We start from the raw sequence: 144,179 nt of genomic DNA, 5'->3' as shown, positions 1-144,179 counted from the left end.
TTCTAATAAATTCTATCCATGTAAGTTAAGACGATGAACCTGCAACAAAGACCGCTTGCTCTTACACTAATTGAGCTGAAAAAGATGTGCATAACATCTATCTCAGTTTGAAAATATTATATAATTAAAAAATCCTACAAATATTAGCAAATTGGCCACGGGACTTTAACAAAGTTTTACTAACAAAAGATACCAGAAGCACTTGCTTACTGGATATATTTGCAGGACATCTCAAGCTTGTCATGAACGAGCAATATGCTGGTACATGCTTTCAACTGATCTCACATACAATAAGCCATTTATTCTGTTGCCCAATAAATTCAACTGTTGTCTTTAAATCCAACTAAATAATGATTCCAGATGATAAATGTATATTCAGAGAATAATTTTACACAAGTGAGTTTTTGTTTTCTAAAAGGTATACCATCCATACATATATGAAGTATTAGCTAAAACAATGACATTAGACACAAAATAAAGACAACTGCAAGCCATGGAACTTGCTTCCATTTTATAAAGCATGACTGGAAAGTCAATTAACATATGAGCATTTTCATGGCCATATGTGTCCTCTGTTGTTTTAGATATAACTGCCTATTCCTCCTACACATGGATAAAATATTTTATTAATCTGGAAAAGGTATTAGATATATCATATTCAAATAATCAATGACTCAACTCTGTAAAAAAAGCCAGCTTTGTAGAAGTCTGAGCATAACTTCATGTCTCTGGAGACTAGGGTTGAAATCCCCTGCTTGGCCATAGAAACCCAGAGTCACCTTGGGTGAGTTGCACACCCTTAGCCACAGAAAGCAAATGCAAACCTCCCTTAAACAAATCCTGCCAAGGAAACCCTGTGAAATATTCACCTTTGGGTCAGGCATGATTTGAAAGCATATAACAACAAACACTGCAAAACTCTTCATTGGAAGCTGTCGCGCTTCCTGCTGTTAATTCTGTGTGGCCAATAGCATCTTATGTATTGTACAGCTAAATATATTTTATTCAATGTTGAAATCATGAGTTTGACTTTACATATACTAGTGCACAATTTGGAGCTCTATACCAACAATGGCTGAAAAGCTTGCCCCAATCACTCTATTTTATTTTTAGTTTATTTATTTTAATTTTATCCAATCTTTCTCCCAATACAGAGACTCAAAACAGTTAACAGTAACTCTATCTGACTCCTTTCCCATTTCCTTATCCTCAAGTATTTGAAACACCACTGAAGTGCTTGATGACCATTAACAAATTGAAGACTGTATTTAGATGTGATTACAGCTACTATCCAGACTATTCCAAGTTTAGATAGGATATGGACAAAATCAGCAGCCAGAGAGGCAGGAAAATCCCCCATAGCCACCAGGAGCTGGATTATCCTACCAGATCACCCAGCCCTAAAAACTCTGGAATGTCAAAAATCCCACACTTTAATAGACAGTGATCTGTGGATGAAAACAGAACCAACTTTAAATTTCTTAAAATCACTTTCTTGCCTGTCCAGTAGAAAGTACTATATCAATGCACACACAAGGGGATCAGATATTTATGTATTTACTTACCATACTTATGTGCCGCCTCACTCAGCCCAAAGGCGACTCGAGGTGGTTTACAATCGGCAATCAATGTCACCAACACATAAAATATAATTAAAAACATTAACATATAATATAGACCATATAAAAGCAGTAGAAGCAATAAAAACCATAAAACACAAGTCCTCAGCATCTTATTACTAATTGAGATAAGATTTATATTGAGATAAGACTTGGGATTGCCACTGTAGCCATGGATGTATGGGCCACAGTGATACCCATCAACATAGCAAGGATAGATTTTTTCCTCCTGGCAAGTAAGAACATCCAAAGAAGATGGCTATCCACGGTAATACCTAGGGGTGCATCTACACCTGAGTTTTCCAACCATTTGATGTTGGAGATACACTCTTGAGACATGCGTGATTCTGTAGCACAGTAATCCAACTTTACTAGGAAACTGGAGGTTAAACCCACCCCTTGTAAGATATTTGGACACATACAGAAATTGTAATAATGAAATATATGAAATGTATGATGTATTGGTTATTTAACATACACTCAGAAGTTTCTTATTATGTTCACACAACACATCGACACCCTTTAGCCTGTAAAAAATGTGTTACAACAGAGTTTACTAAGCACTGATCTATACTTTAAAATTCATGAAGTTTGACATAACTTAAACTACCAAAGCTCAATGCTATGGAATTATGTGGCTTGTAGTTTTATAGGGTTCTTTAGTCTTCTCTACCAAAATTGCATGTTTAGCCTTCTGAAGAGAAGGCTGAGAGGATGTATGATGGCCATATATAAATATGGGAGGGAGCAAGCTTGTTTTCTGCTGACCTGGAGACTAGGATGCAGAACAATGGCTTCAAACTACAGGAAAGGCGATTCCACCTGAAAATTAGGAAGAACTTCGACTGTGAGAGTTGTTCAACAGTGGAACTCTCTGCCCTGGAGTGTAATGGAGATTCCTTCTTTGGAGGCTTTTAAGCAGAGGCTGGATAGCCATCTTTTGGGGGTGTTTTGAATGTGATTTTCCTGCTTCTTGGCAGGGGGTTGGATTGGATTGCCCACGAAGTCTCTTCCAACTCTATGATTCTATGAAAAAGTGGTGAGTGCCTAACCAAACTACGACTCTCAGGATTCCATAGCATTGAATCATGGCAGCTAAAGTGGTGTCACTCTTAGAGGCATTCAATTATTAAATTTTTCTACAGCAGGAAATAATGCTTATATAGTAGAAAGGTGGTCAAAAACATGTGCTCAAAAATTATTATATTCCCACTGGCCAACAGAAATTATTGTTGGTCATCAAACCAAAATATACTGTTTAGAATTCTGTGACTGCCTTATGCTAGCACAGCTTTCATTTCACTAGCAAGCACACTTTTATTCACTTATGTAGCACCTTAAACACCACCATAACAAATCTACCTATCTTCCTTCACAGTGCTATACCCCATGGCTTTTTTTTCACTCCTGGCATTGTCAATGCAACATATGTCATTTGATAACAGGATTTCAGCTAGCTTGTTGATTCCTTAAAATCCCAATACTGTCCCAGGACATTGCTCCAAGATTCCAGCATAGCTGAAAAAGCCAATCCCTCCTTCCAGCTTCTAACAAGAATTTGCAAGTTAAGTATCTATGCACAGAGATATATAATATATTCTTCCCCAAATACTTACAACACTCTACATTCATGTCCCTTGAATTTGTTTAGTAAGCAACCATTTATCTGCAATCTGGTAGCCAATTACATTATGAAGCCTAACACAATCCACTGAATATCATCAGGGTGTAAAGGGGAAAAAGGGTGAACAAACCCCGATAGGTTCCCAATAAAAACATTTATATAATCTTCCAGCAAACATACATTCCCATGAAAATGTGTAACACAATAGCAAGGAAAGGTATGCAAAGTATAATAGCTTTAAAGGTAAGTGGAAGGTTGCAAATATTGATGCTAAGGGCTTCTCAAAATTAAAATCCATGGGCAGACATCTCTATAGACAGCAAAGAACCCCTTAAGTAACATAATGGCTTGCTCTTTGCAGCTTGCTCGCTCCAGAGGTTAAAACCACCACTTTTCTTTAATGGTAGAACTGTGGAAGCCTTAAGAGCTTTGGCAGACTTTCCATCTTTTCACAACTGTCTCACAAGCATCCAGTCAATACAATCCTCGAACATCTTGTTCTACAAGGAACACACCTTCCATTGCTTCTCCAAAGTACTCAGATAGCAATTTAAGCAGATAATTAAACCCAATATCTACAATGTATACAATGTCATGCATTGTGCATCCTAAGCTCTAAAAAAAATCAACTAGGCAGTCAAACAGTCTCCTAATTAAATGTTGTTCATTCGTTCAGTCGTCTCCGACTCTTCGTGACCTCATGGACCAGCCTACGCCAGAGCTCCCTGTCGGCCGTTACCACCCCCAGCTCCCTCAAGGTCAGTCCAGTCACTTCAAGGATGCCATCCATCCATCTTGCCCTTGGTCGGCCCCTCTTCCTTTTGCCTTCCACTTTCCCCAGCATAATTGTCTTCTCTAGGCTCTCCTGTCTCCTCATGATGTGGCCAAAGTACTTCAACTTTGTCTCTAGTATCTTTCCCTCCAGTGAGCAGTCGGGCTTTATTTCCTGGAGGATGGACTGGTTGGATCTTCTCGCAGTCCAAGGCACTCTCAGAATTTTCCTCCAACACCACAGCTCAAAAGCATCGATCTTCCTTCGCTCAGCCTTCCCTAAGGTCCAGCTCTCACATCCGTAGGTTACTACAGGGAATACCATGGCTTTGACTAGGCGGATCTTTGTTGCCAGTCTGATGTCTCTACTCTTCACTATTTTATCGAGACTGGACATTGCTCTCCTCCCAAGAAGTAAGCGTCTTCTGATTTCCTGGCCACAGTCTGCATCTGCAGTAATCTTTGCACCTAGAAATACAAAGTCTGTCACGGCCTCCACGTTTTCTCCCTCTATTTTCCAGTTGTCAATCATTCTTGTTGCCATAATCTTGGTTTTTTTGACGTTTAGCTGCAACCCGGCTTTTGCGCTTTCTTCTTTCACCTTGATTAGAAGGCTCCTCAGCTCCTCCTCGCTTTCGGCCATCAGAGTGGTGTCATCTGCATATCTGAGGTTGTTAATGTTTCTTCCAGCAATTTTCACCCCAGCTTTGCATTCATCCAGCCCCGCACATTGCATGATGTGTTCTGCATACAAGTTAAAAAGGTTGGGTGAGAGGATGCAGCCTTGCCGTACGCCTTTCCCAATCTTGAACCAGTCTGTTGTTCCGTGGTCAGTTCTGACTGTTGCTACTTGGTCCTTGTACAGATTCCTCAGGAGAGAGACAAGGTGGCTTGGTATGCCCATCCCACTAAGAACTTGCCACAATTTATTATGATCCACACAGTCAAAGGCTTTAGAATAGTCAATGAAGCAGAAGTAGATGTTTTTCTGAAACTCCCTGCCTTTCTCCATTATCCAGCGGATATTGGCAATCTGGTCTCTCGTTCCTCTGCCTTTTCTAAACCCAGCTTGAACATCTGGCAACTCTCGCTCCATGTATTGCTGGAGTCTTCCTTGCAGGATCTTGAGCATTACCTTACTGGCATGAGAAATAAGGGCCACTGTACGGAAGTTTGAGCAGTCTTTCGCATTTCCCTTTTTTGGTATGGGGATATAAGTTGATTTTTTCCAGTCTGATGGCCATTCTTGTGTTTTCCATATTTGCTGGCAAATGGCATGCATCACCTTGACAGCATCATCTTTTAAGATTTTAAACAGTTCAGCTGGGATCCCGTCGTCTCCTGCTGCCTTGTTGTTAGCAATGCTTCTTAAGGCCCATTCAACCTCACTCCTCAGGATGTCTGGTTCTAATTCATTCACCACACCATCATAACTATCCTCGATATTATTATCCTTCCTATACAGATCTTCTGTATAGTCTCGCCACCTTCTCTTGATCTCTTCAGCTTCTGTTAGGTCCCTGCCATCTTTGTTTCTTATCATACCAATTTTTGCCTGAAATTTACCTCCAATGTTTCTAATTTTCTGGAAGAGGTCTCTTGTCCTTCCTATTCTGTTGTCTTCTTCCACTTCCATGCATTGCTTATTTAAAAATAGTTCCTTATCTCTTCTGGCTAACCTCTGGAATTGCGCATTTAACTGGGCATATCTCCCCTTATCCCTGTTTCCTTTTGCTTTCCTCCTTTCTTGGACTACTTCCAGTGTCTCAGCAGACAACCATTTTGCCTTCTTGGTTTTCTTTTTCTTTGGAACGTACTTTGTTGCCGCCTCCTGAACAATGTCGCGGACTTCTGTCCATAGTTCTTCTGGGACTCTGTTTACTAAATCTAGTCCTTCAAATCTGTTCTTCACTTCCACTGTGTATTCGCTAGGAATGTTAGTGAGATCATATCTAACTGGTTTGTGTATTTTCCCTGATCTCTTTAGTTTTATTCTAAATTGGGCAATAAGAAGTTCGTGATCTGAGCTACAGTCAGCCCCAGGTCTTGTTTTCACCGACTGGATGGATGTCCGCCACCTTTGACTGCAAAGGATGTAGTCAATCTGATTTCGGTGTTGACCATCTGGTGAGGTCCATGTATAAAGCCGTCTTTTAGGTTGTTGGAAGAGAGTATTCGTTATACACAGCGAGTTTTCCTGGCAGAATTCTATCAGCCTGCGTCCCGCTTCATTTTGTTCTCCCAGACCATGCTTGCCTGTGATCCCAGTTGTCATTTGACTTCCCACCTTGGCATTCCAGTCTCCTGTAATGAAAATAATGTCTCTTTTTGGTGTATTATCCAGTAGGTCCTGCAGATCCTCATAGAACCGATCTACTTCTGCTTCTTGAGCAGCTGTGGTTGGGGCGTATATTTGGATCACTGTGATGTTGAAAGGCTTTCCTTGCACTCGAATTGAGATCATTCTGTCATTTTTTGGGTTGTATCCAAGCACCGCTTTAGCGAATTTCTTATTAATTATGAAGGCTACTCCATTTCTTCGATGTTCCTCTTGTCCGCAGTAGTAGATCTGGTGGTCATCTGATGTGAAGTGGCCCATTCCAGTCCATTTCAGTTCGCTGACCCCCAGAATGTCTATCTTTAGTCTTGACATCTCACCAATAACAACATCCAATTTGCCCTGGCTCATAGATCTTACATTCCAGGTTCCTATGGTGTGTTGATCTTTAGAGCATCGGATTCGTCGTTCGCCTCCAGTACCGTCGGCCGCTAGCCTTCCTTTCGGCTTTGAGCTAGCTGCGTCATCACATCTGGGGCTAGTTGAACTTATCCTCTGCTCCTCCCCAGTAGCATTTTGGCCATCTTCCGACCTGGGAGTCCCATCTTCCAATGGCATACCGACATATCTCTGGTTGTACTGGTCCATTTAGTTTTCTTGGCAAGGATACTGGAGTGGTTTGCCATTGCCTTCCCCAGGGATCACGCTTGGTCTGACCTCTCTGCCACAACCGTCCCGTCTTGGGTGGCCCTTCACGGTTTCGCTCATGACATCATTGAGGTGCTCAAGCTCCAGCGCCACAACAAGGCGGTGATCCTTTGCTGGAGTAATTAAATATCTTTCATCATTTAGAGTGACAGGTCTTAAAGCAGGGAGGGGCAAATGTGTGGGGGTGTGGGAGCCAATTTTTATCCCCAATTCCTTGCTCAAGGCTGCACAAAACACTCTGACAAACCAGAAATGATTTAAAACCATCTCCTGACGGTCATTTTGACGAGAGAGAAAAAAAATTTGATTGAAGATGAAAACTGGAACTTCCATCCATGGCCTGAGGGCAGAAAATTACCTCCAAATCACCTCTCCAAATATCAAGGGTTTGGTGCCTACAAAGGTGGGACCCTATGCTATCCATTGAACACACTTTAATGACTGCTATCATTCTTGTTTTCCATGCATTTTAATATCTTTGCCTGATGAAGAAACCAGTGGAGTTTCAAAAATTTGCATGAAGTATTTTGTAGAGTTATTTTTTTAGGGATTTGGCTGTATTTTTATGAATTGTCAGCACAGATCCCCATGAATAAATCTTTACTTGGATTTATTAGAAAGGTACTGGTGGAAATGTTTTGCTTGTGATCTTCTGTGAAATCTTTGCAGCATAAGGGAAGGATTTCTCTTTTGCTGCTTACACTAGCTAGTAAAACTTCAAAGCAATTATGCTATGAATAAAACCACATATACCTTTAATCTGAAACTGAAAGCTAAGCAATGAGCTATTACTTAGAATGTAATCATTCGAAGGCATCTAGTATTAATGAGGATTTCCCAAAAAAAATTCCTAACATCCCAAATAAAATCATATAATACACATGTGTTTGACTTGAATTTAATAAAGAAACTAAATATTTTGTATTAATTTTACAATACAATAGCTAAAGACATTTTCCAGAAACCAGAAGTGTTTGAACTATGTTTGCTGCTGCTGCTATTAGAATCACAGAGCTGGAAGAAACCACGTGGGCCATCCAGTTCAACCCCCTGCCATGCAGGAAAAGAACAATTAAAGAACCCTCAACAGATGGCCATCCAGTCTTTGTTTAAAAGCCTCCAAAAAAGGAGCTTCTGCCACACACCAAGGCAGTGAGTTCCACTGTTGAACAGCTCTTATTGTCAAGAAGTTATTTCTAATGTTCAAATGGAATCTCCCTTCCTGTAATTTGAAACCAGGGCTCTGAGTCCTAGTCTCTGGGGCAGCAGAAAACAAGCCTGCTCCCTGTTCCTTATGACATCCTTTGAAATATTTATACATGGCTATGATGTCTCCTCTAAACCTTCTCTTCTGCTGCCTTAACATACTCAATTCTTTAAGCCACTTCTCATAGGGCATGATCTTCATTTCTAACTTATGGCAACTCTTAGGTGAACTTACCATTGTAGAATTTCTTCAGAAGCATTTTGCCCTTTCTCAAGGCTGAGAGAATGTTACTTGTCCAAGGTCACTCCGCAGATTTCCACGGCTGAGTAGGGATTGAAAGCCTGGTCTCCCAGTGTTCAAACCAATACACTATGCTGGCTCTCTACCTGGCTCTATATTTAAGAAAATATATTTCTAGATGTATCCCAGGATTGTTACTCAGAAGTTAGATTCCAGTGAGTTGAGAAATGCATCATTCAAAAATGAAGAGAAAAGAAAAGGGAATGTATAACTAATGTACCTTCTCTTCACCTTCCAATGCTCTCTTTCTCTCTCACACTCACACAATCTTCCTACCTCCATACTTGAATTTCTCTAAAAAAAAATACTTTGGGCAACCTCACTGCAAGAGAGCCTGCCTGAAACTAAACGGATATTTGTTTCAGGTTCCACAAAAGAGTAAACTTAACAACTCTTGACTTCATAGCCAACATGCAGGCTCTATTTCAAAACAGAGAACCAGTCTTTAAGTATCCAGAGATGTGGAAATGTTTACTCACTAGCTATTAACTTGACTGTTGACTTAGGCCAGCTTATACATGATAAGCTTGGGCTTTGATCTTGAGATCTGAGGAACAAGCCAGCTGAGAAACAGGAAGGTCATGTAATATCCCACAGTTGCCTACTTGGATGCTTCTTTCATGCTGATTTCAAGAAAGTTATGGCTGCACAAACTGTATTCCTATTTATCCTTGTCTAGCTATGGAAAGATTGCTCTACATAATTCCTATTTCTGGTATAAGAATTCATTTTAAAAACCTCTTCAATAAAGTATGCAGAAAGAGAAGGTAGTCTATGAAAGAACTATCCATAGAAAGCACTTGAAACCTATCAAATCTGAAATAAAACCTTATTTTTATCTGTGTTTTCAAAGAGATAAATCAGGCTGTTGTTGTCTTCACTCCCATTTCAGGAGTACACTTCCATGGAAACAAAACTAACTGGTACAGAACTTGGATTTTTTTTTTACAACTCTCTAAAAAGTAGCCCCAGAACCGACTTTCCCAAGCTCAACCACTGTAATAAGTGGGATTTACTTCTGAATGGTCTATTCAAGAACAGGCAAATTTAATTAACATTCATACCATCAGCTAAGATTTCTTTTTTTAGCCCATAGTTCTATTTAGATAGCACAATGAATATGCATCTATAGGGGAAGAGTCATGTATGTACGTATAAAATAAACAAGTAGACAATTCAACAAGAGCAGAGACTAGTTCATGTCTTTTCAGAAAGCCAGAATAAACCTTGAAAGAGAAGTGTTCAGAAATGGATAAAATATTTTGGCCTAATAAAATTTTAGCACCATTCCCATATTAAGTTGAAAGGTTGCCCGTTTGTTTAGTTTTTCAAAATCTGCAGGCTACATTATTAACTTGGGCAAATTACTGGCATAAAGCAATGCCACTTAAAGCAATATTTTTATGAATATTTAATATTTCTTTAGATACCAGAAGAGACAAGTGGTAACAAAAGGATTTTCAGAACATATTACCACTTTTTTGGTTTGTGTGTTTTATAAATATAAAATATTATAGTTTTGGGTACATCCAGTAATGAATATATATATATACACAGACCCAAACTATTGCACTCACACTTCTAGAAATGTTAAATTTGTGATGTCTAAGAATCCAAAGCATTCTACAATCTTAGGGACGATTTGAAGCTGTTTACCAATACAGCAAGCTCACCATATCCAAGTGTTTCAATTCCTGAACCTGGACAATCACACTTCATATTATTAAATGGTGGCAACATGAAGATGCATACTTCAGTGTGCCTACATTCACACTACCATCATTTCTTAATATGGGGTGTGACAACCCATGGTCACTGGAAATCATAGATCTGGAGGGTCCGTTGTACTGTTTGCTTTGTTTGGTAAAAGCCTCCGAGATCAATAACACTAAAAGAAACTGCTTCTGCAATCAGTTTGCTCATATGAATAGCAAAACTACTCAATGTCATGGCTCTCATTTTCTGAAAACAGATGTTTGCACGTTGATTTTTCAACTTTTCAACATGGTTCTTCAGAGAATGTGATCTTGTACGAGACCTTGGCTCTCACATTATTCCTCAAACTGACCACTAGGTATAACAACAGAACTGGTTTAGCGGCAATTGTCTGTGACCTGCTGATTAAGTTCCTTTGAACTAAAACAGTTCTTGTCCCACTCTCTGACAACCATGTGTCTTGGGTATCACCCACAGTCACACTCTGCTCCAACTCTGCTGAAAGAACCCTGCTGTCCACTTTCTTTGAGCCAAAAGAATCCTGTGATGTGCATCTGTCATCTAACACCTTTAATATATAAGAAGATTTTGCAATATTGGATTTTGAGAAGCAGATGGCATATATTAGCAAAAATGACAGCGCTATGCTCTATTAATTAGGATCAAAAGAAAAAATACAGTTGGGGATAGGAGGGAGTACAGTTCCCAGGCAGACAAAATCCCTTGGAGTTCTTTCTCTGCTTGATTTGAATTGGTCCCAGACCAATTTCTTTGCTTATGAATATTGGTGAGCTTCCAATTCTTTCTGAAGAGGGAGAAAAGACTAGGACAATAGAAAACTAAAACACTGATTAAAATGCTAGACCCAGGGAACGCACAACTCCTCTGTATAGCACCTTCACTGGCTGCCAATTTGTTTCCAAGCCTGATTCAAGGTGCTGGTTTTGACCTGTAAAGCCCTAAAAGGGTTCAGGTCCACGGGTTGCTGTGAATTTTCCAGGCTGAGTGGCCACGTTCCAGAAGCATTCTCTCCTGATGCTTCACCCACATCTAAGGCAGGCATCTTTAGAGGTTCAGGTCCAACTTACTTATCCAACCACATATTCTCATATCAACCTGCCCGATTCCTAAGATCATCAGGTAAGGCTCTGCTCTCACTTCCGCCACCGCCCCAAATGTGACTGCCGGCAATAAAGGAGAGGGTCTTCTTGGTGGCTGCCCTAAGCCTTTTGAATACCCTCCCTACGGAAATTAAAATAGCTTCCTCCCTTTCCTCCTTTAAAAAGCAGCTAAAAGCCCTTCTGTTTAGGCAGGCCTTCAGTGAAGAAATCTAGACTGAAATGTCAAAAATGTTATTGACTGGAGCGAAGTGTAATATAACCTGACAAGATACCACATTAATGTATATTGTTTTTAAACTTTTATTTTAAGATGTTTCATGTTCATTGATTGTTTTGTTTTATATATGTGTTTAGATTGTTGTTTGTATGATATTAATACGTTGGAAGCTGCTTTGGGTCTCTTTGTGGTAAAAAAGCGAGATATAAATAAATGTTTACTATTACGGTAAATGGAAAGGTTTCCCCTTGACATTAAGTCTAAGCATGTTTGACTCTGGGGGATGGTGCTCATGTCTATTTCTAAGCCGAGTAGCCAACGTTGTCCATAGACACCTCCTAGGTCATGTGGCCAGCATGACGCGCTGTGACCTTCCTGTCAGAGCAGTACCTATTGATCTACCCACATTTGCATGTTTTTGAGCTGCTAGGTTGGCAAAAGCTGGGCTAACAGTGGGAGCTCACCTCGCTTCCCAGAGTCTAACCGCTGACCTTTTGGTCAGCAAGTTCAGCAGCTCAGCGATTTAACCCACTGCACCACTAGGGGGGCCTATTATTATTAATTATTATTATTATTATTATTATTATTATTATTATTATAAGATGCAATGGCAGAAATGCATTACTTGATTTACGATTGAGCAGAATGCTTAACTCTTAAATAAGTATATTTAATCCTAGTTCCTCTTGGAAAATTTAGCTGAAAATATGCTGCTATAATCCCCTAATGAACCATCTATACTTCCAATCTCCTTCTACTGAGAAGCATTCAAGTTCACAGGCAAAAATGTGGCACCAGATAGGGAAGAGCTACCCTAGATTAATTCCTGGATGTCCTGCATAAGAACAGTAAAAGACTCCTTCCGAGACACACAATGCTTAAAGAAAAGTAAACTCAAGCAGTACAAAATATTAGTAAATTGACCTATGCCATTACAACTGAGGGAGTCCACAAATGCAAGAGTTGTTTTGTGGTCACCTTGTAAGAGCTGAATCATAGTCTTTTCATATTCATCATGAATTATACATCACTAATTGAGGCTGCAAATGTCCAATACCTACTGGATTAATATTGTATATGGAACAGAACCAGTGCTAATTATTCATTACTTCAGTAATGATGAATGTGATCAATAGGAAGAAGTAATTTAAATATCTCATGAATGGGTTGAGCAGTTTAAACTCTTTTCCCACATGAAGCTGTTTTTTTCAAAATTGTCCTGATGGCAATGAGTCCTATTACAAAATCAAAATTGCTGTAAAAGAGTAGTTTAGGGAAGAAAACATGTGGATAGGGTTCATCTCACCCTTAATTTGCCACTTAAATCCTTCCATTCTTTGCATGCTACATTATTCATGCTGGTGCTTCTCCCTCCATTGTTACCTTGCTGTAGCCTGATGAATTTGTAGCTGCTGAAAAAATAGTGGAACTGCAGGGCTTCTCAATCAGCTTTTCTGGAAGACTAACTATATTTATCTCTCCTTTCCTTGGCGACTGAATTTAGCCATTATAAGAATCATCAGGTCACCCTATGAACTTGTTTTGCTCTTCAGATTATAAAGCTGCAAGAAAGGACCAATGTTTCCAAATACATAGCCAAGGATGGACTTTATATCAGAAATCAGTAGCGAAGTTGTGGGCTGCTTTTTAAGCAATCCTACCACTTGCAACCACCGCACAGAATTATGTAATAGGAATGGCTATGAGCAGAGTTCCTCAAACACTTCATTGGTTTCTATATGATGCCAACCTTCTTTAATATCCCTTGAGCAAGATTTAGCTCACCTAAACTGGTCTTCTCCACTTAGGTATCGGAGAGGTTTGTTTTTTTTTAAAAAAAGAAGCCAAGTACATGGTCTGAATCTAACCTATTTAATTTAGCTGAATGTAGTTGAATGAAATCAATGAAACAAGCTTACATTTCATGAACTTATATCCTATTGATCTATATGGAAATTCAGTGCTGCTACCTCAAACTGAATTCATCTCAACAGCTTTCTTAGCTCAACAACTTAGTAGAAATTAAATGGGGGCTCCTTATGAAGAATTAATAAAGACAACTCACTTTTTTACTTTAAAGCTTACATGAAGAATATGGAGCAAAATGTTTGTCCTTTCATTCTGTAGAAGTCACAGTCCATCACAGAGGAATTATTGTTCCTTCTATATTAAACTTCTTTCAAATGATTCTACATAGGCTTCGTACAGTGACCTTGAGAATCAGGACAAACAAAATTTGTGCAAATGACTTCTTAAGTATTCTATTTTTCACAAAATAAGCAGTGCCCAAGAAAATCTTTTCAGTGGTAAAAAGAAACAGAGTTGCTGAGTATCATTTCACATTCAGGCAATTACTAACATTTAAGCTTTATCACATAAACAGAGTTGAGAGTGACAAACATCTCCATTTAACTGAACTGCTGAAAATTCATCTTCAAGTGGAATGCTTTTCAGAACTAAATATGCACTGGTGTGCCAAAAGCACAGTAGTGTACAAGGGAGTGTATGTGTAGAAATATTAATTCATATAAGCAATGCTTTAAAAAGGTTAAAACCCTGTCCTTCCCAAGAACTACTGGCAGGCACGACAGACACTCCAGCATGGCGGCCTGGAGGAAGAGGTGGATAGGGTGTCTGAAGGTCTTAGCAATATGTAGGCACACAGCCAACTGGAGCACAGAATGTTACTTATGTAAGCTGGCATAAAAACACCACCCTCTTGGTGGTTAAGTGCCCACAAGTAAATATACACAAAATGCATTCAAGACTCATCTTTCCAACATTCCTACCCCTCCTGCACTACACAAAAGAGAAGAAAATGATTGGAGGAAAAGCACAAGAAAGAGGAGGATCTAGAAAAGCAAAACCACAAGGAAAATGGTGTAGAGGGAACAAATAGCTCCAGACTTACCTGCTTTCAGGGGTTTTATCTTCTCTTTAACAAAACAGACATTTGCCCACTTCAGGTCTCAAGCAAAAGGGCAAGATATAAGGATTAATATAAAATAAGTATTAAATTATAAAGAAATTGTGCACTATCTGAAGCCTTCTAGATGTTTTGGATTTGTGAATAAGTGTCCTTTCCAGACACACATGTATAACTTGTATATTACCTGGAATAAACATTTAAAAGAATCCTTTAACTTTGAACATATTTGTACTGGTAACCTGCCCCACGCCTGGAGGAATATACTACTATATTGCACAAGACTCTAATTCTGTATATATGTAATTATCACTTGTTAACTGTTAACAACCAATATTCAAACTTGGTTCACAGCCAAGTCTACTAAAGGACATGTGACTTTTTATTTTCTGTTGTAAAGATAGTAAGATAAAAACAGGCTGTATAAATGCTTCCACAACAGTTACTATCAGCCACTGATAATATGAGAATTTGTCATTGCTTACCATAATCTAAGATATTAGAATTCTTTCTGTAAATACTGTATGTGTTTTTTAAAAGATCCGATATAATTAAAAAGTTTGTCTGATTTTAATTCCATTGATTTACTAGTGGTGCTAACTTTCAAGGCCAATGATACTTTGATCACTTAAGCAAGAAGAACATGGAATGTAGTGGGAGTGAAGGCAACCAAGAGGAGGCACCTGCAAACACAGAACCTCAGGTAAGATCAAATTTAAACTGAACTATGCTAGAGATGAAATCCTTAAAATGTTTATACTTTGGTAGAAAAGGGAACAAATAAAGAAATCGAGCAATTCACAATATTAGCACTCTGCACCAGGATTTTTTTTTAAAAAAAAGATATTGCCTGTATCCCTGAAATTCAAAGAACCAAAGAGGCTGTAGACCAGGAACTCTGTACTTCAAACCTGGCATATGGGGAATAAAAAAAGTTGTTTCTCACTCAAAGACAGCATTTCTGTTTTGTCAAAGAAACATATACTAAACAGAATTTGCATTTCCTTGAGAAGAGGCAAGCACCAACAACATTGACAATAGCTCTGAATTTCAACTCTGCCCGACTGTCTAGATAGACTAACACATACGCATCATATTGATCTGTATGAAAAAGGTTAGAGGGGGTAAAGAAAGAAGAGGATATAGCCACACCACAGCTTCACATGTAAAAATTTTAAAACCTTTTTTGTGATGAAAGAGCAGAATGAGATTCCTTTGTAATGTCAGGACACCTCCTCCCCTTCTAGCAAGTCACACAAAGAACTGCAAAGAAAGGGCTGTTATCAAGACAGTGTGAAAAAGGGAGGACGAGGTCTCAGACACATCAAAGCAAGACTGTTATCATCAGCATCTGTAGAACTAAAACATTCTCTAGTTCACAAGGAGAGTTATATTCAAGCCACCCATTTCCTTAAAACCTCCACACGGGTGGACAAACAATAGTTTTAGATACTTTTATTTAGGGTCACATTCACAGACTCACCCATGCTAACAGCTGAGCAATATCAAAGAGCAAAATTGACTCTGACTTCACTAGGGAGATAAGCCAGTGGTCTTGCACACTGTGGTATGAACTCTATTTCATGGGACATTCATTTACATAAAAATGTTGTAGATTGTTCATTGTTTGTACAGCATCTAGCACACTATGCAGGGTAGATATAACATTGAAGTTGTTGAAAATGTGAGGATGTTACCTTAATGGCTTTACATGTGATTGTTTTTCTGCTAGTCTTAGAAGCAGACACAAAACTGTTAATCTAGCATTAATTAATGCACCATACAAGAATCCCTGAAGATAGCAAACAAAATAAAAAACAATTCTTTATCCACATCTCATAACAAGGATCATATCAAGTCAGCAGCAATTTAAGGCAACTTCTTGCAGTATCCCTGAAGATGGCTATGTAAAACATCTACCATGCCATGAAAAGAGGTTGGAATTTGAAAGCAGGCTGGGGATGATTAGTTAAACTCCCCATCTCTGGACTCACGCAGCCTCTGTCTTGTAAGAGAGTTTGGCTTTTTCTCATTAGATGTGAGACAGAATTCAACAGCACCTAAAGCAATAGTTCTCAAACCTTGGTTCTCCAGGTGTTTTCAATTTCACAACCTAGGTTTCCTCACCACTGACCAAACTAATATGGGACTTCTGGATGCTGAAATCCAAAGCACCCGGAGGACCAATATGTGGTCACAACATGTTCCCCACACATGACTTAGAAAAAGAGATTGTTAAAAAACTTTAATAACCAGAAGTTTGGTAGTTATGACATTTTACTGTTCAAACATGGCACCGGTTGTCATTTCTTTCCAGACACCTTCAGAATTCACACCTTTGGGAACAAAGAAAATGTTACACAATCAATGCTGCATTCCACTCCGTTAGTCAGGCTTCAGCCTGATACCACTTTGCAGATGTTACCTCCGGTGAAAGGGTACCATAAGGGTTGCTTTTACAGCTTAACAACTACCTTACTTCAAAGGTTTCTGCTGTTCCATCCAGCTTGCCCACATTGCTGCCCTATAATTTAACTAATCATACCAGCTTCATTTTCATGCATTTCCAACCTTCTTTCATGGGTTATTCTTGTACTTGTGCCTACTTGCCCATGACATCTATTTTGAGGATCAGCTAAATATTTAAGTTCTCCAGAATGGTAATGCATTCATCCACACAGTATATCTTTCAATATTTAGTGAAAATAATATCAAATCCTAAAAAAGCATACCAAAATAGCAAACATCAATTAAAATTTTGCTATTTATATGTGCAGAACCCTTAAAGAATGAAATGCAATGCTTAAGGAAGTGCATGCTATAGGTGTTACTCACTCTACCTAAAACAAGGAAACTTGGCTTTGTTGATCATAAATTATGAAACTTGATCATAAATGCTTCCTATTTAAACAGGTGCTGCACTTGGACACTTTCCCCAACTCAATATTACGTTCTTTCCTTTTAAGCAGATTGGTATAAATGTAGTCAATTTATCAGCAAAATCTGTAACACCTAGCAACCATATTTTCCAGAGCACAAGTGCTTATGAGACAGCTATATATACATCACTAAAACAATATATAAATATTTATTTAAAAACAAGAGGTGTAAGGTATTCGGATAGGTCAGTGATTCTGCTGTCAGGTACACAGCAAAAGCTTTTCAAAAATAAACCTAAGGAAATCTGAGCACTAGATGGCTATGAGAGAAAAGGAAGGAATACAAAGTGAAATCAGCAATTATCTAAATAATGCGAGACCATAAAAATTAAAAAGTAATACAGTGACTTAAAATAGTTTATAAACTGAAGGGTATGACCAAAACAAGGGCTGTTTCCTTTAACAAATGGCAATCTTACAATAAAAACAGGATTTAAACATTCATAGCCTTCACAGTAGTAAAAAGGGGGGAATCAAGACTGACAAAAGACTATAAAGATGCAGAAATCAGTAAACAAAAACCAAGACTTCCATGCTCATAAATCATAATTTCAGAGATAGTCTTATAAATAGGAGGTTTGATAACGTTTTAACATAGAAGCTCAGAAAGAGCTTCTGTCAATAAAACCATCTTTACAAACCATTAAGAAACACTATGAAACAAAAACTGCCTTAAAGGAAGAGGAAGCAGGCTTATTTTATGTTGCCCTGGAGACTAGGACTCAAAGCAATGGGTTCAAATTACAGGAAAGGAGATTCCACCTGAACATTAGGAAGAACTTTCTGCCCATAAGAGATGTTCAACAGTGAAACTCACTGCCTCAGTATGTGGTGGAGGTGCCTCCTTTGGAGACTTTCAAACAGAGGCTGGATGGCCATCTGTCAGGGATGCTTTGATTGTGCTTTTCCTGCATGGCAGTGAGTTGGACTGGATGGCCCATTGGCCTCTTCCAATTCTGAGTTATGTCTCTTCAACACAGCTCATTTCATTCAATATCACATTCTCAATTGTGATGGTCTAATTACCTCTAAGGGGGGAAATAATCTTTTTTAAGGCGAGGTCTTCTTGCAAATAGTGTTTGACCAAAAATCTTTGGCTAACTGATTCAAACTCTGTCATACTTTTGTAAATTCTCCACAGAAATATTAAGGTGAATTTCAAATCCACAGGAAGCATCTCCAACTTGTCCATAAGCAATACATTTTACCAATTTAGGAACTGTAGCCTGAAAATTCAACATTGCATATTTTGAACCCAAGTTGTACTGGGATATATATTTCTTCAGACAAGAATTGTAAAAATGTGTCTGTTATGCAAAATGCAAAATCCAAGTTTGCTTATGGAAATTTTTAAAAAGGCATTCTCAAACCATGGATGGCTGAATCAATGAATGCAGAAACTGTGGATATGGAGAGTTCATTCACATATGATACAACTCTTGCTAGCGTTATCATATCAAAAACTTTAAACTACAGCAAGATCCAATTCTGACTAGTAATATTAAGAAAGTGCTCAGCTACAACAATGCAGCAATTGCAATTTGCCATTCAGTGATTTGTCATTTCCCTTGTTTATGCTCTATATACTCGACAAACACCTTTATACAGAGGTATCACCCACAGTCAAGTTCATGGTCTTAAATCAACAGCTGATCAGAGATCTGTACATGGATCATGACGATATCAAACAGAGATGTATGAATTATTAGTATACCTTCAATATTAGTTAATGCCCTGGCCTAACAGAAACTATTCAGGTAGCTTAAATCTTGGAAAAGCTTACTGACAACTGAATTAAGGTAACCTAGGGTGCATCTACACTGTAGAATTAATGAAATTTGACACCCCTTTTAACTGCCATGACTTAATACTATGGAATCCTATGATTTGTGGTTTGGTGAGGCAGCAACATTTTTTGGCAGAAAAAGGTGAAAGAGCCAGTAAAACTTCAGTTCCCATGATTCCATAGCATTGAGCCATGGCAATTAAAGTGGTGTCAAATTACATTAATTTTACAGTTTATATATACCTAAACTTTTATGAATGAAAATGAGTCCAGTAAGACCCTAATCACATGCATGCTTACCTGGAAGTAAGCTCCATTTAACTCAGTGAGACTGACTTCCGAGTATACATGCATACCATGTAAAAGACATGCCCTCCTGCAGCATTCCCTTTTACCTCTCTGCGGCAACTGAGCAAACCTCTTTCACACAATTGCCCTTCTGTGAAAAAAAAGAAGCCGCTGGCAAAGAATAAACATCGGTGAGAGGATAGGAATGCTATTTTCAATTTTCTTTCAAGACGCCACTAACGTCTACTTATTAAAAAGAAAGAAACATTGGCTCTATTCCTTTCCTGGCTCCAGTCTAAACAAACATACACACACCTCCTTGGAGAGGCTTCAAACCAGCAGCCAGAGAGAAGAAATGCTGCCTTCCTGCTCCGAAAAGGTCCTGCAGTTTAGCCTGAATGGCTCCTAGCAATTTAATGAATAAAAAAAATGGAGGGGGGGGGATGCTGACGATGGTGGCAGCAGTTGCAAAAAGGGGTGGGTCTTTTTTGTTTTCTTTTTGGGATGTCAAGAAAATGGACTTTGGGCTTGGCATCCAAAATGGGAGGGGGAAGAGACAGATATGGATTCTTTGTGCTCCCACTAACACCTTAAGCAAGACACAAAGAAGTACGCCCCTTACGCACAAAAGCTTCTCTATTTCACCCACCAAGTGAAGGGGAGAGCCCTCTCTCCTCTGCTTCACACAAAAATCCCGGGAGAAAGCCACACAGTCAAGATTCTCCCTTATGGACCGAGGATCGGATGGGTGGGTTGGGCTTTTTTTATCTGTATAGGTATCCTTTTTCCCCTCAGCAATATAAATATCAGGGTGGCTGGGTTTTTAAAGCCCTTGAAAAGTGTCTCCTCAGCTTAAATCCTCCGAGAAGGGGCCTCCACCACACTCTGAGGCAGCATATTCCACTACTGATCAGCAGTGGAATATGCCGCCTCAAAGTGTAATGGAGGCTCCTCTGGAGGTTTTGCAGCAGAGGCTGGAAAGCCATCTGCTAGGATAGTTTTGATTGTGGCTTCCTGCATGGCAGAATGGGGTTGGAATAGACAGCCCTGGGGGGGGGGGGGGGGTCTACCCCAACTCTATGATTCTCTTATTCTATTATTCCTCTCACACCAGGGACACATTTTCCTCATGTGCGAAATACAGGGTATTTCTACTGAAAAGTATGTTATTAATTCGATCTCAAGTTACAGTTTGCTGTTAGGTGCCCAAATGGTCACTCGGGGCAGCAACAACAATGCACAGCTCACCTTATGGAAGCCCAGAATTGCCAACATAACTTCTAAGTTTCTTGAGCAATTTTGCCACACTTCTCTATCACTGGAGAATATCACAGAATCACAGAGTTGGAAGAGACCACAAGGGCCATCCAGTCCAACCCCCTCCCATGCTGTTAAAAATGTGTACAATGTAACATGGGGGTCAACAAGAAATACAGTAAATTCGAGAATTATAAGACCTTGGGGAGGGGGCTAAATTTGGGAGTGGGCAATGCAAAATTAGAATAAATTATATAGTGTTAAGAATGCATACATCGGGGGAGGGAGGAATAGCAAAAATACATTCCAGAACTTTATGATGTTAAGGACATATGGGTCGGGGGGGGGGGGGGGGAAACTGCAACAAAAATTAATACATTCCAGAATCCCAAAATATTATGTGTATATACATTTTGGGATAAAATGTTGCAAAGAAATCACTGAATTATAGCCTGGGGAGGAGTATTTGCTTTTGGGGGGAAATTGCACCAAAAAAAGCACATTACATTCCAGAATTATTAGCTGTTATGGATGTATACATGGGGGGGGGGGGGAGATCTGAATTATTTCAAAAACTATAGGTTATAAAGGGTGTATACACTGAGGGAGAGTGCAAAAAAAACAAAAAACCCCCAAGTCCAGGATTATATGTAGGAAAGTGCATACGATTACTTCCAGAACTATAAGCTGTTAAAAAGTATATACTTGTGGGGAGGATTACAGCCAAAACTAATAATTCCCGAATTCTAAACTATTGTGAGAATATACATTTGGGAAGCTGCAAAACAAAACTAGAAAACTACACTACAGGCTATACAGGGTGTATACATGAGGGGGGGGGGGGCTCAAAATTCCAGAACTATAAGCTGCTACGGATATATACTTTGGGGGATCATAATAGAAAGTAATACCTTCTAAAATTAGGTGCCGTTACGGGTACATACATTTGGAGAAGTGTATACATTTATTTGGGGGGGAATCCAAAAAAATAAATACCAGAATTATAAGCCTATTACTTGGGGGTTATATGTGTGTGTGTGTGCGTGTGTGTCAGTTGGGGGCTATATGTGTGTGTGTTTGTGTGAAAGGGATATACCAAAACCTAAATGCCAGAACTATAGATTGTGAAAGTATACCATTGGGTGCTGGGTCGCAACAAAAAACCCAAACAACTTTCAGAAGTATTCACTGTTATGGGTTGCATACATTTGAAGAGATGCAATATGCTGTTAAGATTGTATACATGTTTCAGAGGGAAAATGGCAATAAATAAATAAATACATTCCAGAACTATAAGCAGTTACAGACATGGGAGGTGCAAAAAGAAATGAATCCCCTTGTGGGGAGAAGAGCGGGATATAAATATATGAAATAAATAAATAATAAATAAATGATCCCAGAACTATAAGTTGTTAAATACTTTAGGAGAGGATTGCAACAAGAACAAAAAGAACTCCAAGAATTACAAACTGTGAGTGGGTGGTTTACATTGGAAGGGATGCAAGACAAACTGTAGGCTGTCCAAAAGGTATACATCTGATGTATAATTTGAAAACGATAAGTTTTTATGGGTGTCTGTGTGTATCTCAGGCCAGGGGAAACTTGGACCCTCCAGGTGTTTTGGACTTCAACTCCCACAATTCCTAACAGCCTCAGGCTGTTAGGAATTGTGGGAGTTGAAGTCCAAAACACCTGGAGGGTCCAAGTTTGCCCAGGCCTGAAATACCCTTAAGTTATTAAGGGTCTGTGTGTGTGTGTGTGTGTGTGTGTGTGTGTATCAGGCCTGGGCAAACGTGGACCCTCCAGGTGTTTTGGACTTCAACTTCCACAATTCCTAACAGCCTCAGGCTGTTAGGAATTGTGGGAGTTGAAGTCCAAAACACTTGGAGGGTCCAAGTTTGCCCAGGCCTGAAATACCCTTAAGTTATTAAGGGTCTCTCTGTGTGTGTATGTATGTGGGCAAACGTGGACCCTCCAGGTATTTTGGACTTCAACTCCCACCATTACTAACAGCCTGAGGCTGTTAGAATGGTGGGAGTTGAAGTCCAAAACACCTGGAGGGTCCAAGTTTGCCCAGGCCTAGGATACCCTTAAGTTATTAAGGGTCTCTGTGTGTGTGTGTGTGTGTGTGTGTGTATCAGGCCTGGGCAAACGTGGACCCTCCAGGTGTTTTGGCCTTCAACTCCCACAATTCCAAACAGCCTGAGGCTGTTAGGAATTGTGGGAGTTGAAGTCCAAAACACCTGGAGGGTCCAAGTTTGCCCAGGCCTGAGATACACACACACACACACACACACATATATATATGAAAGGAGGATGGCAATAAAAATTAACAAATCCCAAAATGATCAACTATTCAGGATATATACACATTTAGGGAGGGTAGGAGGCACCCCTCCCTTCTGGCCCAGCCACCCCCAAACCCTCTCCACCCCGAAGTCTAAAGTTGGGGGGGGGGGTCTAGTACACACACTCCAGGCTCCTTCCCTCCCTCAAAATGGAAGGCAGCCCCGAAAGAAGCCGAAAGGGAGACCGAAGTATGGGCTTCTCTTGCAGAAGCGAAGCCCCCCATCTCACTCACCCAGGAGGAAGGCGCTGAGAAGGAGGAGGAGAAAAGCCCCCCGTCCTGCCCTCGCCATGGCCATCCCCGCAGCCTCGGCTCCTGCCTTCCTGCCTTCCCTCTTTCCCTCACGCGCTCTCCATGCCGCTCCGAGGAGAGAAGCCGCCGCCTCCTTCTCCTTCTCCTCCTCGCTCTCCAACCCAAGCCGGGCCCGCTCCGCCCCCGGACCCAGGGAGGAGGGGCTTCCGGCCGGGAGGAGAGTAGAGGCATCCCGCCAAAGCCGGCCCCTTTGGGCGAGGGAGGGAGGGAGGGAGAGCCTCGCAGAAAGACAGGCCTACCTGCCCGGACGGAGAGCGAGCGACGCCTGCAGGAGCCCCGCCGCCATTTTCTCTCCTCCTCGCCCCTCCCCTCGCAGGACGCGCGCGAGACAGAGAGAGAGAGCGCGCGCACGAGGGACGGTTGGCTGCTTTCAAGTGTGTTGGGAACTCTGATTTCTCTTCCCTCACACTATATACCCTTGAAGGAGCAATTGCTTCCATTTAGTACACACAAAGATTGAGGAACTCCTTATTATCTGAAATTCCTAGGACCTGAAGTGTTTGGGGATTCTGATTTTAGGTTGTTGTAGGTTTTTAGGGCCATGTTCTAGAGGCATTCTCTCCTGAAGTTTCGCCTGCATCTGTGGCAAGCATCCTCAGAGGTAGTGAGGTCCCTTGGAATTAGGAAAAAGGGTTTATATATCTGTGGAATGACCAGGGTGGTGGGACAAAGGATTCTTGTCTGCTGGAGCTAGGTGTGAATGTTTCAACTGACCACCTTGATTAGCATTTGATGGCCTGGCAGTGCCTGGGGCAATCTTTTGTTGAGAGGTGATTAGATGTCCTTGTTTGTTTCCTCTCTGTTTGTTTTCCTCAGAGAGGAAACAAACAAGGACATCTAATCACCTCTCAACAAAAGATTGCCCCAGGCACTGCCAGGCCATCAAATGCTAATCAAGGCGGTCAGTTGAAACATTCACACCTAGCTCCAGCAGACAAGAATCCTTTGTCCCACCACCCTGGTCATTCCACAGATATATAAACCCATTTTCCTAGTTCCAACAGATCTCACTACCTCTGAGGATGCTTGCCATAGATGCAGGCAAAGCATCAGGAGAGAATGCCTCTAGAACATGGCCCTATAGCCCGAAAAAACGTACAACTACCCAGTGATTCCGGCCATGAAAGCCTTTGACAATTCTGAATTTGCTTCCCCCTCACAGTATATACAAAAGTATCCATGAAGGAGCCATTGCTTCCATTTCCTACCTGAAAGGTTTGGGAATTTGGGGTTTTCTTCCCTCACAGAGTACTTTGAAGGAGGACTTGCTTCCAATTAATACAAATATTGAGGAACTCCTCATTATTTGAAATTACTAGGACCTGAAGTGTTTGGGAATTCTGATTTTTATTCCCCCTCACAGAACATACACAAGAGTACTCGAAGGAGCCAATTGCTTCCATTTACTACAAAGACTGAGGAGCCCTTAATATCTGTAATTCCTTCTCGGTGGTGGCCCCCCGGCTGTGGAACTCCCTCCCTGCTGAAGTTAGACAGGCGCCCTCCCTTTTGGCCTTTCGTAAGGGCCTGAAAACATGGCTTTTCGAGATGGCCTTCAATTGAGTGCTATGTTATTGGAAATGACGACCGGAATGGACTACGACTATGAGAATGATTATGTCCCCATGATATGACGAAGCGGATTTTTAGTATAAGTAGATGTTGTAGTAGTAGAATGTTGGTTACTGTCTTGATTTATTGTAAACTGTCTTTTTGTATGTTGTTGTACACCGCCACGAATCGCCCTAGGGCTGAGAGTGGCGGTTAATAAGTGCAAGTAATAAATAAATAATAATAAATAATAGAACCTGAAGTGTTTGGGAATTCAGATTTTCCTTCCCTCACAGAACATAGACAAAATACCCTTAAAGGAGGAATTGCTTCCATCTCATACTGAGACTGAGGAACTCCTTATCTGAAATTCCTAGGACATGATGTGTTTGGGAATTTTCTTCCCTCCAAGAACGTACACAAGGAACACTTGACCTCACTACCTCTGAGGATGCTTGCCATAGATGCCAGCGAAACGTCAGGAGAGAATGCCTCTAGACCATGGCCATATAGCCCGAAAAAACCTACAACAACCCAGTGATTCCAGCCATGAAAGCCTTCAACAATACTTGCTTCCATTTCCTACAAAGATTGAAGAGCTCTTCTTACCTGATAGTAAAAGGTAAAGGCAGTCCCCTGACATTAAGTCTAGTCATGTCCGACTCTGGGGTGTGGTGCTCATCTCCATTTCTAAGCCGAAGAGCCAGCGTTGTCCGTAGACACCTCCAAGGTCATGTGGCCGGCATGACTGCATGGAGCGCCGTTACCTTCCCGCCGGAGCGGTACCTATTGATCTACTCACATTTGCATGTTTTCGAACTGCTAGGTTGGCAGAAGCTAGGGCTGACAGCGCAAGCTCACACCACTCCCCAAAATTGAACCTGCGACCTTTCGATCAACAAGTTCAGCAGCTCAGTGCTTTAACCCACTGTGCCTGATATCTTTGGGAATTTGGAGTTTCCTTCTCTCACATAACATACACAGATTACCCGTGAAGGAGCAATTGCTTCCATTTAATACAATAATTGAGGAACTCCTTATTATCTGAAATTCCTAGGACCTGAAGTGTTTGGAAATTTAGATTTTCCTTCACTCACAGAACACATACAAAATATCCTTGAAGGGGGAATTGTTTCCATACAGTACAAAGATTAAGGAGCTCTTCTTATTACCTGAAATGTTTGGATATTTAGATTTTCCTTCCCTCACAGAACATACACAGAGTATCCATGAAGGATCAATTGCTTCCATTTAATACAAAGATTGAGGAGCTCTGCTTACCTGACATTTTTGGGGATTCAGATTTTTCCTCACAGAACATACACAAAATACCTTTTGAAGGAACAATTGCTTCCATATACTAAAAGGCAGGGGAACTCATCTGAAATTCCTAGGACCTCACCTCTGAGGATGCTTGCCATAGATGCAGGCGAAACGTCAGGAGAAATGCCTCTAGAACATGGCCATATAGCCCGAAAAAACCCACAAGAACTGTTTGGAAATTCTTATTTTTCCTTTCCTCACAGAACATAAACAGAGTACCTTTTGAAGGAGCAATTACTTCCATTTAGTACAAAGACTGAGGAGCTCTTCTGACCTGAAATTTGTGGGAATTTAGATTTTTCCTCACTGAACATACACAAGATACCCTTGAAATGATTGCTTCCATATACTAAAAGGTTGAGGAACTCATTTGAAATTCCTAGGACCTGAAGTGTTTGGGAATGTGAGTTTTTCTTCCCCCACAGAACATAGACAAAGAATCTTTCAAAGAAGCAATTGCTTCCATTTAGTACAAAGATTGAGGAGCCCTTATTGCACTATGGCCCTTCTACACTGTCATATAAAATCCAGATTATTTGCTTTGAACTGTATTATATGGCAGAGTAGACTCGTGTAATCCCGCTCAAATCAGATAATATGGATTATCTGCTTTAATCATTTGGATCATATGGCAGTGTAGAAGGGGCCTTAGTAACACGATTTTTGTTCCTGGATTATAAATATAATTTCTATCAATGAAAACATGAGAAATGTTTATTAAACTGCAAAATCTTTGTTTTTGCGATACATCCTTCCAGCACATTTTTCTATAGTTTTTCAGTTAGTAGAATCATAGAATCAAAGAGTTGGAAGAGACCTCATGGGCCATCCAGCCCAACCCCCTGCCAAGAAGCAAGAATATTGCATTCAAATCACCCCTGACAGGTGGCCATCCAACTTCTGTTTAAAAGCTTCCAAAGAAGGAGCCTCCACCATACTCCGGGGCAGAGAGTTCCACTGCTGAACGGCTCTCACAGTCAGGAAGTTCTTCCTCATGTTCAGATGGAATCTCCTCTCTTGTAGTTTGAAGCCATTGTTCCGCGTCCTAGTCTCCAAGGAAACAGAAAACAAGCTTGCTCCCTCCTCCCTGTGGCTTCCTCTCACATATCCATGACTATCATGTCTCCTCTCAGCCTTCTCTTCTTCAGGCTAAACATGCCCAGCTCCTTAAGCAGCTCCTCATAGGGCTTGTTCTCCAGACCCTTTATCATTTTAATCGCTCTCCTCTGGACACATTCCAGCTTGTCAATATCTCTCTTGAATTGTGGTGCCCAGAATTGGACTCAATATTCCAGGTGTGGTCTAACCAAAGCAGAATAGAGGGGTAGCATGACTTCCCTACATCTAGTACTTCATCAAGTCTCAACCAATTCAACCTAGTTTGTGGAAGACACAAAAACAAAGTGGAATATTGGGAGTTGCATTTTGGCAAAGCATCAGAACTCTTTGGCAGAAAGGCTAAGGACCTGGCAAAACTGCCAACTCTCAGGGTTCAATAGCATTGACCCATGGCAGTTAAAGTGGTGTCAAACTACATTAATTCTACACTGTAGATGCACTCTTAATCTTGTTTTCTCCTGGCAAGGTACCTCAGGCCATTAAGAGGATGTCTTGGCTGTCCTAGAACAACTGGTTTTTGGCACATTGTTATAAATGCATTCGAATGTGGCTTTGCCAGTCAGTGCATGCTGAGGCTGTTCTTGCAAGCAAAGGCAGGTAAATGTCTAATCACAGGCTGGAAACCAACAGCCAGCCTTTCCATGCTAGCCTTCTCTATGTGTGAAAAAGTTAACATGTAGCTAGGTTATTAACTTTTACCAAATCCTAGCTTGTATCACAGCACAGACGGCACAGGCGTCACTATTTTGTGTGTGTGTACCACAATTATAAGACACACCCCATTTTTATAAATACTCCTATGGGATGAGGGGAGTGTGTCTTATAATCAAATACAATAAAAGAGTTGTAAGTGTGGATGACTATCAACATCTTTCCCTCTGCAATGCTAGAAATTAGGGGACTGAAGGACATTTTAATTTAAGGAGGCAGAATTCTTATTGAAGGCATAAATGCCTTCTCATGCATACCATCCCACTACAGTACTGGCAATATCCCTGCATTTATCACCATGTGCCAGACGTATGGGGCATCTAGGGTGGCTCTTTGAACAGGCCTTCAATTGAGTGTAGTTAAATTGACAATGGAATGAACTAGGACTACGAATTTCGGCTATGACCCCAGGACTTGACGAAGCGGATTTTTTAGTATAAGTATATGTTATGTTGTATCCGTCTGGTTTGTATTGTCTTTATTTACTGTACATTGTCTTCTTGTTGTTGTTGTTCACCGCCCCGAGTCGCCTCCGGGCTGAGAGGGGCGGTCAATAAATGCAAGAAATAAATAAATAAATAAATAGGGTGTAGAATTAATGCAATTTGACACCACTTTAACTGCTATGGCTCAATGCTACAGAATCCAGGGAGTTACAGTTTGGTGAGGCACCAACACTCTTTGGCAGAGAAAGCTAAAGACCTTCTAAAACGACAACTCCCATTATTCTATAGCATTGAGCCATGGCAGCAGAGCCAAGCTGCATTACGACTACAGCATATTTATTTATTTCTCAGCCCATGGGCGACTCAAAGTGGTTTACAGAGGCAAAATTCAATGCTCAACATCATAAAACATTTAAAACAATTAAAAACAATGGCATAAATGTACAGTCATAACAAGGTCAATAAAACATAAATCATTAATGTCTCCAAGTTAAAATCAAGATCCAATCTCATCATCCAATCGTTCCATATTCCTATGTCTGTTACACTGCCTGCTCAAAAAACCAGGTTCTATAGCCGAGCGGCCACCACTGAGAAGGCCCTGTCTCTCGTCCCTGCCAAACATAATTGTGACGCAGGTGGGATCGAGAGCAGGGCCTCCCCAGACAATAATAATAATAATAATAATAATAATAATAATAATAATAATTTATTTGTACCCCGCTACCATCTCCCCAAGGGACTCGGTGCGGCTTACATGAGGCCGAGCCCACAATACATCAGCAAAAACAATAACAACAGCAATACAAAACAATAAAAACTCATAAACAAAAAACAAGCAGTAAACATTAACAATGGCACAACAATGCTTAAAAACCTATGGCTGGGCCAAATGTAATCTTAACGTTCTACCATAGATACACCCTGAGATTCATATCCTCTCAAACTACAATCACCCCAGTTTTGTGGCCTTCAATGGCCCCCAAGTGATGAGTAAAAATAAAAGAGATATTGACTTATTTGGAAAATAAAGACTAAAACACCTACTTAATATATTTCAACATGATATCTATCCTAGCTCTTGGCAAAGAGGCTTAGATCGATTGTAAAGCAATTATGTATATATCTGCCAAGCAGAACAAAGGAAAACTTTCATCAGGTCCTCAAGACGTTCTGAACTGATGTAAAAATGTTGTGCTTATTAAATAAATCAAGGCAAGGGATGGGTATTTGTGTAATGTACAGTAAATCTAATGAGATGAACGATTTGTAGAGAGGAGTAAGAGGTAGCGGATATGGGAGGGACTGGCAATTGATTGAATGGTTGAAGGTATTTTAAAAAAAACTCAACTGAATGCCAAAGTGGGAGGAATGAGTGTTTAAATTAGGACCATGAGTGAGAGATCAGAGCCATTATTCATTGGAATCAGTCAGGTTTTACATATTTTAAATAAGTAATTACTAACTTTATGTAGGATTTATGCTTAATAAATGATACTATACACTTGTGCCTCTGGAAACACTTTGATGTTATTGTATGCTTTCACATAGCTTCCGACTGATGGTGATTCTATCACAGGATTTGTTTGGCAAGATTTATGTAGAGGTGGGGGCTTTGCCTTCATCTGAGGGTGAGAGTGTGTGACTTGCCCAAAGTAATTCAGAGAGTTTTAATGGCTTCAAAATTCAAACCCTGGTCTCCAGAGTCCTAGTCCAATGCTCAAATCATGAGACCATGCTGAGAACCCTACATAAGGGTTATAGGAATGCTTAAGTTCAGACACATGATGTTAATGGTGGCAGCAATGGTGTCCAGAGGCAGGATTAGATAGCTAAAGTCTCACATAGGAAGTATGCGATGGTCCCTACATTTCATCCCATAGCAGTGAGACAAAGGGACCTCTTTCTTGCTAGGTGGCAGAGCTGGGGATAAGCAGGAGCTGTCACAGTCCTTGCTTATAGAACTGTGCTGGAGGAAACATTGGACAAGGGAGATGTTATTACACATATGAGTAGGATTAGTGCTAGCCCTAATATTAGGGCTAGCCAGAATGAGGCAGCCCCAGGCTGAGTATTCCCATCTGAAATGCTTCCAATCAGAAGTATTTCATATTTTGAATTAATTTTGGGTTTGCTTTGGATGTTGAAATAGTTGCAAATGTATATTGAGTCACCTTAGAGATGGAACCCAAGTCTAAGCATGCAATTCATAGCCTGAAGGTAATTTTATGCATAATATTTAAAATAATTGGAAGTTTGTGTACACTGAACCATCAGAAGAAGGCAAAGGTATCACTATCTTAACCCACCCACATGGACAATTTTGGATTTCGATGTATTTAGAAATTTGGAATTCTAGATAAGGGATGCCCAAAATGTATTGTATTTTGATTGGCTGGGTTGGGGAGAAGGGCTTGGAGTGGGGGTTACTCATTTGACAACAACAAGGGGGGAAAATGCTACACCCAGACAGTAAAACATCCTGGGCCACTTTTATGTGGATTTGAGACAAGTAAATCAAGCATTCTTGAAAGCTTTACCGTTCTGTAACAAATCCCGTCTCTGAGTTAACTGAGACAATAGATGTAAAAGTGCTTAGAACTGAAAATACTTTACCTTTAATTGCTTCAGATTAAACCAAGTGATTGAAGAACAAAGAGTCTTATTATACACTAGGTGTACTTATTGATATAAACATGTCCCAATCTATTTGGGCTGAAAAGCTATTCAGTCTTGGTTCTAACCAACATAAAATGAATTGGGTCTTTGAGGAAAGATAAAAATTGTTGTTTTTCTTGCCCTGCGGGAACCCTCAGGTCTACTAGCTAACAAGTCTATTCTTCTAAGGAAAGAGATAAGGAGCCACCAGTCACCAATATGCCTTCTAGCAAGGTAGTTTATGCTATAGGGTGGATGGCGACATAAAGTTTGGCTTTAGTTTTTGACAGGAATGACTTAATGTAGTTCCTTTGGGTAAGGAAACCACAAACCCTCAAGGAAGTAATAAAGATGGGCTAATTTCCTTTCTGTTAAGTTGATAAGTAATTCACCAGATGTTCTTACACCCAAATCGTGAATGATCAGAATTTTCTATCTCTCTGGTCTATATTCTGTAATATCCTTGCATTTTGCCTGAGGATGATCTAAACTGTAGAATTAATGCAGTTTGAGCCCACTTTAGCTACCAGGGCTAGATGCTATGGAATAATGGTTTTTGGAATATGGTGAGGCACCATCACTCTTTGGCATTAAAAGCTAAAGACCGTATCAAACTACAGTGCCTATGATGCCATATAATTGCTCCACATTAATGTCAAACTGCATTAAATTTCAGTTTTGACACTTACTTACTTAGGCGATCCCTCGTTGTCCAAGTAGGATTGTCTTCCAATATTGGTGTACTGGCGGTGGGTCCGTAGGTGACTGTGGAGCCCTATTCTTGATCTGCATGTTCTCCCGCAGTGAGGGCATTGGTTTCCAAGTGGAAGGCGGTCCCGGTCGTGGTTGGCTTGACACACCTTCTTCTTGGCACGTTTCTCTCTTTCGCCCTCCATTCGTGTGTCTTCAAATTCTACAGCACTGCTGGTCACAGCTGACCTCCAGCTGGAGCGCTCAATGGCCAGGGCTTCCCAGTTTTCAGTGTATATGCCAGAGTTTTAAAGGTTGGCTTTGAGCCGATCTTTAAATCTCTTTTCTTGCCCACCAACATTCCTTTTTCTGTTCTTGTGTTCAGAGTAGAGCAACTGCTTTGGGAGATGGTGGTCAGGCATCTGGGCAATGTGGCCAGTCCAGCGGATTTGATGGCAGAGGACGATCACTTCAATGCTGTGTCTTTGCTTCTTCCAGCATGCTGACATTTGTCCACTTGTCTTCCCAAGAGATTTGCATGATTTTTCGAAAGCAACGCTGATGGAATCGCTCTAGGAGTTGCATGTGACATCTGTAGATAGTCCACGTCTCGCAGGCATATAGCAAGATTGGAAGGACAGTAGGTTTATAAACAAGCACCTTGGTGTCCCTCAAAGACTCTATGCTTCATTCGGAAAAATGCTGCACTCGCAGAGCTCAGGCGGTGTTGTATTTCAGTGTCAATGTTGACTTTTGTGGAGAGGTGGCTGCCGAGGTAGCGGAAATGGTCAACATTTTCTAATATTATACCATTAAGCTGTATTTCTGACATTGGAGAGGGATGGACTGGTGGCTGCTGGAAGAGCACTTTGGTTTTCTCGATGTTCAATGACAGGCCAAGCTTCTCGTATGCTTCTCCAAAGGTGTTTAGAGTGGCTTGTAGGTCTTCTTCTGAATGTGCACAGACTACGTTGTCATCAGCATATTGAAGTTCTATAACAGATGTTGTTGTAACCTTTGTTTTGACTTTTAGTCTGCTGAGGTTAAATAGCTTGCCATCTGTCCGATAGATGATTTCCACTCCAGTGGGAAGCTTCTCATCAACAAGATGAATTATCATAGTGATGAAGGTGGAAAATAATTTTGGGGCAATAACACATCCCTCTTTGACACCTGATTCCACCATAAACGGGTCACTTTGGGAGCCATTGCTGTCCAAGACTGTTGCCATCATGTCATCATGGAGGTGCCACAGAATATTCACAAATTTGTTAGGGCACCCAATTTTTTGGAAGATGGTCCAGAGAGCACTGCAAATCACTGTGTCGAATGCCTTTGCAAGGTCAATGAATGCCATGTACAGAGGTTGATTTTGATCCCTGCATTTTTCTTGGAGTTGTCGTGCAATCCAGTTTCGACAGAACTGGAACTGGCAAGGTGAGATACCTCCTGAGTATGCCCATCTGAAATGCTTATGACCAGAACTGTTCTATATTTCGAATTTAATCTGGATTTTGAAATAGTTATTAATATATACTGAGATATCTTGTAGACCGGGACCCAAGTGTAATCACACAGTTCATGTATGTTTCACATACATCTTATAGACATAGCCTGAAGGTAATTTTATCACATCCATTTAAACAATGTTACACATGAAACGTTGTTTGCAAACACTGAACCACTAGAAAACAAAGGTGTTATTATATCAGTCACCCATATGGGCAATTTTAGATTTTGGAGCATTTCATACTTCTGAATTCCAGATAAGGATTCTGAAATACTCGACCTGAATATTGTCTGCCTGTGGGAACATCCTCTATTATCTAAAAGAGCAATTAGACAAGATATGAGCTCTCATATGCCACAGACTGCTTCATTGAATGTCATATAATAGTAGATTAGATGTAGCTGTAAAGTGTCTTTTTGTACTTTATTACTGATTCTGGAAGATTCACAAGACAATTGTCTGTTATACACAGCCATCTATCCTAACATTTAAATGGGGATTATATCCATGTCACACCTGGGTGGGTGGATTTTTTTTTCTTCTGCCACAGAGACACTGCATTGCAGTCCCCTGCTTGGCAGAGGCTTTACAAGGGCCTGCTAAAGTCATTAAGGAAACCCGTCTCTGGCCCTGAGAAGTTTTCCTCCCTCTGATCTCTCACTGAGAAGATCAAAGCCCTCTGAGCCCTATTCCATCTCTTTATTGTCTCAAGCTGGTAGCAGCAGGGCTGGTGACAACCCTATTTCCTCTGCAGGCTAGCAGTCAGGGACAAGGCTGTAAAGATTATAACCTTTGTCCATATTCTCACAAAATGCTTACTGTGTGGTAGACAGCCTCTGCTACCCCAGGGAGTTTGCATGCTGTTCGGGAAAATTGCAGGATAAAGGATATTTATTCCAGGAATGTCCAAACTATTTATTGACCCCGTTGATGAAAAGTACAGTTTGGGTCTTATGAAGATCAATGTTACAAATCCACACCAATTAAAGGTATCCATTACGTCAGGATACAACAGCTAATTTGAACACTCTTATGGAGTATCTTTCAAAGCTGAGTAGCAAGAAGAAAATAATATCATGCACAGAAATGCACATTAAATCAGTCAAATTATGTTGTGTGCCTTCCAAGTTATGTATGACCTATGGCAACCCTAAGGCAAAACTATCACAAGTTTCTATGGGGCTGAGAGTGTGTGACTTAGCCAAGGTCGCACGGTGAATTTCTGTGGCCAAGCAGAGGATCGAACCCTGTTCTCCAAACTCATAATCCAACACTCAATTTACTACATAGCTCTCTTCAAACTATGTATTTCCCACATAATTTATTTGTAATTAATTTATTATCAAATAAGCAAGTGGTTATGTATGCTTATTTTCATCTTATTTTCCAAAGCAGGAAATGTATATAATTAATTTTGAACAAAAACATCAAAAATAATAATCAGATGGGACTCTATTGGGGTCCTCTTGCTGGTAAAAATGGGAGACTGGCAATTTGGGTGATCACTCCTTCCATTGCAATTCCCCCATATACTGGGAGCATAGTGGGGGGAGGGGGGGCAGAAAAGAAATCAGAAAAACTTCAGCCTTTGTTTTTCTGAAGTCCTTCCATTGAAAGGCATCAGTTGCATATCATCCTGTTTGTCTTTTAGTTGTAAAATAACATGAGAACCAAAAAGCTTACAGCATAGGTGGCTTTTGTATCCCCTATGAAGAGAAAAATGAGAACAGCTCTAGAGTCGGTTGGTAGAACAAACAGACTTATTAATATAAAGGCTCTGCATGCAAAGGCATTAAAGACATGGGCAAGTAGGATTGAGGCTCGTGGAGAAACTGTTTTCATTTTCTATGAAGTTCAGTTTGATTTATGACAGGTCTTTCAACTGAAGAATCTCCAAGATTCCTTGTATCAACTGCCCTATGTAAATCTTGCAAAGTCAGGCCTGTGGATTCTTTGATTGAATCAATCTATAATAATAATAAACAATAAAACTTTATTTATTTATTTATTTATTTATTTATTTACAGTATTTCTATACCGCTTTTCTCACCCCTAGGGGGACTCAAAGAGGTTCATACCCCACTACCATCTCCCCAAGGGACTCGGTGCGGCTTACATGAAGCCATGCCCACAGTACATCAATAAACAAAGGCAATAACAAAATAATCAATACAAAACAATTAAAATAAATCTCATAAACAAAAAATAAACAATAACAATAACATACAAGCATTTAAAAACCTATGGCTGGGCCAAATGTAATAATTTAAAATTTAAAAAATAATGCTGGGCATGAATAAGGTAGGGTATAACTAGGATAGGGTTTTCAAAGAAAGATGAGGGTGTGCAAGCAATCCTAAATCAATGTTAAAGTGCATTTTGAGGACATATTGCTAAGAGTTTTCCTTATTCTGGGAAGGCACACTGGAACAACCATGTTTTCAGACTGCCAGTGTTGGGGCATATCTGATGTCCTTGGGAAGTAAGTTCCAGAGTCGGGGGGCCACCACCGAGAAGGCCCTCTCCCTTGTCCCCACCAATCGTGCCTGCGAAGGAGGTGGGAGCATGAGCAGGGCCGCTCCAGATGATCGAAGTGATCGTGTGGGTTTGTACACAGAAATGCGGTCAATCTACCTCTAGGGTGTTTTCCTCTTTTCCAACTGACTTCCGCTTTATTGTTGTTGCATGCCTTCAAGTTGTTTCAGACTTACAGCAACCCTAAGGTTAATCATGGGGTTTACTTGGGCTGGTTTGTATCATTGACTCATGGTTACACACTGGGTTTCCATGCTGTGCAGGGAATTAAACCCTGGTCTCCCTAGGTAAGAACCACTGGTATAGGTAATAGGTATGTACTATTGGACTTAAAAAACAAGTGCCAGTACCCTTGTTGCCTCTAAATGATATAGTATTTTAATATCCATCCATGTTTTGAATAACAAATAACGTTCAATATGTTTCAAAGGCGTGTGTGTGTGTGTGTGTATATGTGTATGTATGTATATGTGTATATATGTATATATGTATATATATATATATATATATATATATATATTCCACCCATCTTTTGTATATCCTTCATTTTATGTTACAATTATACTTTTTCTGACAAAAACTAGCAATAGGTATCAAGGTGTGACAATCTCACCCTGGATGAAGTGAAACACTGCTATGGCTGAAGTGGGTTCAGTGTCTAACAAAAGAAATTACCAAAACAGCATGCTTCCAGAATACATCATTTTGGAACCGTCTTGCTTCTATTTCTACATTTTCTGTGCCATGTGTGCATGAGGAAACTGCTTATTAAACTGATCTGTCTGACACAGGACAAAGAAGTTAGCCAGTGACTGGAAACAGGATTCCTCTCTCGCCAAATCGGCCAAATCGTTGAGCCGGAACACAAGTTGGAAAGAAATGAGTGACATTGCTTCATGGACTGTCACCACCAGGAGTGTGAAGAATGCAGATTGAATTATTGGTTATGAATGAATACTTCCAAGCAAAGGGTTCAGTCTCCCAGTGTGACATCCTGCAGATGGCAAACAATGAATTAGGCAGTTGGGAAACAATGCCTTATGGACAGGGAAGTCAAAGTGATAGGGATCATTAATGGCAGATGATCAGCTCAACCTTTAAAAAAGAATTGTCAAAATACAGCTGTAATTTCTCACAAACTTTTTCTAGTACTTCTGATGTCTGTTAGGCAATAATTCTTCTGCTCTTTCTATTCCTATAATTTTGGTGTCCATTAGCAAATTATAAAGATAGGTATATAATTTTACCTCAGCTGTACTTGCATCCATCATGCATATTCTGTTTTCACCTGTAGCCTCAGCAGAGACTAAAGCTGTTTCTGAGAACAATGCATTAAACATGCTCTCGTTCTGAAATGTGTAGCATTTGTTCCTGCTCAGTTTTCTCCCATACAGCAGGATGTCTTAGTCTGATTAAAGCCCTAAAGTATTTGAATGCAAGTGTAGAATAAAAATTGCTAGTGTGCACTGGCAAGAAAGATCCACATAGTTAAAGCAGTGGTCTTCCCCGTAGTAACCTATGGATGTGAGAGCTGGACCATAAGGAAGACGGAGTGAAGGAAGATAGACGCTTTTGAACTGTGGTTCTGAGAGTGCCTTGGACCGCAAGAAGATCAAAGCAGTCCATACTCCAGGAAATAAAGCCCGACTGCTCACTGGAGGGAAGAATATTAAAGGCAAAAACGAAGTACTTTGGCCACATAATGAGAAGACAGGAAAGCTTGAGAAGATAATGATGCTGGAGAAAATGGAAGGGAAAAGGAAGAAAAAGGGTAGACCAAGGGCCAGATGGATGGATGGTATCTTTGAAGTGACTGGCCTGACTTTGAAAGAATTGGGGGTTTCTTCAAAGCTCCGACAGGGAGCTCTAGCGTGAGCTGGTCCATGAGGTCACAAAGAGTCACAAAGCGACTGAACGAATAAACAGAATAAAAGTGTAGAATGTTGCCAGCCAGTACTATACAACTGCAAGACAACAATAATACAATTAGTCCTCCACATTTGCAGATTTCACTTTTGCAGATTTCATTATTCACAGATTTTTAAATTATATTCTATATAGGAATCTCTAGGTCCTAGAGATTCTTAAGAAAGAACACTTCTCTAAACATTTGTAGTTCCTTTAGCATGATTCTATGGTTACCTTTTGGCAGAAGTTGACCATAGAGTCACATTGGAGGGTCTAAGGTGCTTAGATATGTTTATTGAAGTAAACAAATTCAAGTAATATGTTTATTCACAGTATTTTATTTGTAGATTTCCCACTTTCACAAGGGGGCTATATTCTAACCCCAGCAAATGTGGAGGGATAAATGTACTGTCGAATGCCATACTCCAAAGTCAATTGCAAAGTAACCTCTGGTTACTTGAATGTCAGTATCTGGATTCTTATAAATTTTGGCACTTGATGGCAAGAGAAGCTTGGCCACAATTTTGTTTTTTAATACGAGAAACAAATTTATAGCTCCTGGCTGCAATTGTATATTCCATGTGTGTGTGTGTGTGTGTGTGTGCATGTGTGTGTGCTGTAGGGGAAGAAGCAATCCATAGTGAAATCTCACAAGCCAGAACTGGAATTTGGTTTGGCACTCCAAAGGACCTAATTTCCCTGCCTCTCCCCGGAATATTTTTTTTTAACTGGATGCAAGTATACATAATATAAACAATTGACATGATTTCTTGGCTCAAAACTTTAGTGAGTTTGCTTTAAAATATAGCTCTGAGAGTAAATCGCCTAGGTCCAATAATTGAAAATTTCATATTTCATTCACAAACTGTATCTTTATCAGTGTCAACTTTTTTATTTTATCACCTTGACAACTGCCCAAAATTTAATATATTTTCAAATATTAGGAAGGCAAATGCTTCTCAGATTAGGTGTGTCCTGTTACATTCAATAGAGGCTTTACAATGCTTCCATGTTTTTTATGTGTGTTTTTTTCTTTTTAGACCTTTGATTTGTCACAATAATTAAAATACGTTGCTCAACAGGGTGTTATTAAAGAATAATCCCTGAAGGGATGATTAATCACTGCTAGAAAATTGACTTACCTCTGCAAAAAGGTGACTTGATCCTATCTAAAATAGTAGTAAAGGTGATGAGAACCTTGCCATCTCATTATGAACTTCAAGACCTAACAAGAAAGCTATAAAATTCAGATTCCCACACTCCAGTAACCACAGGATGCTTTACAATTGACTCTGGAGTGTGGCACTCTACAGTATTATCGCTGTCATGCATAATATTAAAGTTAGCTGCATGGAGGTGCTGGGATAGTCGCTAATCCCTATGAATGTGATGTTTTATGCTTCCAGTGTTTATGCTTCCAAAGCAGGGATGTGGAAAGTGAGGCCCACAGGCCATATGCTGCCCAAATCCTCCTTTTCAGTTCCCATGGCCCCTTCACCTCTTCAAAATTTAAATACTGGGAGTGAAAAAAATCCTCCAAAATAATTAATTGCTGCTCTTGAAAGTCTCCAAGAATAATGGCTGAGTAAAACCCACAACACTCCCCAATCAAAATGGGAAGTACTCCCAGTCACTTCTGGGCTGAGGTTTTGATTCATTTTCAGTTAATTCTGGAACCCTGTGTGTATCCCATTTTGAAAAATAAGGAGTATGGATTTTCAGCACTGGAATAAGTGAACTACATTTGCAGAAGTGCAGGCAATTACAAAGCTCAGCAACTGCCATTCTGACTGCAGTTGTGCAGATCATAACTGCAAGATGTTCAGTATTGTACCATTTTGAATATCCTTCCAAACGTGAAAGACTCCAATTCTACTGGGGCCGTGTTTCAGTATGAGTTTTGAACAATGCTAGGTGAGGATTACAGTAATTTGAAGAGGCAGGATGTCATTCCCTTATATCTGCTTCTTTATATTGAAAATATCTATCAAGTTCTGAGCAAGCAGCTGTTCTGCTCATCACATGCCAGCTGTTTTCAAGCTGGCCACCCAAGAACTGACCTTCATAGCCACTGGGGTTTGGTTTCAGGACCTCATGTGAAAACCAAAATCTGTGGATGCTCTATTCCAATTATATGCAATGGTACAGTAAAATGGTATCCCTTATATAAGATGTCAAAATCAAGGTTTGCTTTTTGGATTATCTTTATTTAATATTTTCAAACTCTTAATGGTTGAAACCACAACAGAAAGGGCAGAATGTATATTCAAACCCTGGAGTCAGGTATGAGTTGTACATGTGAAAAAGATCTCGGAGTCCTTGTGGACAACAAGTTAAACATGAGCCAACCATGTCATGCAGCGGCAAGAAAAGCCAATGGGATTTTGGTTTGCATAAATAGGAGTATAGTGTCTAGATACAGGGAAGTCATACTATCCCTCTATTCTGCCTTGGTCAGACCACACCTGGAACATTGTGTCCAGTTCTGAGCACCGCAATTGAAGGGAGATGTTGACAAGCTGGAATGTGTCCAGAGGAGGACGACTAAAATGATCAAGGGTCTGGAGAACAAGCCCTATGAGGAGCAGCTTAAAGAGCTGGGCATGTTTAGCCTGCAGAAGAGAAAGCTGAGAGGAGACATGATTGGCCATGTATAAATATGTAAGGGGAAGTCATAGGAAGGAGGAAGCTAGCTTGTTTTCTGCTTCCCTGGAGACTAGGACGTGGAACAATGGCTTCAAACTTCTACCTGAATATGAGGAAGAACTTCCTAATTATGAAAGTTGTTCAGCAGTGAAACTCTCTGCCCCGGAGTGTGGTGGAGGCTCCTTCTTTAGAGGCTTTTAAGCAGAGGCTGGATGGCAATCTGTTGGAGGTGCTTTGAATGCAATTTTCTTGCTTCTTGGTAGGGGGTTGGACTGGATGGCCCACGAGGTCTCTTCCAGCTCAATGATTCTATGATTCTATCACAAAAATTATGGAAATACTATTCCAAGGAGACACACACAAAACAAAAACAAAAAGTCTGCGGTTTGAGCTAGATTTTATTTCAGGTTTGCTTTGTTCCACCATCCTCGCTTGGCAGAGGACAGCAGCATTCATGAGTGTGAAACCAACCAATCAATGCACAACACAACACACAGCAACAAAAATGCTGCCAATGACAACTTACAGATATATGGCCTGTTTAACTCGCACCAAGCCCTTGGGCCCACCTGGTCAAGAGGAAGTGGGCAAAAGCTCCAGCTGGCTGATAGGCAGGAGTACCCTTAGAGTACCCACAGGGCAAAAGAAAAAGCCAACAGGATCTTATGCCAAAGAGAAGAGTCTCCCTGAACTGCACTTCTCGGGTCTTCCTCTGGCCATAGGCTTTGGCAGGGATTTCCTGGACATGTTTTCAAATTATTCCAGCCGAGAATGTCTAAAGCTATTCCATCCCAAGATGCAGGAATGGAGCTTCATTGTTGTTGGAGAATAAGGTGACTAGTCACCTTCCATATACATGACTAAAAGTGATGCAGTTTGCATCAGAAGTGTAATTTTCTTTCTATAAGTAATGTAGGTCCTGGCCTGTGCCTCATCCATTCCTATCTGTCCATTACAGACACAGCTATGGGCAGTGGTGTTTGGACCTGTACTCCCCTTTCATTTCAGAATCAACACCTAATCCTTGAAATGTGCCACGCGGATTGCTCAGCCACTGCTCAGGGCACTCTTCCACTGTAACACAGACTCTGTTGGGGACCATGGAAGCTGGCACTTCATCTATCCAATATCCTCTCCACCTTTGCCACCATAATGCCATACCATCCCCTACAGGAGTGGGGTGGAACCCTTCCATGGGAGAGATCTGGGTGCATTAGTCTTCCCCTGGCTGTGAGCTCCTAGGGAGGAACATAACTCCTTGGTTCACCCAGGGGTAAAGGAGCGGCTCATCTATTCTATAGTGAGTCGGGATGTGCATTCATCTCCTTCGGACTAGAACTGCCATCTAAACCGGGATCCAGTCACAGGGTGGATTGTAATCTTGTCAGGAATTCACTGCACTTTCAATCTGCTCGCCGGATAAACCAGATCTCATTACGACGATTAGGGACAGCGGGATTCTGGTATGCAGCCACCACGTAGGTTTCCCGGAGCACGTTATCTGTAGAGCCCAGCAACTCCCAGAGAAGGCGGATCTCCCGTAGGATTGTTTCTTCCGTAGTCGTCCCATAAAACACCCTTTATACAAGGTCAACAACAAAACAACGTCCCTTAAAGATCTAGTGTTGGTAAGAACATCCTAGTTTCCTATGAAATGACCTACTCACTCACCTGTACACACCTTCTGATTTTGACAGGGGGAGGGGAGGAGGACCTCTTAGGAATGACTGCCCCAACAGACAATCATCTTTTCAAGAGGATTTTGCTGACTTCCACATTTCTGCTCTCTTAACTACCATCTTCCCTGTCAGGTATTGCCTTTCTCCTAGCTGGGAAAAAATCAGACCTTCCCGGCTCCACCTACAAGCCTTTGAACCCCAAAATATATCTTTAGTACGCATGAGTCAGGGCCCACCTGGTGATAACGTGAAATGGTGCTCTCTCTTGGATTTGGATTTCTGGGTCAAGGGGAAGAGGGGGGCTGTGTTGAAATTCCTCAGGGAGGTAATAAGCTGTAGTAACTTCTTGGAGCAATTCTGTGCCTTCCTTATTCAGTTGGATTTCATTGATCACTGGAACGGTCATCCCCAAGTGGCGGCCTAGACAGGAAATGCACACAATCAGACTGTAAAATAAAATGGTAGGAAATCCATCTCATGTATTCCCAATCTCAAATTAATCCAGTTGCTGCATATGACTACAACACCTATAGCAATTGCTTGCACATACATACCTAGGGAGTTCTCTTTGCAGATGTAGCGTATTAATTTCATGAAACCCATAGAGATGGTCTGCTCATACTTGGGTTCTTGTTTGGTGATGCATGCCCATTTCCCAGCTGGGTACAACCGTTCCTCATATGCTAACTCCTCACACTGAGCCAAGAAGAAAGAAGAGACAGTGAAAGCCAGGTCTAGCTTTTGGCTTTCAAACAGTGCAGAGTGGAAATGGCAGATTGGAAAAGCTTTGACATTTTAGAAAAAGAAAAGGCAATGTCACTTCAATTTCTGCCCTCCGCCTTGTACCAAAAAAGCATCAGTTTCACTGCCAAACATAATTGTATGGTAAATTCAAAAAGCCACATGTCTCAATATCATATTTTCAAATTGGTATTTACCAAGGAAAAAGGAGAACCAAAATGTTTTAATTTTATCAGCCTTTTTAACCAAACCAAACAAAGGCGTTATTGACATAACGTTTGAGACTCTCTTATCTGCATCACCACTGATTACTGGGAAACTATTGCCAGTCTAATACCCTCCAGATTTTATCAAAGGGCACATTGCTCTAAATAGCAAATTGTTACATTACAAAAAAACCCAAAAAACAACTAAATCTAGAGTTCCTAAATGAAATAGTTATTTGAACTGTTTTCTCAGCTAAAACTAGAGCTATATGTGGCCATTGTACTAACAAACAATGCTCATCGTTTTATTTTCCAAAAATAAATTAAATAAAAATGTAGGACGAAGACCACTTAAGCACAAATACGACCTGTTCTGAAAGCATGAAAAAAAAATGTTTGTTACATATTTTACCCCTTCTTGTTTGTTGTTGCTGTTGTCTTTTGCTTCTATTATATTTTAGGTGACAGTTGCAATTTATTACTCTAGATAGTTTTTATTGTTATTGGCTGAGAATTCTGCTTCTCAAAAACACTGTTTTGCATTGATATGGGTGGAAAATTGCTCCATCAGAAAAAAATGTCCATGTGATTGTAATGACTGACAACCCCCCCTCCAAAAAAAACCTCCCCAACAAAAACAGGGAGACATCTCCAACAAAGAGAATCTTTAGAGATTCAATTTGAAAGAATTCATGCAAAGACAGTGGCAAAATTCCTATGAGAGGTTATCTTTATGGCCATTAAGTGAACAGGTTTTTGCTTTTTTTGGTATCACGAGCAACTTGAGAAACTGCAAGTCGCTTCTGGTGTGAGAGAATATGCAGTCTGCTAAGACATTACCCAGGGGACACCTGGATGTATTACCATCCTATGGGAGGCTTCTCTCATGTCCCTGCATGAGAAGCTGGAGCTAACAGATGGGAGCTCACCGCTTTCTCAGATTCAAACTGCTGTCCTTTTGGACAGCAGTCCTGCCGGGGCTCCTAAGTCAACAGGTGACTTGAAGGCACATATACACGCATAAATGATGGAATAAGAATCAATAAGCAACATTTAAGGCTACATTATTAATATATTTCATACCAGTGACCAATGTTCCAATGGCATAGAAATATATGAACAAGGAATGACAGAGATAATTTCAATTGCATATCCTCAGCACATTTTTTTTCAGTTCCTTTAAAATTTGTTCAGATGGATTTGGATATAAACACATTTTCTTTCTTCTGATTAGACACATAGAGAAACGCACTGTCAGGTGGAGAACAGATTGGCATAAGATTAATGATATCAACAAATAATGGCGAGGAAGGCAGAATTATTAACTGGATTCTCAAGAAAGAGGAAAAAAATACAATGAGGTATCACATAACTTTCCTCAATCTCTTTATTCCTCAGTATACCACAAAAATAGGACCCTGAGGTATTTACGCAGACCTATCTTTGGCAACGATACTCCATACGTCTCAGGAGATGAAAGTCTGTATATATATGACTGCTCACCTTCTCATGCTGTGATAAAGTTGCATAGGGCACAGGCTCGCGCGCCTGGTTATTGCGTGTCATTTGCACGATTGGACCTGCCATCTCTATCAAAAAAAGAGGAAATTGGGAAATGTTGAATGTTAAACCTGGAAAACGTCTTCAACTTCCACCAAATTTGTAGAAATCTATACTTTCTAAACTTACAACCTTTGTGAAGAGTTTATACTGTATACAGTTTCCATACTGTATAAAGATCTAACGATACAAACCATTTAGCTGGGAATAGTTCTTCTTAAGATAATACAGACACAGAAATGGATGCGAACATTTTCCCCTACTATCACCTGTATCTTAATGATGGCCTAGCTTAGGTGATCCCTTGTAGCCTGAGGATGATAGTCCTCCAAGTATAGTATCTAAGCGGTGGGTCTGTAGGTGGCTGTGGAGCCCTATTCTTGATCCACATGTTTTCCTGCAGTGAGGACACCGGTTTCCAGATGGAAGGCAGTCCCGGTCAGGGTTGACTTGATGCACCTTCCTCTTAGCACGTTTCTCCCTTTCTCCCTCCATTTGAGCCTCTTTGAATTCTGCAGCACTGCTGGTCACAGCTGACCTCCAGTTAGAGCACTCAAGGGCCAGGGCTTCCCAGTTTTCAGTGTCTATGCCTCAGTTTTTAAATCTCTTTTCCTGTACACCAACATTACATTTCCCATTCTTAAATTGGGAGTATAGTAATTGCTTTGGGTCAATGTTGCTAGTTCAGCAGAGTTGATGATGTAGGAGCATCACTTCAATGCTGGTGGTCTTTGCTTCTTCCAACATGCCGACATTTGTTTGCCTGTCCTCCCAAAAAAATTTCAGGATTTTTCAGAGGCAACGCTGAGAGAATCATTCCAGGAGTTGGATGTGGTGTCTGTAGACAGTCCACGTTTTGCAGGCACATAGCAGGGTTGGGAGGACAACAGCTTTATAAACAAGTACTTTGATCTCCTACAGATGTCCCGGTCCTCAAACACTCTCTGCTTCATTTGGAAGAATGTTGCACTCGCAGAGCTCAGGCGGTGTTGTTTTTCAGTGTCAATGTTGACTTTTGTGGAGCCGTGGCTGCTGAGGTAGCAGAAATGGTCAACATTTTCTAATGTTACACCATTAAGCTGTATTTCTGGCATTGTAGAGGGATTGGCTGGTGACTGCTGAAAGAGCACTTTGGTTTTCTAGATGTTCAATGAGAGGCTGAGCTTCTCGTATGCTTTTGCTTCTCCTATCACCTGTATCTTACTGATGGATAGATGATAGAACTAACTGGGAATAATCTTTTAGGCTAGTGGAAAAACTGCCACCCAAGAGCTCAAAGAGCAGAATTGGACAAATTAACTGCATACAACTTGAAATCACATTAATGACTTTTTCAAAGCTAATTGCAAGTGCAGGGAGTTTGACCCAGCCCATGAAGTGAGGTATGGGGAGCTTATTCCAGCACTAGGAACAAAGACAAATTTGAATTCTGCTCTCTCAAACACCATGTTTGCTAACATGGATCAAGACTACAGGATTGGAAATTGTTAAACCAACCCATGGGGACTATGTCTCACCTGCCCTGCCTTCAATTTATTTCTGAAAAGCCATTTATGAAATTAGTCTTGCCTACTTTGGATGTCAGTGTATTTAAACTGAGTTTCTATTGCCTTTTGGAGTGCAAGGAATGTATTGTCTTTTCTATTCTTTCTTTAGGGTTCATTTTGTTTTGACTTTTCATTCATTCTAAGTTAGCAGCACACCTAAGACACTTTTAATCCCATCAGAACGCTGGCTCACTTGTTTGTATTCCACTACTGTTATGGTACATGATAGCCATTTTATGTATTTTAATCATTTTCTCAGGGCCTATGTCTTAATTGTTAATTATGTTATCAATATAATTATGTTTATTTGAGTATCCATAGTTCGTTTTTCATTTTGATGCTAATTTCTCTTTTGTTATAAGTCTATGGTTATTATTTTGTATTATTTTTAAGATGTTTGTATTTGCGTATTTGCATAGGGCATTGGATGTTTGCCTTCTTTGTGTGTAAACTGCCCTGCATCCCCTCAAGGAGAGAGGGCGGTCTATAAATAATAATAATAATAATAATTATTATTATTATTATACCTCCAACCTTCTTCCAAGGACTTTCTCTAAAGACTAAGCTCAGAGGACACTTTTCTTTTGGTTTAGAATAGAAACCAGAGTTGTACAATGTTATTTGGCTGACTTTTATGTCAACCTGAAGCAAGTTTTGCCTTTCCTTTATCTCCCAGAGACAGACTATTGAGTGTCAGGCAAGTTGCAAAGCTACTGCTATTCCCTTATGGAATCACATTTTAGTACTTTTATTTTTTTTTAAACCCATCAGAATTGATAAAACATGACAACTGTTTCAGGAGAAATCAAAACAAAAGCAGACAGCCCACACAAAGCATGGGAGGGACACTCTCAAGCTGGAGGTTGCCCACAGCTGTACAAACCAGAGGGGATAGACCTCACCCTTCAGAGCATAGCTTCTTCTCATTGAAGATGCATCTAGATTCAATTTTATTGGGCCTCACAGCAATGTGAATTCATACCTTGAGGAAGTGACACTTGGTGAGTGCTAGCTACCGTCTCCCAATGGGAAAACAGCCTGTTCTGTTCCTCCCCATCCATTGGCTCATCTTCTTCATCAAGGACCTCATCACTCATTTCATTGAGTTCTTCCAGAGTAATACGAGCCATTATTAAAAGGGCAGCTCCTGTAAAAAAAAAAGAAAAGGTGACACCACATAACGCAACCTGATCAGTTCAGGGGGACAGAACAATTGTTTCACTTTGCTTTGAGATGCATTGGCCACTTTCCTTACTCCCTACTATGACATTACCCAGAACCACAGAAGTAGGGGGAAACAGACCCTAACATTCTGAAAACATGAAGATAAGCTATCTTAAAGATTCTTGCTCATTGGAGACCTACAAAGAAGTCTGTTTTATGTCAACCATTCTGAAAGAGTTTATTTTGAGGGGAAAAGCTTACATTTAACTTTAAATATCAATGGGAATGGGAATTTCTATCTTTATCTTTTCAACTTTAATTTCATTGAACTGTGATGTACACATATGGATTATTTCACTTGGAAACATATGAAGTGTGTGTGTGTGTGTGTGTGAGAGAGAGAGAGAGAGAGAGAGAGATCATGAAAAATATTTTGTTTGTTGTTTATTCGTTCAGTCGCTTCCGACTCTTCGTGACCTCATGGAGCAGCCCATGCCAGATCTCCCTGTTTGCTGTGGCCACCCCCAGCTCCTTCAAAGTCAAGCCAGTCACTTCAAGGATACCATCCATCAATTTTGCCCTTGGTCGGCTCCTCTTCCTTTTTCCTTCCATTTTTCCCAGCATCATTGTCTTCTCCAAGTTTCCTGTCTTGTCATTAAGTGGCCAAAGTACTTCATTGTTGCCTCCAATATCCTTCCCTCCAGTGAGCAGTCGGACTTTATTTCCTGGAGTATAGACTGCTTTATTCTTCTTGCGGTCCAAGGCATTCTTAGTATTTTCCTCCAACACCACAATTCAAAAGTGTCTATCTTCCTTCGCTCAGTCTTCCTTATGGTCCAGCTCTCACATCCATAGGTTATTACAATGAACTATGCTTTAACTATGCGGATCTTTGTTGCCAATGTGGTGTCTGTACTCTTCACTATTTTATCAAGATTGGTCATTGCTCTCCTTCCAAGAAGTAAATGCCTTCTGATTTCCTGGCTGCAGTCTGTGTATGCTGTAATCTTTGCATCTAGAAATACAAAGTCTGTCACTGTCTCCACGTTTTCTCCCTTTATTTGCCAGTTATCAATTAGTCTGGTTGTCATAATCTTGGTTTCTTTGATGTTTAACTGCAACCCAGCTTTTGCACTTACTTCTTTCACCTTGGTTAGAAGGCTCCTTAGCTCCTCCTCGCTTTCAGCCATTAAAGTGGTATCATCTGCATATCTAAGGTTGTTAATGTTTCTTCCAGCAATTTAAACACCATGCTTTGGACTCATCAAGCTCTGCACATTGCATGATGTGTCCTGCATACAAGTTGAATAGGTCAAGTGAGAGTCTACAGCCTTGCTGTACTCCTTTCCCAATCTTGAACCAGTCGGTTGTTCCTGTAATGCAGATTTCCAGAGCAGCCTACATTTGAAAAACTCAATACATATGGGCAATGGATCATTTTTCATAAATACGGTTATAAGTTTTCTGCAAGTCACAACATTCATAAATCATGTTATCTGTGAATATGTTTAAACACAGATGTAACAGATTTGTTTTTGTTTTAAAGGCGAGGTTTTGCTGGGTAGAATTTCTTAAAAGACATACTGTATCATTCAGCATTTGCCAGCTGCACGATCAGAAGCTGCAACGCTGTCCTTTGAAAAGAGACAAACATTTCTGGTAGATAATATATTAAAGCACATGTTAATCCTGAAGTAATAGCCAAAAATTATCTTTAAAAGAAATCTTTCGAAGTTTTGACTGCAACATGCAATTTTTCATACATTCCACAGGTTTGTAGGTTTTGTTGGTGTTTCCATATACTGTATTGCAGATGTAACAGGGCGAGGTTATTAATTACATGGGAAGCAGGCAGCTTCCACTCCAAACCTTTGCTGCATGTCTTCCTCCTTTCTTTCTGAATTTTAAAAAAAAATCCCTTTCAGCATTTATTGAAATATCATCCTGGTTAGTATTCGTGCGAGGTCATGCTGACAAAAAGTTCTCCGCTCAGAACTGTGTAAAAACAAATATCCAGATTTATATTACCTTATATAACTATTTGAAGGTTTATGGACAGTATCGCACACTGCATCCCTTTGTATCCTGTTACATTCGGATCCCATCCCCATAGCTATATACCTGCTAATAAATTTGGTTTTGATATTAATTCCCTTAGGCATCTGAAGAAGTGGTTTAAAAGTCAAAAACATTTATGCTACAATAAATTAGCCTTTTATGTTGCTGCTTGACTTCTCCATTCCCCTCTCTCTTTTCTCATGTATATTCTTTTTGAAAAGTGGGAAGGAAGGAATTTCTGCTGAAGAGGGAAGTCAGCAGAGGTTGCAGCCCTCTCCTATAAATCCTGTATATAAATCCTGCATAAGGCGTTTCTTATCTCGTGGGCCAAGAGAACAAAACAAAAAAACCAACCCTAAATAAAGCTTACTGGCATCTAACATCACACAATAAGCATATTGGGAATTCAAATAATAAATAGTTTTAAAATAAATATTGTACAGGGTTAGTCAAAATGCATAGGCCAATAAGCCATTCAATTGAATGGCTTATTGGCCTATGCATTTTGACTAACCCTGTATATTGTACAGGTGTTTCTAGATGGGATGATCGTACCATTATCAATCAAAAAATATTGTACAAGTAGACCATCTCTCTTTCTGACTGTTTGTGTAAGGGCTAAACTACCCTAAAGTCATGGGATCCTATCTGATCTTGAGAACTAAGCAGAGCCTGCTCTGGGAGGTACTTGGATGAGAGACTACAAATACAGACAGTCTCCAAGTTACAAACAAGATATGTTCTGTAGGTTTGTTCTTTATTTATAAGCTGGAACAGGTACTTTTAAAAGTGTCATGTTATACACACACACACATATGAGAGTGGGTCAAAAAGCAATGCCTCCATCACTCTAACTTTTATTTCTTTCACAGCTACTGGACTTTCTATGCATGATATGATAGAGCAGTGGTTTCAACCTGGGGTCCCCAGATGTTTTTGGCCTTCAACTCCCAGAAATCTTAACAACTGGTAAAATGGCTGGGATTTCTGGGAGTTGTAGGCCAAAAACATCTGGGGACCCCAGGTTGAGAACCACTGTGATAGAGGGAACTTTACTCTACTGATATAGCCTTTTCTTTTTCTGATTGGTAAGAACCAAGAATCTGAAGTTAAAAGAAAGAGTCATCATTTAATTTCTGCCAAAAGAAGGTCGTGCAACTAAGGAAATCCATAATTACTTGAAGAACATTTATGACTTGCCCCCACCCCCCTTCTGACTTTTACCTGTTTGGACCTCTGAAAGACAACCTATATGGTTTCAGATTCAGAAACAGCCTTAAAATCATGGGTCATGGAGCAAAACCCTGAATTTTTCCAAAATGGTTTTGATGCCTGGGTTAAAATGATGGTGCAAATGTGTACAAATTGATGGTGACTATGTTGACCAGTAGGGTTTTTTTTTTTGTAAAGGACAGTTCAGGCTATGATCTGTAGCAACTTCTGCTGTTATATGTACATTCATAACATTTCAATGACACAGGAGGCAAAATGTTTTGCTCCACATGTGTGTGTGTATGTGTATATATGTGTGTGTGTGTGAGAGTGTATATGTATGAATGGTTGCATAGGGAAGAGTTAACACCTCTGTAATACTCATTTTGATGTCTATGCCTCTGTTCAGAAGATTTCATCTCACTTTCTGACTCTGTGACCACTGGATTTTGAAAGAAAAATACTTGTTATGGGAACAAGGATTGGTGAGAAAGCTTCAGTGGAGACTTTTTTCCCATTACAATAACTATTTCAGAGATGAATTTCCTTCCAAGAGGCAGATTTTCCCCGTCCTGTTGTCTCACCCCCATTCTTAACTATCAGTTGTTTGTAAGTCAGATATTTGTAACTCGAGGACTGCCTATACGAGGTGCTGTAGGCTATTTTTCAGAGGTCGGAACTGACTAAACCAGTATTCCTTGTCTAAGAAAAGCCCATGGAATTCATGGGGCTGGCATAGGTTGACTGGGCATTTGAAAGCGGATACACAAAAACAAACAAAAACCATAGAAACAGCAGTGAAGAAGATTCCTCATGGCTACAAATAGAAGACAAGATTTTTGGACCCTGTCGCTCTGCTTCTCGGACACAAATTTGTGTATAAATATGCATAATAATAAAATGTAGGTTTAAGAAGTTTAGACCAAAGAACTACACACTGCAAAACAAAGAATAACTACTTCTAAAATTGGCAGATTAGTTCCAAAACCGATTAAATGCCCAAATCAGAGTTTATTTTTACAGATCTTGTACACTTGTTAGCAGGAGAGAAAAATGCCTTGTGTAGAAAACCAGTCCCTCAGCAAAGAGGTGTGAATCACGTGCCTGCCCCACTGCTGCTCTTTTCAACCCTTGGTCCCTTATCCTCAGACCTACCCCCTTCCCAATTTCCTTTTCTGGCCAGAACATGTGCCCTGCTTCTTCTGGAAACTGTGGAAGAAAATAAGGATTATTAACAGGAGAACAAACCCTCCCACTGCCGTAAAAATAACTGAACTAGGAGGGAAATGGCATAAAAATCTTGCCTGAAATCACCTGCAGCAGATCCTTGCAGCTTTGAAGAACTGCAGCAGAGTCTGGTGGCTGTGGTTTTGTAGAAAGTGAAGTTGTGGAGCACTGTAAAGAGGCAGCTTGCCTTGGGGTGGCAGTTATATACCCTCCCAAAGTAAGAAAGCAAGAAATGTGACATTTTTCTGGACAAACAGTGCAAGACTGTGAGGACAAGGGCAACAAGACCAAAGGTAAAAAATGGAAACAAAATAGGCAGTGCTGGAAAGTGTGAGACTAGGATACAACTGCAATCCCAGTAATATTGACAACTTGTTTATCAGGCAGCAATTCAATCAGTTTCTCTATAGTGTGATAGGCAGAAATTAAATAGCTGCAGCACTCAATGTTTATATAGACATCCTCAAACTATGGCCCTCCAGAAGTTTGGGCCCCCAACTCCCAGAGGGAGTTGGAGGGCTAAACATCTGGAGGACCACAGTTTGAGGGTGTCTGCTATAGAGATTTCTTGACAGGACATCACATCTGATGGATTTCTTCTTACTGTGGAACAAAGATGGAAGATATTTCCCCCTCTATTAGTGGAACACATCTCACCACGTTAAAACAGTGGATGTGGCTCTTAATGAGACATGCCGCATTATCACGGGGTGTCTGCGCCCTACACCACTGTAGAAATTAACTGTTTAGCCGGTATTGCACCACCTGACATCCGCCGGGAAGTAGCAGCCATTAGTGAAAGGACCAAGGCAGAGACATCTCCAGCTCATCCCTTGTTTGGGTATCAGCCAGCACATCGACTTAAATCAAGAAATAGTTTTCTAAGATCTAGAGAGACACTCGCTGGAACACCTCAGCAAGCGAGAGTCCAAAAGTGGCAGGCTGAAACCCAGAACCTCAAACAATGGCTGATACCAAATGAGAGACTCCCCCCTGGGCACACAAAACTGGGCGACTTGGAAGGCGCTGAACAGACTGCGCTCTGGCACCATGAGATGGAGAGCCAACCTCAAGAAATGGGGCTACAAAGTGGAATCCACAACATGCGAGTGTGGAGAAGAGCAAACCACTGACCACCTGCTGCAATGCAACCTGACCCCTGCTACATGCACAATGGAGGACCTCCTTGCAGCAACATCAGAGGCACTCCAAGTGGCCAGCTACTGGTCAAAGGACATTTAATCGACTACCAAGCTTGCAAACTCTGTTTTGTCTGTTTGTAAAAAAAATGTTAAAAATGTAATACAATTGTCTGGTTGCTACTGACACGATAAATAAATAAATAAATAGTGGGATTGGAGGGGTTATATATATTTTATTTTCTTCAGGGACAGGGCAGACAATTGAAGAGGAGGCATTTTGATCAAAGGACTCATAATGTGGGGTGCAGTGATATGACTAGGGGTGCATAGAACTAATGTAGTTTGACACCATGTTAGCTGCCATGGATGTCCTCTGCATAAATATGGCATTGAACTCCAAAACTCCAGATGATCTCTACCAGCGGTTTCATGTAAATGTCAAATAACATGGGGAACAGAATAGAGCCCTGAGGTACCCTGCAAGCCAACAAGGACTAAAACAGAGTTTAGGCCGTATTTGCCACTATTCCTGAATCCAGCCATTATAATTATTAGGGCATCAAACAGTATAAAGATGTGTTGGAAGCTACATGATGCAAAGCTAATCTACACCACAAAATTTATTATAATTTTATATTTTGTAGTTTTCACAATGACAAACAATTGAGTTTAAAGTTTTGGAGTTTGATACCATCTCTACACAGATGTCTAACTCTTATCACTCCTTTCCACTTGCTGCTAAGGAGGCTGGCCAGGTCCTGAACTGATGTGACAGTTTGGATGAGGGTGAACAAATTGGATCCAGACAAGACAATGGTCCTCCTGGTCAGTCAAAAGGCTGAACAGGATAGAAGGGTACAGCCTGTGCTGAACGGGGTTACACTTCTCCTGAAGACACAGGTTCGCAGCTTGGGAGTAATCCTGGATTCATCATTGAGCCTGGAACCCCAGGTCTTGGCGGTGGCCAGGGGAGCTTTCACACAATTAAAACTTGTGCGCTAGCTGCGGCCATACCTTGAAAAGCCAGACTTCACCATGGTGATCCACACTCTTGTTACATCTCGAATATACTGCAATGAGGTTGCCTTTGAAGACTGTTCAGAAGCTTCAAGTAGTACAACAGGCAGCAGCCAGATTGATAACCAGCATGGCATACTGGGAGCATACACTCCCCCCCCCCCCCATTATGCCCACTCCACTGGCTGCCAGTCTACCTTGAACAATTAAAAGTGCTGGCTTTAGCCTATGGCCCAGCTTATCTATGAACCCCATCTAGGAGATTAAGATCTTCTGGGGAGGCCCTGCTCCCAGTCTCAACGCCTTCACAGGTGTGGCTGGTGGGGACAAGGCCTCCTCAGTGGTGGCTCCTGAGCTGTGGAACCCCTTCTCCAGTGAAATAAATTGCAAGTCACTTCTGGTGTGAGACAATTGGCCGTCTGCAAGGATGTTGCCCAGGGGACGCCCGCATGATTTTTGATGTTTTTATCATCCTTGTGGGAGGCTTCTCTCATGTCCCCGCATGAGGAGCTGGAGTCGATAGAGGGAGCTCATCTGCCTCTCCCCAGATTCGAACCTGCGACCTGTCGGTCTTCAGTCCTGCCGGCACAGGGGTTTAACCCACTGCGCCACCTGGGGCTCCTAATCTTTTAAAAGAACTAAGGACCTGGCTGTGGAACCAAGCATTCAGAGAGTACTGCAGTGCAATAGGTAGCTATGAAGTGATTGTAACATGATTCGAATGGCTCCTGGATTATGATTTCAGATATTGTTTTTATTTGGCAAAAGTATGATAGCTGGGACCCTACGCTGGTTGCGCAACGCAGGCTTGAATTAATGAGGGGAGCACATGTGCGAGACAGCGCAATGAGAGACCCAGCTGCGTCAAATCGTGGGAACATTGTTCGCCAGAAAGGGGGAGAGGAAACATTTCTATCCCATTTACTGTCTTTGTAAGCCGTGGTTTATCATTTAACAGTAAATAACTCTAACATTACTTCACTCGCCTTAAGCACTATGCTTGGCTGTTTGCTGTCCGCCCCCCCCCCCCTTCTGACCTGTGTAGCACAGGTGTTCTCTTCATTATGACCCGCACTGCGCAAGTAGCATAGCATAGGGTCCCACCTATCATACTTTTTCCTAATATTTTAATAATTAATAATTATGTATTTATATGTTACTAGCTGTACCTGCCACGCATTGCTGTGGCCAACCTTCCCTCCCTCTTTCTCTCTTTACTTCTCTCCTTCCTTCCTTTTCTCCCCATTCTTCCTTCTCTACCAATTCTTGGACTGCAGCTCCCAGCAGTCCTCCTGATCAATCTACCTACCTACCTCTATTTATTCTATCTTATCTATCTGGAGGATTGCTGGGAGTTGCAGTCCAGAAATATGAAATTGGAAATATGCAGGGACTGGGATGCTCTTAAAGAAATCCAAGAAGAAAGCTTGCAGCTTGGAAGCAGTGCATTTGGATCATCCTCCTCTCCTAAAGGGGCTGGTCTAGGGGATGCTGGGAGCTGTAATCCGGAAGAGAGTGGATATCCTATTGTCTGTTGGGTTTGCCAGGGTTTTTTTATGTCAGGAGCAACATGAGTAACTGCAAGTTGCTTCTGGTGTGAGAGAATTGGCCATCTGCAAGGATGTTGCCCAGGGGACGCCAGGATGTTTTCATGTTTTGCCATCCTTTGTAGGAGGCTTCTCTCATGTCCCTGCATGGGAAGCTGGAGCTGACAGATAGGAGCTCACCCTGCTGGCCGGACGGTCAGCAGTCCTGCTGGGCAAAGACATTGCCCAGGGGACGCCAGGATGTTTTACCATCCTTTGTGTGAGGCTTCTCTCATGTCCCTGCATGGGAAGCCGGAGCTGACAGAGGGAGCCCATCCTTGCTCTCCCTGGATTCGAGCCTACGACCTGTTGGTCTTCAGTCCTGCCAGCACAGGGATTTAACCCACTGCGCCACCCGGGGCTCCGTTTGCCTGGCTGAAAGTTGTTTTTGCACTTGCACTGTAGCATCTTTTTACTTTTTTGGCTTTTAAAGTCCCTTCTGCTGCGTTTTTCAGTGTTTTTATGAGCAATGGTCACTCGTTGGCCTGATAGGTGTATTGTGTCCAAATTCAGTGTCAATTCGTCCAGTGGGTTTTGAATTATGCTAATCCCACAAACAAACATTACATTATTTATTTATACTAGCCATCCCCTGCCATGCGTTGCTGTGGCCCAGGTTGTGTATATGTGTTTTGTGTGTATGTATATATTTGTTTTAGGAGCCCACGGTGGCGCAGTGGGTTAAAGCACTGAGCTGCTGAGCTTGTTTATCGAAAGGTTGCAGGTTTGATTCCGGGGAGCGGCGTGAGTTTCCGCTGTCAGCCCTAGCTTCTGCCAACTTAGCAGTTCGAAAACATGCAAATGTGAGTAGATCAATAGGTACCACTCCGGCGGGAAGGTAACGGCGCTCCATGCAGTCATGCCGGCCACATGACCTTGGAGGTGTCTACGGACAACGCTGGCTCTTCGGCTTAGAAATGGAGATGAGCACCACACCCCAGAGTCAGACATGACTGGACTTAATGTCAGGGGACTACTTTTACCTTTATATATTTGTTTGTGTATATGTATGTTGTTTTGCACATGTGTTCTAATATATTTTTTGGCTTTTTAAGTCCCTTCCACTGTGTTTTTCAGTGTTTTTATGAGTGATGGTCACTTGTTGGCCGATAGGTGAATTGTATCCAAAATTGGTGTTAGTCACGGGCATCCTGTGTGCCACGTTTCATTCAATTCCATCATTGGTGGAGTTCAGAATGCTCTCTGATTATAGTTGAACTACAAATCCTACCTACTACAACTCCCAAATGACAAAATCAATTTTTTTGAGTGATGGTCACTCCTTAGTAGGTGTCTTCTGGCCAAATTTGGTGTCAATTCATCCAGTGGTTTTTGAGTTCTGTTAATCCCACAAACGAACATTACATTTTTATTTATATAGAGAAATGCTCTTCTATGGTTTTCTTTAAAATTGATTTTAATGTATGGTGTATATTGTATTTGTATGTTTTTGTCTGTTGTGGCATTGAATTGTTGCCAATTGTGAAGCTGCTCTGAGTCCCCTTCGGGGTAAAAATACAGTAAATATTGTTTTTACTACTTGTTGTCACTCCTGAGCAGGCCTGGGCAAGCTTGGGCCCTCCAGGGTGTTTTGGACTCCAACTCCCACCATTCCTAACAGCCTCAGGCCCCTTCCTTTTCGCCCTCAGCCGCTTAAGCGGCTGAGGGGGGAAAGGAAAGGGCCTGAGGCTGTTAGGAATGGTGGGAGTTGGAGTCCAAAACACCTTGGAGGGCCCAAGCTTGCCCAAAACAAATATATAACACAATAGTAAATAAATATATCATTAATAACAACAACAATAATAATATCTAGGCAAATGGCATCCAAAAAGGAGACGGTAACATTCTTCCCATCATCCCCAAACAGTGCGGCCTCTTAGTATTTCAATGGCCTCCTTTCACGGTAGACAAAGGCCTCTTCTCGGCTCTTCCTCCTCGAAAGCAGACCCGAGACCTCTCCCTCCGAAGGTCCAGGTAGGACTGAGCGGAATGCGAGAGAAGCCTGGCCTCAAGCCAGCCCGAAGCCCCGCCCAAGCCCCCCACCCGCCAATCCCAAGGCCCGAGACAAAAGAGCCAACCGCGTTCCAAGGAAGGGGTCTCAAACCCACTCCCCTATTGGGGAGGGGTCGCCGGGGGAGGGAGGGAGCTATTACCTGGCACTTCCTCCTCTGCGCCTTTGTCGACCCGGAACCAATCCCGCCCGCCTGAGAGGGAGGGGGGAGGGAAGGAGCGAAAAGCTGAGGCCGAATCATTCGAGCGGGGGCGGGGTCTGCGCCCTGTGACGTCACCTTCCCAGAGGAGGAAAGGGCTGGGGTCGAAATGGTGCTGCAGGAGAGATTTCCGGTTCTCGTTCGCAGCTTACAACAACATTCTATGTTCAGAACTACAGCCTTGCTTTGGCATTTCTCTTTGTCTTTCCAATACAAGTGATCTGTTAACTATTTAACAGATGCGGGTCCATGGACCATAACTATGTTTGTTGTTGGTATTTTAAGCCGTTTTTAACTGTTGTAAATTTTAGCCATTTGTGTATTCATTCAATTTTAGCCATTTGTGTATTCATTCAAGGAATGTCTGTATTCATTCCTGCTTCTTGGCAGGGGGTTGGACTGGATGGCCCATGAGGTCTCTTCCAACTCTTTGATTCTATGATTCTAACTGTTATGATTCTATGTTTCTATGATTTACTAGGTTCTTGTGGGTTTTTTTCGGGCTATAGGGCCATGTTCTAGAGGCCTTTCTCCTGACGTTTCGCCTGCATCTATGGCAAGCAACCTCAGAGGTAGTGAGGTCTGTTGGAATTAGGACAATGGGTTTATATATCTGTGGATTGGCTGGGGTGGGGCAAAGAGCTCTTCTCTGCTGGAGCTAGGTCTGAATGTTTCAACTGACCACCTTCATTAGCATTTGAAGGCCTGGCTGAGCCTGGGAATCTGGCTTCCAGTATTAAAAAACTCTAAAATTACAACAGCAAAACAGCAGAGAGGAAACAACCAGGCACATCTTAACACCGCTCAACAAAAGATTTTCCCAGGCTCAGCCAGGCCTTCAAATGCTAATGAAGGTGGTCAGTTGAAACATTCACACCTAGCTCTAGCTGAGAAGAGCTCTTTGCCCAGGGGCGGCTCAACCCATTACGCAAAGTAAGCATTTGCAGTATAGTTGATTTTGCCCAGGGGCGCTCTTGAGGCGCTCTTGGGGGAAAATATACCTTGACATATGTGAGTTATAGTTACTGGGATGTATAGTTCACGTACAATCAAAGAGCATTCTGAACTCCACCAATGATGGAATTGAACCGAATATGGCACACAGAACTCCCATGATGAACAGAATATATATATCAGTGATTGGTTTTTTTTTGGGGGGGAGGGGGGGCGCCAAAATACTGTTTGCTTACTGTTGAAAATTACCTAGGGCTGCCTCTGTCTTTGCCCCACCCCAGCCATTCCACAGATATATAAACCCATTGTCCTAATTCCAACAGACCCCACTACCTCTGAGGATGCTTGCCATAGATGCAGGCGAAATGTAGGGAGAAATGCCTCTAGAACATGGCCCTATAGCCCGAAAAAAACCACAAGAACCTAGTGATTCCAGCCATGAAAGCCTTCGACAATACATTTTCTATGATTTGATTACCACCTTTGAATGGGTTTCTTATTAATTCTGGAGGATTACAAAACAAAGCACTTCCTTCTCCTCCTCCTCCCCTTTCTATAACACATCTATGAAACTGTCCTTTTGTACTATAGCACTATAATTTTAAAAAATGTATATTTTAATAATAAAAAGAGGATAAATTTGCCCTTCCAATCATAGCCACGTTTTACTGATTCTATGTAATAGACTTTGTATTTCTTTGTATTTCTAGGCGCAAAGATTACTGCAGATGCAGACTGTGTCCAGGAAATCAGAAGACGCTTACTTCTTGGGAGGAGAGCAATGTCCAGTCTCGATAAAATAGTATAGTGTAGAGACATCAGACTGGCAATAAAGATCTGCCTAGTCAAAGCCATGGTATTCCCTGTAGTAACCTACGGATGTGAGAGCTGGACCTTAGGGAAGGCTGAGCGAAGGAAGATCGATGCTTTTGAACTGTGGTGTTGGAGGAAAGTTCTGAGAGTGCCTTGGACTGCGAGAAGATCCAACCAGTTTCATGAGAACCACCATTCCTCTTAATGTCCCTCCAGCAACAGCAAGAATATCCCTGTGGGTAGTCAAATCAGGCAATTCCAACTGGATGACCCCATGAGGGGACAAACTCAAGAATGGGCAACTTGGATGTCCCTGAACAGATTCAGAAGTGGGGTGGGCAGATCAAAAGGCAACCTGGCAAAATGGCCTTTTCTTTTTATTTTTTTCTTATATACAGTAACTTTGGCATAATAAAAAATAAATGGGGGCAAAACCTTGCACTTCGTCTTCTTTCATTATCACAGCTTTCATTGTCCAGTTAAGAATGCCCTTCATTTGCATGGATTCTGCATCCACGGTTTCCATCATCCATGGCTTAAAAGCATCCCCCACCCCAAAAAATTAATATCCAAGAAGCAAACCTTGATTTTGCCAATGGACCTCATTACTCCATTGTATCTCATTACACACAGATTTTGATACCCACAGGAGGTCCTAAAATAAAGTTCTAGCGGATACCAAAAACCCATCATAAATGCAAGGCAGAAATGGCACCTATTTGTTCTAAAGAAGACCCTTGGTACACCAATTTCTGTGATCATTTTTATTCGTTAAATTAAAACCAATGACAATCAGAAGTGAATCAAGGGTAGTATATGGCTAAATGGCAGGTCTCCCTGCAGTTATTGCCATTGTTCTGCACTACGGCTGTTGTTCATCCTAAGGCAAACACAGGCAACAAGGCCAGTTTTGGGAACGGAGGGGGCGAAGACAACAAAGGTCAGAGAGCGGAGTGTACACATATAATGCATTTCTATGGACTTAAAAATTGTCTCTTTTTGCCTTGATTTCTTAATTTAATAGCTCCCCAAAACTGGCTGCTTTCAGCTTACCAACATTCTTGTGTTTCTTCCTTCCATAGATTTAAAAGTACAACTCTGTCAAAATATAGAGACTCATTTGGGGGAAATCTCACCACAGAAGGATGAGGGAAGGAGAAGGGTTACGTAGTGCAAAAAGAGACAGTGCTAAGGTAGGGAACTACCAAAGACAGGGCCTGGAAGTAGGCACTGGAGGAGTGTGTAAGCCAGCTCGGGAGGGCTGAGCGTCTCTCAGCAGTGCCCTATGGCAGAAAGGGTCCACATTAAGGGTGAGGTTAGGCTCTGTACCTCAGGCCCAGTGCTTCAAGTAAGAGCTACTGGAGGTCACTCTGTGCAATCAAGTGATACGTAGCTTGCAGAATAGGGTGGTAAAGTGCACCCACCAAAGCTGCTAGTCCACAAACATTAGCAAGGGGGAGTGCCCCTATCTAGCCTGGCATTGGTCCCTTATGGGTTAGTGTTTTCCAGTGGCACAAGTGCTCTTCACTTTCATAGCAGTTACATATATCCGACACAAGACACAGTGAGATTTCTAAAGTGAGGCTGCAGCTGAAAGAACCAAAAGAGCGATCCTCTTGGGATGCAATGAAGCCATCAGCATCTGAGATGAGGTGCCGAGATGGCTGACGTAAGGAGCTCAGTTGGAGGTGACCAGGGGACTGTGGGAGGAGAGGTCCATGCTGCTTTTACTGAAGCCTTTGCTCTGAGGCCGAAGTCCTTGAGAGCCCTGAAAAACAAACAAACAAACTCCTTTCCTCACAAACTTGCATCTTCCAATCCTAAGAATACCGACAGCAAGGGAATGTATTTTACAATAGAGGTAAATGATGCTCACCAAGAGGACAGGAACCATTAAGGTAAACTGATAGCTGTAACCATATCTGGCCGTATATTTAGATTTTTTGTTTCTTTTACTGGTCTGTTTGATTTGTAACAGTGAGCCTGATGGAGAGTTCTTGAGAACCTGAAAGCTCACTTTCACCCGGGCATTTGAAGGATTCTAACAGGTACTGCACACCGCCGAATGTTGTGGCTGCTACCCAGAAATTATTCCAATGTCTTTCTATACAGCAGTTTTTCTCAACTTTCCTATTACCACAACCCCTTAGTACAGTTCCTCATGTTGTGGTGAACTGCAATCATAAAGTTATTTTTGTTGCTACTTCATAACTGTAATATTACAACCGTCATGATCGTAATGTAAATATCCAATATGCAGGATGTGTTTTCATTCACTGGATGAAATTTGGCACAAATACCCAATATGCCCAAATTTGAATACTGGTGGGGTTGGTGGGGGGCCAATTTTGTCATTTGGGAGTTGTCGTTGCTGGGATTTATAGTTAACCTACAATCAAAGAGCATTGTGAACTCCATCAATGATGGAACTGAACCAATCTTGATACACAGAACTCCTATGACGCATAGAAAATACTGAAATGGTTTGGTGGGCACTGACCTTGAGTTCTGGAGTTGTAGTTTACCGACATCCAGAGAGTACTGTGATGGATCTGGACCAAACTTGGCACAAATACTCAATATAGCTAAATGTGAACACTTGTGGAGTTTGAGGGAAAATAGACCTTGGCACTTGGGAGTTGCAGTTTCTGGGATTTATAGTTCACCTACACTCAAAGAGCATTCTGAACTCCACCGACGATAGAATTGGACCAAACTTCCCACACAGAACCCCCATGACCAACAGAAAATACCATGTTTTCTGATGGTCTTTGGATTCTTGGTGATACTCTATGCCAAATGTTCCCAACTTGGTGCTCTAAAATGTGTGAGACAGAAACTTGGCATCATTCTAAGTCTTCATGGCCAGTCACCAAAGGATGTCCCACACCAATGCTGTCGAGGGATAGTTCTGATAACTTTAGGGTTTTGTTTTTGTGGATCTGTACAACCTTGGGTTTCTTCCCCGATATTTGCCTATCTGCCCAGAGAGATAAGAAGTATACACAGCCTGCAGCCAATGCTTTTTTTCTTTGCAAACACAGCAAATTAGTTTCCTCACCTGGAAGGAATCCTCACTGGGTTGATTCAGGTAGTTCAAAGATGATGCTCGTTTCATGCTAACAAATGACAAAAATAGACACAAAATTACCTTGGCAGCACTGTTTATATCCCCCTTCTTTTCTTGGCCTGAGAACCCAATGCACAGGAAAGGGTAGTATTTGGGAATCCTGAGCCTTCGGCAACTAATCTTCCCCTTACCCTCCTTGGGAATAGGACAATCTGGATTTATATCCCTGTGCTATATACTTGTATGATGATGATGATTATGATGATGATGAAGAAGAAGGAGAAGGAGAAGAAAGTAAAAGTAAAGGTTTCCTCTGACATTAAGTTTAGTTGTGTCCAACTCTGGGGGGTACTGTTCATCTCCATTTCTAAGCCAAAGAGCTGTTTTTGCCCAGGGTCATGTGGCTGGCATGACTGCATGGAGTGCTGTTACCTTCCCGCAGAAACAGTACCTACTGCTCTATTCACATGTGCATGTTTCTGAATAGCTAGGTTGGCAGAAATTGGATCTAACAACAGGAGCTCGCCCCACTCCCAGATTCCAGAAACAGAGCTACAGAATTGACATATAGTGGTAACAGAATGCAAATCAAAACTCATGATTGAAAGTTGACTGGGTATGCCTGCCAGAAGAGATAGTTCTTCAATTGTGTTTTAAATTCCAACACCTCGTTTAGCTTTTCTGGCAGGTCATTCCACAGTCCTGGGGCACCCAATGAAAAGGTCCTCTGAGTGACAGTCACTAGTCAGGTTCTGGCTGGTTGGAGAAGCTGCCCCCCCCCCCCCCCCCCCAGAGGACCTCAGTGTCCTAAAAGGTATATTGTGCAGGAGGAGGAGATCCTGGACCCAAACCGTTAGATCATTATATCCTCAAGGTGATTCAGTAGCTAGCAAATATTTACACTAGTTTGAGTCAAGCTCACAGGATCCTATTATTTGCACAATCAACACCAGTATGGTTGTCTGCTAAATAAATTCTTCCTACTACTCCTGATGAACAACTGTGGGGGGACGGGGACAAAGTCTTTCTTAAGCTGTGCTGATCAAAATTGTACTTGAGGGAAAAGGAGTACATAAGTCCAGCCAGGCTTATTCTCTTAATTCCCAAAGCATACCTTTCAACCACCTCCTCGGAGTAACCTTCAAAGAAGTCACCTAAATTTACCATCCGTAGATAAATACCAAACACAAATCAAAATAATACCACTGATGTCTATAGCTATGACATTTCTATTCTAGCTGTTTATTATACAAATAGATGGGTCTTAGATGTGAGTCTCTTGGGGAGATAGGCCAGGTTACAAATAAAGATGGTGATGATGATGATGATGATTATTATTATTATTATCTTCCCTTGATGTATCTTTATGATTGTGAAATCTTAATAGTTGAAACTTAGCACCTCAGTTTTGTTGTTCTTTTTGATTAATTTAAACTAATCAAAATCGGCCCATAGCTACAGCACCACGTTCAGCCACCAGGTGTCAGACTGTTCCTAAATGGTAAAGCTAAAGCTAGAGACAACCCCCAAATGGCATCTCTAGGCACTCTAGCTACTTCATCACACTAGAGAATAAGTCCACTTAAAATCCGGTTACTGCCGGTTACATTCGTAGTTTAATGAGGATGTTAAAGGCTCCTCCCTAAACTACAAACCTCAGAATTCTGCAGGAGGTAGCAACCAGATTTAAAATGGAATTCATTTTCTAGTGTGATGAATGTCTAGGTATTTTCTTCTGCAGGACTTACAAAATTTAAGCTGTTCACAGGTAGAGAGAAATAAACATCTTCTGTGCAATAACTGGGAGGAAGGATAAGCGGGGGAAAGATTAGTATGGAGAAAAATAATGTAGGGTAAGAGAAATGAAAGAGAAGAGAGAAAAAGAGAGATTGTGGGGGAAGGATGGAGAATAAGGGATTTGTTTTTTGTTTTTTTTTTTTGGTACATGTGGAACTAGTATTTCTGTGCCTAACTAATACAATAATAGAATTAGAGATCAATTTTTAAGAAAGGAGAAAGGGTAGAGCTGAAGGCCTAGGGAATGCTGACAAGGATCGACACAATAATATGAAACCCTTAGAAAGAGATTCCTACTTGGTGTTTCTTGGTTCCAGTGGGCCATTCCCTTGCAGTTTCTTGACCAGCATTTCACTACTCCTCCTGATCACATCCCGGATCTTTCCCAGTGAACCACTGCGCCGGAGGGCACCAGTGCCATCCTGGAAAGGATAAAACAACCCGTGATCACACATGGTGAATGAAGAAAAGAATAAAACATAGCCTCATGGGCCTGAGACAGACCTTTGTGAAAACCTATTAGGACGTTAGTACACAATCTCTTTTTTAAAAACACAGATACTTTTGTTATCAACATTGCTTATACTAAAATATATACTGGGGGGGGGGGGGAGCAAAGAGAAGAGAGTAACACTTAGGTAAGTAGATGCAATCCCCAAGACCCTGACAAGGTTTAATGCTGCCAACTCACCAGACATACCTAAAAACAAAATTGGGAGTGTTACAACATGACTTTGGGTTTTATTGGGAGTGCCGTGAGAAGGAGGCAGTGATAAAAAATGGTCCCTATCCCCTGCAGTTTCCCACCCCAAGTATATGGACATTGCATGGGAAAATTGCCAGAAGATCTTTTGTGATTTAGAGGAGATAGTGGCCTGAGGCTTAGTTATTCCTCTATATTGTCTCTGTCCCTCTGGACTGTTTAGATTTGCTTGACCTTGACTAGTTGTTATATAAGATAATACAGCGGGTGTAATTACAAGGAGCAATTAGTAACCTTGAAAGATATGGGAGTTTAACTTTGGAGACAGGTGCCAGATAAGCAATGGGGAGATAGCCAAGGGTGGCATGATGCTCCAACCATCTCAAAATATAAACAAGCAGGTTATAAAATTGCCCTAAATGAGGGCACAAATTGGGGCTTCAGCACCAACCTGCTCCTGAGGCTACAACAAGGGGTCCATATTGCTGTTCTCTGGGGCTCCCAGCAGCGCCATTGGGGTGTCTTGCATGATATCTATTTTGCTTTCTGTATAATAAATCTAAACCCTTTTCACACACAACTGGTGTTTGTTATTGCTTCTGAATCCAAAATGTCGAACCTCCCTTGCATTTGGTAAGACAGACATTCCTCTCAGGCTGGAGTTTGAACTGCATTATATGGTCAATGTAGACCCATACAATGCAGTTCTATATGGTGGTGTAGATCCAGCCTGAGTCTTCCTTGTTCAGCGCTAGTTTCATTATTCCAAAGCAGGACTAAGAATCATGTGGCCCTGCAGATATTGAGCTGTACCACCCAGCATTCCTCACTGCTGACTGTGTAATATGGTCCGTTGCTGGGGGTTGCAGTTAATAACTTTTGAAGGGGTACATGATTCCCACCTCTGTTCTATCAGTCAAGAGCTACAGCTTCTCCTAGAGTAGTTGTTCTCAACCTGTGGGTCTCCAGATATTCTGACCTACAACTCCCAGAAATCCCAGCCAGTTTACCAGCTGTCAAGGATTTCTGGCAGTTGAAGGCCAAAACGTCTGGGGACCCACAGGCTGAGAACCACTGTCCTAGACTTTACCCTCATCAAGTTGTAGGGTTCACTGATTTTACACCTATAGGCTGGGTGCTACTTTTTTATTTATACATACTACATATATATATATAAAACTTTAAAGTGTTGGAATAGGTATTAGCAGGTATTAGCAGTAAAGTGTTGGAATAGGTATTAGCAGTAAATCAGTGTACAACTATATTGAGCACTGATAAATGAATATGGTGTTGTGATGTTGCTGGAAAAAAATATACTTCCGGGTGTTCAGGTAGGTAGCCACACGTATATCAACAAAGATAAAGAAGAACCTGATAAGACCAGGTGAACAGAACAAGACCTATTCATGCATTGTGGCAGGTAGCCAATACTAAAACACCAGTGAAGCTCCCCATTGGTAGAAGGTAAGAACCAGCAGGGATAAAATAAACAAAAGAAGTGCTGGCAGTTAGCATGATCCGACTGACAAGACCATTACCTGCCCTGAAAGATTTGAAAATGACCACTAGAGGGTGGGAGGGTGTATTTCCCATGGTCCAATTTAGATCAAGTGACACCTTTTTTGAAGCCAAAAACATGGGGGGAAATTGTACTTGAAGCAGGTTACTAGAACCACAGACAGGAGGAACTCCATAAGTCATTTGTCCAACCCCCACTCAGTACAAGAAACCCAGCCAGAGCATCCCAATCAAGTAGCTGCCCAGCCTCTTTTTGAAGACATGCAGAGAAGGAGACCCAGGGATGCATCTAAACCACAGAACTAATGCAGTTTGATGGCACCTAGATTGCCATGTCTCAATGCTATGGGATTGTGCCAATTGTAGTTTTACAAGGTCTTTGGCTTTCTCTGCTAAGGAGTGCTGGTGCCTCATCAAACTACAATTCCCAGGATTCCATAACACTGAACCATGGCAGGGAAAGTGGTGTTCTATAGATGCATCCTGGATAATTGGAAGTACTGTAGAGTCTCACTTATCCAACATAAACAGGCCAGCAGAATGTTGGATAAGTGAAAATGTTGGATAATAAGGAGGGATTAAGGAAAAACCCATTAAACATCAAATTATGTTATGATTTTACAAATTAAGCACCAAAACATCATGTTTTATAACAAATTGACAGAAAAAGCAGTTTAATACATGATAACATTATGTAGTAATTACTGTATTTATGAATTTAGTACCAAAACATTGCAATGTATTGATTGAAACAATTGTGGATCTGGGCGGGAGGCAGACTGCATTGGATAATATAGAACGTTAGATGAGCAAAGGTTGGATAAGTGAGACTCTACTGTATGCCTATGACTTGCAAGAGTAAGAGCAAGTCTGTGACTGCAAAAGAATTCCAGAAGAGGCAGAAAAAGTATTAAGATTGATATGTTATCTCCCTCCCCTTCTTTGGGGGAACCCTACTGCCAAATGTAACAATGGCAACCAAGCTTTTGACAGTAAGAGACCATTGCAAGCAAGATCTTTGGCACATTTGTACCTATCCACACATCTGTGTGAGTTAAGTATGCTTTTCTCTTAGAATAGTATGTATCTTATTCAGCATACTATCATAGCCTATATTTTCTTCTCACTAGTTACTGCTGCTATAGGTTTTTATTTTTTTAAAAAATAGTTAATGTACCTGCATTTGGCATTTGACAGACCACCTTTTGGTGTTTGCCAAATAACAGTGAAAGATATCAAGTTAAATGGCTTTTAGAGTGTGATCTCACACAAATGAATGGAAGAGGAATGCTATATGGATTTTAATCATGAAAGTTACTAGCTCCAGGATCAGTATCTTAATTCTGGTTGCTCTGGAAAGACGGTTGGTTTTATTCTGGACATTTTGCTTATGTCTTTCTTGTTGTTTTCCCAGAGGCATCTTCTTGCTTGCTGTAAGACCAGATTGGAGGATTTTTGTGTGTGTCAGGAGCGACTTGAGAAACTGTAAGCCGCTTGTGGTGTGAGAGAATTGGCCAGCTGCAAGGATGTTGCCCAGGGGAAGCCCAGATATTTCTGATGTTTTACCATCCCTGTGGAAGGCTTCTCATGTCCCCGCATGGAGAGCTGGAGCTGACAGAGGGAGCTCATCCACATTCTCCCCGGATTTGAACCTGCAACCTGTCAGTCTTCAGTCCTGCCGGCACAAGGGTTTAACCCATGGTGCCACCGGGAATAGATTGGATAGTCTGACCCAGTATAGATATATTAATGTTATATTATTTTGCATTATTTCAGATTATTTTTATATGTTTTATATAGGTCCAGATTATTTGAAGCACTATATTCTCCCATATGAAGTTGTCCGTGTCTTGAGATATTTTGAGTAGGCCCTCTGTCCCAGGTACATTTGGTGGGGAACAGAGGAGAAGAAAGACCCTCTTAGTGGCTGCTCTCAGGCTGGCTCTGCAATTCCCTTCCTAAAGAGACTAGGCTACCACTTTCCTTATTATCCTGCTACAAGCAGGGAAAATGGTTTCTATTCTGGTAGGCCTTTAAAATTTTTCAAGTTAAACAGCCTTGCATAATGTTCTAGACTTTTTTGTTGCTTTTTTAACTGACTTTAATTTTGTTGTTGTGACTTCCAAGTGGTTTCCAGTTTCTCTCATCTCTATCATAGGGTTCCCTGGGGCTGCAAGTATGTGATTTGTTGAAGGCCATCCAGTGGGTTTCTATGGGTGAGTTGAGGACTGAACCTTGATTTCTGTAAGTGTAATGCACAAACCATTGCACCACACTGACTCTTAGGTTAATGATAGTTTGATTGGTATTTGGCTTTTTGTGAATTTTAATTACCGTATGTTTGTTTTAACTCTTGTATGCCACCTTCAGCCTCAAACTAGAGAAAAGATATGATTTAAATCACTGTTTCTCAAACTGTTCTCCTCCTGTTGTTTTGGACTTCAGCTCTAAGAAATCCCAGTCAGCTTTTTTTTCCGTGTCAGGAGAGACTTGAGAAACTGCAAGTTGCTTTTGGTGTGAGATAATTGGCCGTCTGCAAGGACACTGCCCAGGGGACGCCTGGATGTTTAACCATCCTGTGGGAAGCTTCTCTCTTGTCCCGCATGAGAAGCTGGAGCTGACAGAAGGAAGATCGCCCTGCTCCCCAGATTCAAACTGCTGACCTTTCAGTCAGCAGTCCTGCCAGCACAAGGGTTTAACCCATTGCACCACCAGGGGCTCCTATTCCAGTCAGCTTACCAGCTGTTAGGAATTGTGGGAGCTGAAATCGAAAACATCTGGAGGAGCACAATATGAGAATCTCTGATTTAAACAAATGTAGTAATAACAACAATAAAGCCCTGACATGGTCAGTTTCTTAAGTAACAGCCTGTAATTCAAGCAGTTTTTCCTTAGATGATATCCTGTGCATTTACTATTGTACTGTTTATTTCAGAGGTGTTTGTATTTTTCTTCCAATAATTGTCACTTTGCATTTGAACTCTTGCATCATTTGATTCTATTTCTAGTTCATATGCCACCTTGCAAGGACTGCAACTCCTTATAGGGGTTTAGAAATCTCCATGAAGGTTTCAATCCAGAGCCCTCTCTACCGATTTTACTGGCTAGAGCTGATGGATTAGCAGTACAGCAACACCTGAAGGGTAATAAGTTACGAATTCCTGTTTAATTCATGAATCTCTTAGTGGAAGAGACAGGGTGATAGTGACCCAGTTTTGTCTTTAATGCCCAATTGCTACTGCTGCTGTGTTGTTGTTGTTGTTGGATAATAGACCTTGGACTGGAACTTTGGACTCTGACTTGGATTTGAGAGTGGGTTTGGCTATGTTTAAATATTTCAAAGTTCTGATATTTTAATATATATTTATAATTAATAGTCTATTTGATGTTAATTTGCTTTGTATTGTGACTCTTTGTTATTGTCGGCATCTAATGGCTGCCAGTTGTAAGCCACCCTGAGTCCCCCCTCGTGGGGTTGAGAAGGACGGGATATAAATGTTTGAAATAAATTAATAAATAAAGTTGTTGTTGCTGTTGTGTGTTTTCAAGTCATTTCCAACTTATGCCAACCCTAAGACAAATCTATTACAAGGTTTTCTGGGTCTGAAAGAGTGCAACTCACCCAAGGCCACCCTGTGGATTTCTGTTGCTGACCAGGGAATTGAACCCTGGTTTCCAGTCATAGCTCAACACTCAAACCACCACATCATGCTTAAATATCAAAATCAAAGTAGTGTTATGGGAGGGCAGAAAGTTTAATCCGTTCCTCAAGCCTCTTCTCCTACTTCTTCACTTGGAGAAACTTGGGCTTCTACCATTTTCAGTCCATTAATACAAACTGATCTGGTTTCATTCTAAACTGGGTTTTACTTCTTTGTTACTCTGAATAACAACCCTGAAGATGAGAGAAGTGATTCCTCCCCCAAACTAAAACTCTTGGTTCAGGTTGGAAGGGTCTTCTTCTATATTTCTATATTTCCCTTCTGGAATATTAGGGCTCCGGTTCTCATACTTATTTTCCTCACTCCCTACGACCCTGAAAAAGTCTTCAAAGTGCGTATGCATGTGGTGGGCAGATATGACTCCCTTTACCAGTGGTGCCTCCTGACAACAGCTAGAGCTGCCAATCAAAAGCCATTCAGAGAACTAATGAGAACAAATGGCTGGGTAATAAATGGTGGATAAGATCTAGACACATGCTCCTGCAGAGTGAATGTGTAATAAAACTCTTTCATGGAAACACCCCTTCAAACTTCCTGAGCTTCTCAGTGTCAGATCTGCTTCAACTGAAGCAGCATTTCCAAGGGTAGTCTTTGATGTTACCCCCAAGAATGAATAGTAGACATTCATTTATACCTGACAGAAGTATGTGCAGGGTCACTATCAGGCCAGGCTTAATGAGTCTCTTGCCCTCAATGAGCCCAACCTTAAGAAGGAAACACAGCCTGCAATTATTTTAGCTCTCTTTTTTCACTAAAGTAAAGGCAGTTAACTTTGGAGCTCTTCAGACGCTCAATGACAAATCCCCCTCACCACTTCTTATTCTGGCTAGGGATGATGAAAGTTGTAGTTCCAACAACTAGAAGGTCACATGCTACCAATTTCAACACTAAAAGACTAGGAATCCTGTTAATCTTCAGATGCTGGTAAAATACTAATTCTACTGTCCCCTAGGTTGGGGAAGCTAATATGAAATCTGGGTTGCTGAGAGTTTTTCGGACTGTATGGCCATGTTCCAGTAGCATTTTTCCTGATGCTTCACCTGCATCTATGGCAAGCATCCTCAGAGGTTCGTTCAGAGGTCTGTTGGCAATGAGGCAAGTGGAGTGTTTATATATTTCTACTTGCCTCATTTCCAACAGACCTCTGAACAAACCTCTGAGGATGCTTGCCCCAGATGCGGCAAAACCTCAGGAGAGAATGCCACTGTAACATGGTCATAGAACCCGAAAAACTCAAGCAACCCAGTGATTCCGGCAATGAAAGCCTTCGACAACACAATATGAATTCTATTTAAATATCTGAATTACCCTTCCTGTAGCCAGGAAGGATGACAACAAGCATACATATATATGCAAAGCGATTTTGTAGCATTGTAGAGACAAACTGAGAGGACAAAGCTAGTAGCATAAGCTTTTGTAGACGAAGTCTACTTCCTCAGATGCATGAGCGTACACCTTTCATTTACAGTTTTCAATAAGAGTATTGGCTTGACAGAAAATACTTGTTTTTCTGGATCCATTCACTTAACATAATTTGTTGTGTCCAATGCACACAATGAGGGAGCAAACCACTGGATGATTCACACTTCGTCTCTCAGTTGTGGAATGTTCTTGGCTCATACTCCCATGCATATATAGGCCAGACACTGTTACTCAAACCCTCTCTGTAACTTGGATGATGAAAAGACATTTCCATGTGGCCAAGGTCCAATTCTTGTCAGCCCCATGAGACCAAGTTTCAGTTAATTAAAGCAATCTTCCAGTGTTAGACACTAGATGCCATCAGTATTGGGTGAATTGAGTGAGGACTCTGTGTGTGCCTGTGTGTAGTGACTTTACTTTGATGGCTAAATGGATCTCTCCACGTACTGAGCTGCAATGTCCTTTTAATATCACCACTGCTTACGTTTGTTAGAACTCACAGAACGTTCAGTCCAACATAATCTAGAAAACCATACCATTTTCTGCCCATTATAGAAATTATCTTTTGTAGTTTATTTAATTCAGAATCATTATTTTTGGCCTGCCATCTGTTAGGAATTGTGGGAGTTAAAGTTCAAAACACCTGGAGGGTCTAAGTTTGCCCATGCGTGATTTAGCTGATGGTTCATGGTGATTACGGTGATTGTTGGACATGGTGATTGTTGGACTGCAACTCCTAATATTCACCACTACTGGCTATTAGGAGCTCCATCTTCATGGTTGTATAATTAGCATCCCACCTGTAACGTATTGTCTAAAGATCATCAACACTAGGTCATGGCAATGTTTCTGGCTTGGCTCATGGTTCATGCTTACAAGTATGAACTTTGAACTTTAAATTATTGGTCTCTGGTCTGGAGACATGCAAAGCAAATATCCTGAAAACATAAGCCATTGTCAGACTTTCCCTTGAGTAAAGCAATTATGCCCCTGCTTTCCGTTTAGGTTAATTTATCCCCATGAACTGAGAAGATCATTTGGCTTCCAGAAATGTTTGTGGAACAGTCCCACAGCCTTGGACAGTGGCACCCCCACTGACCTTACTCAAATATTATCATCAATAATAGGATGTGTTCCCAGGCTGCTTTCTCAAGCCTTTAGAAAAGACATAAGAGAACTGCTTTCAGGACCACAGGAAGCATGAGGTGAGATAATTATTTAAAAAAAAAAATCTCTAGCACAGAAAAACATTATTCTGCTGCCACTGCACACAATGAAGGATTTTTATTTTGGCTGCATCATGGTATGTCATCAATTTTCCAGGTCCAATTCAAAGTGCAGGTTATTACCTATAAAGCCCTATGCGCTTCAGATACAATCTACCTTTGAGACCACATCTCCTTCTATGAACTGGTGCGGGCCTTGAGATCTGCTGGGGAGTCCCTTCTCTCGGACCCACCACCATCACAAGTGTGATCGGTGGGGATGAGAGAGAGGGCCTTCTCTGTGGTGGCTCCCCGGCTCTGGAACACAATCCCTGGAAAGATTAGGTAAGTCCCAAATCTCCAAACCTTCCATTCGAGCCTTAAAACATGGCTATTTACAAGGGCCTTTGACATGGAGGAATGTACTGTGGTCATGTGATGATGTCGACCATTGTTATTTGGCACTTTATTTCGTGTTTGAAGAAACCCAATGACGCACAGGAAAGACTGTGTTTTAGATTTTTTAAAATTTTATCTATTAATGTTCTTCATGTTTGTATTTAGTCAAATTGTGTATTGTTTTGATGATATATAATTCTGTTTTATGTGTGGCACCTTGAGTGCTTTGTTAGCCACCCTGAGTCCCTTCAGGGAGATGGTGGCGGGGCACAAATAAATAAATAAATAAATAAATAATAAAGATTATCAAATGCTTAGTTTCATCTTAGTTATTTGGATTAAAATCAGTCTCTTTCACTTGAGGATAGAAGCAGTAAAAATGTCTCTGAATATGGATCAGACGTATAATCATCCCATGTGGTAAAGGCATCAGAACTCTGCTGATCTAAGAAGCAAAGTGTAGACAACCCTGCTTAATACTTAATTGGGAGACTGCTAATGAATTTCAGGTACTGTTGCAGGTTATATAGGAAGCAAATGGTCAAACCACATCTGAGTATTCCTTGTGTATGCCTTTGAAATTCATGGGGTCACTGTCAGAGATAGAAGCTGGGTCCCACACCAGGGAAAAATATCAACAGAAATTAAATAAATGGAACTGCTATCCTGTATAAGTCTAGCTAGCTTAGAAAAGTTGTAAGATAATCAGGAATATTAGAAGATGTGACCTAAGTATAACCATCAAATTCATTTATGTTTCATATATGCCTTATACACATTTGTACATGGTATTTTAAATAATTTTCTTCATTAAACAAGGCCTGTGTACACTGAGCCATCGGAAAGCAACGGTGTCATTATTTCAGCTGTCCGTGTGGACAATTTAAGATTTTGGAATCTTTCAGATTTCAGAATTTCAGATAATGGGTCCTCGACCTATATCAGATTGCTTCGTGAGATTTATTTAGCAACATAATGTTAACCAGTCTTAAAGGCAGGTACATACAGTGTAACAGTGGCTGCAATGAGTATCATTTGATAAACTGAGAGTGGCAATGTATATCCTCTTAACTGCAGTTGGAATGCAGATCCCCTCAGCTGTAGCCAATGCAGCCAGCAGGAAGGGGCAATGGGAGGAAGTGTCCAACCACATCTGGAGGGCAACATGTTCCCTACCCAGGATACATTGAATATTGACCATCATCAGCCTAATGACTAACACGGAACAGAAGCTCTTCAGTTGTACACCATGAGAGTTGTTTTGCTCAGAATAGCTCCATCTGTTTGTCTTAAATATATGAAGCTCTTAACTATGAGGATTAGGAGCACATCTTTTCATTACAGCTTTCTCTGCATTTGAGATAGCTGAAATTACAGATTATCGGTGCCTCCAACTGATTAAAACTCTGCTGAACTAAGGCTGCAGTGGGCTGACTTTTGAGCAGATACGGTATGTGCGAATGGTTTGGGAAAATTACTGTAACATATATCATTTGTGTCATAAAAACACACGGAAATACACTAGTTATATTTCTATAAAGAACTACTTAATTGTAGTTATAAAGATGTCTTAAAAGATCGCTGTATAACCAGATATCAATGCAGTAGATACAATAATCAATGAAGATTTTTTACAGAACAATCTGACGTGTCAGAAGTCCTACTGAGTTCAAAGTTGGTATATGATTGCAACTTGGTACTGCATATACTAGATTTGTTCTATACCAATGGTTCTCAACCTGTGGGTCCCCAGGTGTTTTGGTCTACAATTTCCAGAAATCCCAGCCAGTTTACCAGCTGTTGGGATTTCTGGGAGTTGAAGGCCAAAACATCTGAGGATCCACAGGATGAGCACCATTGTTCTATGTTCTATACAGTCAGTCTTTCATATTCTTTGGAGTAAGGGATACAGGACCCCCTTGAAAGTGAAAAACTGAACAACTTAACAACAACTTTTTCTAAACTTGAGATGCACTGGAAGCAAGCAAACTTTCTATCAGCAAGGTTTCCTAAAACCCCTCCCCTCCCCGCTGTTATAAGAGATTCAATGTGCAGATTTGATAAATGTGAATTTAATATGTGTGGGAACGAATGGAAGATGAATGTATGGATGGAGTTAATAATTTTGGAAACACCAGTATAATATTAAGGCTTGCAATAACTAACTACCTGCTTTCTGGACTGTGATTAAAACCTGCTAATAAGAAGTGAAAAGTAAACTCTGATAAGAACAGTGACAATGGTTTTTTTAAGTTAAGGAAATGTTTGTACCATTCCTTATGTTAAGGAAGTCAACACAAGCCTTGTGTTTATCAACACCAATCAAGAAGAATCAACATCTGGCCAGGAAACTGAGATGGAGCCAGGATGGAAGACGTCTATCATTAATTTACAACTTTGGGACTACATTAGCAGAATATTCCTATAAAAGACTCAGTCTAATAATGCTCAAAGTGTGGCAGTCCTGAGGAGTCTGTTCCACCCGCCTCTATGCTCCATGGGAAGGAGAGAGATAGTGTATTTGGAGAGTGGCAGATTTGCAGGGGAGCAGTCTGATTACTTTGGGGCTTCTTTCTCAAGGGAAGAGGAAGAAGTGCGCTTCCGGAGTCTTAGATTTTGTGCAGGGAGTCAGGTTCTGCTGTATGGAAAACAGAGATCTTGTCCTTGGCATTGTGCTTAGGGAAGAAGTTTTGGCATTTTAGTTATGGAAGTTTTGGAACTATATGTTGGGAGGCTGCAGGGAAGCAGGGTCTGGCCTAACAGGTGCTTCTCCAAGGAGGGAGAAAATGATATGGTAATATTTGCATGCCTGAGGATGAATGCGTGCATATGTGGTGTGAATGCGGAGTGGAAATATAATTCCCCTTTGTTTGTTTGTTAGCCAATGTAATTGTAAATTCAATGCAGTTGCATGGGACTTGTATGTCTGTATGTCCAATGTCATTCTTTGTCTAAACGTTTTTCTGTAATCTGATATACTCTCTCACACTGGAAACTGCAATAAAAGAACTTATGCTTCAAAGTTATTGAAAATTCATTCATGACATCGCAACCTGTCGTCCCACTTTTAAGTGAATTATTTTTTGCATGACTTCTTCATAAGCAGCAGTTATTCCTTCCCATATTCAGGCTTATCTCTTTCTCTCTCTTTCACATACACACACTTTCTTTCTCTGCATCCATACAGCCATACAGAGGCAGTTCAGTCATACTCACACAGAAAGCCTGTCTCTTCTTGAAGAAAGAAGAAAAGGAATGAGGAGAAGGGAAAATATTATAATGTTTGGAGACAGAAAGCTCTACCTTGGAGGAAAATGGAAGACTTCTTTATTTTCAAAATGAGGATGGCATGGGGAAAAAGAGGCACAAAGAAACAAAGGTTTGAGTTGCTCTGCCTTTAATTGGAGGTAATTAGTTCACAACATAAAGGAAAGCACCAAATATGTGTCAAAGGCAGAGTGCAGAACACACTTCCAACCCCCCACCCCACAATCAGTGCTACCAAAAGGCTCACAGGCAGCCCAAGTGCGAGAAAAATGCAGAGCTTGGAAGAGAGCTGAGAGAGCTTGAAGGAGAAAGCCCAGGGGCCTCTTGAGAGTCAATCAACAGAGGCTTTTTCATAGCATCCTTGGTCAGATACCAGCTTTCTTGTTGTAGGGCAAAACCTCAGCAGTGGATAGATGGATCTCAGAAATAACTATTTTGGGTCACTTCTGGATTTTTGCATTTCTCCCCTTCTCAGAGCAGTTGCTTTGTTTGAAAGCATGCATAAGTAGCCCCTTTTGCTGAAGCAGGCAGCCAAAGGAAACAAAAAGCTGCACTAAAGCCTAAATTGGGCTTTCAAAAAGGGTCCACAGCTGGCACTGAGACCTGGGGCCTTCAAACTGCCCAGTCTTAAAACCCTGCCTCTGGATCATCCAAACCTGGCACCCTGCTCTCTATAGACAACAGCTCCAGGACAGCAAATGGTGACAATGGAATATTCTAGTTACTCAGTTCCAGTTTCCACCAGTCTTTAGTTTCAGGCACCAAGAGCAAACGAGTGGACACATCCTATCTAATACTGAGTCCTAATTCTAATTTACCAACATATCTAGTATTTTTTTTTCTTCTTCTTTTCCTTTTTAAACTCACTAATCCCACAAGAACACTGTAAAAACTGAAACCAGGCACACAAACTATGCTTGGTATTAGAGCTGAAGGGAATCTTTGCCTCAATCCTGCATCTCTGGAAGTAAGATCAAAGCACCAGGTTACAGACATAAGGGCTATATATATGTAATACCAGTGTAAATGATGAATGGAGTGTCAGTCCCCAAAATCCAACATTTGTTTTTCCCCATGTGGTCCATGATTTTCTACATCAAGAGGAAGAAATCTTTTCATCCTCCAGATCTTTTGGACTACAGCTGTCACAATCATTTACCACTGGCCACATCAGGTGGATTTACATGTGTTTTAATAGTATTGTGTTTTTATCGATTTATTTTATCTTTGTGATACCCCACCTCGAGCCGAGAGGAGAGGCAAAGAACACACGTCATCATTATGGAATCTATAAGTAAAAAAATTGGAAGGGCCTAAATTTATCCTCCTCTTTTCCATGATGTTAAACTGTACCGCCCAGAATCCCTCAGCCTCTGGTTCTGTTGGCTTTTTGCAATGTTGGTAGGTTTTTTCAAAACACACCTAGACCTCTCAAACTGTTTTTCCTACTCTGCTACACAAGCAATGTACCAAACTCTCTTTTAAACAGTACATTAATATTCTCCCTCTTTCTTGATAAGTCTTAATCCTATGTGTCCTATTTATGTTCTAACTTCAAATTCATAACCCTTGAAAGAACATTTCTTCATGCACACGCTGCACCCCAGTTCCTGAGGAGTCAACTATTTGTCCCATTCCCTGCCCAGAAATCCCTGCTTCAGCTCACTGTAAAGCCAAGTCCTCATGCATCCATTGACAAGGCTCCCACTACAACTTCAGTTTTATATACCTGGCAGAAAACCCCACTGAATGCAATGGAACTTACTTTGAAGAAAACATAAAGATTGCACTGCACATCTCATAACACATCTACCTCACTTCTACTACAGACTTGCATATTCCAAGCCAAGATTCATTCTCTCTCCTTGAAAACCTTCTAGAGCAGGTGTGGGAGAAGTTTGGCCCTCCACGTGTTTTGGACTTCAACTCCCACAATTCCTAACAGCCTACCGGCTGTAAGGAATTGTGGGCGTTGAAGTCCAAAACACCCGGAGGGCTGATGCTTGCCCATACTTGTTCTAGAGGCTCAATAACTTTATCCTTTAAAACTGGAGCTTTCTATTACAACCCCGTCACTGTCCTTGCTCTGCTCTCTTTCAAACAAGAGCCTTTGCTTAGAGGACTTACAGTTGCCGTCCTCTTCCAGTAGCTTGCCATTCTTCTAAATAAGCAGCAGCTATTGTTGCTACATTGCCAATTAAGCACACCCACTTCCTGTGTGTCTGTTTTGTGGCATTTGGCTGGGACCTCAGCAATTCCCAGTGTTAAATAACAGCATGTGTAAAAATGTACACTCGTCATAATAAATTAAGAGATGTAAATATGCAATCGCCCTCCCCCCTCCACCACCCCATGATAGAAATGGCTGTGAAGCAGAGGTAAGCCACCTTTGTCTGAAATTACTTCTCTTCTTGCAACAAAGGGACTGTGTGAGAAAACATTCCCAAGTCCATAGGCAGACAGAGGCCTTTCTTGTAAAGCGCAGACATTGGGAAGAGCAGGAGGTAGAGCTAGCTCATACCAAAGTCTCACCACAGGGTCTAGCATAAGGTATGAAGAAATCCCTCTAGGATAGCCTCAACCCACCTCTAAATGCCTTTGTTTTGATGGAAGTAAGTTCCTAGAAAGAAGGTTAAAGAGCAGGCTTATGTTTGTCCCTGCCACATCCTTTGAGTCTTCTTTTCCTGACATTGTGTGCCCTGTCCTTTTAGCCTCAGGCAAACAGGATCTCATTTAGGAGGAAAATGAGAATAAAGAAATTTCCATTACGCTTTTGTATACGTTGGCAACTATAAATTTTGAATAGCAGCAGCAAAATGCCTGACTGAATTAGTTGAAGGTAAAATAAGAGCACAGCTCAGCCAACTTATACCTACCCACCCTTGCAGTGTTAGATCAGAGTACGGAAAGTCATATATCCCAATCTACCACTAACTTTGGACCCTCTGTCCTGGCAGCCAAGGAAAAGGGAGGAAGAGGACAAGGTGGGCACACAGAGTTCAAAGGGAGGTGACAAAATCCGGGCACATCAGAAGACAAAGGAAAGCATGATGGGCAATTGTGAATGTGCAGTATCCAAGATGAGCAGAGCGCAGAATGGAGAGGAAACCCATTTTTCTAACTGCAGAAATGTTTCAGTCAGGCCTCCCCACTGAGATAAAAGAAAGAAGATGGAGGAGGAAGCCATGAGGAATCCTGCTGAAGTCCTGCCTGAAGGAAGGGTGGGGTGGGGACGGGAAAGGCAGCCCTGTAGAGCCTCTTCCTGCTCTCGCCGGATGATGCGGTAGCTGAGCCGGGTGCAGCCAGTCGGACAGTCCTTCTGCAGGTGCTGCTCTGCTCCTTCATGATGGAAGACTGGGGGAGTCCTTGCCGAGGAGGAGCGCAGGATCAGTGGAAGGAGGAGGGAACGACTTGGAGGGAAAAGTTGGAAGGGGCGGCACAAGCATCGCAGGGACTGTGGTGAAGGGGAGGGAGGGAAAGGAAGTCTCAGGAGGCATTTAAGCCTAGTGCACAGAGAGGAGAAAGACACAATTTACAAGGCCATAGTGAGGATGCACAATAATCTTGAGGAAGTGTGAGGGGAGATACAGGCATTGGTACAGGGGTGAGGAATACACAAACGGCAAAGTGATGAAAAGTCACAGAGCCATTCCTTGACAGGGGCAGGACTTCTTTCCTTAATGAGGGAAATAAGGTTCACTTCAGTCATGCTTTGGGAGTGGGCAGACACACCACAAACTGGGCCACCAGGAAATCTTGGATAAAGTATGGGCCCCTCTATTGTTATGCTGCTGCCAGTTCAATATGGAAAAGGGGGGGGGGGGGGGGGGAGACTCACAAAAAGAAAAGAAAAGGAACAGCATGTATAAAAACTTAAAATCTTTCTTTTAAACGATTTTAAGTTACTCCCGAGTTCCTTTTCAGAACCAATTTATGGGTCCAAACCCAAAAAAATTGGTGCTGCAGTGGCACAATTGGTTAAATCATTGTGCCAGCTGAACTGCTGACCTGAACGCCGGCAATGAGTTCCCATCTGTCCAGCTTCTCATCCGGGGACACGATATAAGCCTCCCACAGGATGGTAAAACATCCAGGCCTCTCCTGAACAATGTCCTTACAGATGGCCAATTCTCTCACACCAGAAGCAACTTGCAGTTTCTCAAGTCACTTCTGACATGATAAAAAAAATCTTCAAATTTTAAACTCACAAATGTGGAGGTCTGATTATATATGGAAGGATATGGTGTTTCATTTTACAGATTTTTAGTGAATCTTATACAGGCATATTACCAGCAAACCCTAAAGAGTTCAAAGACACTTAATCCCAAGTAAGTGTGTTTAGGAATGCTGCAGTCAACCCTATGTGTGTGAAGCAAAGAGTAAAGGCACAGGGGGCTCACTACCATTCTCACGTTCTTGTAAAGAAAATTATAATCCTGTACAGTTCGGCATGAAGGAAATATGGCTGAGATGGATCCCATTAGACATGCTATTCATAAAGGGGAATTATAATCGCATTACACATCCATGTGGGCTAGGAAAGGGAAGCTGGGGCAGGAATTACATTTTAATAATCCCTTTTCTACCCAGTAGTACCGTAAATAATGCTTTCAGTGTTTAATTCAACATCTAATCCTCACACAGAAAAGTATCTGATGAACTACTCACAAAGTTTTTGATCCATGTGGGAGGATTACTTGTTCAAGAACATGAGCAGGGCTGTCTGTGTCAGTCATGCCTACATCTTCATAATATAGTAAGTGCTCAAGTAATTTACTGCAAGGGTGAGGAACTATTTTTAAGTGAGGGGCTGGGATGCTCCCTCCTTGCGTGATATATCTGTAGATCCCTAAGCAGCCTTCACTTCTCCAAAAAAGGATGGCAGGGATATTCTTCAAGGGAGCTTAGAGGAAGGATTGGGCCTGGCCAGTAACTCTCTTTGTGCAGAATGGGAAATCTCTGTGGAGCGGCCTTTGCTTGGAGACGGGAGGGTCTCTTCCCATCTCACAAGATTCTAGACTGGCTCCTTCCACCTTAATTGATTCACTGATTTTAGAGCAAATCAGAAGCTCACGGCATCTTTGGAAGGAGTCCAGCAAGAGCCTTTGTATACATGTTTACCGATTTTTTAAATTCAATTTTTAAAAACTTTCTTGCTGCTTTTTAGGTTCTTTCATCACTACTTTCTACTTTCATGTTCTTCTCTTGGGGGTGTTTAAAATTTGCCATTTGTTTAAAAGGCTCATAACCTTGTTATATTTTATGTATTTAAATGTTGAAAACTACCAGAGAATTTTGGCTGTTGAGCATTATAAAATTGCAATTAACACAGAAAATGGATATATATTTATTATTTATTTCTATTTATTTCTATTTATTTCTAATATTTCTACCCCACCTTTTTCAACCCCCAAGGGGGGGGGGGGATCAGAGCAGCTTAGACTGGCAGCTACTACTGGGATGGAGGAGGTGTGGCCTTCCTGATGTTACTGAACGACAACTTCCACCAACCCTGGCCATAACAGTTGGGGATTCTAGGAATTACATTCCAAAAAGATGTTTTCCAAGCTCTACTTTGACTGTTCAGAAAACATCCAGAAAAGGAAGGGTTTCTGATGACAGAAGAAAGTGATTATGAAATAAAAGGTTCTTTGATAGGGCAAAAGACATGGTTCAGTCTGGGCTCCAAAATATGGGGGCCGGAAGTCCCCTGGGATGGGGAAGACTCAGAACAAACCCACCACAATGAGGTTTGCAACTGACACCACCCTCAGGATTAAGAATAAGATGGTGTTTCAGAAGCAGAAGGAATGGACTGGAAGTGTCGTCACCATATCAGATATAAAATATTTCTTTCTGTGTATGCTCTAGGTAAAATTCTGAGAAACTGTTCCCAGATTTTACAGTTGCAGAGGGCATGTATTGTCTAGTAGTTAGCATATCAGTTGTCTACCTCTCCTTATTTTTCCCAGCGTAGTTTTGCAACTGTTTTTTTTCAAAATGTTAATATTTTTAATGAAAAAGATTTAAATATGTGTATGCATTTGAGTATTTTTAAATTAAGCACTATGTCTGAAGCTTGAGGAGAGAAGAAAGTCTTACATCTCATTGCTTAACTATGTGCACCTGAAATGCAAGTTGGGAACCTGGGATTATAGAATAGAATTATTATGCCTGATTTTATTCCGAGATGGAATATTCATTCTTTGAAGAAGCAGAAGCAGAACTCAGGAATCTGGGAGAGTTGCAAACATATTCAGAACATGGAAAGGTTACTTTTTTGTACTCCCAGTATCCCCAGCCAGCATGGGCATGCTGGGTTCCATAGTACCCAAACCTAATGTTTCCACACTCTGCTTTTATTTCCCAGTCTCCCAGGGAAACCCATGTTCTTTTGCAGATTTCTTTACTTGCTGCCTGTTAGGTACAATCCACAATCAAGATTGCAAGACCCCTTTGGTGCTGATTGGCTGTCATGGCACTTTGCTTGTGATAAATGGGAAATGGGACAAGCACATGCAGGCAAGCAAATGACAGAGCAGAGAGTGTGAAGCATTAGTGAGCAATGGAGTGAGTGCATGTTAATGTGACAAAGTATAGAAAAAAAGTGGTTTGTATCTCCACATCCTGAGTCTAGATCAGATTTCCTGTTGCTAGCTATATCTTACAAAGAATCCTGAGAGAAACAAAGGGGTTTATGGCAATGCTTCACATCCTGATAATGCTTTCTTCCCTAACTTAAGAATTACGCACACTTTGTCCAAAACCTAAGCCAGATGCTCACTCTATGAGCTAAGAAGAATAGAAGCAATAGTCAGAGGTAGAAACAACCTGAATTAACAAACAGGAGAAGAATTCCAATACAATCTGATTTCATCTAGTACAAGTTACTCATTACTTGCATGTAGTCCTGTCGTCACCGGAGGGATTATTTTTCAAGGACTGAAATTTCTTGGGAACGTTTCCAACCAATGAAATGTTACTATGCTCCACCCATCCCCAAGACCCCAATCATGCCCCAGAGTAATATGTTGTTGCAGAGGAACAATATGATTATCACACTAAGAAAGGACCAGCCAATGGTCCAGAAACAAGGAGAAGGGCAAAACATGTCTTTGCCAACTTGAATATACACTTCTCTACCCAAAAATGCAGGAGAGAGAGTGCGTGAGTATGCATCTTCTTGCCTCTTGAACAAATTCAGGCATTTAAACAGCCACTCCACCGCCTCTAGACACATACTTTAGTCACTGATACACACGCACACACCAACACCCACAACCTGCCATTTTCCTAAGAATGCCAGCATGCCTGTTACAGAAGAATAATAGAATCCTAGAGTTGAAAGAGACCTGGTGGGCCATCCTGTCCAACCCCCTGCCAAGAAGCAAAGAAAATCATATTCAAAGCACCCCCGACTGATGGCCATTCAGACTCCATTTAAAAGCCTTCAAAGAAGGTGCCTCCACCACACTTCGGGGCAGAGAGTTCCACTGCTGAACAGATTTCACAGTTAGGAAGTTCTTCCTAATGTTCAGTGGAATCTCCTTTCCCGTAGTTTGAAGCCATTGTTCCGTGTCCTAGTCTCCAGGGCAGCAGAAAACAAGCTTGCTTCCTCCTCCCTTGACTTTCCCTCGCATATGTATGCATGGCCCTCATCATGTCTCCTCTCAGCCTTCTATTCTTCATGCTAAACATGCCCAGCTCTTTAAGCCACTCCTCATAAGGCTTGTTCACCAGACCCGTGATCATTTTAGTTGCCCTCCTCTGCACACATTCCAGCTTGTCAACATCTCCCTTCAATTGCGGTGCCTGGAATTGGACACAGTGTGATTCCAGGTGTGGTCTGACCAAGGCGGAATAGAGGGGTAGCATGACATCCCTGGACACTAGACACCTATTTATGCAGGCCAAAATCCCATTGGTTGTTTTTAGCCACCGCATGACACTGTTGCCTCATGCTTAACTTGTTGTTCATGAGGACTCCAAGATCTAGCATGGTGTAGTGGTTGAGTGTTGAACTATGCATAGCCATGAAAACCCACACACCCTCAGCCTGAGAAAACTGCAGTAATGGGTTGTTGTGTGTTTTCCGGGCTGTATGGCCATGTTCCAGAGGCATTCTCTCCTGATGTTTCACCTGCATTTATGGCAGGCATTCTCAGAGGTTGTGAGGTTGAGGGGTCCTCACAACCTCTGAGCATGCCTGCCATAGATGCAGGTGAAGCATCAGGAGAGAATGCTTCTGGAACATGTCCATACAGCCTGGAAAACACACAACAACCCAGTGATTCCGGCCATGAAAGCCTTTGACAATACAAACTACAATAATACTGTCTTAGGGTTGCCATAAATTGGAAATGACTTTAAGGCACACAACAACACCTATCACACAGGCAAATCACTGTTGGCTCTTCCACAGAGAGTAAAGTTATCTCCCGGAAAGGGAGACAACATTCTTTCTCAGATCCATTCCCAACCCATCTCTTGCAGTAAACAGGTGGAGAGTAGCACTGTGGGATATTAGTAGAGAAGACCAAGGGTGCTTAAGATTAGTTGTTTTTGTATTTTCTTAAACAAACAAACAAACAAACAAAAAAGACTCAGCAGTTCAGAGCAAGTAAGGAAAAACTTGATGGAAAGAACTGCCTGCTCAAGTCTGGCTCACTGGCAATAGGAGGAGTGGGCAGGGAGCATGCAGAGGATGAATGAAGGTGGGCATGCCACGACAGGCCATCAGCTCCCCTGAGATGGCAGGGGGCAGCGTCTGCACACTCAAGGAGTTGCTGCCCTTTGCCTCTCTTAGACGGACTAGGCGGTTCTTGATAGTGGAGTTGTACTTACCCCATTCCATTCCACGCCCATACTCACTTCCTCGCTACCATCTGTGGCACTTTCGTATTTGACACTGCCCCCCAGGCTATCCCGGCTCCTCCTCCTCTCAGAGCCATCACCTTCTTTCAGAATCTCTACCACCTTGGTTTGGTTAATGGGGTCAATACCCTGCAAGGGAACAACACAGAGAAAAACAGGGATGTGGGTTTAGAAGGGCTTGATCTTGACCAGGGAAGCATAGAGTCCCACCACATTTCCTAGATATGTATGGCATGGTTTATGCCTTTGTGATTACCACACAAAAAATGAATACCTTGGATTTGGAGCATCCAGCTAATCCAAAAAGAGCTATATGGATTACATATGGTATGATTGGATCATCAATTCCAGGCTTAACTCGGGTCACTATACACAAGATTTGTGCATGACTATGCAGAATCTTTGCAGAAATAATCGTGTGTTCTCAAAACATGTGTGTTGTCTATGGCTTTCATGGCCTGAATCACTGGGTTGCTGTGAGTTTTCTGGGCTGTATGGCCATGTTCCAGAAGCATTCTTTCCTGACATTTCACCCACATCTATGCCAGGCATCCTCAGAGGTTGTTCATTTTCCACAGATATATAAACTTCACTTGCCTAGTTTCCAACAGACCTCACAACCTCCGAGGATGACTACCATAGATGTGGGTGAAACATCAGGAGAGAATGCTTCTGAAACATGGCCATACATCCTGGAAAACGCACAGCAACCCAATAATTATTGTATATAGTTGTCTTATTTATTGCATTTTCCTATTGCCTACTAAATAGTCTTGAGGTGGTATACAATCTGTTAAAATATAAAATAAAGCCAAACCAGTAAGGTACCATAACTTCCAGGCATGACACATCCAGGAAGCCATTGTTTCCGAGCTTGTTGTTACTAGTAAATTCAGTCTTTTCTCATGCAAAGAAAGTGCAAGCAAAAGAATAGCGAAAGGAAGCAGGCACACAAAACATATATCAAACTAAGCTTCTTATGTCACAATTTCATGATACAAACCAAGCCACAATGTGGTCTGTCTAATTAAGCACATTAAATAAAAATCTAACAATTGTGCACATATATTATTATTTGACACAGTCTAGTCTACTTCATGGGGATGCATTATTTCTTTTCACCTGAAGTAGGGAGTGAGAACTGTATGAGCCTCCAGATGCTGAACTACAACTCCCAGCTTTTCTTATCACTGGCCATGCTGGCTAGGGCCACTGGGAATTCCAGTTCACCATTTTGAGGGCCAAACAATTATCATCCATGACCCACTGATTTCACCAGACATAGCCCAGATAATTTCATAATCTTAAAGGTTATTATCTTTTCAAAGTAAGCAACAATGAATCGGGTTCCTCAGAATACTGGATTCTACCCTTGGCTTCAAAAACTTTCAGCTGAATAATCGAAGTGTGGAATATAATGAACCCAGTTCAACTTCTGGGAACGCAGGAAGAGAACATTAGGAAGAAAAAACAATAAAAGCAAGCTGCTGCAAAATAAAATGAAAAAAGCACCTCCAAGTTCTTATATTTGATATTTCTGGATGCCTATGCTGCACAGTTTTCTCACCTTTGTCCTCAGAATTCTAATTAATAACTGGTAGAGGAACCTAAGACCCCTTTGATGTTGCTGTACCACTATTCCCATCATCCTGATTACTGACCATCCTGGGTTGGACTAATGGTAGTTCATATTTGAAGGCGGTGATCTCTCATTTGCTTTAAATGTTTAACGAGAAACTAGATGACCATGTTCAGGGACACTTTAGCTGTGGATTTCTTGCATAAACAGAAGCTTAACCTAAATAATCATTCCCACTGTATAATTCTCTTGGGGCAAACCAAGAATGGGCAACTTGGAAGTCCCTGAGCAGACTCAGAAGTGGTGTTGGGAGATCAAAAGACAACTCTACATCTGTATGCTTGTCTACAATGTCCTGCCTCATGTACAGAGGAAGAAGTGTTTGAGGCTACAGACAATGCAGTCGCTGTTGCCCATTTTTGGTCAAAAGATATGTAGCCGCTTGTGCTCCTTCTATTTTTATCAGTTTCATACTAATTTATGCAATGCTTTTGATACAAAATAAAAAATCCATAATTCTCTGATCATCTGAAGTGTCACAAGTTTCCCATTCCCTTGGCCTACCTGTCTCCTGGACCGTAATGCACACTCTTCCAAGGTTTCGGCAGCCTCCAGTTTGCCCTGACGTCTGTACAGTGCACCCAGATTCCGCAGGGTGGTGTTCACTGTGGGGCTGAGAGATGCAAGGAAAAGGGGCAGAATTGAGATACATGGTTTTTGTTTACAAACATGATACTTTGAACATGGAGCCACTCTTGTCTATAACTCCTGCTTCCTATTTCACCAAGACATGTTTAGCTAATAGCATTCGCTTGTCATATAGCGATCCTTGAAATAGAGGATATATTTCTTGGGAAGAGGCATGTTTTTTGATATGAGGCACCAGTTCCTGCTGCAAAAAAGGCTGGACTAGATCTTTCTGATTCCATTCTTTCCAGCTGCTCTCTTTTAAACTTTGTTGCCTGAGTTAACTTTGGCCATTCCTACCAATAAGCTGAAATTAGGTAGCCACATGAGACTCTGGAAGCTTGAAGATTGTGACTATTGTCTTGGAATGTCCCTGAGTTATTGGCTCAATTTTTTGTTTCATTATACTTGCTAGTTACTTATTTTTTGTACCACCCACACATTTCTTTCTTGCCCCAGAAGTAAATGAAACTGGGATTCAAAAGGAAGATTAAAACTAAGAGGATAAGAAAACCTGGCCACACCATACCTACTGACTTTGCAGGCTTTGTACCAGCCACCATACTCTGCATAGGGGGTGTTTTCTCGGTGTTTGCTCTGGAAAAGAAGCATGGAAGAGAGAGAAAAGCCTTCAAATCAAGCAAGCACCAATACGCAAAAAAGCTGTGCCTTGTGTATCTTTCTTTGCTTGGATGCCTTGCAGGAATGAAAGGGGGGGGGGGTATAATCCGTCTTAATCTTAAACTATTTTACAATCATGTTACCTCCTCTATTGATAGAGTATGGCCCCCTGGTCCATAGATTCAACAGTCAGTTTTATTTACCCATGCACTAAAATATAATCCCTCCATAAAAAAAAATCTTTGTAAGCCTTTCTAGGCCCTGCAATGCAATTCTATGGTATGTTTCTTGCCAAAGAACAGTCAAAACATATGGCTTGCTATTATTCACACTTTCAGACATTCGGATGGGGTCTTGGAATATATTCCTGCTAATACAGGGGGTTGTATTGCATATATACTACCATTATAGAATGCAGTTTTAAAGATGCCACAAGATTTCTCCCTCCTTTGAAACAAACCAGTATGTCAAACATTCTGGAAACTACTTCAGTTGAAATACTGAAAATTACCAACTAAACGACCTCCTGATATAAAACAATAAACCACCGTGTTCCAAAAAACCCACTGTGCTTGACCTTTGCAATGAAATCACAGAAAGCCCTGTGGCAACTTTAAAGACTTTTGAACTATGGCCATTCACAAAACCATCACAGATAAAGTATCCTGGATCTATGGTTGATACATGTAACCAGGTGATACATGTAACATGGTAAGACTGCATTATTCCAGTTCACGTTTATGGGGAATGTTTGTGTCGCTATCAACTGTTCTGTGAAATGGCCAGTATTAATATAATTTTTCATTGTTTCCATTTGAATTTACTTGGAACAACATATTTGCTCTGAACTGCATTTCAAGTATATATTTTGTGACCTACAGAATATACTCCCCGTATCTGAAGAAACTGGGTTTTTTTTCCACGAATGCTCATGTAGATTGGTTAATCTTAGAAGTACCCCAGAACTATTTGTTATTTTATCTGCAACGGATCAACAGTTACCCCCCTAGAAATGACTGTTACTAGGAAGTTTAATTTGCAACCACTGCAATTCAGAAGGAAGATTTTAAAAGACATCAGAAAAGGTGTCTGAGATCATTTCACCACTAAGTCAGACAATTTGATTAACAAGACTGGATTTTAACAGGCATCCCTGGGATGACTCAGAGAATATGGCAGAACAACACATTATATTTTGTTACAGTGTATACATGTATTTTGGACAGTAATAATATGGACTGCTCCAGTGTCTGCCTACAAAACATGTTATGAACATTGTATTCCATTTATACAGTGTATGAACCAGTAGACCAATTTCTGGGATTTAGAAACTCACTGACCTACACTGATCCACAGACTGAAGTGTATTTAACTGAGAGACACAACGTAAGCTACAAAATGTGCATGAACAAGAAATCTTAGAAGAGCTTAATACAAACTGATTCTTTATCAAGTGATAAAATTGAGGAAATAATAGCTCTCTTGAATAGCTATTAAAACTAGCATATTGCCGGATAAGAATAAAATCCTATGTATTCTAGCATATTGTTTCTTACTATACACAGTAGATACAGAATCACAGAGTTGATAGAGACTAAAGGGCCATCCAATCCAATCCTTTGCAATGGACCAATACACAATCAAAATACTCCTGAAAGGTGGCAATCTAGACTCTATTTTTGTGGATAGCTGTATACTTAATTTGCCTAATCTGTTTTTAAAACCATCTATCCAAATAGCATGATACCTGGAAACAAATTCCATAACTCAACTGTGTGCTAGATGAAGCGCCTCTTTTGCCTGTTACAAGTCTTCCACCATGCAGGTTAATTGGACAGATTGGGGTTTCAGTGTTAGGAGAAAAAGATAATGTGTCGTCTCCTATCCATTTTGTTGACACCACGGATAATCTTACCTACCCCTATCCCCAATAATATGACTTTCACTTCCTAAAGCAAGTTTAGAGACTTGGCCAGACATAGAAAGCCAAACTCCAAAGTTCAGCACTTCTCTCAATGCATGCCCTTATCCTGGGAACAAATTTCTGGCTTGTGAGTTCTTCCCACTGGAACTATGCCCAGTTATTAGCAGCTTATTTTTTGTCTCTTCTCCATTCTCTGAGGCGCTTTGCCAAGACACAGGACTCCAACACATTTTTTCACAGGTTTAGAAGAACTTCCTGATTTTTTTTTAAAAGCCCCTCCGAAAAATCCTTCTTCCTCCAATCAATTATTTGGCATGCCTGGTTATATGAAGAATCCCAAACTTGGACTAACATAAACAATGACTTGGACTACCAGAAACAATATTGCAGTGCTAAGTGTGTTTAAGAAGTAGTGGAACATAGGGAGTTGCTTTACTGTTGCCATGTCAGATCAAAGACCACCCAGCTTATTATGGCTGACTATGACTGGCAGTGGTTCCCCAATATTTTGCAGATGAGTCCCTTCCATTGCCACCAGAAAATAAAAAGGACTGACCCTGGTCCATTTTGTGTACAAAGCATATGATGTGTCATTGAGACACAGTTCTTTCCAAAATTTGACTCATTCAGCAAGATTAGGTGACAAGTAAACTTGTTTGAAGCGATGACAGATGCGCAAAGACACTCAATAGGACCATTCATAATATGGACTCATTACGAGTAAAAAGAGTGCCTCAAAGGTATCTTCAGAGCAGGACATCTTTCTGTGACACTCTGCTGATGACTCGATAAAAAATGATAGTGTAGGCAAAACTGAACCAGCTTTTACCGCTTTTACAGACTTCCAGAAATTTTGCAGGTAAGGTCAGCTGAGGTTCATGTCAAGTTAACTAGACCAAGGCCAGCAACTGCAAAGGCTGATTGGCACATTTCCTAGCTTCTACACAAAGCAACAAGACGGATTAATAACCATCGGTCAAGAGTTATTTTCAAAATAGTAACGACACACTGTAACTCAGAAAGAAAAGATCCTGGTTATTAAGCAGAATATTGTAATTTAGTTTGTCTGGCATTACTCAGACTAGCTCTGTTCTCCTTTCAAGGCAGGAGGGAATTATAAGCATCTGGATTTAACCTTCTAAGGAAGTAGAATTTTGTGTATCCTTAGTGAGCACAAGCCAGCTCTGTGTGTTTCAGTATGGTTCATGCTTATACAACAAGAGCACATAACTTGATTTCCTCTTGTATGCCAATCCAATTGCACCACACAACAACAGCTGGTAGGTATTGCATAGAAGACAGCAACCTAACACTGATGCACCAGTGGCAGGAATCATGGGCTTCTCAGATGATACTGGACTGCAACCTAAAACATTATTTGGCGTTAGGTATGCTGGTTAGGGTTGATGGGACCTGCAGTTTGGCATTATTTGGAGGGCTGCATTGTTTCTACTTTTGTTTTATAGAGTAAGTATCCTATTTCTGTCTCATAATATCCTAGAGCAGTGGTCCTCAACCTGTGGGTCCCCAGATGTTTTGTCCTTCAAATCCCAGAAAGCCTGACAGCTGGTAAATTGGCTGGGATTTCTGGGAGTTGTAGGCCAAAACACCTGGGGACCCACAGAATGAGAACCACTGTCCTAGAGGATCTCCTTCCCAATGGTCACATATATCATGGACCTCTCTAAGCAAAAAAGACAAGTTTACGTATTTCTAAACTAGGGTGTTTTCTGAGAACCACAAAGGGGATGCTAGCCATCATTACCCTGGTAATTCATCCTCCCTCCCAAATTCCCCTTCCCAAGTATATACCACAGAAAAGTTGTACAAATAGCTCAAAACCATTCATGTAAGGGCTAAAATAAGCACAAAAAATACTTTTATCAAAAGAGTATATGACCAAGCTAGCTAGATGATTTTGGAAACTGTAGTTCATTTTTTCTCAAGCTCTGGGTTGGGATATAAGTGCTATCCAATATACTATTGGACTGTAACTCAGTGACCCTAGCCAGCGTAGTGAATGGTATGGGAATTGTAGATCAACCCCTGGAGGACTATGTCTGCCACAGGAACACAGTTGAGGCTGCAGTTGTATGTAAACCACTATGTTCAACTGGCATATTTCCGAGTAAATTATGTAAGGGTACTATGATATTAATGGAATATGATAAAGAATGTAAAAAGGCAGTACTTTACCATGATTGGTTTTATGACTTTTAATAGCATGAAAAAGAAAAACAAAACCAAGAATGCCAGTGGAAGAAGACATTAGAGAGAATGGAGAAAGAATGAATACATAACTGAAGAGGAGCTTCACATTCCAAAAACACCATATGATCTCACACTTCTCCATTGCTTGAAAATGTCCTCTGTAATTTTGAAAAGTTGCAGCTCACTTCTCTATTTAGAGAAAAGCTGATGCAGCTTAGCTGTTGAGAAGCAAATTAGCTGAAAGGCCACAGTTCATGACACTGTTTAGCCACTAACTCCATGGCTTGCCTAAGGCCACTCTTCCTTTCTTAGTCCTCTCCTTACACAGATGATATGGCAATTACAATAACAGCAGCATGTGCAGCTACTGAGCACTAAATATTCCTGTAGCTCATCCAGCAAGCTTCTCTCTAAAAAAAGATGATGTTTCCATTGATTCAAGGTGTTACTTGAAGTTGAGCTGGCAGACATATAAAAGGTCTCCATTTGCAGACAATTTCTGCAGACTGATTTGTGAAGTGTCTTCCTGAGCTGCTGCAAACGATGACCAATTCTTACACTTCATAGAGGCAATGCATTAGATGATTATTATACAATGCAAGTCCAGATTATACATGTGCAAGTCCACTGCTGCTAAGTAGCATCATGTGGGAAGTAAATAGCTTCTAAGTTCAGGTGGGTGTTGGATGTGTTACTGGCACAAATCTTCATTTCACAGTATCTCCTACTTCATTCACATGTAGGGAAAAACCAAAGTTCACTGGCAGAATACATGCCTTGTGTACAACTTCAATCCTGGACATTTTCAGTTTCAGATGATGGGAAAGGCTTATGACAAACAGAACAGATTGATCACTAGTCTTCCTATTTCTAGAAGAAACAAACATGAGCCTTCATCACTAATTGACACAAATGCTTGTTGAGTGAAGGACCCAAAAAGGGAACAATTATGGGTCACACTACAGAAAAGGTGATCTAGTGATACTGCAAAAACATGAGGAGGACTCTGGCCACCATGTTTCTGAATTCAGCTGCAACTGTTTCCCTATAACAAATAGTTTGCTACCTCCTTATTTGAAATTATTTGGATTCTACACAGAATTGTAAACTCCTGATCATTAATATTCAAAGGAATGTTGCCGGAACAAAGCTTTGCATGGCTTTTCTCATGGATATAATCAGAAATTGAGGTGGGAAACAGACAATGAACACCATGGAAGAACCAAAAATACCTGTGGTAAAAATGACCAGGGAATGGAAGGTGGAGGCTTTATGAATGCAAACCCACTTAAGGCAAGTGTCAGGATAAGGATTCTAATCAAAAGGAAAAGGCAATTTTGGTCCAAGGAGCTTTGGGCACTGAAGAGGGAGGATGAAAATGCAATCATGATGGACATAATTTCTTATTTAAACCAATAGTGAGCAGCTGACACTTTTCAGACTATGATCCAAGGGAAAAATGCTCAGCACACAGAGAGGAGGTAACTGAAATATCTCTTAGCTGCAAGATGGCCCTATTTAGAATTCAGTTTGTATAATAGGAAGCTAGGGGTGAGGGGAGAATGAAAAATATAAACTTCAATAATCTCTGCTGGACGAAAGATGCACTGAAGCCTTTAGACCAGGGGTGTTCAACTTTCTGGTTGCCCAGGGCCACATTAGATGAACAATTGTCTTGGGCCACACATAAAACATGCAGACACTCATGAGCAAGAAATAAAAAAGGTATGTGCATAATTTTCATTATAACTGCCACCACAGACAAGCACAAAAAGGTCTCCACATAATTGTACGCTGCCCCGTTCAGAGGCTCTTTTAAAATCATCAAGCATGTCTTCTGGCTGAACTGTTAGCAATTATAATGTGAATTACGGATAATACTCCAATATTTGTAGCCATAACATAGTCTGATTATTCTACTTCATTCTGTTGTTGTTGACAAAGTTTGCGGTCAAGAAGCATCTAATTAGGTTATCCCCCCCACCCCCAATTTATCTCATCATGTTTTAAGTTAGTTTATGATGTTGTGTTAGGCCACTTTCATAGGTGCCCTGAAACGAATGCAAACAAACTTAAGACCCTTACATGGGAAATGTCTATACTTTGTTCAACTGATTAGCACAGAAAGTATCAGAAGCAGTAGGATATTGATACATTTCAAAGTGCAGGTGATAAATTGATCTGTATCTACAAATCAATTCTACCAGTGGCCATCTCTACTAGCAACAAGCTGTTTGTGAATCTAGTGGGTTTTAATTAACTGTTCAAGACGAAGCAACTTCCAAACACTTTCCATAACAAGATCAATTTACAACATATTTCTACATCAGAATTCAGTCCATTCCCTTTTCCTGTATTACAATGAGAGTTTCAATCCCATGCACTCTGGCTGTATCACAACACTGGTCAGACGCAGACCAACTTCCTATGATATTGTTTAAAATGTGTAGATTTCCAAAGGAAGACAGGGCAATTGTTCACCACATCAAAGGGTGGAACCCTTCTCCAAGGATCTCAGGCTCGATGGCACTTTAATAAATATCTTGGTCCCTTTCCAACCTAATCTAAGCATTAGCTTCTCTCTCCTACAACTGGAAACAGAAGGTGCTCAGGAGGAGGTGACGATGCAGAAGACTGCAGCTTCTTTCTAGTCCTTGCATCTCTGCCTTCAGGCTCGAGAAATTATTTGTTTTTTTCCTGATCAGGCAAATGGCCTTCCAAATAAGCAAGCTTTAAATTCCTGGTTCTGAAGCATCTGTGGCCCAAAACCTGGAGTAATCCCTCCATCTTCCACTCTCCAGTACGTCCTAGGGAGTGCACTATAACAAAGAGAAAATATGCAAGCACAGGAAGAACATGACAATCAGTTCCATTTTCTGCCATGGAAAGTTAGTGGTTGGTACTGCCCAAATTTTCTTGACTCCCCCACCCCAAAATACTGCTCCATTGAGCTTTTACTATTTTTTGCAGATACTAACTACCACATTTAGCACCCTCAAACAGTTCCACTCTAAGGTAGGGGTGGGGAATTTCCAAATGTTGCTGGATTACACCTCCCAACATTTGTGACCACTGTCCATGCTGATGGGGCTGACTGGAGTCCATCATCATGCGTCATGCCCCACCAGCAGCAATATGGAGAGGTGAGTAAGAAACAACAACAACAACAACAATAATAATAATAACAATAATCCATTATTTCTCAAAGACAAAGAAAGGATGTCTCCAGTTCTGAGAATCCCCTCAGTAAATGATAAATGAGCAAGACTGGCTCAGGTATGTGTCACATTCCTCCTGTCACCAGGCATCAGTGCCTTTCAGAATGGCATTGTTGCACTCACCTTGCTCATCTCCTCCCTTTCTTCAGCATGCATCCATATAGGTTTGTGTTCATCTGCAGGAGAAGGGGAAATAGGGAAAAACACACAATCTATTGATATTTCTAGAAAAACCTTCCCTCACCCCCTACAGTCAGCAAAGGAAGATGCTGATGTGTTAATTTTTAGACTGGTTTTCTTGTTTTCTTTTGACAGAAATGCCTTTGTCAGCCATGAAGAAAGTGGGTAATGCAAATGTGCTGTGTGTGCGTGAGAAGGAGATGCAAACACAACACATAACTTTTCACTCTCCCATCAGGATGCAGTAACACAAAAAATAACCTTCTAGTCAGAATCAGGACCAACACTGTAAACTGCTGCCTTGGTGTACTACTATAGGAACAGATAAACAATAATGTCCCTCCATAATTAAAATGTCCCTTCATAACTACATTTTTAAGTTTCTCAGCTTCAGCCTACTCCTTTTGTTAAGCTCTATCGAAGCCCTATCATCTTTTCACCCACAATGACACTTCACTCTTTGTGTACATACCATCCACAGAGCCAAATTCCTTCACATGGGCACGGGTGAGGATTTCTTTATAGAGTACCTCTGCATCTTTGTATTTGCCTTGTTTCAGATAGCAAGAGGCCTGGCACAGATTACAGAAACAATATTTTAAATACAGCTCACAGTGATCCAGCCCATGCATGCAATGTCCATCATCATATATTTGAACAATCCTCACATCATACAATGGACCCACCAGATTGTTCTTTGTTTTGGCCACATTTGGATCATCAGGCCCTAGGCAGGATTCGTAGATTTCCAGTGCCCGGCGGTAGTAATATTCAACTTCTTCATATTTGCCCTGATTCTGGCACAGCAAAGCCAAGTTATTTAACTGTTTGGCCACATCTGGGTGATCTTTACCAAGAACCTGAAATAAACAGATATAGAAAATAAACTGGAGAGAGGGAGGGAGGGAGGAAAGGTGGCAGGTAGGCAAAGTCAGAGACCAAGACGTTTTTATTGTTGGAGAATATGGGCCACAGATATATCATGGGAAGCAACAATGTTTGAAACTCTAGTATATGCAATTTTCTCTACAATGGGATGAGCAAAGTACAGTCTGCAAGCCATATGCAAATACCAAAGTTGTTTTGTTTTTTTTCTCAGCTTGAAGAGTACTTGCATTTCTCCATCTCTGGAAAATGGATGGGGCTCAGGCTGGGCAGAATATTTTACTGCCTCAAAATGTCAACAGTCCCCAAGCAAAGTTTCTGGGTGAGGTGCTATTTGCTATTTTTGCCACGGTTTGAAGAATTTTAGGCCCCTGCACATCTTTATCAAGTTACTGATAGGTCTTTTGTCACAGCAGGAAGTCACTGTCCTGAACTTGTTTTGCTCCCCACAATTTTACGATTAGGCAGGCAACAACAGTGTGCAGCCCAACACATCTCTCCAAATTATGGCAGCTGCTAACCCTTACTATCTATATATAGTTTGGTATTCATTTCCTACTACTTATTTCACATGCAGACATTCTCTTTTCCTAATGAAAGTATATATTGCACACTTTATTACTTTAGCTGGACTGTAGAATCCCACTATTTAATTGCCTAATATTGACTCCCTCCCTACTTCAAAAGAGAGAGAAAGAAACCTTTTCCCGGATTTCCAGGGCTCGCTTGCACAATGGTTCTGCCTCCTTGTATTTTCCCCTTTTGCCATAGAGAACAGCCAAGTTATTCAGGGTTGCTGCAACCTGCAGAAAAACATAAGGATTTCTATTTGAGAGCAAAAACAAAGCAAGCAAGCAAGCAAACAAACAAACAAACAAACAAAACCCAACTCAAGGGAGCTTAAAAAAGAAAATGAGCAAAATGAACATCACTGGGTATCCTAAGCAATACTCATTGAAAAATCATTGTCAATCAATGTCAAACCAAAAAACAAAACTCAAATTGCAACCATTTCTCAAGATGTGCTAAAGCCAGTAAGCTAAAAATGACCCTTTTCAATTCACACTGTCTGATGTGGTGATTGTAATATATTATTAAATTAAATTACATTCACACATTAGTTTGCCTCTATTACCTACACCTGCTTCAAGGTGCCATTTGAAGCATGCCATATGAACATCAGAGCTGGCTTATATATTGAAGCTGCCAACTCTCTACTGAGCCATTGGCACTATGGAACACACAGAAAGGCAGCACTAGCCACAAAATGATCTGTTACATCAAGAATGTGTAGAGCTTTGTATAAAAAGTGCACAAAATAAAATCTATCTATTGTTGTAGTGGTAGTAGCTGCTGTACACCTTCAAGTCATTTCTGATTTACGGCTACCCTGAAGCTACCCTAAATAATCTTTTGCAAGATTTATTTAGGAGTTTTTGCCAGTGCCTTCAACTGAGGCTGAGAGAATATGACTTTGACTCAGGTTGGATCTATAGCTGAGCAGAGATTCAAACCCTAGCCCACCTATCCCTAAAATATCCATCCTATTTCTCTTGAACATGCCCAGCATTTTTTAAATTTTAATCATTACATTTGGCCCTGCCACAGGTTTTAAATGCGTCATGATATTATTGTTATTGTTTTGCTTTGTCATGAGTTATTTATTGTTGTATTGTTGTTGTTGTGTTTTATTGATGTATTTGGGCTCGGCCTCTTGTAAGCTGCACCGAGTCCTGAGGGAGATGGTAGCGGGGATTATTATTATTATTATTATTATTATTATTATTATTAGCCCTAAATAATAAATAAAGGATTATTATTATTATTATCCCTAACCCAACTCCCAAATTAAGCTACACTGGCTTGCAAAAACATGTACAGAAGATATTATGTCCTCTGCTTATGCTGTTTTGTAAACATAATAAAATTATGCAAGTGAATTAATAATTAATACAGTGCCCTCAACTAGGAGCAGCCTGTCTTTGTAAGTTTACTGTTCAAAAAGCAGGGCTGCAGATTCTTTGAATAGAAGAACATAACAGCTTATGTTTGAGTTCCTCAACAACTGGTATCAAAGTCCATACTGCCTCTGATTCCGGAAGTAATACACGGCCAGCTATAAAAACCTATTTGCAGTAATATTCTAAAACTTTTGGCCTGATTTCCTCCATAGCAATTTCATCTCCTTAGTTTGTAGTAGTGGAAGTTCCTGCAAATAGGCCATGTTGCCTATTTAACACCTCTTTGCTCTAATGAAAGTTCATACAGCAAAAAGAACTGTCTTTTTTTTACTCCCTCCAGCTAACCTGGCACAACCTGAAGTCAACACATGCTATTGGCAGGCTCTGCAACATTTCTGTGGTTTAGCTGGCTATAAAAGCTACTTTCTAATTGCCATCTACACAGATTTTTCCACCTAGCAAAACTGAAAGAAATTGCTACTTACTGCAGGATGGTCCTTGCCAAGAGTCTTTTCCCTAATAGACAGTGCATCATTCAGCAGGTGAGCTGCCTCCTTGTATTTGTTCTGATCCCTGTAGGAAGACATTTTATGAATACTGTACAGTACAATCATTCACATCAGAGGAAAATATTGACTGCATTTAATTTCTCAAAGTCAACTCATCTCCCTCTTCTGCACATATTTTTACTTTAAGCTTAACATATGGAGCATTTCATATTTGCACACAGGGTAGAGCCTTATGGGAACTCCTTGTACAACTTGTGCAAACTATCTGAGTAAGGAAACATCTTTGAAAATTGAGGACCCAGCACTTACCTATATACTAAGGCCAAGATGTTGAGCATTGTAGCCACATCAGGATGATCATGGCCCGATGTCTTTTCCAAGTCCTCTAGTGCCTGTTTGCAGAGAGGCACAGCCACTTCATAGCGTCCTTGTGAGGCATACTGAATCACCAGGTTATGGAGAGTGCGAAGGCGTGCAGGAATCTCATAACCACCTTGCTGGGCAGCTGCAGCTGCACTACTATGTTGGTGAGGCACTGCAAGCATATATCATAGTTAGAAAGGCTGTATTGTCATGCTGTATCCAATTGAGAACTGCCACCTATTTCAATTTCCTAAATTCCAAACTCGCCAGTAAATGTGCTGGCAGACCAGTACAAAGGCAGTATAAAACACTTCCTCCCACCTATTAATTATTCTCCCTTTTTGAAGAATGAAGGAATGCAACCTACACCCTTGGCCCTGATCCTCTTCCTCATTTGGAAACAAGTCATCCAAAGAGTCCTTTGTGGAATCGCCTTCCTTTTCCTCCTGAAAAGAGAGAACCACACATAAAATGAAATTTAGAAATGATATTATAAAATGAAAGGATACATTGTGAGTTCTGAAACAGGGATGAAATTTTAATTCTCAACACTGGCTCATTAAAATGTTTTCCTTCTTGTCAAAACAACACCAATCCAATTTCAAGGGCAAGCGATCTTTGCTTTGTCTCACTAAGATTCAGATCAGACTTATTCAGTAACCATCAGGGTGTTCAAGAAAGATCAATATTATTGGCCTCTAGTGGGAGGGCCTCCAAGTAATAGATAGATATTCTCCTCCCAGTCCATTTGATGCTCACCGATGGAGACACGTCATCATCATATTTCTTCAGCTGGTTCATGAACTCCAGGTGTTTCTTTTCCTCTTCAAGCTGTGCCACTGTCTGCTCACTGCGTTGCAGCTTCTGCTGAGTGTTTGCCAGCTCGTCCCGCAGCCATTGGTTCTCTTGGCACAGCCGGCGTACTTGGGCCCTCAGTTTTTGCTTCTCAGATTCAACTGCGTTCAGATGGTTCGAGAGAGCCATCATCACCTGGCACAAGAGAGGGAGTGAGAAATTGTTTCTGTTGAATGCATGCTAGATACTTTCTTGACTAGGCCCCTCTTTAAAAGAAATCTATTTAACAATGTATCCAAAAGCTTCCTTCCAGTCAAGCCAAATCCCAGTGGAGAGATCAGCACTGGAAGTTCTGAGGCCCACAGGAAATATGCTCACTATTTAAGGTGGTGTCAAAAGTATCCAAATACTTGCATCTAGCCAGATGTTTCAAGCTAGAATATTAAATGCTCAACTCATAGTTGGAAGGATGCAGCACTACAGCAAATACAATCAGTGCTGTATCCAGCATTCACAGCCTTTGTTGTCAAGGGACAGGAAGCTTGTGGAAGTTCAAGCAGTGCAACAAATCAAAAAGGACTCAAACTTTGTGCAGAACAGCCTTTCCATGCAGAGCAGTAAAGGTGACCACCCCATTCTGGAGTCTTCCAAGACAATATTGAGCTCTCTGGCACATTCTAGTTTTGTGCCCCACAGAAAGTTTGGAAGTGCTACTTTTTAAACTGCAACCCCAGAACCCCACTGCCAACATTGTTATTGTGTGGCTTCAAGTCATTTCTTATTTAAGGCAGCTCTATCATCAGGTTTCCTTGGAAAATTTGCTCTGAGAGGGGCCTGCTATTGTCTTCCTCTGAGTTTCAGAAACTTTGACTTGCCCAAGGTCATCCAGTTGGTTTTTATGGTTGAGCAGAGATTCAAACTCTGGTTTCAAGATGTAGTCAGAATGTCAAATCACAACAGTACATTGGTTCTCACAGCCAGCATATGTCACCCCAGATCTTGTTGGCTGCCTCCTCCAATCCACTGTTTGTTGATGAGGAAGGGAGAAGCCGGGTCACTGGAAGATAAGGATGGGGAAGAGCACCAAAACTGACTCTGCACTTTATGTACCCATGGCATGGTTGTGTGCCCACAGCTGTACGTATTCGGCCAAAATGTTCATTTTTCTGCTTTTGTTATATCTATAAGAAATTAATTAACTGTCCTGAAGATGTCCCAAGTTTGAGTTAGGGTAAAGGTAAAAGTTTCCCCTTGACAATAAGTCTAGTCGAGTCCAACTCTAGGAGTGGTGCTCATCTCCATTTCTAAGCTGAAGAGCTGGCATTGTACAAAGACGCCTCCTAGGTCATGTGGCTGGAATGACTGCATGGAGTGCTGTTAGCTTTCAGCTGACATGATACCTATTAATCTACTTACATTTGCATCTTTTCGAACTGCTAGGTTGGCAGAAGCTGTGACTAACAATGGGAGCTCACCCCGTCCTGCAGATTCTGGTCAGCAAGTTCTGCAGCTTAGCGGTTTAACCCACTGCGCCATGACTGCTTATTTTGTGCAATTTATTCCACTGCTACAGAACACTGAATTATGCTTCCAGCACAAAACTTCAACAATGGCGCTAGAATTCCAAGTATATCTATATAGGAATAAGGCTAGAAGAATGATTTAAAGAAAGAAAGCTTAATTTACAGAATGTTGACCCCTATGACTTACAGTTTGATTGATCTGTGGTTCTGTGAAAGGGAGGAAAGCCTCCAGACCTATCTATACCTGATCAATACGTGACAAGTGCACTTACCCAAAGTCACCCTAGTCAGCATATTGAATGACTTATTCATGATCTATTCAATTATTTATTTACCATTTTTGTAAAGAAATTCTGTTTCTTCTGCTGGAACTATGTACCATAGTAAAGTTCTTCGCAAGAGACTACATCTCACCTGTGCCTCTCCAAGGCCCAGCTCAATCATCTCCACTGACTTGCGGAGCAGGTTGGCTTTCTCATGTACAAGGTTGGCTTCCTCGTCCTTCTTTAGACACTTAATGGTTTCCAGCAAGCTATGCAAGATCGAATTGTGTTCATTCTTCAGGGCCTCCAGCCCTTGCATCACCAGTTTTGTGTTGGAAATGATCTCCTCTTGGCTTAGTTTGTCCATTTTCTCTTCCCTAGGGTACACCATTGTGGACATAGTCTTTCAGCTACTGCCTCCACCTAAAGAAGAAGAGAAAAGGTGAAATTATTCAAGAGCAAACCCTTATTTGGAGTGGGAAGACCCTGAAAAACATTAAAAGGCAAAAGCCATGTACAGATGATGCTAGAGGAAGACGCCTTATTCCCATTTAGGTTCATTCTCTGAAGGGAAACCCTAATGATCTGGGACTCTGTGTTCTTGTCAAAAAAGGCAGCACAGAGTGTGACCAGTCACTAGCAGTAGCACATACAGGTAAAGATGAGGCTACGTCAAAGCTGACATTCATTCTCCCACCGCCCCCACACCTTTGGGAATCAAGAAAGCTGATTTAGCTGCCATTTAAGAGCACAAGGGGAAGCAAAATGAGCCCAGAGGTCATGGAGATTTAGCCAAGAACAGACAGAATTAGAAACAAATTATTCCAACACAGTAAAAAAAAAGGAAAAAGCCGAAGTTTTACACATATTATTTTTAATTCCTTCCTGCAACAAGAGCCCCTTTTCAGTTTGAGACATATAAACTATACTTTGTGAACTACAAGAAAACATTTTAAGGCTCTAATGAACAGACCCTGGTCCTGGCTCCACAATAAGATGCGCTTTTCTTTTCTTTTTTTTGAAAAGATGGGAGACTGCAGGAAAAGCAGTGAGGCAGATAAAGTAAGGTGGCAGTTAATTGTTCAGCTCCAACAAGGAGGCTCAGATGTAAGGTCCTTTAATTAAGACTTCTAGACTCAAGCAAGACACTCTATGCATTTTCCCATCTCCATGCCCTACAGTTGAGTTTTCTAAGAAAACAAACATTGGGAAGCACTATATAGGTCCTATTTGTGACTCTACATAAATACTAGATTCACCAGGTCTGAACAAAAAGGTGAGGAAAGAAACTGCAACCAATGCATGCTTGAAACCTGAAACACGCTGGGAGTCAGGTAGATCAAACGAGTAATACAAAACTTTACATATCTATAGCCAGACACATAGCCACACTGTGTCCCCCCACCCTCCTAGTCCATAGTGAAAAATTTAACTGAAGATTTAGCTATGGAATCTAAAAGAGTGGTCACAGCTAAAATATTTCCTTGACTAATAGATCCTTTCCCAATCTTTTGTCAAAACATGAGATCTGCTTTCTCCTTGTTTGCTGCAAACAATAATCTAGCTTTGATTCCTCTGAGATACATGGCAGAGACATGGACTACGTAACACTGACAGCTCCATTCCAGACATGTTTATAAAGAGCCCTCTCCTCCTTTCACCCTCCCTTTTCCCCAGTCCCCAGCCCCACCTTGCTCTAATGCTCACCCTATACCCACAGGTTTGGACAAGAGGTTCTTACCTCTTTAGCAGCAGACAGAGCAGTCTGTCCAGGTTGCTTCAGATACAAAGGCAAGCAAGACAACCTGGATTCACGTGATCCAGCTGGCAGGAAACCAAGCTGTTTCACTAGCCAAGGAAGGAGGGGAAAAGAAGAGGGAGTCAGCTATCAGCAGATCTGCCTTTGTTCTCGGGTAGTCCCACCTCTGTGTGTTCTGGGCTTTTTGCTAGGCAACGGCGGTCTGCCTCCCCCATGTTTACTGAAGCTAACAAAATGCCCCACTCAAAAAGAAAAAAAATACCCTCAAAACAATGAAAGTCTCTCAGCAGAGTTGCTCACTACTCTCAAGGTGGCAACTTGATTTCTGAAGAGCAGATCTTTTCATTCAAGTGCTAGTGGGACAATATCTCCCCATTCCATGTCACATAGTAATGGGTGAAGACAGAACAAAGAAGCAGACAAGGACAGTAGACTGGAAAGTCCCCTCAAAAACCAACAACAATCCAGTGAAAGGCTCCAGTTTCTTTTTCCAGAAAAGAAAAAGCATGTGTGTGAGAGATGGATGCTTTGTGACTCCACTACAGAAAGGAAGGTGGCAAAGGTTATCCCAGCAAGGTGAGCTTGGGTATGGGATACATTGGTCAGTGGCAGCAGGGAATGAAATCATGTAGGAAAGTTGTGGCAAAATAAATATCCTTTGTGCACTAACCTGGCTAGCAGACAATTTCTTTAGGAAAAGGGGGAAATACTGATTTGCTCCATACAAAACGACTCTCTGAAATTCACAACCACAAAGCTTCTCTAGCACGTACTGCATGTAGTTTAACATGGCAGCTTGTTTTTCTAATACTTGGACAGCTATTCATTGGGCTGCAAGCTTTCTAAACTGAGTTTACAAACCTATCAAAACAAGACACTTTCATTTGACTCCATGGAGTCAAACTGCTTCTACTATAATTGCTAATTGCAGAACAAAAGAAATTTATTAAAAGTTATGAGTACTGTAAGCCAAGAGTGTACAAGAAAGAATTTTGAATGAGGATACTAGATCTTTACACCAGCTTCTAATTGCAAATAATTTGAGATTTTTGCAGTGGATTCTCAGAATGTTCCCTTTCCTCCCATATAATTATTCTGAGAAAACATTTACCATGGGATTATATTCTTCTCTTTCTATTCCATACCCTCATTTAATTTCCTACATCCTGTTCAACATTTCTTCCATCTCAACAGTCATGTTAATTCTGGAGGAACTGTCATTCCTTTCAATGCCTCTCAGGTATTACTGAAGGCCCTGCAAGAGATTTGAAGCCACCCAAAGATGTCGTGAAAATAGATTATGGTTTCTATGCTTAACAACAAATAGTTTTTATGACATAAGAGTTCTTTTCTAGAACCTCCTGAAGGAATGTCTCTGGTTCGAAGACAGAACACAAAGCACAAGAAGGTTCACCAATCATAACAGTCTTCCTTAACCCAGTACCTTCCAGGTAGGATGAACTACAAACCCTATCACTGCAACTGCTGAGGCTGAGTTACTGTGAGTTTTTCAGGCTGTATGAGATAGGAGACGGTAAAAAAGTCAAGTCCAACACATCAGAAAAATGCCAAGTGGGAAAAGGATGAGCAACTGAATTTTTCAACAACACAAAACTCCAGAAACCAGTATTATCAAACTTTTTTGCAGGTTCAGAAAGGATCAGTCACAAAGTATGGGAACAAGAAAGCTACTTTAATTCGCCCATCTTCCTCAGATCTTTTTCTTTCCCAACCACAGCGACCATAATGCCCAATTAATTCTGTTTTTTAAATGTTCATAATCTAATTTTTAAAATACAAATCACATCTGCACAGTTTTATTATATACAACGCAGTTGCAAAAGGTGGGGTGGAAGTCAGTGTTGCTTCACAGAATTAATAAATCCTAAAAATTCACAAAGACTTGCTCACCAGCAGTGCAATGCATTTTAATGATGAGAAAAGATCTTCCACTAATGGGAGGCAGTCTCACTATGCTGCTATCTGGGTGTATGTGTGTGTATGTGAGAAACTGAGAGATCAGCATGAGAAGTACTGCATGCATTAAAGAATCAATTCCACTACCATGAAAATTCAATTCTGATTGCAGCCAATATTTTAAACATTTATAATGCATATAACAAGATGCTTACATGCTTTTAATGTCACTTGGGTCTCAATTATGCTTGGAGTTTCCACACTGTCCCACAACTCCCCTCTTCTAGTAAAACAGAATTATTATTCTGCTGTATTATTTTTTTGCCATCATTTCCTGTATTGCTGCCTATGTGTTCTGAAACATCAGCCTCAAAATATTGACATAAGTCTGTCAAACCCAACAAGCAGAGGTAGTGGTGGGAGGCTTACTATGTCAGCATCTTGATTTTGGCTCTTTAGCAGACTATCCAAGCCAAACTGGAAGCTGCGTCTCAGGCTGCATCTCAACATCTATGTAATTTTAGGATCCACAGCTTCTGACACAATAAACAAACAAACAAACAAACAAATAGGATTCACAGCTGTGGAACAAGACCAAGAAGAATATAGTCAAACACGGAACTTGGATTTCAAAAAAACTGATTTTAGTAAGTTCAGGGAATCACTGGGTTATATCCTCTGACAGGGTGGGAGTTCTTGAAGATTGTGTTTCAAAAAAGTAGTCACAAATAATTCCTGGACTGAAAAAGCCAATGTGGCTATATGGCAAACTCAAGGAGGTAGTGAAAAGAAGAAGTATGGATATAGAATGAAAGGACAAATGACCAAGGACAAATGTGTAGCCCAAGCTTCAGGTATAGTATATGGAAGGCTAGAGCTCAGAATGAGCTGGGACTGGCTAGGCAAGTGAAGAGCAGCAGCAACAACAACATAATGTTTTCTAATGCATTTAAGGTAAGATAATAACTAAGGCAACAATGGGGCTGCACAAAAGGATGCAAGTACATCAGCAAAATGCTAAAAGATCACAAGGAAAAGGCACAACTATCTAATACCTATTTTACTTTAGTCCCCACACATACACCAAAGATAACTGTGCGCTTCCATGCAATAGGAGAAACCTTGGCAAAGATCTGACTTGCAAATTAAAACTGAGAGCAATTTAGTCACGAATCCCCACCTAACAAACTTCAGATCTGCAGGGCCAGAAAGTTTCAAAGCAACTTGACACCATTTTTAAAAAAAAAAATCTTGGAGAACAGGTGAAATGCCAAAGGACTGGAGATAAGTAAACATTGTCCTTCTCTGCAAAAATAAAATAAAATAAGAGAAAGAGAGAGAAAGAGAGAGAGATCCAGAGACTACAGACGTAGGAGCCTAACCTAAACATCAGATAAGATATTCGAATAGATTATAGTTGTCTGCAGGTATGACAATGCAGTAATTGATAGACACCACCATGGGTTCATCAAGAACAAACTCTGCCAAACTAATTTTGTATCTTTTTTTTTCAATCAGACTGGTAGTTTAATAGATGGTGGGAATTATGTACATGTCATTTATCTGAATTTAAGCAGAACATTTGGTAAGTTTCCTATTAATGTTTTGATTAGCAAACTAATTAAATGTGTAATAGATGGGAACAGAGTCAGCTAGATTGATAAATGGTTGGAAAGCCATGCTCATAAGAGCAGTCATCAATGGCCACACTTCCAACTGGAAAGACATCTCAATTGGAGTGCCTCAGGGCTTTACCCAAGGGTTATCTGTTCACTGCTGGCTCGGAGGATGGGAACAGGTCGAATGATTTTAAGTTACCATACTAGAGAGTAGATTTTGAGTAAACAGTAAGAGCTGAACAGCAAAGGAATCGATTTCCTAACATGGTGGTCCATGAGCAGGAGGCACCTCCTATGATTATATGACTCTATGGCTGACCTCAAAACTGCTTGAAACCAAGCTTTGGCCACAACCCCAAACTTATGAAAGGTCAAAAGATTCTGATTGGAAGCAGATTAATAAAAGAAAAATCATGGAAATACAAGAGCTTTAATGACCCATCACCATACTTTCAGAAGGCAACTCGCGTTATAGGGGGGATCTGTCCTGTTTACTAGGGAAGAAAGTTATAAAGACTGACACTTACAAAGCATCAATTTTCTTCTCATCTGAAATATTTGCCAAGTTTACAGAAGGAAGGAGACGGCAAAACACCAGGATAGCAGGCAGACAGTAACTGTACCATAACCAAACAGGCTTGTCATAACAGTACTGTGGCAATTCAGTCATGCTTACAAAGTGCTCACTCATATCCTGCTTGAATCATAAGCTCATCAATATTTACTTCACTAAAGATAACATAGGATCCCTTTATATCTCTGAGCCCTGAGGCTAGCAACTGTGAGAGCTGAGTCACAACAATGAGCTGTAGGGAGGCAGGGAGAAAAACTAAATTAAGCTACTAAAGTGAATCTACAAAAGAGACTTTCTGTTAACTTTCCCCCTAAGCTTTCCCATGTTTCTGACCTATTAAACCCCATATATTCTGTCTGGAAGAGTTCTCTAAGTTTGTGTTTTAGAGAACTAGTATGGTGCACTAGTATGAAATTAGTAGTGTTCTTGAAATTTCTCTTACTATATAGAATAAGCAAGCCTCTCAGGTCTGCGGACAAAACATGAAAATCTCCCATGAAAAAAAAATAACATTTCTAGAGTAGCATCTCAATTGGGAATATACAACTGATTTGCATCAGATAGCACTGCTTATTTCCCTTTTTCTTAACTATGTCTTTCTGTGCTTTGTGGTGGTGATAGATATTTTTCTGTTATGCATGTGTTTATGCATTTAATAAAAATATTTTAAAAATATTGTTTTGATCTGTTCACCTGCAAACCTGCAAAGCTAATCCAGATAAAAGGTAATTAAGGGAAACAGGGCATACAGACTTGGGAGGCTGTATGCAGCCCAAATGTCATACTTTGCCTACTCTTGTACTAAATGTTTCACTACTGCAGTATTGTCGTCTTCCAATCATCTTCCTTAAAAAAAAAAACTGTTGCATCTCTGCTTCACATATTTCTCTGCCCTTAGACACATTACATCTCTGTACAAGTCTGTGTTTTCTGTTTGTGTTGCCCAGTTCATACACAATCTTCTGGGGATAGACCATTCTTACTCTCACATACAATAACTTTTCATCAGATATATGCAACTTGTGACTTTTTGGCTGTTGTAAAGTGTGTCTTCCATCAAAATTTACCAACAGCTATGCTGATGTATTTTGATGGCAACTACCATCCAACATCTGAAAACCAAATGTTTCCTGCACCTGCTTTTCATTTAGAATGTAAAATGTGATGGCTGCATGCAGTTTCAATTCAGGAAAAGACAGCATGCTCTTGCTTTTAGAAGTTAGAAAACAAAGAGCTGGAGGTATACTAGCCTTTTAACTCAGCAGTACAAGGAAAACATGCAGACAATATTCCTTCCACAGTTAAGTAATTAAATAACAAACATGCAAAACCTATCAAATTATTCAAATTAACCTATAAACAGGCCCAGATATATATGCAGAAGCCTCCAAAAATGTAGTGCTGCCCTATGAAGAGACTATTAGCCTTGTTCTGTGATGGTGATAGAAAGCCCTCCTCATTCATGGAAGGACTAAATATTATGCAGGAAAGGGGAATTGCTTCTCCTAAGCTTAGTAGTGAGGAAAGGCATATTGCTACGGCCATCCTCCACCATCCCAGATAGCAGTCAAGATTTTCTTGCTTTGCAATATGAAATATCCAAAAGGCACTAGTTTCCATTTGATCTTGTAAGGTAAGCAGAGTCAACTCTGGTTCGCGTTTAGATGGGAGACAACCATTTGTACAAACTGTAGACTTCTATTTCAGAGGAAATGGCAAAATTTCTGAGGATTCCTTGCCTAAGATTGGTTACAGGTACCTCCAGGAGTGAGCACACCATGCCAATATTAAAATCACTTTAGTGATATCCAATTAGTTTTTGGGAAAAGTACCAAGTATTGGTTATTACCTTTAAAGCAATACATGATTTGGGTCCAGGTTACCTGCAGGGTGGGTACATTTACTTCAACCAGAACTTGACTGGCAACTATCACCCAGAGAATGTTTTCATTGTCCAACCTGAGACTGTGGAAATACCTGCCAGAAGAGCTTCAATAGCTAAAAATACTGCCTGAATTTTAAAAAGTGTTAAACTTCTATCTCTTCATACTTAAAGTATGAATTATTATTGACATTTTAAAGTTTACATCTAGAGATTTTAATGTGTAATGGTTTATGTTCTAATCTAGTCTTTATGAAGGTAATTGAAACTTAAATGATGAATTAAATAATAGATTCTGATTTCAACCCTTTACACAATTACTAAGAATTTAATCTTTACATTGTGGCCCTGATTGGTCTTTGCAAGATTTCATGAGGTCTCCAATGTTCCTTCCTGTTATTAATTACAACCAATCCATGAATATTTATGAGACAATTACTGTATCCATATTTATGTAAATAAATATCATAGCAGTCTAAATCTGCAACATTTACCTTTTTGATTACATTTGCATGACTTCAAATTTCACAGGACGGTTTCCTATAACTCCAATTTGCAAATGAGGAACTGAGTCCAATCCCCCCCCCCCCCCCCCGGCCGCCTCCAGCAAACCCCAAGGAAAAAACCCAACTTGTCCAACCTCACAGTAAGTCTGTGGCACAATTGAGACTCAATCTTCAGAATACAGAATCAATTCATCCTTTAACTGAACTACACTGGCCTTCAGGCAGTTTACAATGCTACAATAAAACAATCCTGTCCTTTCCATTCTCTAAAGTTGATACAGCAGTACCTAGCCCTACTGAAACTCTGGAATATGCTGAGCTAGAAAACAGGGCTTTATCTTCATGAGAGGGCAAGATGAAACAAAGAAGCACATTTCGGCAAGGTAGTAAATATAAATTGACAAATATTTTAAGAAAGGCAGTCATTTTTTTTAAGTAGATATGCCTCTCAAGAGCTTTTAAACATGATTAAACATCATTACATCTCACTCCAATTCCTAGGTTACATGTATTTTTCATGATGCGAAATAGATTTTGCTCCTGTCTACTAGCATGATAATAACTCCACAAAACTAATCATAAGCTAGGGTTCTCCATTACTCCTTGCAATACTAGCAACATGGCCCTACTCTGCCTTACTGAGTCTGCCTTATTTGCCACCAGCTACCAGAGGAAGAAAGTTCCATTTAATTCAAGGCAAGTCAAACTGGTAGGGTGCCAGAAGGACCCTGTTTTCCACAGACCCTCTGTTATTGATTCTTTCAGTCTCCCCAAGAGAGCTCCATCTGTTCCCTCTTACTGCAAAGGCTCTTTGTCAAGAAGATCGGACAGCGCCCTGATCTTTGTCTTTCATCTCCCCGACAGCAGAACCCCCACCAACTGAGTAACTTACACTATGTAGAAGCTGATTTTCCACAAAAGCCTCGGAGGGACCAAGTAGCACTATAGAAACATCATGATGGTAGATATTAGGAGAACAGCAGGGGAGCATCTGCTGTTCTGAGCTCTCTTCCTGCCTGGAAGAGTAACTATGCAGCTAGATGATCTACCCACTGCAGCAGCAGAAGCAGCAAAGATGCTGTCAGACTCCTGAGAGGGAGAGATAGCAAATGCTTTCCTGCCAGCACAGGCAAGACATACACACACCAGGGACACTGGTCTCTAGCAAGTGACGCAAATAATGAAGAGCACAAATCACCATGCATCTGCAAGCAAGCACTTCTTCAGGTGCCCCACCCTGGCCTCCCCACAGTCGCCTCCTCTCACTCTACAGCAGGCCTTTTGTCATCCAAGGACCTTCTTCATTCAGTTGAGGTATCGCTTTGTCCACTTACCAAAAATATCATTACTGAGCAAATAACTGGAGCAAGAACAGCAGTCCTTTCTTCACAGTTGCTAACCGGGGAGCCATTGTCCTAATTCTATAGCAGGAATGAGGAACCTTGGCCCTCCAGATAAAATTTTGGCCACCATTGTTCCTTACCACTGGCCATGTTAGTTGTAGTCCAAAGCATCTGGACAGTCAATGGTGCCTACTCCTGGACTATAGGAAGATTCCAGTTTGAACTCACCATGTATTAACTGACTACAAGCAAATCATTCATAAGGCAATGTGTGTGACTTCTCAGTCAAAACAAACGTGCAAAACCACCCACCCCCTGCATACCACAAGAGATTTTGCTTTCATGAACAGTGCTGTCACTTACTTTCAGAAAGTTCAGTAGCAATACAGTTATTTTTTGCCATCATGATTATTAATCAAATTATCATTTAATGGACAACCAAGTGTGTTGCCACTATGTCATCTTGTTGTTCCCCAAGTTTTTGGAAGAAGGGCAAATCTCCAGAGCTTAAAGTATAACAGAGCCATCACAGAACAAATTCTGTATCGACAATTTTTAGTGCAACCCTATGTGTATTTGATCAGGATTAATTTCTACTCAATTAAAATGGGCCTTTCTCTCTACCAGAGATGTTTAAGATTGCAAACTCAAGCCAGGAATAAGATTATTAATACTCCCAAGCTGAAACATCAAATTATGGCTATTTTCCATGGATTTTGCAAGCTGAAAAAAAATAACTTATTTCATGACTATAGGAAAAAAACCAAAATAATGCTTAAACAGCAACTGTTTCTGCCCAGTATCTAAAAAGAAAAAGGAGATCCATTTATCAGAGAATAGTATGGTTTCACACAAATATTTCTAAGTACTTTGTTCTTTGAATGACGACATGGCTTTTAAACAACCTTGAAACACTGCAAAAACAAAAACAAAAGAACCAAGTCATACCAATGAAGAGCTGCTTATTTTAGGAGGAAGGGATCCTTGAGCAAGATAGCCTACCAAAGCTTTTTTCCTGAAGCCTTCTAAAATCAGACTTAAACAGGAGGCTCTCTACTATTTCTAGATTTTCGATGTATTGTTTTTATTTTACGTTCTTACATTATTCATGTTGTTGAGTTATTCTGTTTGATGGTGCAAGTTTCCACACAGAATATTTGTACCTTGCTTTCCAGATTCAAATTCCAAAAACAATGTTTCTTTACTCAGCAGCATAATCTAGACTGGGCTGGGCAAATGTTCACCCAGTGTGCTTGCACAGGAGGTCACACCTCTTGATTTTGAAAAAGCAGACACCAGTATGTGACCAGAACACCACTTCTGGTATTCAATTTCTGTATTATTTTGAGCCAAATGTCAGGGAATGGGGAGGAGTGAAGTCAGAAAATATTATGAATAAACTTTTGCCCTGGGTGGTATTTTCAACACACCGAATTGGGAGGGAAAGGACAGGATTGGAAAGCTTGGGGAGGGCTTGAGTGCTACAGAAAGGAGGTGGGAAGCCATACTTTTTTGGTCCCTTACTTAGACCTACTCCCTGTCTATCCATTCCCATAGGCCTCATGTTATACAAATGGAAACAAAACACATCCCTTTCACCTTTCGTCCTCCAAAGTCATTTTCTGAAAACAAAAAAATGATTCAATGAAGCATCTGCCTCATCTTTTAATAGCATGCAAAGATACATACCAGCTGTGAACTGCATCTTTCAACATGTAAACCTGCTTTCTCTGAAGATCAATAAGAGCAGACAAACACAGAACACACTAATGTTCTTCAGTCAAAGGCTATGTCAAAGCTTTAGACCAATACAGACTTGAGTAGGATAAAGGAAAGCTGGTATCTGCTATATTTCATGTTTAATATCGGAATCCACCATAAAGACAGTCTTGTTTCTTGCTTACACCATGCAAGAGGAACAGCATGGCTTTTATGCCAATGTTGGGTAAATATTAACACAGCATTTCTATTGCCAAGGTGGCTTCATTCCAACCACACCCATGGAATCTGTACCTGCAGTCTGATATCTGCCTAACTGTATGCAGAGCTACATGTGCTCACACCAACGGATATTAAATGTTTCAGACTATGGTTTGAAGAGTACAAAGAGTACACAGAACTAATGTAGCAGTTTAAAAGTATACTTTACTTAAATTGTAGGTCTTCTCAACAAAAATGAAATTATATTCTATTGTTTTTGTTCTGGCATCACACACTATGAAGATCAAAGTCTACACTAGTAAGCAAAAAGCACTGGTATGGCTAAAGCTGGATCTGAGGCCTGAAGACTATGGAACAAATAAGGTCAGCAATAGGAAGGAGGCTGGCATTGGCATGCCAGCAACTTCCACGGCCAACGTGGAGTCTTTTCTTATTTAAAAGAAATACATCTTAATAACAACTAGCCAATAATATGCCAATTATTTACAGATGTTAATTTCATTTTTTATTTTAACCAAGATTATATTAACCTTCTCTTGAACAAAACGAGAAATGGTACATGCTCAGAATATGTTTTGAAATAAAATCAGGACTGACAAACAATATTGGGATATGCACTGTTCCAACTGAAGGAGGCTATAATTATGGAACAGCGGAGCTTGGGGTCAAGACCTGGGGAAAATCTAAAAATAATCTGGACACTTCCCTTCTACTACTTCTACTTGCAAAAACTATTCTCATCATCTGCCCAAAACATACAATTAAAAGAATAATTATAGTTTTAAATCAGTACCACTAAAATATTTTTGTCGTTAAGTACAAGTCAACTTTGACTTCTGGTGACCTCAGGGATGAGACCTCAAAACATCCAATCAATAGTAGCCCCTTGTTAAAAGTCTTTTCTTTAAAGACATTTCATTTCCCAAAGCAGATTGGAATAAAACATTTGCTATGTGGAAGAGAGAAAGCAAAGTGCCATCCCAGCCTCACCAGAAAGATAATTCTACTAATTACCAAGATATGTTCCTCATCAAACATGCCTATGAAAGTGGGGAGGTAATTCCAAAGTCTGGATGGCTACCAAGAAGTCCTGTGTCCAGTTCTGGTCACTTTATTTAAAGGAAATTGTTCATCTAAAGCAAGCCTGTTCAACCTGTGGCCCACAGACCGAGTGCTGCCTAGGATGCCTAAGAATGAGGTTCAACAAAACTTACTTAAAAAATTGTAAGAGGGTTGTTTTTGGGGGGTTTTTTTTTTGGTAAATCAATTATGCAGTTTTTGAGCATGAACTTTGTGGATCACAATGCAGCAGAATAGAATAGGAATATGTTATATCTACAAATATTGGAGTATTATTGGTAATTCGCATTATAATTTCAAACAGTTTAGCCAGAAGACTTGCTCAGTGATTTCCAAAGACCCTCTTAATGGGGTGGCACATAATTATTACTAGGGTTTGTTTGTTTGTTTTTCTTTGCTTATCTGTGGTGGGCCAATATCATGAAAATTATTCAGTGTACTTATGCAGAGTTCTAGCCAAATTAAAGCAGCCAGTAAGCCAGCCATACAAGGGAGTTTACTGGGTACATAGCCAATCAATATGCACCACAGCCTGGGGAAAAGACTACATAAAGAGGAATGGAATATTTATTTATTTACAGTGTTTATATACCACTTTTCTCATACACACCCCCGGAGGGGGGACTCAAAGCAGTTTATAACAAATAATAGTAAAATCCAATGCCTCAAATACAGAAAAGCCAAAACATAAATCTAAACAAAAATATAACTATGCATTAAACCAATAAGACAATTAATCATAGGATAAAACAACATTTAGACATGGAGACATAAAAGGTAAAGATTTCCCCTGACATTAATTCTAGTTGTGTTCAACTCTGGGGTGGTGCTCATCTCCATTTCTAAGCCAAAGACCCAGGGTTGTCCGAAGACACTCCAAGGTCATGTGATCAGAATGACTGTATGGAGCACCGTTACCTTCCCGCAGGAGAAGTACCTATTTATCTATTCACATTTGCATGTTTTTGAACTTCAAGGTTGGCAGAAGCTGTGGCTAACAGTGGGAGCTCACCCTGCCCCATGATTCGAACCACCAACCTTTCAGTCTGCAAGTTCAGTAGCTCAGCGGTTTAACCCGCTGCAGAACCAGGGGGTCCATAAATTAACCATAAGATAAAGCAACATTTAGACATAGAGACGTAAAAATTAATACCTCCTAATAAAAACATTAAAATCACATGATCCAGTTCGTAGAATGAGGCCATACTTCCCTGCACAATGCTGGGAAAAACATTTTTTCCAAATATAGTTTTCTACTAATGAAAAATCCAAGGAGGATTCTGGCCCAAGTCTTCTCTGGAACATTGTAATAAAATTTTATAAACACAAAATGATTAGGCTAGAGAAGAAAATGTTATGGAGAGACAAGATAGTGATCTTCAGATATAAAAGCTGCCCCATACAAGCTGTAGCACATTTATTGGCTGCTGTTCGGGCTAGAATGAACGGCAGAAACATCATGGAATTAGATTTTGGTTAAACATTCGAGGAGGGAGGGCATTTCTTGTAGTAAGAGCTGTTCATCAGTTCAACTGATGACCTTGGGACAGGTGGTGGGCTTTTCTTGACAAAATGTATTTTTAGATAGCCATCCATTAGAAAATTTGCAATGTTAAATGCTGTCTTCAGCAGGAGGTAAAAACTACATGACCTCCAAGTTTCTTGTCAGTTCTTTTTTTAAAAAAAAATATGTATAAGGAAAACCAGCAACATGAATTCAAAACAGTGCGTGTGTGCATGTGTTCAGACTGACCCTGCAAAATCCCCAGCGATACAAAGGGATAGTTTGTTGTTAGTGTCTGGATTACACATCTTCGCATCAGTGCCCGAGCTGACAGTGCAAATCTCATGGACCAATGGCAGCTAATATGCTTCTATTTCATATAGAACAGCACTTGCACTATTTCAAGGCAGACATTATTATTTATTTATTTCAGACATTTATATTCCACCCTTCTCACTCCAAAGGGGACTCAAGACGGAGCACAACATACAAACCGCAAACATTCAATGCTGGGACATAAATTAATTATATGCATACATAAACATTTAAAACATTTGTCTCAATATTAAAATAGACTGCTTAAAACCAAAATACTGAGATGCTATAAACATTAAGTAAATTGATGTCAGGTTATATCTATTAAAACATGACAAGCATTGCATTGCCTGCTAAGCAGTTTACACTTGTGGGAGTGAGAAAAGAGAAAAAAAATATTTTACTATCATTTTTAGCAATAATTTTCATTCAGTAAACACAAAACCAAGAACAAAATATGACTGGAGGTAAATAAAAGCAAGAAGACTTCTGGGAATCACTGTACAATGTTCAATTCACAGCAGTCTGCATCAATTTGAGATAGCTAACAATTACACAAAGCAGAAGCTGCTTTTTATCTGCACTGAGGACACTACCCACTGTGACTTGTCCCACTTTAGTCATCTGCTTCTCCTGCTAAATAGTAATAAACTTAGGCTGTTGTAGGCTACAACAGTGTGCAACACTTGAGAGACCCATTGCACAAATCTGAAAGACAGACAGGTGAAAGCAAAATGGAGGTGCAACCAAAAATATGGGGAGTTCCATATAGAGGCCTGTCTCATGTGTCACTCCAATCCCTTAGGTACAGCAGACACCACAAAGAATGGGAACCAGCTGCACTCACAAAAGACAGCCACTTGCATCCCTTGTCATATAATTTCTGGCCATTTTGCTGCATATTCAATGCTCAATTTGTTGTAAGTGCTGCTGCTGTTTGTTTCCCCAGACTGATTGGGTGGAGGGAAAAGCAAAAACACATTCAACATAGATGGACCAGGCCCCGTTTTAAGTAATTTATCAGCCCTGTCTTTCTTACTGAGGCATATTACAGAAAAAGAATTTGCTTAAGAAAAAAATGGATGAGAGAGTAGACAATTTGCTTATTCCCAATACAGGTTGAGTATTCCCTTATCCAAAATGTTTAGATGTTTTATGTTTTGGATTTGCATATATGGACAGAATGAGATATCTTGGAAATGTGACACAAGTCTAAACACAACATTCATTTTATACACACACACACACACACACACATATATATACGCACACACATAGACTGAAGATAACTTTATACAATATTTTTAAGAATCTCATGCACAAAACAAAGTTTGTGTACCTGAACCACCGGAAAGTCACCCCTATGGACAGTTTGGATTTTGGAACACTTCAAATATCAAATTTCCAGATAAAAGATGCTCAATCTATATTGAGAAAATTCACATTATCAATAAAATAAAAACCCTCTATGTGAAAACAAAATATTTTTCCAAAATTGTTCTACAATTTCATGTGATAACTTTCTGATGCCTTGAGGAAGCATCCTTTTCTCTATCTCTCTCTACCCCATCTCCCTCCACCACCCCCAACCAAACACACTAATTTACTATTGTAGAATTACTTCTTATTCAGACCCCTTATGCACTTCCCATAGCAACTGTGCAAACCAGCTCAGGAGGTCAGCCTCAGAGCATTTTGAAACAGGAATTTATAGCAGCCTGACTGCTTTGTGCTTGTGCAATGATTTAAGAAGTGGACTGGAGATTGGCTTCTATAATGAAGCTGCCACTATATATTAAAACACTTTGAATTTTTTTTCCACAGGAAAAGCTGTATTCCACCATTCACCCAAATTAAATGTTGTGGGAAGGCTTCACTCTTATAGCCAAAGAGATTTACTTTTAGAAGATAAAAAGGAAGGTGGGAGAAATCTAGCTGCTAATTTAGGATTTACTTATCTATTTCAGCATGGGCTTCTGCAGATTTCAATCCACTCTTTCAGGAACATTTATGGAGTACAATATTACATTCTGGATAGGCTTCATGATTAAGAAGAGGTTAGTCTACAATGGCAACTTTTACGGACAAATAACAGGCAGCATCCTCTGAAGACAAGTCATTTTGTCCTGATTTATCATTGAGTTTGATTTATTTTCTCTAAAAACACACATTTTTGGTAGATGTCAGAGCCATATATCACAGAGGGTTGCAACAATTCTCATAGAAGGAGGGATCAGTAAATTGGATTCACAGTCATCTTTAATTTCTTCAGGATTACCACTATTTCATTTGAAAAATGGTTTGGGAATGACTAATACCTGTAATAAATTCAATCCAGTTAAAAATCTAGGTCATTACTTTTAGTGTTACACTATTGCCACAAGACAGGGCCTTCTCAGTGGTGGTTCTTCAGCTATGGAACTCCTTCTGTGGTGAGATTAGATTAGCCCCCTTCCTCCTGTCCTTCAGAAAGATGGTAAAAACTTGACTGTGGGACCAAGTCTTTGGGATAGTGCAATAAGGCAACAATAGGAAACTTTACCCTGCTGACTGGAGTCAATATGGATGATTGGAGATGGTTTTAAACAGTTGATTTTAATGTGGGATAACTGCTTTTAGTGTTTATGTAGTTTTATAGTTTATTTCTGTTCTGGCATTGAATGTTTGCTATATATATGTTGTGCTCTGCCCTGAGCCCCCTTCGGGATGAGAAGGGTGGAATACAAATGTTTTAAATAAATAAATAAACAACCATTTCAGGGTTAATGGTTTACACATCTCTGCGCCCACTGAGTAATCAACTTGCTCTCTCAGGAAGTTCAGTTTCCAACAAACCAGGCAAGAGCATATCTGCTCATTTGTTATTCTCTGTAGTTCAGAAAACTTAACAGGCAAAGCTGAAGTTATTTAAGATATCTTCCCATGGTCACATATTAATTTTAAAGTGTGAGGTTTTAAGGAAGAATTCAATATTTTAGTCCAACAACTGTGATTTGGATGTCTTCATAATATGGCTGTTACCTTAAAGTATCCTTTTCAAGACTGGGTAAGAGCAACCAGAATCACATGTACTTTGTTCTAAGGGGGGGGGGGGGATCAATGACTTAAACCAGGGGTCCACAAACTTTTTAAGCAGAGGGCCAGGTCACAGTCCCTCAAACTGTTGGAGGGCCGGATTATAATTTGAAAAATAAAACATGAATTCCTGTGCACACTACACATATCTCATTTGTAGTGTAATAAACACTTAAAAACAATACAATAATTAAAATGAGGAACAATGTTAACAAATATAAACTTATTAATATTTCAATGGGAAATGTGGGCCTGCTTTTGGCTGATGAGATAGGATTGTTGTTGTTATGTGCTTTCAAGTCATTTCAGACTGAGGTTGACCCTGAGCGAGGGCCGGGTAAATTACCTTGGAGGGCCGCATCCGGCCCCTGGGCATTAGTTTGAGGACCCCTGACTTAAACCAAAGGAAAATATATAAGTTGTTACAGTAAAGATAAAGGTTTTCCCCTGACATTAAGTCCAGTCGCATCCGATTCTGGGGTGTGGTGCTCATCTCCATTTCTAAGCCAAAGAGCCGGAATTGTCCATAGACACCTCCAAGGTCATGTGGCTGGCATGACTGAATGGAGCACTGTTACCTTCCCGCTGGAGCGGTACCTATTGATCTACTCACATTTGCATGTTTTCGAACTGCTAGGTTGACAGAAGCTGGGGCTGACAGTGGAAGCTCATGCCTCTCCCCAGATTTGAACCTGAGTAAGTTGATATATTTGTTGTTAATTATGTAAATACGTAGTTCCTTGGTATTAATGAATGAGTGTGGTTTGGCTAATACAAATAGTACAGTACCAGATTTCTGCCATTCTATTTTCCTGCATTTAAAAAATTAACTTGCAATTTAATAGCCCATCTTTTTGTGGATATAATGCATATAGACAACTGCTTTATTTAGCAAGTTTCCCAGCATGACTCCAAGTCCTCTCTCACTGGCTATTGTATTGGTCAGCCAGTCATCCAATTTATAGAAGTCTTTTAGGAAGCCTTCACAGTCTGCTTGGCCTTTCCATTGCTGTATGTGAATTATTGTCATCTGCAAACTTGGCAAAATCACCTCATACTTCAAATTATTCATGTATAACTAGACAGCACTGCTCCCAATATAGATCCCTGGAGGAGGAAACCTTTTATTCCCTCTACTTTGCAAATTCTACATTTTAAAATAGCTTAACAATCCATAAGGCAACTCATTCATTTTTAAACATTAAATCCTCACTTGGCAATGAATCTGTGCTAATTTGACCTAATGCATCTGTACTAATTTGACCTAGGACAAGTCACACTCTCTCAGCCTCAGAGGAGGCAATGGCTAACTTTTGAGATTTTCTAATAATTTATTAAGGACAAGACTGAGGGGAAATCTTTATTAGTGTACTGTCCCAGCCATTGGGAAGAGCTGTATGACTGTACTACTTCAGTAAGCAATAATCTGTCATTCAATTTTTTAAAACAGGGATGAAGATCAGAGATTAGTTCCAATCAGAGACGAGCCACTGGATACAAAATCAATGCTCACTGATTCAATGATTTTAATCTAGCTGGAAGTAGAAACTGGTTTATGGCTGCTACCATCAGTAAGAAACACAGAATCATAGAATTGGAAGAGACCGCATGGGTCATCCATTACAGCCCCCTGACATGTAGGAACACACAATCAAAGCACTCCCAGCAGAGGGCCATCCAGCCATCCAGTAAGAGTTGCACTTCTGCCAAAGCACTAGTCCCAACCTTGTACAACATTGGTACAATTTCTGCATTATCTAAAACTAGTAACCATCATATTGGATCACATCCCAGCTTGGATATTTGATTGCAACAGTCACGCTGAACCCAACAAGTAACTTACTTACTTCAAGAAATAGGACATGTTTGATACATTCATTTACTCTCATATGCAACATTGTTTTGCTAGCTAGAAAGTTTGAAGATAACAGTTCTGTAAAACAAAGTACTGTTGTTCAATGCATCTGTACAAATTTTGAACTGTATAAATACAGGGGCCCTGTCTTTCCTCGAAAGTAAGCCCAATCAAATCCATTTTGGAAGATACATCAGATAATTATCTACTTAAGAATCACAGTTTCTCTTGGGTCTCATTGAATGGGCTCAACTTTAGATTCAAAACCATGAATCTGCATTCTCAGCGCAATGTTTTCACATTTGGCACTCAACCATTTACACTGTAATCCTTTTAAATTACATGCCATTGTTCTGGGTATGTGTTCGAGACGATTAAGCCATGGATGAACTCAATATTTAGCCCTATTATAGTTTGCTACTATGGAAAGACTAGGAGCCAGACAAATTAATTGCTTCTAATTATGACAAAACAATCACTTTAGGAAAGAGAATTCTATGAAATTAGAAGGAAGGAATTTAAGAGAAGGGAAACTTGTTTCTGAAAAATGCAGAGCACCACAAACAAATACAGGCAGCCCCCAAGTTACAAACAACTGACATACAAAGAACTCATAGTTAAGAACAGGGTGAGACAACAGAAAGTGAGAGAAATCTATCCCTAGGAAGGGTAATTCACTACTGTAAGACCTATCATGGGGAAAGGGGGTACCTACTGAAGCTTTATCACCAATCCATGTTTCCATAACAAGCTATTTTTTTCAAAACCCAATTATCACAGGAACAGAAAGTGACGTGAGATCTTCTGAACAGGCAACAACACAAATACCACAGGGGTGTTAACCCTTTCCTATGTTATCCAAAGCCTGTGTGTGTGTGTGCATGCATGTGTGCGCACACACACGTTTGAATGGAGTTACACTTAACAATGTATCTGTTGCAATTTACATCCAACTTCAGCTTAAGAACAAACCTACAGAACCTGTTTTGTTCATAACTTGGAGAATCATAGAGTTGGAAGAGACCACATGGGCCATCTAGTCCAACCCCCTACCATTCAGGAAAAGCACAAAGTACCCCAAACAGATGGCCACCCAGCCTCTATTTAAAAGCTTCCAAGGAAGGAGCTTCCACCATACTCTGAGGCAGAAGGTTCCACTGCTGAACAGTTCTTACAGTCAGGAGTTCTTCCCAGTGTTCAGGTAGAATCTCCTCTCATGTTATTAGGACCCATTGCTCCAAGTCCTACTGCCTTTCCACACAGTCCTTTATCCTAGAATATCAAGGCAGAAAATCCCACATTATCAGAGTGTGGACTCAGTTCAAAGCAGATTGCGGGTTTTTCTTCCTTGATATTCTGGGATACAGGGCTGTGTGGAAGGGCTCCTATTTTTCAGGGCAGCAGGAAACAATCCTGCTCACTCTTCCTTATGACACACTTTAACATATTGATACATGGGTATCATATCTACTCTCAACCTCTTATTCTGCAAGCTAAACATACACAGCTCTGTAGGACGCTCCTCATAAGACAAGGTCTCCAGACCTTTGATCATCTTAGTTGCCCTCCTCTGGACTCTTCCCAGCTTGTCAATATCTCTTTTGTACTGTGGTGCCCAGAATTGGACACAGTATTCTCAGTGAGGTCTAACCAAAGCAGAATGACTTGCCTTGATCTATTCTAGATGCTATACTTCTTCTGATGCAGCCCAAAATTGCATTGGTTTTTTAAGCTGCTGTATCATGCTGTTGGCTCATGTTCAACTTGTTGTTCATGAAGACTCCATGATCTTTTTTACATGGACTACTGTCGAAGCAGGCATCACTGCCTATACTTCCAAAAAGATGATACTCTGACCTGTGGGTGAGCACCAATTAATGTTGCTTTTACTGTAAATATCTAAATCATCAGGTAAAAGATTTTGTTTACAGATTTCCTTTAACAGCTAAAAGTTGAGGAGGGTGAGATGATTACAGGTGTGTTCTTTGTTTTAGGTTGGATTTTAGGTGTGGTCCTATATCTGATAAAAGTTGAAGGCAACTGTCCAATTGATTACAACTAAATCATAGTGAAGATATCACACTGTCCAAAAAGTTTAACTCAACAATACTTTCAACACTTGGAAATTATAAAACAATACATTAATCAAAGATATGGTGAATCTATACCCAAACTAAAAGTCATATTGCAGTTCTGAATTGTTAAAGTGCTTTTAATTCTCTTGCATATGAGCAAAGTGTTCTATATGCACAAATTTGACAAACCATCCCTCCCTCCCTTTATTTATATTCCATCTTTTCCCCAGGCTGCAACTTTGGAGTTTCAGCAAAACTCTCTCCAAAGCCAGTTTGGATATGTCTGATATTTGTCTCTTTGGAACACTTGATGAGCCTAGATCTGGAGTATTTCTTGTGTCAACAAATCATATCTCATGATTTAGAATTATAGAGCTGGAAAGGGTCACAAGGATAATCTAGTCTACCTCCTCCCATGCAGGAAAACATAATTAGAACCTCCCTGAAAATTATCTATAGAAGCTATGTTTAAAGGTCTCCAAAGAAGTATGGTCACTTTTTCCAAGCAGTCTATTTCACTGCTAAGCAGTTCTTACAGCAAATAAATTATTCCCAATATTTAGTTGTAATCTCTTGGAAAGAGAGAAGACAAGTTTAAATATAGTAACAATGAGCATTTCGTTGACATGCAATTTGAATCTGTATAAGGTTTTAGGATTCTAACTCTAAAAAGCATTGTGGCACTCACTTGGTCCCATGAAAAAAGGAGTGCTTAAAGCCATGATGTCAAAGAATTCATTAAATTCCCCACTGCAAGGAAGCACATCCCACAACCACATGGTGTGATAGCATCATGATTATAAATAGCAGCGACAGTGCCACATACACAGGAGACTTTGCAACCTAGCACACTCCTGCCAACTCCACCCATAGTTTGCTAAAGCTAATTTCAGAGTTCAAATCTTCCTTAAATATCCAAATAACAATAGAGTGAACTCCAGCAGCGACTTCTAGGTGTGTTTGTATAACGAGTCTCGGACAATCCTGAACTCTTTATAAAATGACATTAGAATTGGAAGTGGTAGCAGAGTTGCAGACAGTTGCATCAGAAGACTTTTATCACAATCCAATTCAGAAAAAATATGCCAGATGTATTAAAGAGTTCACAGGCATCAAAATAAGGAATCAGGCAAAGGAAGCATACATAAGTATTAAAATACTCCTTGGCTTTGACATTCTTAAAACAAGGCAAGTATTGCAGCAGATGTTCTCAAACCAAGAACCCAAAACCACCCTCATTATACATTAGGAGGACTGCAGCTCATAATCTGATGAGGTGGAGGAAGGGGAAGGTAAGGAAGATGAGGAGGGAAGAAGAGCCGCCCCCTCGCCCTCCTTACCTTACTCTTCCTCCTCCTCATCGCTGCCTGGGCCTCTTGCTGCCGCTTGGGCCCTGTGATTGAGGAGATGTTATGTGGCCCAAGTGGTAGCAAGCAAGGAGAAAGAGCAAGGTAAAGAGGGCGAGGAGGGAAGGTGAGGGGGCATCCGTACTTCGTGGAATTTCACTTATTGTGGGTGGTCCTGGAACGTAACACCCGCGATAAGTCAGGGACCACTGTATAGGATTTCATTCAAGGCAGATCGCAAGTTAATTGCCCCAATTTTGAAGAAGAGAAAACACACCAAATAATAAAAGGACGGGAAATCAGCCTCGTAAGGCATCACAGTTGTCTTCTCTTTGCCAAAGCAATGTTGGCACTTGCCCTAGAGGCGGCACTGAACCCCTTGTCCCAGCCAGAAACCAGGTCACAATAAGAAAAGTTAACAATTCTGAAACCAAAAACTGCGAAAAAATCAATTACTGCCAGTAAAAGAGTGGCAAAAATCCTGAGCACCAGTCCTTTTATAAGTTGAGTATCTCTTATCCAGAAGTCTGAAATATTCCAAAATCTAAAATTATTTGTGAGGGTGGCTGAGACAGTGACATCACTGCTTTCTGAAAGTTCATTATACACAGGTTTTGTTTCATACAAGCAATTATTAAAAATATTGTGCATAAATGTCTTCAGCCTATGTGTACATGAAACATAAATGAATTTTATGTTTACAGTTGACTCCCATCTCCAAGACATCTCATTTGCATATGCATTTATATATGCAAATGCAGATCCTCCAGAATCTGACAAAAACCCAAAATCCCAAACATTTCTGGTTCCAAGCATTTTGAAGAAGGGACTAGTCAACCTATATTAGCCTGGAGCACTGTGCCTGGAGAGCAAAGTTAATGCCATAGGCCAATATAGGTTGATTATTCTTTCTCCAAAGCCCTTCCTAAGCCACTGAGTCATGGATGAGCAGCTGACCACAGCAATTTGTGGTGAGGAAGAAAACCTGACACAAGATGTGCCTTCAGAGCTAAATTTTAACCCAGGGCCCTTCCACACAGCTATATAGCCCAGAATATCAAGGCAGAAAATCCCGCAATATCTGCTTTGAACTGGGTTATCTGACACTTCCATATATTCCAGTTCAAAGCAGAAAATGTGGGATTTTATTCAGCTGTGTGGACGGGGCCTCGGTCTTCTTAGCCCTGGCACTTATCTTCAGCAACATCATCTTCTTTATTATGTTGATTTGTACCTCATTTTTTTCTCCCAGTTGTGGAACCCAAACCAGCTCACAGCCTTAAAAAGCCTGTACAATTTAAATGCATCCCCAATATATATATACACTTGAAAATAAAAAAAAAATTATAACCATTAAAACAAAGAAAAATGTTAAATGTGCTGTGGTCTTTAGCTGTAAATATATTTTGATGGATTTTAACTAATTTTTTTAGTGCTGCTTGTGTTTTAGTGTTTGCATATTTTAAATAGTATAGTAAAAGCAAAGATTTCTCCTTGACATTAAGTCTAGTGATGTCCGACTCTGGGGGGTGGTGCTCATCTCCATTTCTAAGCCAACGAGCTGGTGTTATCCGTAGATACCTCCAAGGTCATATGGCTAGCAGGACTGCATGGAGTGCTGTCCTGTAGGAGTGATACCTATTGATTTACTCACATCTGCATGTTTAAGAACTGCTAGGTTGACAGAAGCTAGGACTAACAGCGGGAGCTCAGCTTTTGGTCAGAAAGTTCTGTAGCTCAGTGGTTTAACCTGCTGTACCACCCGAGGCTCCTTGAATGGTATACTAATGCTTTTATGTCAAGCTGCTTTGAGTTCTCTTTGGGGAGATAAAGTGGGGTACAAATAAAAAACAATATTTAAAAGCAATTCCTGTCAGCGCACTCAGAACAACACATGGCTCATGCCATATGGAAATAACACGGCATCAAAAGACTTCCCATAAGAGATTAAATACAACATCAACATCATCATCTCTGCAGTTGCCTCGCCTCTGGATCTCTCCCAAAGGAAATTAGAATGGCCCCTTCATTGTCCTCTTTCAGAAATTTATTATTTATTTCGAGCACTTCTATCCCGCTCTTCTCACCCCCGAAGGGAGACTCAGGGCGGCTTACAAAAAGGCACAATTTGATGCCAGCAATACACATAATAAAATAAAATAAAATACAGAAAATACAGAAAGCTATTAAAAACTCACCAATGCTCTCAAGCATATGAAGAGCCTAATGTCTAGCATGTTAAATAAGGACTGCTTTACCGGATATGGCTTTTATTTTTGGATGTGGCTTTTGACATTGGACTTTAACTTTATTGTTTCAATGTTGTGTGTGCGCACACTCAGCGTCACACATGACTCATCCTGAATGGAAATAACATGGCATTAAAAAAATGTCTACAGTATAAGAGCATTAAATAGAGCATCATTACCATTATTATTATTATTATTTTCTTTTCTATCATGCTATATTCCCACTTCGAAACTGCATTATATGGCAGTGCAGATGGAGCCCCAAAGTGGCTCAGAGCTTTAAATACATACACAATTCTAAAAACCCCTACAAAATATCAATATTAAATAGAATTAAATGTTACAACCGTTAAAACAAGCACAACAATGTTAAAATTCATGTCACTACCAAGGGATGGCTGACCACAGATGGAAATGATGCAATATTTAAAAGGCACTGCAGACTACTTCAACCAGAGAAGTCAGCCATAGCAGAGCACCTGATGAACCAGCCTGGACACAGCATATTATTTGAGAACACAGAAATGCTGGACCACACCAACAACCACCATGTCAGACTACACAGAGAAGCCATTGAAATCCACAAGCATGTGGACAATTTCAACAGAAAGGAGGAGACCATGAAAATGAACAACCAGTATTAAAAAACTCTAAAATTACAACAGCAAAACAACAGAGAGGAAACAAACAAGGACATCTAATCACCTCTCAACAAAAGATTGCCCCAGGCCCTGCCTGGCCATCAAATGCTACTCAAGGTGGTCAGTTGAAACATTCACAGCTAGCTCCAACAGACAAGAGTTCTTTGCCCCACCCCAGTCATTCCACAGATATATAAACCCTTTGTCCTATTTCCAACAGACCTCACTACCTCTGAGGATGCTTGCCATAGATGCAGGCGAAACGTCAGGAGAAATGCCTCTAGAACATGGCCCTATAGCCCGAAAAAACCCACAAGAACCTTTAAAAGGCCTCCCATAAGAGCATTGATTATAGCGTCAAATATCACTCACAGCAGCACTGATTCTCAGCCATCACACAGCAGAATGGCAACACTACCCCTGAGCATACGAAGAGTGCCACTGAGATAGCAGGGCCTGGGAATGGGCTATCCAAAAGCGTCCCTGCTTTCCCCTCAGCCTGCCTCCCTTTAATAACGGTCCCCCCATCCCTCTACCTGTGAAGAGGCCTACCTCCTTGCCAGGACCACCCTGAGAGTAGCTAGGCCCCGTTGTCAAGGCAACCAGGCCCTTCCTGGCCTGAGAGAAGGAGACGGAGGCCGGCCGCCGTGCCTCTGAGGGGAGAAAAGGAGAGCAAACACGTACCCGCCGCTTCGCCTTGATTCCTTCAGGAAGAACCAGCTCGCGGGAATGGATGAGCGACTGCGCATGCGCCCTCAGCACCCACTCTCTCCTCCCGGCCCTTCCCCGGCGAAGAGAAAAACAAACGTCATCGAAGCCCCGCCCACATCGCGTCGCAGCCGCTTTAAACCCAACATGGCGGCCGCGCCCTGATTGGACGAATCCCAGAATGCATCTAGGTCAGCCTGGCCAAAAGGGGGCGGGGCGCTTTGGTGAGGTGTCAAGTTCCCTTAAGGACGCTAAGGATGCATCTACTCTCTCTCTCTCTCTATAGATATGCAATATATATATTATAATATATAGAAATAATAAGATTGTAATGTAACAATACATAATATTAACAATGTAATATATATCATATATAATACAACTTATGATCTATATAAATAAAAATGTAATGTTCTTTTGTGGGATTAACAGAACTCAAAAACAACTGGATGAATTGACACCAAATTTGGACAGCGTACACCTAACCACCCAATGTATGTCCTTCACTAAAAAAAAAAATGATTTTGTCCTTTGGGAGTTGTAGTTGCCCGGATTTATAGTTCACCTACAATCAAAGAGCATTCTGAATTCCACTAATGATGGAATTGAACCAAAGGTGACACACAGGACTCCTATGACCAACAGAAAACACTAGAAGGGTTTGGTGGGCATTGACTTTGAGTTTGGGAGTTGTAGTTCACCTACATCCAGAGGGCACTGTGGACTCAAACAATGATGGATCTGGACCAAACTTGGCACAAATATTCCATATGCCCAAACACAGATGGAGTTTGGGGAAAATAGACCTTGACATTTGGGAGTTGTAGTTGCTGGGATACATAGTTCACCTACAATCAAAGAGCATTCTGAACCCCACCAATGACAGAATTGGGGCAAATTTCCCACACAGAACCCTCATGACCAACAGAAAATACTTCAGGCCATCCAGTCCAACTCTCTTCACCAGGGCAAGAAAACGTAAACAAAGCCCTCCTGACAAAGAGCCATCCAGCCATAGATAGATATATATGATTCACACACGCACAGATATAATATCATAGGTTTGAAAGGAACCCTAAAGAAGGACAATGATATGTTGCATATTCCAGAATAGGCAGACCAGATACTCTCCACATCAACACTGACAAAGAAACAGCAAGAAATGTTGTTTACCCACATGCATAAAGAAATTACATAGATTAGAAACCATTACTTTATTTTCCAGATCACCAGACTGGGCCACAGCAACGCGTGGCAGGGGATGGCTAGTATATAATATATTATACTAGCCATCCCCTGCCACGCGTTACTGTGACCCAGTCTGTCTATATGTGTTTTGTGTGCGTATTTGTGTATATGTGCATGTATATATTTGTGTATATATGTGTGTTTGCATATATATGTGTGTGTGTGTGGTTTTGTGCATGCATTGTAATGTATTTTTTTATTTTTTGGTTTTTTAAGTCTCTTGTATTACATGATAATATAATGTAATACACTATAATACTAATAATAATACGATATAATAATAATATTGTAGTAAAGTAATACTAATATATTATGATATACCGTTTTATTATTGTATATTTGTATATTTTAAGTTGTAGGCTGTTAGGATTTGTGGGAGTTGAAGTCAAAAACAAATGGAGGGCTGAAGTTTGCCCATGCCTGTAGTACACTGTAGAATGAATGCATTTTCACACTATGGCTTAAAGTTATGGGATCCTGGGGAGCTGCAGTTTGGTGAAGCACCAGCATTCTTGGACTGCAAATCTCAAAATTCCATAGCATTGAGCCATGACAGTTCAAGTGGTGTCAAACTTCATTAATTCCACAGTGTAGGTGCACCATTTGGTAGAAAAGGCTAGAGATGTTCTAAAACTACAAATCCCAGGGTTCTGTAGCATTGTGACATGGCTCTTGGAGCGGTGTCAAGCTGCATTAACTTTATGTTCTCAAAAACACAGGACTCCTTTAGTCTAAACCAGTGTTTCCCAAGCTTTGGGTTTTTGGGACTTCAACTCCCAGAATGCCTCATCATATGCTAAGGGAGCGGAGGCTTATGGGAGTTGAAGTCCAAGAGACGCGGAAGCCTATTTCAACCACTGTAGGCAGACGTACCGGCGTTTGGTTTTTATGCTCCGCCCAGAAATGGGTCGCGCATGCTCAGTAGGCTTCGGGAGGCAGAAGAGAAATGAAGGTCCAAGCGGTGCGGTGTGTAGGGTGACTTGGGGGCGGGCATGGTTGCAATCACATACAGATCCCGCCTAATTGCAATTAACTGTACGTCCACTCACAAGCAAAGGCTGTCTTTATTTTAGCCCCAGGTAAGTTTGTGTTTGCGCCTTTAAATCCCATATTCGTTGGTGGTCTCCCATCCAAGTATCAGCCAGGGCTGGCCCTGCTTAGGAACAATGTGGTGTCACAACAGTATGAATCAAACACAGCTTTGCGGGTAAATTCCGACAGCTCGTTTGGATCAGACAGAGATTGGTGCATTTAGGGTGCTTAAGTCATAGGATTTAAATTGCATGCATTTATTCCAGAGTTTGGAAGATCTGGGTTTTTGTTTTTTTTGGTACTTCAGTGCCCAGAATCCCCTAAAAAGCATGAAGGACAGGAAGGAGGGATCTGATCTATTTTCACTGGAGAGGGGGGTTCTATAGCCGAGGGGCCACCACTGAGAAGGCCCTGTCTCTTGTCTGCAAAGGAGGGCTGGTTCATAGAGCCCCTCCGCCCAGCACTAGCTGCTGCTCTGGGACCAGAGTGAAGAGAGGGGCCAGTAAGACAGTTCCATCTTGTCTCCTGTACAGTGCTAATAATATAATATAATACATTGGATATACATATAATATTGATAATATTATAATGTAATACTTACTTAGGCGATCCCTCGTTGGCCGAGTAGGATAGTCTTCCATGATCAGTGTGCTGGCGGGGTCCATAGGTGACTATGGAGCCCTATTCTTGATCTGCATCTTCTCCCGCAGTGAGGGCATTGGTTTCCAGGTGGAAGGCGGTCCTAGTCGGGATTGGCTTGACGCGCCTTCCTCATGTCACGTTTTTCTCTTTCACTGCTGGTCACAGCCGACCTCCAGCTGGAGCGCTCAAGGGCCAGGGCTTCCCAGTTCTCAGCGTTTTTAAGGTAGGCTTTGAGCCCATCTTTAAATCTCTTTTCCTGTCCATCAACATTCCGTTTTCCATTCTTGAGTTTGGAGTAGAGCAACTGTTTTGGGAGACGGTGGTCAGGCATCCGGACAATGTGGCCGGTCCTGCGGAGTTGATGGCAGAGGACCATTGCTTCAATGCTGGTGGTCTTTGCTTCCAGTACGCTGACATTTGTCTGCTTATCTTCCCAAGAGATTTGCAGGATTTTTGGAGGCAGCGCTGAAGGAATCGTTCCAGGAGTTGCATGTGACGTCTGTAAACAGTCCACATTTCACAGGCATATAGCAGGGTTTTATAAACAAGCACCTTGGTATCCCTATGGATGTCCCGGTCTTCAAGCACTCTCTGCTTCATTCGTAAAAATGCTGTACTCGCAGAGCTCAGGCAGTGTTGTATTTCGGTGTCAATGTTTACTTTGGTCAATATAATACTACTAATAATAATATGATATTATAATTATATATTTTATATTACAAGTAATATTAATAATATTACAGTATTATGGCATAGTACAATATAGTAATATAGAATAATAATGTTGTGCTATGGTAATAATATAATGTATTGTATTTACATATTACTTGTAAGCCGCTTTAAGTCCCCTTTGGGGTGAGAAAGGTGGCTTAGAAAGGTTGTAAATAAATAAATAAATAAATAAAGGGAGATATCTTTGGACAGGAAAGCTGTTCGGATAGGTGCATACTTTTGAAACAAAGATTGTGTACATTTAACCATCTGGAAACAAATGTGTCACTATCTTAGCCTCCCATGTGGATAGTTTTGGATTTTGGTGGATTTCAGAATTCCAGATAAGGGATGCTCAACCTGTATATATTTTTCCAAAGTCAGATTTCTTGCAAGTGAAATGACTACCTTGAGAGTAGAAATCATTGATATCCATGAAATTTGCCTCTTTGAACTGTGCTGCAGATTGGTGTGTGTTACTCCAGCAACTTCTTCTGATTACACTTCCATAAGCATTCTGTTTTCTTAATGTAATTGCATGTGATTTATAGGGGAATAAAACATCACAGTCCTTTGAGGGCCCTTCCACACAGCTCTATAACCCAGAATATCAAGGCAGAAAATCCCACATTATCTGAGTGTGGACTCAGATAACCCAGTACAAAGCAGATATTGTGGGATTTCTGCCTTGATATTCTGGGATATAGGGTAGTGTGGAAAGGCCCAGAGTTTTTCCTGTAATTTTTGGCAAAATAATCTGGCAGATGGGGTGAATTCTAAAAGCAATATTTCCCTTCCAACAACAGTGCAATATCCTCCGTGTTTACTTGTCTGAAGTCTCAATCTGGTCCTCTGGACTTTCCTAGATCACTGATTCTTAGGCCCCTTCTACACAGCTGCATAAAATCCACATTATCTGCTTTGAACTGGATTATATGGAAGTGTGGACTAAGATAATCCAGTTCAAATCAGATAATGTGGATCTTCTGCTTTGATAACCTAGATTATCTGGCAATGTAGAAGGGGCCTTAAAGTATAGCTCCTGACCCCAAATGGTTTTTGTTTTTATTTTTCTATCCCACCCATCGGTTAATGTACCTCTGACCTTAACTTTTCTGAAATTGAATTTAACCCTGGAACAAACAATAATTGTCCATTGTTTCAGTTTGGATGCTATACAAAGGTGCAGCAATATTGATATTTTCCTGAGTTAGAAGCACTTAATCCTGTCTGTTATGCAAATTGATGCACCTCATTGCTCGTCTTTGCTTACGTAAAGCATCTACAAACTTTCTCTGGTTTTCCTTCTTAATTTTTCTGTGCTGCAGGAGGGAACAAGTGTTACTGTTATGGCTCTATCAGGCATGATCCAGACCTTTAGGTCACTGCTGCTGTCTTCCAGCCCCCATTTCACAAGGGTAAGGTCTCATTTTTTTACCCAAAGAGATTAGATGAATTTATGGAAGATAAGGATAACTATACAGTTGGCCCTCCACATTTACGTATTTTACTTTTGCAGGTTTGATTATTCACAGATTTGATCGAAATGTTATTTCTAGAAATCTCTGAGGTTCTCCAGTGTGACTCTGGGCCCTTCCAAATAGCCATATAACCCAGAATATCAAGGCAGAATATCTGCTTTTAATTGTGTTATTTGAGTCCACACTGCCATATATCCCAGTTCAAAGTAGATAATGTGGGATTGTATTCAGCTATGTGAAAGGGGCCTCTATGGTCAACTTCTGTGAGAAACCAATCACATATACTGTATATCAGTTCTTGTGACAGTGTTTCACATCGTGAATGGTTAAACAGTGGTGTTCATTGCCATAGATTTGTGAAGATCGCAGCTAACACTGACTACTGGTTCAGATAAATGTATAAAATGTCCAGTATCAGAAGCAGGATGAACCTCCGTGTTGCTAGCTGAGGAATTCAAGAAAGAAGATATTGTAATTGGCAGGCTTCACTTAGGCAACTGGCTGACCACTATTTACATTGTAGAATAAACGGAAATTGACCTTACTTTGACTACCATGGCTCAGTGCTGCAGGATCCTGTAAGTTTAACCACCAGCACTCTTTGGAAGAGACGACCATGTGAAACTACAACTCCCGGAATTCCATAACATGCCATTGCAGTTAAAATGCTGTCAAACTTCATTCGTTCTACAGTACACCCTGTGTTGGACTAGGCGGGCCTTTGGTCTGATCCAGCATGGCTTTTATGTTCTTATATGACTATTTAATTACTATTTTAGAGATGTATATCCTACAACTCTAGTTCCAAGGTTCCACCCAATGTAGCTGTCAATAATTCCTTTTTAATATGCCTATTTGTTCAATAAAGGAGAAAACCACTGATTTATCACATACACTTTCTGTTTATGGGCTTTCTAGAGACATCAGCTCACTCTGGATACTAAACTTTTAGGTCTTTGGTACAATCCAACAGGGTTTACGTTCATTGTTTTCTGGTGTGACTATTCCATGGGTTTTATATGTGATGTCTTACTATCATTATATAATTTTCCTATTGATAAAAACAGAGTTTTCCCATGCTTGGAATACAGTTTATCTGCTCCCTCTTTTCCAAGGCTTGAGTAGCCTGTTGATTTTTTCCCCTCTTTGCTAGATACCTGTATCCTCTAAGCCCATTTCTCTTGCAAGTCAACTCCAAATCCGCCATGAAATCGGGACTTCGGCCGTGGTGTCTGCTAGAGATATGCTGTGGAAATGCAGGATGAAGTACACCATAAAGCCCATTCCTTTAAGAAAGACAGGAGGCCGAGATCACACAGGTACGCTTTGAGTTGCAGGCCACCCAAAGCCTGCCTGGAATCAAAGGTCACAGGCAGAATTTCAGAAAGTTACTTTTTAACTCTAAACTCCTATTATCCTCTGACTGGATAGCTCAGAATTTTTTGAGCTTTTTTTTTTTTTGTCGTGTCAGGAGCGACCTGAGAAACTGCAAGTTGCTTCAGTGTGAGAGAATTGGCTGTCTGTAAGGACGTTGCCCAGGGGACGCCCAGATAATTTGATGTTTTATCATCCTTGTGGGAGGCTTCTCTCATGTCCCTGCATGAGGAGCTGGAGCTGATAGAGGGAGCTCATCTGCCTCTCCCCGGATTCGAACCTGCGACCTGTCGGTCTTCAGTTCTACCAGCACAGGGGTTTAACCCACTTCGCCACCAGGGGCTCCTTTTTTGAGCTGCAATCCAAAGATTAATTTATGTTTCATGTACACCTTACATGCAAAGCCTGAATATAATTATATACACAATATGTCTAATAATTTTGTGCATGAAGCACATTTGCGAACATTAAACTAGCAAAAAAAGAAGGGGGGCACTCTCAGCCACCCATGAGCACAATTTTGAACCTGTATTTCGATAAAGGATTCATTTGTTTCTAATCCTCAATTACATTTTTATTAAAATATAAATCATCAGCTTGGAAGATTGTTCTGGAAACCTATAAACTTTTAAACTTTTTTTCTGGAGGCTTTGTTTTTAGTCTGTCCAATTTTTTTTGCAGGTTCCATAGATGTAGGAATGTTGGCAGATAGTCTTCAAGCATAAATCAAATCAGGAGACAAAGCTCCATGCACTAACAGATGTTCATTCACTTTATATGTTTTTTAAAAACCCAATGTGTTTCAGCTACTTTCAGGGTTGTTTTTCCTCTGGGGCAACTCTTTACATAGAAGTTTCTGGAGCTGCATGACACACTCTCCAAAGATATGGACCATTAAGCAAACTTTCAAGGATAGTAATGTTTGCTTATCATTTATTCGACTATAATATGTGCATACCATATATGCTTAGTAATAAGCACTTTGTCCATCTCAAGGACGTATCGCTGTGCATGGAATTGGGGGAGGAAGGAAGCAGTGCTACCGTATGATTGATTTCCGAAGACTGAATTATGAAGAAGGGACAGAGCCGGGTCCATTTGATGAGAAAGTGGTTCAGGTTCGGTATGATCCATGCCGGTAAGTAGTACTTATTTAAGGGTAGAATTTCTTATAGGCAAGTTCCATTTAGTTTTCCAAATGCTCTTCTATGTACACAATGACAACAATGTGAGAGGGAAGTAATTCCAGGACCTGTTGCATTGCAGAAATTCTTTAGGAAAAAACCCACATTGGTGAGCAGAAATCTGATGAGCCTGCCTACTGCCCACTGAATGCTGGCTAACTATTGAAGGAAATAAATGAAATCTGAACAGGCTAGGAATGGGAAAGTTGTGGCGTAATGTAAACTAAACTACGTGTAGTTCACGTTTGATCAGCCCACACACTGCCTTGCCAGATGAACAATAAAGAACAAGTAGTTTACTCTTCTTAGTTCAGAACATCATCTGTACAATGTGATCATTTGCACCAACTCACATAATGTCCTTTTAGGAGAGATTTAAAATAATCTTTCTTTGTCCATATGAGTAACGTTTTTCAGCAACCAAGAAGCAAATCAGTCTTTCTCTTCTTCTCTCTGCACCTGCAGAGCTCAAGCCTGAACAAAAATGCAACAGTATCCATCAGGCTCAGCCATCACCCTGTGCATTGCCCAGCCAATCAGCTTCATGCATCTTATGTGCAGTTAACACACACACATTGCTTGCATGCTCCAACAAGAGTCGAATTAGGATCGAGTACACAGAATTCTGTTTTGAAGGGAGTGTAGAGTGGGGTGGAGTGGCATATTTTTCTCTGATAGTCTGCCAATTTCATGGTGGTTTCTCTTATTGTTCTCCTTAGGTCAGCCAATATAGCTTCATGCATCTTATGTGCAGTTGACACACACACATTGTTTTCATGCTCCAACAAAAGTGCCAATTAGATGTAAAAATTATATATATTCTTATGCTTCTGAATAAAGCACCCCCTTATTCCCATTGAAAACAACTCTTTAAAGGTTTCTTGAGGCAGAAGTCAAACCCATAGAAATCACTGTAGAAATCCATTATTTTAATGTGGCTGGAATTGTGTGCTTTCTTAACCAAGAATCATAGAATCATAGAATCAAAGAGTTGGAAGAGACCTCATGGGCCATCCAGTCCAACCCCCTGCCAAGAAGCAGGAATATTGCATTCAAATCACCCCTGACAAATGGCCATCCAGCCTCTGTTTAAAAGCTTCCAAAGAAGGAGCCTCCACCACACTCCGGGGCAGAGAGTTCCACTGCTGAACGGCTCTCACAGTCAGGAAGTTCTTCCTAATGTTCAGATGGAATCTCCTCTCTTGTAGTTTGAAGCCATTGTTCCGCGTCCTAGTCTCCAAGGAAGCAGAAAACAAGCTTGCTCCCTCCTCCCTGTGGCTTCCTCTCACATATTTATACATGGCTATCATATCTCCTCTCAGCCTTCTCTTCTTCAGGCTAAACATGCCCAGTTCCCTAAGCCGCTCCTCATAGGGCTTGTTCTCCAGACCCTTGATCATTTTAGTCGCCCTCCTCTGGACACATTCCAGCTTGTCAATATCTCTCCTGAATTGTGGCGCCCAGAATTGGACACAATATTCCAGGTGTGGTCTAACCAAAGCAGAATAGAGGGGTAGCATTACTTCCTTAGATCTAGACACTATGCTCCTATTGATGCAGGCCAAAATCCCATTGGCTTTTTTTGCCGCCACGTCACATTGTTGGCTCATGTTTAACTTGTTGTCCACGAGGACTCCAAGATCTTTTTCACACGTACTGCTCTCGAGCCAGGCGTCACCCATTCTGTATCTTTGCATTTCGTTTTTTCTGCCAAAGTGGAGTATCTTGCATTTGTCGCTGTTGAACTTCATTTTGTTAGTTTTGGCCCATCTCTCTAATCTGTCAAGATCGTTTTGAATTCTGCTCCTGTCCTCTGGACTATTGGCTATCCCTCCCAGTTTGGTCACATTAGGTCACAAGAGTCACATTAGGATCGAGTACACAGAATTCTGTTTTGAAGGGAGTGTAGAGTGGGGTGGAGTGGCATATTTTTTTTCTTTTAGTGAGTCTGACAATTTTGTGGTGGTTTCTGTTATTGTTCTCCTTAGGTCAGCTGATATAGCTCTGGTAGCGGGAGGGAAGCGGAAACGCTGGATCATTGCAACAGAAAACATGGAAGTTGGCGACATCATCAAAACGTCAGGACACATAGGCAGGATGGCAGGTGAGCAGGAGTGGATTCAAAATGGAATCCCTTCTTTCTCTGAAATATTACAAAAAAGTATCATTATTTTTGAGCTTTGTGATTATTCAATAGCTGTAATCTCAGAGGAAATCTAAATTTCTCTTAGCAAAAAGGTTTAAGCATTGCACTTCAGGATGAACTTATCCATTTCACTGGAGCTCAAGAAAATTTGGATAAGTAGATGAAATTCTAGATGATAACTTTATCTGCTCCCTCTTTTCTAAGGCTTGAGAACACAAGTCAGATACCCACTTTTAGCAGAGCTCGGAAGCATGAATTTAAATGGCTGACACATTAATATTTGATCTATCTGTCTTTGTTTAGCCTTTGAAATGCTAAATATCATGGTACTAAGTGTCTTTAAGGCCTATTTGCCTGTTACAGTTGATATGTTAGATGTTTGGTGTGATCTGTGTCTTTCAGTCTCAGCTAAAGAAGGAGATGCATATCCTGTTGGAGCTCTGCCAATAGGGACTCTAATAAACAACTTGGAAAGCCATCCTGGGAAAGGAGCACAGTATATTCGAGCAGCAGGTTAGTATTCATCAGAGGCTAAAACGTTTGGAGGTTTGAAACAAAGTGGACATGTGATCAGAACTGGGACAGTTTGGGTGGTATTTTGTTGTTTTCCTTCCCCTTTCCCATTTGCTTCTCGAAGTTCAACTTCTAGGAGCTTTGAAAATGCTTGGAACCAACTCCGCTTATTTGTTGTTCTGAAGGTTGTTCAACAATATTAGTTCTTTTCACCACCTACACTGAGCTCTTGTGGGGACAGAATGGGGGGAAGGAATGACAGAAGGAAAGCTAGTAAAAAAAATCAATGCCACTCTTGTATACGTATAACAATTTTATTAAAGGAATAGATGTCATTGTTCAGTTCATGTTGTCACCATTGTTCTAATCTTTTCTAGGTAATATTGCTGTACTTATAAGTTCTTCTTATGGGTTTGTTTCTGGTCATAGTGTGGCTGGCACAGGGTGGAATAGGCCAATTCACAGACCAACCATGTATCTTTATGGTTTCTGGATTCAAGTATGTACAGTTGTCCCTCCATATTTGTGCGGGCTAGGGATGTGGGGTCCCCATGAATGTGGAAACACTAAATATGAATAAAAATGCAAATATTATTTCTTGTGTTGCTGTGAGTTTTCCTCAGAATCTCTGAGGATGAAACATCAGGAGAATAAGCTTCTGGAACATGGCCATACAGCCCGGAAAACTCACAACAACCCAGTGATGAAAGCCTTCGACAACACTATTTTTGTGCCTGAGAGAACACTTCTCTAGGCAGTTGTAGGTACTTCAGTGCAATTCTATAATCAGTTTCAAGCGAAGTTGACCATAGAATCATGGGGTACAACCTACTAATGCCTAGAGAGATTGTATTTTTTTTTTGGTTGTATGTGGAACAGCAGCAGAGATCGTAGTAAATACAGTGTGAATAATTCAATCCGTTATTGATTAATCCACAAACATGGAGGGACAACTGTGTTGGAATCAAATTTTTGTTTTAAATGCCTTTTTCCATTAAAGACCATGCTTACTTGGGATAGTAGTGATGGTTCTGGGAGCTGTTGTTTGGGAAAGTAACTCTGACTGGGAAAGAGCTATGAGAAAGCAGTTTCTCTGATGCCCCAACTCAGCATGACTTTGGCTGTAGTTTGGGTAAAAATGCATTGCAATTCAACTGATGAGCTTTTTGCATACCATTTTAGGCACCTGTGGTGTATTGTTAAGAAAAGTGAATGGAACAGCTATCATACAGTTGCCCTCCAAGAGACAAATGCAGGTAAGTACTTTAGGATTTTATGGCGCTTCAGCAGAGGGTGGATTTCCCAATGCCTTTCGTGTCTAGATAGCATCTGCTCATTGACTGGGGCATGAAATGCATATCTCGAAAGAGCATTTATTTAGTGTTTCAATTCTGGAACAAAATCATCAGGAACTAGCTGCTTTAAAAACATGCATGTCATGATGTTTGTGTGTTCAGAGTAGAGTTATGCTAACATTTCTTCTTCAGATGTGTGGATTGTGCATTTTCTCTTGTATCCGGTGCAGATGTAGAAGAAAGGTTTCCATTGGTATCAAAAACAGATTTCTTCCCATTATTGGTTGGGAAGAGTGCTAACTCTGTTAATGTGGTGGACATGAACCAAATGCTTCAAGCATCATACACTTAAAGTACAGATCTAGTATTTCCTTGCCCAATTAGCACCCCATTTATTTAAAAATACAATAAACTGAGCATACAAGGACTAAAGATGGGACTAAAATAGTCTATATATTTGAAGTTTGTAAAAATGTTTATACATGTGAGAATGAGATTTATTATGTACTAGCTTGGGGACCCGGCGATGCCCGGGTTACTTGAGAAAGACCTCACAACCTCTGAGGATGCTTGCCATAGATGCAGGCGAAACGTCACAAGAGAATGCCTCTAGAACATGGCCATACAGCCTGAAAAAAACCTACAACAACCCAGTGATTCCAGCCATGAAAGCCTTTGACAATACATTGAGAAAGGCATTCTTTGTTTTGGGAAGTCTGGTAATATCTCTTGATGCGGGGTGAACAGCAATTCCCACATGGGCGGGTCATTGCCTCCCAAACCCCTCCAGTATATGTTGGCCCGGGTTATTTGAAAAATACACTGTTTGTTTTGGGGTGTTAGGTAATATAAGTTTGGTAATTTTTAGCTCTATTTCTTAGAAAAAGCCAGACTTTCCTGTTGTTTTTATGAATGCTCCCATTAGAAAATGCATAAGGATGTGGGTGAACTGCAATTCCCAAAATTGTGGGGCAATCTCCCCAAACCCCACCAGTATTCAAAGTTTGCCATGTTGGGTCTGTGTGCCATGTTTGGTAATTCTTCCCAAACCTCTTGTTCAGTTGCTGATCAATTCCTGTTGGCTTTGTGCCATAGGAATGCATAGGAAAGGGTTAAGTGAGAAGCAGTGGGTGGGGTCATGCAAATTTGGAGAGAGAAAGGAACCCTGGGATGTCCATTCTGGAGAAAAAACAGAACATCTAGGAAGTAAAGTTCCCCCAATTAAAGCACTCCTTGGGTTGTTTGTGTTGGGGGGGGGGGGATATTGGCAGGGCCTGGGCTACAGGTTCATGGTGCTCACAATAACCTGCAATGTCAGTTCAGGGAGTGCCTTTGGATGCTTCTCAGCACTTGGAACTATAGCGTGATTGTGAAGGCGTGAGGCTGGCTGTGTAAGTGGACACCTCTGCAACATACACATATTTTCACTTTTATTATGTGTATAGACTAGGAAGACATTTGTCACACTTTTACAGACCTTAAGCAAACCTCAAATGTTTTATACAAAAAGTAGTGATTTGAGAACTAAGTCTGATAGGTCCTGCTTTGTTGTCTACTTCACTTCTGCAGGTGTTGGAGACTTGTATGGCTACTGTGGGCCGAGTTTCAAATATCGACCACAACAAGCAAATCCTTGGAAAAGCGGGTCGGAACCGGTGGTTAGGAAAACGGCCAAGCAGTGGCCTGTGGCAGCGGAAAGGAGGGTGGGCAGGGCGCAAGATCAGACCCCTGCCACCCATGAAGAGCTATGTGAACCTGCCCACACCGAATACACGTTGAAATCTAGGTGCCTCCTATCAGTGAGGATTTGGTCAATAAAACCTTTCTGTTTTTGATCTGCTTAGCCATTGATGTACATTCTTTCTTTAATAGCTAAAACTCACACAAAAGGAAACAGCCCCTTTGGATATGATACCAGCATACTTGTAATTAAATTGTTATTTTTAATTAATTTCTATTCAGAAATAAATGCAAATTTAAAAAACCCAGAAACAATACCAGAAAAGTTTTTTTTATAATACAGTTTGTAAAATGTACTTAAAACAGCAGACACAACTATATATAAGACAACCACCCTAACATAAAACCAAATCTACACTAATAAACATATTCTAGAGACACACAATTACTAGGATTATTCTGTGATTCTCACATTCATTGCCTGTTAATTTTTACTTATTTTCCTACTCCCTTTAGATAACATTATTTGTTCACACCTCTACTTTTAATAACACTCTTCTGAATCATAAATCCAATAGTTGACGTTTGTCCCCATCTTTCCTGTAAAAAAAGAAATAACTTCCAGTCTTTCTTAACGTTAGTCATGGATTTTAGTTCAATTTTATGCAAGAGTTGGATGAGCATTTTAAACAGAATATGTTCATACACCTAGCTCTATATAGAATCAGGCTGTCAGGGAGGTTTTACCTTATTCTGATGTCTAGTCGTCACTTTGAGAAGTGTGTTTTTGGACTGTTACTTCCAGAACCCCTCAGGCAGCATTCTGTAAATTGTATTCCAAAAGAAATGTTGCCAAGCTCTAGAGTTTCAGAACAGTTCAAAACAGGCCCTTTTTCTCCAGCTTCATTAATGGATTTCTGTCTATATTATTATGACCTTAAAGAATTAACCCTCCCCCTTTAGTGAAATACATTTTACCTCTCAAATTGAGAAAGTGCACATGTTTACAACATGAACCAGTACTTGAGCTATATAATATTCCTCTCCTATCACTTGATGCAGGAAAATAAAGATTAAATTTGCAAATAGAATTACAAAAAACTAGTAATTTTCATCAAAATAACAGTAAATGTTACAATTTATTGGGTGCAGATTATATAGGGTTTTCATCCAAAAATGTCAGCAGGGTAGCACTTTTATTTGGTATTTTACTATACCCAGATCAGATGTCATCACAAATAGCTCAAAAGGTTGATTGCTATCAGGAAGTCTGGTCAGGATGAATTTTAAGCAAAATAAAGTAGGTTTTCCCAAGTCTCAAGGCAGGGTACAGCAGGGTTAGAATACAATAAAAACATAAAAGAATTTGAAATGCATAGAACAAAAAAAGAAGATCAAAATACATTTAAAATCATCCATATCTGTAAAATGTCGATTTAAAAAATCGCAGTTTAAAATTGATTGATTTATTGAACTAAGGGTATAGTTGTAATGTATTTAAAAAAAACACATAAAGTTAAAATTATATTAAATGTCCATTGACCAATAGCTGGCCTCTGGTGTTGCTATAAGGAGGTCCTCCATTGTGCATGTGGCAGAGCTCAGACTGCATTGTAATAGGTGGTCTGTGGTTTGATCTTCTCCACACTGACATGTCGTGGACTCCACTTTGTGGCCCCATTTCTTAAGGTTGGCTCTGCATCTCGTGGTGCTAGACACAGTCTGTTTAGCACCTTCCAAGTTGCTCAGTAGGGAGTATCTCATCTGGTATCATCCATGGTTTGAGGTTCCAGGTTTTAGCCTGCCACTTTTGGACTTTCGCTTGCTGAGGTGTTCCTGCAAGTACCTCTGTAGATCTAAGAAATCTGTTTCTTGATTTAAGGTGTTGGCGTTCTGGCTGATATCCAAATAGGGGATGAGCTGGAGATGTCACTACCTTAGTCCTTTCATTATTATTATTATTAATTAAACTTTATTTGTACCCCGCTAGCATCTCCCGAAGGACTCGATGCGGCTTACAAAGGCCAAGGCCTCAAACAACAACAACAGACAATAACAATACAAAGCAAGCAAATTAAAAACATAAGCAATAACAACAACAAAACATTACACTGTTACGCAATAAAACCAGGGTACTACTTCCCAGCGGATGTCAGGTG

General features: G+C 40.7%; 4 protein-coding genes across 15 annotated transcripts in view; 1 reads left to right on the top strand and 3 right to left on the bottom strand.

Annotated features, from left to right (window-relative positions):
• PTK7 (protein tyrosine kinase 7 (inactive)) overlaps window positions 1-23,538 on the bottom strand; it is a 124,567-nt gene extending 101,029 nt beyond the window's left edge. For 2 of the 4 annotated variants that reach the window (XM_060754430.2, XM_060754431.2), the window contains exon 1: window positions 23,339-23,538. In XM_060754430.2, the coding sequence (XP_060610413.2) occupies window positions 23,339-23,402 (64 nt within the window). In that variant the 5' untranslated portion in view covers window positions 23,403-23,538. Of the gene's footprint in view, window positions 1-1,565; window positions 1,678-19,815; window positions 20,051-23,338 lie in introns of those variants that run through there. The other 2 variants (XM_067463482.1, XM_067463484.1) reach the window with 2 other exon arrangements.
• A 17,355-nt stretch (window positions 23,539-40,893) lies between these two features.
• LOC132761511 (heme-binding protein 1-like) lies at window positions 40,894-57,925 on the bottom strand. The gene is made up of 6 exons (XM_060754433.2): window positions 57,806-57,925; window positions 47,229-47,393; window positions 44,643-44,728; window positions 42,747-42,888; window positions 42,429-42,612; window positions 40,894-42,091 (listed from the first exon to the last, which is right to left on the bottom strand). The coding sequence occupies exons 2-6, from the start codon at window positions 47,374-47,376 to the stop codon at window positions 41,917-41,919; spliced, it is 735 nt and encodes a 244-aa protein (XP_060610416.1). The 5' UTR covers window positions 47,377-47,393; window positions 57,806-57,925; the 3' UTR covers window positions 40,894-41,916.
• A 2,453-nt stretch (window positions 57,926-60,378) lies between these two features.
• Window positions 60,379-128,799, bottom strand: KLC4 (kinesin light chain 4). 9 transcript variants are annotated; one of them, XM_060754434.2, is made up of 16 exons: window positions 128,691-128,798; window positions 102,477-102,748; window positions 100,504-100,734; window positions 100,112-100,190; window positions 99,691-99,916; window positions 99,358-99,445; window positions 97,613-97,714; window positions 96,713-96,886; window positions 96,499-96,598; window positions 95,970-96,022; window positions 88,402-88,469; window positions 87,750-87,858; window positions 85,577-85,735; window positions 64,794-64,918; window positions 62,691-62,748; window positions 60,379-61,397 (listed from the first exon to the last, which is right to left on the bottom strand). In XM_060754434.2, the coding sequence occupies exons 2-16, from the start codon at window positions 102,723-102,725 to the stop codon at window positions 61,308-61,310; spliced, it is 1,911 nt and encodes a 636-aa protein (XP_060610417.1). In that variant the 5' UTR covers window positions 102,726-102,748; window positions 128,691-128,798; the 3' UTR covers window positions 60,379-61,307. The 9 variants fall into 9 exon arrangements, with proteins under 9 accessions (XP_060610417.1, XP_060610423.1, XP_060610418.1 ...); XM_060754440.2 differs by having other exon boundaries at window positions 85,604-85,735; XM_060754435.2 differs by lacking the exon at window positions 128,691-128,798 and adding an exon at window positions 128,559-128,684.
• A 2,071-nt stretch (window positions 128,800-130,870) lies between these two features.
• On the top strand, window positions 130,871-142,175 carry MRPL2 (mitochondrial ribosomal protein L2). The gene is made up of 8 exons (XM_060754448.2): window positions 130,871-131,041; window positions 133,676-133,765; window positions 134,982-135,147; window positions 136,199-136,340; window positions 138,375-138,490; window positions 138,935-139,045; window positions 140,228-140,301; window positions 141,910-142,175. The coding sequence occupies exons 2-8, from the start codon at window positions 133,697-133,699 to the stop codon at window positions 142,117-142,119; spliced, it is 888 nt and encodes a 295-aa protein (XP_060610431.2). The 5' UTR covers window positions 130,871-131,041; window positions 133,676-133,696; the 3' UTR covers window positions 142,120-142,175.
• The last annotated feature ends 2,004 nt before the right edge of the window (window positions 142,176-144,179 follow it).

The sequence above is a fragment of the Anolis sagrei genome, chromosome 1 (genome assembly GCF_037176765.1).
Source record: "Anolis sagrei isolate rAnoSag1 chromosome 1, rAnoSag1.mat, whole genome shotgun sequence".
NCBI lineage: Eukaryota > Metazoa > Chordata > Lepidosauria > Squamata > Dactyloidae > Anolis > Anolis sagrei.
The sequence above is the reverse complement of the archived record's forward strand: the minus strand, read 5'-3'. Positions and strand labels throughout refer to the sequence as shown.

What these genes read in the sequence shown, in the direction of transcription:
- MRPL2 (XM_060754448.2), top strand. Translation starts at nt 133,697, where the DNA reads ATGGCTCTATCAGGCATGATCCAGACCTTTAGGTCACTGCTGCTGTCT. An exon ending in AGGAGGCCGAGATCACACAG is followed by an intron (nt 135,148 to 136,198) that starts GTACGCTTTGAG and finishes GTCCATCTCAAG; the next exon opens with GACGTATCGCTGTGCATGGA. An exon ending in CCTCCAAGAGACAAATGCAG is followed by an intron (nt 140,302 to 141,909) that starts GTAAGTACTTTA and finishes TCACTTCTGCAG; the next exon opens with GTGTTGGAGACTTGTATGGC.
- LOC132761511 (XM_060754433.2), bottom strand. Translation starts at nt 47,376, where the DNA reads ATGGCTCGTATTACTCTGGAAGAACTCAATGAAATGAGTGATGAGGTC. An exon ending in CTTTATCACAGCATGAGAAG is followed by an intron (nt 42,889 to 44,642) that starts GTGAGCAGTCAT and finishes TTCTTGGCTCAG; the next exon opens with TGTGAGGAGTTAGCATATGA. An exon ending in CCATTTCACGTTATCACCAG is followed by an intron (nt 42,092 to 42,428) that starts GTGGGCCCTGAC and finishes CCTTGTATAAAG; the next exon opens with GGTGTTTTATGGGACGACTA.
- KLC4 (XM_060754434.2), bottom strand. Translation starts at nt 102,725, where the DNA reads ATGTCCACAATGGTGTACCCTAGGGAAGAGAAAATGGACAAACTAAGC. An exon ending in GGAATTTGGCTCTGTGGATG is followed by an intron (nt 96,023 to 96,498) that starts GTATGTACACAA and finishes CTTCTCCTGCAG; the next exon opens with ATGAACACAAACCTATATGG. An exon ending in TGGGCGTGGAATGGAATGGG is followed by an intron (nt 64,919 to 85,576) that starts GTAAGTACAACT and finishes TATCCTTTCCAG; the next exon opens with GATGGCACTGGTGCCCTCCG.